General features: G+C 57.5%; 4 protein-coding genes and 1 long non-coding RNA gene across 48 annotated transcripts; 1 reads left to right on the top strand and 4 right to left on the bottom strand.

The window, feature by feature from the left end:
* Window positions 1-7,064: 7,064 nt before the first annotated feature.
* On the bottom strand, window positions 7,065-69,037 carry CACNA1G (calcium voltage-gated channel subunit alpha1 G). 39 transcript variants are annotated; one of them, XM_047708188.1, is made up of 38 exons: window positions 68,066-69,037; window positions 60,933-61,044; window positions 60,645-60,778; window positions 60,153-60,250; window positions 57,915-58,074; window positions 57,111-57,411; window positions 56,848-56,940; window positions 53,915-54,698; window positions 51,616-51,992; window positions 39,782-39,933; window positions 38,832-39,017; window positions 38,611-38,725; window positions 38,364-38,519; window positions 35,441-35,509; window positions 33,858-33,942; window positions 33,580-33,776; window positions 32,142-32,573; window positions 31,187-31,287; window positions 30,859-30,982; window positions 29,140-29,208; window positions 28,819-29,003; window positions 27,850-27,976; window positions 26,110-26,235; window positions 25,422-25,511; window positions 24,667-24,880; window positions 22,690-22,743; window positions 17,521-17,672; window positions 16,641-16,750; window positions 15,875-16,008; window positions 15,565-15,635; window positions 15,344-15,422; window positions 15,128-15,249; window positions 14,586-14,939; window positions 13,751-13,894; window positions 11,666-11,800; window positions 9,747-9,924; window positions 9,283-9,452; window positions 7,065-8,110 (listed from the first exon to the last, which is right to left on the bottom strand). In XM_047708188.1, the coding sequence occupies exons 1-38, from the start codon at window positions 68,305-68,307 to the stop codon at window positions 7,376-7,378; spliced, it is 7,167 nt and encodes a 2,388-aa protein (XP_047564144.1). In that variant the 5' UTR covers window positions 68,308-69,037; the 3' UTR covers window positions 7,065-7,375. The 39 variants fall into 39 exon arrangements, with proteins under 39 accessions (XP_047564144.1, XP_047564146.1, XP_047564148.1 ...); XM_047708190.1 differs by having other exon boundaries at window positions 24,688-24,880; XM_047708192.1 differs by having other exon boundaries at window positions 28,819-28,970.
* Window positions 69,038-73,723: 4,686 nt separating this feature from the next.
* Window positions 73,724-81,521, bottom strand: SPATA20 (spermatogenesis associated 20). Of its 2 annotated transcripts, XM_047709160.1 has the most exons (17): window positions 81,420-81,443; window positions 80,586-80,704; window positions 80,271-80,450; window positions 80,091-80,155; window positions 79,798-79,952; window positions 79,570-79,713; window positions 79,279-79,480; window positions 78,767-78,897; window positions 78,562-78,666; window positions 78,260-78,334; window positions 77,954-78,163; window positions 77,679-77,871; window positions 77,196-77,364; window positions 76,694-76,905; window positions 75,190-75,389; window positions 74,250-74,330; window positions 73,724-74,082 (listed from the first exon to the last, which is right to left on the bottom strand). In XM_047709160.1, the coding sequence occupies exons 2-17, from the start codon at window positions 80,660-80,662 to the stop codon at window positions 73,912-73,914; spliced, it is 2,370 nt and encodes a 789-aa protein (XP_047565116.1). In that variant the 5' UTR covers window positions 80,663-80,704; window positions 81,420-81,443; the 3' UTR covers window positions 73,724-73,911. The 2 variants fall into 2 exon arrangements, with proteins under 2 accessions (XP_047565116.1, XP_047565118.1); XM_047709162.1 differs by lacking the exon at window positions 80,586-80,704 and having other exon boundaries at window positions 81,430-81,521.
* A 2,705-nt stretch (window positions 81,522-84,226) lies between these two features.
* Window positions 84,227-95,530, bottom strand: EPN3 (epsin 3). 3 transcript variants are annotated; one of them, XM_047708627.1, is made up of 10 exons: window positions 95,238-95,530; window positions 91,490-92,166; window positions 90,532-90,650; window positions 89,743-89,823; window positions 88,845-88,973; window positions 87,820-87,907; window positions 87,076-87,345; window positions 86,781-86,897; window positions 86,413-86,649; window positions 84,227-86,195 (listed from the first exon to the last, which is right to left on the bottom strand). In XM_047708627.1, the coding sequence occupies exons 2-10, from the start codon at window positions 92,025-92,027 to the stop codon at window positions 85,858-85,860; spliced, it is 1,917 nt and encodes a 638-aa protein (XP_047564583.1). In that variant the 5' UTR covers window positions 92,028-92,166; window positions 95,238-95,530; the 3' UTR covers window positions 84,227-85,857. The 3 variants fall into 3 exon arrangements, with proteins under 3 accessions (XP_047564583.1, XP_047564584.1, XP_047564585.1); XM_047708628.1 differs by lacking the exon at window positions 95,238-95,530 and adding an exon at window positions 93,708-93,854; XM_047708629.1 differs by lacking the exon at window positions 89,743-89,823.
* A 1,258-nt stretch (window positions 95,531-96,788) lies between these two features.
* Window positions 96,789-116,612, bottom strand: MYCBPAP (MYCBP associated protein). Of its 3 annotated transcripts, none has more exons than XM_047707763.1 (19): window positions 116,521-116,612; window positions 110,574-110,701; window positions 109,357-109,516; window positions 109,116-109,219; window positions 108,154-108,337; window positions 107,783-107,898; window positions 106,890-107,040; window positions 105,896-106,011; window positions 105,699-105,814; window positions 105,160-105,268; window positions 103,539-103,728; window positions 102,712-102,899; window positions 101,605-101,751; window positions 100,695-101,120; window positions 100,190-100,311; window positions 99,475-99,590; window positions 98,939-99,075; window positions 98,604-98,774; window positions 96,789-96,956 (listed from the first exon to the last, which is right to left on the bottom strand). In XM_047707763.1, exons 1-19 carry the CDS (start codon window positions 116,561-116,563, stop codon window positions 96,855-96,857), a joined length of 2,826 nt encoding a protein of 941 aa, XP_047563719.1. In that variant the 5' UTR covers window positions 116,564-116,612; the 3' UTR covers window positions 96,789-96,854. The 3 variants fall into 3 exon arrangements, with proteins under 3 accessions (XP_047563719.1, XP_047563718.1, XP_047563720.1); XM_047707762.1 differs by lacking the exon at window positions 116,521-116,612 and adding an exon at window positions 116,289-116,514; XM_047707764.1 differs by lacking the exons at window positions 109,116-109,219; window positions 109,357-109,516; window positions 110,574-110,701; window positions 116,521-116,612 and adding an exon at window positions 108,653-108,757.
* Window positions 102,633-106,991, top strand: LOC125087440 (uncharacterized). Its single transcript, XR_007123439.1, has 3 exons — window positions 102,633-102,865; window positions 103,585-103,743; window positions 106,848-106,991. It is a non-coding gene; the product is annotated as an uncharacterized LOC125087440 (long non-coding RNA).
* Window positions 116,613-127,264: the final 10,652 nt, after the last annotated feature.

The following is a 127,264-nucleotide window of genomic DNA, read 5'->3' as shown; positions in this document are numbered from 1 at the left end:
GCTCTGTGCCTCTACTTTTGCTTCTGAACAACAGGAATAATCCTAGGTCCTAGGCTTACTACTCTGATGAGTGACCAGCATCAAGCATCTTGGCTGGCACACTTCGGAGGCACCCCCCAAGGGTAAATTTCCTCTGCTCCGGCCCCATGCGGCAAGGGATGGGCAGGCGAGGCCCCAGAAAGAGCCCCACATTAGCACACTGCTAAGGCTGAGTCTTCATATGCTCCATCTGTAAAACGGATTTGGGGTCAGTGGTCTGCCCCTGCTTGGGCTAGCTTGGCCAGGTTGTGTTCCCTCCATCCTTTTATCTCTCACTCCCCTAACAGGATCACAGAAGCCAATTCACTGCCCCATCTTGGGGCTGAGAAGGAATCCCCACCCCTGCCCTGACCCTACTCCCCTCACCCTCCACCCCTGCCCCATCTCTCTCCTGCCCTTCACCTCCCCAACCCTGTGGTCTTGGCTCTGTCTTCTGGGTCTGCCAGGTTCACCCCAGTGATCCCTTCCCTGGTACTTATTCTCAAGAGGTGTTTTCTTCCTCAGCTGCTTAGCAGCAGGCGTGGGTGGGCCAGTAAGATAACATAGACGCAGCCAGCTACCGCCTGTCCCTCTGGCAGGAAGTGACCAGAAGGAAGTCTATGTCACGAGTTATCGGAACAGAGATCTGAGCTGCGCTGGACGGAGCAGTGTGGACAAGTCTCCCCCTTCCCAGGCAGAGGAATGGGGGGGCCATCCACATCCCCTCCACGGGGCAAGCCCTCTCTGCCTTTTGTCTTCCTCCTCCCCTCTACTGACCCAGTCACCCTCCACCCCTGCCCCCATCTCTGAGCCCAAGACTTTCCAGAACTCTCACATCTTGTCACAGAGTGCCTTGAGTTATATTTAGTTGTGAAGAGTCTGTCTTCCTTGCCAGTCTGAGAGGTCCCCAAGGGCAGGGATTGACTGAGTCACCTCCAACCCCCTCCCTGCCTCGGGAGTAACTTTTGTATACCCTGTGACCTCAACAAGGCCCTTGAGTTCTCTGGGATGAGCTTTCTTCTTCTTTATTTTTTTTTAAATTTTATTTATTTATTTGACAGAAATCACAAGTAGGCAGAGAGGCAGGCAGAGAGAGAGGAGGAAGCAGACTCCCCGCTGAGCAGAGAGCCCGATGTGGGGCTCCATCCCAGGACCCTGGGATCATGACCCGAGCCGAAAGGCAGAGGCTTTAACCCACTGAGCCACCCAGGCGCCCCGAGGGATGAGCTTTCTTGAACAACTCGGACAAAATGCCATCTAAGGGCTTTTCCAGACCTGCTGACCCCAGCTTCTGTGGTGAGCAACTGGGGCTTCTGTCTAGCCCTTTCTCTAGCTCAGGTCCAGGACCCTTGGGACTGAAGCACTGGCCCTTTGGCACTGTCCCATCCTGCCATTGGAGAGCCCTTTCCGGGCTCATGGCATTGGGTGGGAGCCTCTGGGACCATGGGAGGGGATTTAGCAATCCTCCACCTCTCCCATTTCTCTTGAGGTAATCACTGGGGTTTTGCCGTTTCTGGACCCTCTTGGAATGTGATCCGTTTCCTACAGCCCTTGAATAAAAGCCATCAAGCTCCTAGGACATGATTGTCTTGGCTCCAGCAGAGCAAGAAAATGGAGGCCCTGAGACACCTTATCCTGGCAGAGGTGGGAGTCTTCCGAGTGCTGGGCTGTTTCCATGAGGCTGCTTTGGGCAGGATGCATTTCCAGTGTCCTGAGCTGTTGCATTCGTGACCCCACACCCCTGCCCACCTTTGAGGTTGCTCAGCACAGTCCCCTCCCTACACCTCACCTCCCTTTCTGCACCTGGCAAACTCTACCCGTCCTTGAAGATTTTGCTTAAGCCCCACAGCACCCCCAAAATCTTCCGTGAAACACCCTTGCCCCTATCCTGGGCTAGGGACCCTTTCCCGGCACTATCTCCCTCCCCCACATCGTACTCACTGGTTGCCTTGATCACCTCCCCCAGGAGACCGTGTACACCTTCAGAATAGGGACCAAGCACACCTGTTTATTGCTGTGTCCTAAGCACCCCAGGACAGTGACTGGCAAAGTCAAGCCTCAGGAAATGTTTGCTGACTGACTAAACAAATATCTCATGTCCTTACAAGAGGCTATAAGTAGTGAGGCTACTGTGGTCTCACCTACAGTTCCAGCAGTGGGCACTGTCCACTGCACTTTCACCTTTCCAGAACCAAGATGTTTCCAGCCGGAGACTCCTGAGAGCCGCCGGGCTGCAGCTGACAGGGGCTGCACACCACTAACCACCCCCCCCCCACAAGCTTTGTGGCCCCAACCCCATCCTTCCCTCCAACTGACTGCAGTTCCAGGAGGGGTGGACCGAGTGTGTGCTGCACCTCCCCCACTGATGAGCATCCCGGGGGAACCCAGCAGAGATTTCCTGGTGGGGAGATGGAAAGATAAGATAATTGCAAGGTACCTCTGGGAGTGGGAATGACAGTGGAGAGAAGAAGAAAGCAGAGTAAGGCGGGGACAGGGAGACCCAGGGACAGGAAATGCTGCAAATGGGGAGAGTCAGGTAGAGACTAGGGCCAGGAGGGGTGTGGAATAGCAAAGGCTATTCTGGTTTTCTCTTCACTCTCTGCCTGAGCCTTTGAAACCCCCTGTGGCTCCTGGACCGCCTGGAGCACCCCCAAAGCAGATCCAGCTCTGCAACTCCACCCTTGCCCTTCTCTCTTCCCAAGCGGTGTGGTGGAAGCTGTTTTGTCCAGATTTCAGCCTGGTGTGGGCCACACAGGGCCCACTCGTGGCCTCCGCACCCCACACTTGATCTTATCTGGCTGCTCTGCCTGATGCAGGAGTTTTCAAAGCAAGAAGATTTAATTAGCTCCGTGGGCCACAGTTCTGAAGTTCTTAGCAGATTTCCCTCCCGGCTATTTGCTGGAGCTGCTACCTCCTCGACCTGCCTTGCTGTGTCCTCAGAGTAGGGAGCCAGCCCACAACTAAACTGGCTCCTGGCAGCCACTGTCCTGATTAGTCCTGGGTCCCCTGGCCTTAGGCAGGGATCACTGGGGCACCATGGACGCAGCACTCCCATGGCTAGGATTCCCTGGGCGCAGATGAGTCCTTCACTGGGCCTGTGAGCGTGTTTCCTCTTTTGGAGGGCTATTCAGAGTATCCATCTGTGGAAGGTGTCCATCAATGAGGTGTCCTCTTCCTGGCTAGATCCCTCTGCACAAGGGGCATGTGAAGGGTGGGGGTGGGGCAGGCAGGTGAAGCTGCTCTGTGCTGCCACCTGGTGTCTGAAGTTCTCGCTGCACCACAGCGCCCAGCCTCCAGGTCCGCAGGCTCAGCAGGCCCAGGAAAGGGGAGGAGAGGAGGCCTTGCGGTACCAGGTTGTGCCTGGGTGGGTACTAGGGGTGACAATGGAGGGAAAGCTGTTTGGAAAGTGGGAGAGGCCTGGGTGGGGCACGGGGAGAGTACAGGAAGGACGGGGGGGGGGGGGGGGGGGGGGCGGGGGACAGTGCTCTGTGGTTCAAGGGCAGCATTAGGCCAGAGAAAGGTGATACCTGGGAAACTGGGTGATTTGCAGAGACGGGCTTGGCCAGCTCTTGAACATGCACCTGGAGCTGAGGAACACCTTCTCTTGTGATTAAACGTCTCTCTTCACACAAGGTGAAGGACTGTAGGTTCCTTTAAGCTTCTGAGTATGCCGATCGGGGAGCCCATTTCTATGAACACATAGCCAGCCGTTTCGTGACCAGGATTCCTTGCCCATGCCCCATTCCCTCCACAATAAGAGGCTGGGTTGTCTGAAGCCAGTGGGCTAAAGGTTGGCCAGACCTAGGATGAAATCCCAACTCTGCCATTGTGCCTGTGTGACTTGGGCAGGTCACTAAAACTCTCTGAACCTGGGGGAAAAAAATCCAAGCTTCAGTATCCTCCTCCTCTTTGGGGTGTTGTGAGGAGTTAAGTGAGACATCGCAGGGGAGCCTCAGCCTCGTTTTTATTTTTATCTATTTATTTTAAAGATTTTATTTATTAATTTGACAGAGATCACAAGTCAGCAGTGAGGCAGGCAGAGAGAGAGGGGGGGTGGGAAAGCATGATCCCTGCTGAGCAGAGATCCTGATGCCAGGCTCGATCCCAGGATCCTGAGACCCCAGGACCCTGAGACCATGACCTGAGCCGAAGGCAGAGGCTTAACCCACTGAGCCACCCAGGCGCCCCCTCATTTTCGTTTTTAGCACCCGCTCAGCTCTGTTCTCTTCCTAGTCCCCACCCCCCACCCCCAGGCAGACCTTTTCCAGGAGTGTTGGAATGGAGGAAGCAGAAGCAGACAAGCCGGAGGTGGGGCCTGGCTGCTGTTGACACAATTTCCTCTGAACCCCCAAGGAGAAGGCTGAGAGCAGAGAGCAGACGTGCTAGGGTAGATGTTCTTACCTCCCAAGACCCCCCACTCCCCTGAAGCTCCTGGCCACTTCCAACTCTGCTCCCCCAACCCCACCCCAGGCCTGAAACCAAGACCGGCTTTGCAACCACCAGCCCCTCCCCATCCCAGCCTCCTTCCGGCTACGGTTAATAAGAATCAACTCTGTTAAGATTTCCACTTTATTTTTTATTTTTTAAGATTCTAATTATTTTTTTTTTCTTTGTATTTTTTATTTTTTTAGGATTCAGTGGTGGGAGAGAGAGAGACTTTGTATGAGTGGAGAGGAGGGGCAGAGGGAGAGAGACTCTCAAGCAGATTCCCTGCTGAGCACAGAGCTGACCTGGTGCTTGATCCCCGGACCTGAGTGGAAACCAAGGGTGGGACACTTAACCAACTGAGCCACCCAGGTGCCCCTATTTCCACTTTTAATGAGACACAACAGTTTCCATCATTGATAAAGATTTTACGTTGTTTGGGGAGAGGCCACGGTTCTGTCCCCTAAAATATCTACTTTGACTCTGGGGGTTTCTTGGGGGGTACGTGTTGGGGGGGAGCCTAGGTTAGAGGAGAGGGGGTTATAGTCCTGCTCTCTGCCTTCATCATGACCTAGAATCTTCCAACTAAAAGAAATCCTCCAATTAGAAGAAAAAAGATCCCAGAGCCCCCTCCCCAACTCTCATACCCCCATTAGGGAATAGACAGCTACGAATTCTACAAAAATACAAAAGCTTAATCTGCAGACCCAGGTGGATAAAACTCTAGGAATTTTGTACAGCTTTGCTTTTTTTAAAGACAAAGCGGCTCCTACAAGCACCCACTTCTCTCTATCCAAGGAGGCCAGAGGAAAAAGAGTTCCACGCTGTTACACACCCCAAGCGGATAAAGCAGGTGTTTGCTTCAAGGAGAAGTATATTTCTGTCCAGAAGAGCAATTAGAAAAACTTTCACCAGCTTAGAAAACAGGATGGGACCAAGCCTCCAGGTCCATCTGCCCCGCAGCCTGGCACCGCACCCCCCCCCCATGCCCCATCCCAGGCTCATCCCAAGTTCAGAGAAGGGCTGGAGGTTGGGGGTCTGGTCACCAGCCCACTGGAGCCCCCTCTGAGGTTTCAAGAGTTCCCGGGTTTGAAGGTGCTGGGAATGAGGGGATAGGATGTTGAAGGGAGTGGGGTTGGGGTGGATGTTTAGGGTGGCTGGCAGGGGAGAGGCTGGCTGAACCTGTGGTTGGTGCCTGGGCACTGCCTCTGGGCACCAGAGTTTCAGAAAAGAGAGTATTGCCAAGGTAGCACCAGAAAGGAGGTTCTGGGCCATACCAATAGCCCCTCCTCCTCTCCCCCTCCTCCTCCTCACCCCCCTCCCGCCTTCCCCCTTCCGCCTTCACCCCCTCCCGCCTCCCCTGGCTCCCACTGGGCAGGCAGCAGCAGACCGTGTAAACACCTTGATGGAGCTCATTCATCACTCCCCAGGGGGCCAGCTCCGCAGTCCGCAGCCTGGCCGCCCGGCCAGACCGACTCCACTGGGAGGTCGCCTTTGGGACTCACGGCCCCTTCGGTCTCGGAAGGGAGCAGCACTTCTGTTTGTGCAGCTTAATCCCGTGGCCAGCTTGACGGAGCAGTGTCCACAGTGCGGGTCAGCAGGATCCCCAAGGCGGGAGGCCAAAGCCCAGCCGTCGCAGGTCACGGGGGCCGAGGGCCAGGGATGGAAAGCTCAGAAGCGCAGGCCCCTCCCCCACCAACCCGCAGATCCCGTCGGCGGCAGCTGAGGCCGCCTCCCCCAGTCTCCGTCGGCCCCATTAACCAAAACAGCTTCATTATGCCAATTTCCAGCTTTCAGTGTGCGGCTGATAGCTGTCAGCAGAAATAAGAGTTAATCTGGAATTACTCACATTCACAAGGCTGCCTGGCGTGGAGGAAGCGAGAAAGCTTCGGCAGAAGCAGTAGCCCCTGTTTGCAGAGCCTTCTGGCCAGCGCAGGGGCGGGGGGGTGGGGGTGGGGGCGTCCCTCCGCCCTCCCCCCCACACCCCAAGGCAGGGTGGTGGTGGTGAGGCTGCAAGGTGGCAGCCGTCCCGGGAGAGGGTCAGGTTGTCTCTCCCCCAGACAGACAGACAGACACGCACAAGCACACACTGATGCACACAGAGGCAGCTCCCACCCCCTCCCTGCACGCTGCCCCCTCCTCAGCTCCGCGGGCCTTTCTCCAGGGGCCCCCCTGGAAATGCCTAACTCTGTCCCTTGTGCTTTTACTTCGGACGGGGATTAACTTTTTATTTTGGAAAATTACTTTATTATAGATATAGATATAGATAGGTATGTATGTATGTATATATATAAAAAGGTTCCATTTCATTTGTAAAATCTTATTTTTCTCTTTTTTTTTTTTTCCTACAGAAAACGATGGCGAGGTTAAGGGAGAAAATAAGTTACATTACAGTTTCCAAAGTGGTTCTTGCTCTCTGCTGAAGATGGGCCACCGGCAGGGCTGAAATGTACTCTCGGTCCCAGGTCGTACTTTGCAAGAAGAGGGAAATAACTAGCCTGGTTATTTTAGGTTAAAATAGCCAAGAGACAGACGCCTTCGCCTCAAAAATATTCTGAGACACATACAAGTAGAAGGAAACAAGTCTCTTCAGTCACAAAATGTCGTACATCCCGCATATACTAGATTCAATTAATTTAATAAAATAGAATATACATAGAGATTCTGCACAAACGTATTGCTTTCTCCCAGTAGCTCCTGGTGTTGGGAACCGCAGCTGCACTGGGCCTCTCTCTTTCTGCCTGGCCCCAAGGTGGCCAGGGCTGCTGCTCCGAACGCTCTGGAAATTCTGCTTGTCGGTTCCCAACCCCACTGAGGCGGGGAGGAGCGCCCCCTTGGAGTCCCCACGGAACATTTTTTCAGGAACACAGCCCAGGAGGAGCTAGGATTTGGCACCCAGTGGAGAAAGGGGAGTGGGGGAGTGGGGCGGGACTCAGGGCGCCAGGTCTGCTGGGTCAGAGGCTAAACCGGAGAGACTCAGCACGTCTTTCTTTGGGGGTGGCGAGGCAGCCATGCTGTCAGGGGGGCCGGAGGCCGAGGGATCCTTGGAGTCGCTGGATGGAGCCCTCCGCCGGAGGCAGACGCCAGGGCTGGGTGGGGGCCGAGGGCCTTGATTCTCTGGGGGGTCTATGGAGATACTAGGTGGGCTGAGTTTTTTCTTGGGCCGGCTTCCAGGCCCCCCCAGAGGCTGGCCCCCGAGGCTAGAGGGGTCAGGGCCCAGGCTGGGTTGGGAGCCGCTGTCCAGGCAGCTGACCGCAATGGAGTGCCTCCTCTGCTCATCCAGCCAGGACGCAGGCCTGCGCCGGCAGCTCTGAGCCTCCACACTGTAACACTTCTTCAGGTCCCGTGGGGATGGGGGCTCCTCTGGGCTGCCCACAGTCAGGAGGTCTCCTGAAATCCAGCTCAGCTCCGTGTCCAGCTCTAAGCTGCTTCTGGTCTCTGGGGGGCCTTTGCTCCAGGTGGGTTCTGAGCCTGGGCATGGGGCCGGCAGGGGCATGTGCTTCGAGATCTTGCTCTGTCGGCGGGGGTGCTGCTGTATCCGGGAGCCCAAGTGGCCCCAGAAGGAGGAGGCCCGGACCAGAGGCAGGGAGGGCCCACTCCCCTCAGACAGCAGGTCGTCCCGGCTGCCCAGGCCCTGCACGTCCAGGGAGTCAGTCCTTATTGCTGCCTGTGGGAGGTGGGGGGAGAGCTCAGCCCACAGGCTTCTGCTCCCCCAGGACCTGTCCTCTGTCTGCGTTCCCCACCCCCCATCCCCGTCAAGCCTGATAACCCCATCATCCCCCTGCAGGCCCACCCCAAGCAGGAATGTCAGTATTTGGTCTTGGGAGAGGGGGGCTGTGTGCAGCCTGACTGCCCCCCACACCCCGTCCTTCCCCCCACCCCAGCAGGAATGGCTCCCTGAAGCGCCCAGCCCCTGGGGCACAAAAAAGCACTGCGCCAGCTCTACTCCCAGCTCTTTGCATAAGCTATTCTTTGGGCTTGAACACCCTTCTGGAATGACAAGCGCCCCTTGACTTTAAGGGCTCAGGTTCTCTGTGACACTGTGACTGACAACCTCTATCCACAGGTTAAAATGAACCCCTCCCTCCCCTTTGCTCCCTGCCACTCCCTGTGCATGCATATCCCAGCAGCTGGGCCCTATGGCCTCAAAGGTGTGATGGCATTTGAGTCTCTGGTTAGCCTGTGAGCTCCAGAGGGCAGGGGCTGCGTCCCCTGTGCCTGGCACACAGAAGCAGCTCTGGGAATCTTTGCAAAATGGACGAGGATCGGACCTGCATCCACGAGTGTGCGGCACTGAGCTGATTCTCACGTGGTCCCGATCACACATGAGGGCACAACAGGGCATGGGCTGTGGCCTTGTCACCGTGGGGGCAGACAAGCCTCCCCTGGCTGCCTGAGCCTCAGCTCTGTGCCCCTGGAAGGTGGGCCCTAGCCTTGACCAAAGGTGGAGGTCCCTAAAACATGCCTTGTGTCCCTTAGCTAAGACTAGAAGTACAGAGAATAATTGGGAGGCACCACTGGGCCGGGGAAAGGGAGGCCAGAGACATGGGTTCTCCAACCAAGTCGCCCTGTGTCCCTGAGCAACCCTGGCCTGGTCTCCAGGCCTCCTCAGTGAAAGAGGGGGAGGGGGATATAAACACCAAAAAGGTCCCAGACCACTTCTCCTTTGCCCGGTACTGTGTCTCCAGTACCTAGAACTGCCTAAGCCACATGGTCAGTGCCCAGTACACACGTTTGCTGGGAGAATGGACATGGCAGCCTGGGCATCACCAGGAGCCTAGGGTTCCCAGCAGAGAGGGCCAGCACTGGGCCCCAGCCCACCTCTCCACACCTGCTCACCTGACGCCTGAGGGGCCTCTGAGCCAAAGGGGAGCGGCCTGGTGGGGGCAGTTTGGGGATGGTGCCCCAGGTGGGAGCACTGTGGGGCTGGAGCAGGTGGGGTGTGTCTTTGGGAAGCTGCAGGATGTAGCTGGTGTCTGCTGGCTGGGAGTGGACGGACAAGACCGAGCCTGTGGGCAGAGTGGGGAGGAGGAGACAGAAGAGCTGGAAGGTCAGTGGTCTGGCTCTTTTTCCTCTCCTCCAGCTCCCCCCCCCCCCCCCCCCCCGCAACCCTGGGGCCTCTACCCTTCCCACAGACCTCTCGTCTTGGATTGAAAGTCACTCTCCTCGGGCTGGAGGTCCCTTGGAGGTTGGAGAGACCTCTCTCGCTGCCTTAGTGACCCCCCTCCCCCAGGTCAGGACTGGGCTGAGGCAAGGATGGGGTCTTCCTCTGTAGCCGAGCTGGCCTGCCTGAGCCCTGCTACCTGACTGAGCTTTGGGGAGCCCCCAGCTTCTGTGACCTAGGGACCCCTCAGCGGTTCTTCCATCCCGGCACATGTAGCTGTCATTGGGCAGAGAGTGCGTCCGGCTGACCCCAGACTTCCGCACGGTCAGCAGGTCTGGTCCCAGGGTGAGGGGCATCCCCTCGGGGTGGGGCTCCATCTGCAAAAGGAACAGGGGAGGGAGGTGGGAAAAAGAGGGGGCATCTGGTTTGGCTAACTGAGGCAGAGCTGGACAATGGAAACAAGAAGTCCCACCCCCACCCCCACCCCCACCCCCAGGCTCTGGTCCCATTCCCCTCCCCCGACAGAGCGGTAATGGGATGAGTTAGTCGATGGGGGAAAAGGGGGCAGACACAGGGATGAGCCCTCCAGCACAGCAAGGAAGCAGGTGGGAGGAGTCCCTGCCCCAGTAAAGCTATCCAACACTACATCACCTCCCGGAGCCTCCTGGTGGGGATGGTGACAGAATGAGAAGGTGTCCAAAAAAGGGAGAGCAGCCCCCAGGCCCAGCCCAGCAGGTCATTCAAGAAATGGTTCCCGGGGGCCCCATTAAGAGGCTCTGAAACAGGGAGGAGGAAAAGCTAAAAGCAGCCCCCTATCCCTGTGCTGGGGCTGTGGGGGTGGGGTGGGGAATGGGGAGGACCCAGCCAGTGAGCAGGGCCTGCCTACAGAGCAGAGGCTCTCTCACTACCCAGCGCCTTAAGACAGCCCCAGGACCCAGCACTGGGCATGAGCTGGGCTACTCTGGGCTCAGTGACAGGTGACCACTGGCACCCACCTGGCTCCCCCTGCCTTTTGATTTTCAGTGACTCTGGCAGGTGGCAAATGGGAGGTGGGGGGCAAGGTCTGAATGCCTGGAATGCCACAGACTCAGGGCCTCCCTTATGGGACAGATTGGGAGTGGGAGCGAGTTTTTTTAATTTGTTTCGAAGAAAAGCAGCAATCAGCCTTTGACCCCAGCTGGAGGGAGACAAGGTTTGCTCCCACAAGATCTCTCCAACTCCCTGTGACCCCTTTCTTCCTTGGGGATTCCTGTACCCTCCATACTAGTTCTCAGAGAGGCTGGAGGGTCTGTGTCCCCTACAGGCCCAGCCAGTTAAGCGGCCCCAGTAGGGGCTGTTGGAAGAGTCTAGAGCCTGTGGTCCCTGTCTCAGCCCCAGGCTCCACTTCTGCCAGCCACCCCAAGATTCCTAGAGACCCCCAGCCTGTGGTCAAGGCCTTAACCCCAGCTGAGCCTTGCTGTGAGGAAGCGGCCCCTGTCTCTTAAGTCCGCAGAGGAGGGGGAAGGCAGGGCGGAGAGGGCTGCTCGGAAGACCGGTACTGGGCAAGGGTAGAGAAGCTGTCCCAAACACAAAGACCCCCCCCCCACCCTCAGCACCAGGACATGGGGACACACAGGGACAGTGACAGAGGAGATAGGGACAGCTCCCCCCAGGCAGAAGGGCACAGTGGTAGCAGCAAAGAGAGAGCTTTTACCCGCTATGTGGTGGAGGAGGGGGGAATGGCTCATGTGGCGAGGAGGTGGGAAGGAGGGGTGTGGGGAGGGGAAGGGCTGGCTTGCACAGGCTCCAAAAACAGAGACTGACTCCGCATCCAGGCAGGCCCCTTGGTCAGCTGCCTGATGCCACCTCTGTTTTGGGCTGTGTTACTCCTGGATGTCTGGATTAACTCTATCACAGCTGCGCCCCTTGGCTCTTGAGGCCCCAATTTAATCTTGTCTTATTTCTTTGTCCACAGTGGGCCACTGGAAAGACCTAGAGAAGCCTGGGGCGCTGAGTGGCTGCTGGTGGGTGCCTCTGGGTGGGGCGTGGTGGTGGTGGTGGGGGGGGGAATCTGGAGCCCTGCAGCCAGCCCAGCCCCTGGGGAGGCTGGGGGAGCAGTAAGGGGCCAGGTGTAAGTACATTGCTCTCCAGGACACTAAGTAAGAGTGTGTGAGTATCATCAGGCAAAGAGTCATCCGTCAGAGCTAGAGAGCAGGACGGTTCAGACACAATCTCTGACGTCAGAGACAGAGCCTCCATCTCAGCTAGAGGGATCTAGACAGGGAGAGAGATGATCAGGCATAAGAAACCAGGACAGCGCGTGCCCGCACACATGCACGCGCACACACACGCTTGCACACACACAGAGCCCCCCTTTCCCCCTTTCCACGAAGCACGGCGGGGTCGGGGGGGGGGGAGGGAGGCCTCTCTTCTCTCTCCCCACCCCTCTCCCAAGTCAACTGACACCACCGCCCCCACCCCCTCCAAGCCCCTCCTCTGATCAGAGAGGCTGCGGCAGGCATGGAAGAGCCAGAGCGAACAGAACAGAACAGAACGCCACCACCGACAAAGCAGGAGGAGCAGAAACTTATTCTAAAGATACCCCAGGCACCTGAAAGGCCCCCTCCCACACTACTACCACCCAGGGAGGGAGCGGGGAGCAGGGAGGGCTTTCGACTCTCAGAAAGATGAGACCAGGAAAAAAAAAAAAATGAAGAAAGGCCAGCAAAGCGCCTCTCGGCACAGACAGAGCAGCGTGGGGGGCGCTGGGGACAAAGCCGCCAATCTGATGACTGTTTTCTGCCTATTCTCTCTGCTTCCAAAAGCCTGGCAGGACTTGGCCTGCCCCCAGATTCTGGCTTCTCCCCTCCTGGGCCCTCCTCCGCCTGCCAGCAGCTTGCCCGCCCTCTTTAGCTTGGGTTCTGGGAGACGCTTTCCTCCTGCCACCATTCTGAATTGAGTCCCCTGGGGGAGGGGCAGCCTAGCAAATGGCTGGCTCACCAGGGATCTGCGGGGGGGGGGGGGGGTGTGGATTTCAGTGCCTACAGCACCCCGGGGGAGGGGAAGGCCATCTGTGTGATTGCCTCATCATGTCCTCTTCTCTCCCTGCACCTGCCCCCCACCCCCACCAGCCTCCTTCAGGATGGGAGGCTTTGGGAAGGAATGTGCTCTCTCATGGATCATTCCAGGTCATTGCCAGGTTGAAGTCCCTACAGCCCTCTGAGACTGAATTCCAAGAGGCGATTCAAGAGGTCAGGAACCCTAGGGGCAGGGTGCCTTCCTATGTGAGGGTCACTATTCCTTTGGATCAGGCTACAGGTGTCCCAGGTTCTGGGAAGCTGCCTTCCCTTTCCTCCACCCCACAGGGCCTTTCCTCTCTCCCACTAACACCTGTTTCCTTGCCTCCACTCCAGGCCTCCTGGGTGCTTCCCTGCAGCACCAAGCCTGGAGAGATGGCAGGGGGCCCTGCCAAACAGAGGGGGGTCAAGGGCAGCCAGATAGGTCACAAGGCGGGGAGAGGTGGATAGGAGAACCCCAGAAAGCTGAAGAGCCGCGTTTAGATGGGACTGGGGGGAGAAAAACATGCAGAGCTATGGAAAGGGACTGGGCTTACGGGGGACACCCCGCCACAGCGAGGGCCCCAGAATCCACTCTCAGCTAGAACCTTCCATTCCCTCTCAAGACGAGGTCAGAAAGCACTGACTACTGAGAGCCCACATCATGTCTGGTGGGCTTCACGGCTAAAAAAGCCATCAAACAGAGGCTTCGGGAATGAGTGCTGGACAGAAGGAAGAAGCCAACTATGGCCTAAGATGTATCCTTCCATGGATCCCCTGCCCACCCGCACTATCCCCCAAAGCCCTTCTTCCCTGGATTTGGCACCACACTTCCTCCACCCACTAAGGTCCCACTGCCAACTTGTTTTCTCCCCCATCCTCTTCTTGTCCAGGCTCTTTCTGGCAATTGCCCTCTGTCAACCCCCCCCCCCCATTCATCCTTCTGCACTAGAAATGCAATCTCAGTGTCCCTACCTTCCAAGTATGTGTTCCAAGGGCTGATCTCAGCTTGTAGGAACCCCCGGCTGCCTCCTGCCAAGCCCGAAGCTCAACTTGAGGCCCTGAAGCTGTTCCTTCTCCAACTACCCAGCGGGCAGGAAACACCCCCACCTCCCCAGAAGCACGGCACCACATGGCACAGCCCGGCACAGCACGGGGGCACAGTAACCTGTGGGTCGGAGCCGCCCGGGCTGCGGACGGGAGGGAAGGCAGAGGGCTGGCCCCCGGGGCCTGCCAGCTCGTCCATCAGCTTCAGCTCCCCTTCCAGGGAGCCCTGGATCAGCAGGGATATGGTGTCAAACAGCTGTCTGTCCTGGGGTGGACCAGCCCAGGAGGAGAGCCGGAGAATCAGGGGAGCGGGGTTTAGAGGGGCAGCGAGGGCAAGTGTCGCGGTGGCAGGGGATTGACAAAGAGACACGGAGGGAGAAAGAGGAGGAGGTCATACGCATGCACATAAGCACACGCGTGTACACACACACCAGCAACAAAGAGACAGGAGAAGGAGGAGGGGACAGGACAGAGGAGAGAGAGGTGTGGGAGGGAGGAGAACGGGAGCAGGAGATGAGAAGAGCTCACAGGGAGAGAGGGAGAGGGAAAATGCAGGTAAGGAAAGGATTGAGAGATGGAACCAGGCGGGTTGAAGGGTGGGAAGGAAAGAGGTTTGGTAATCGGGCAAGGGTAAGAAAGAAACAGGAAGGAAACAGAAAACTTAGCCTTGAACCTGAGAGCCGAGAAGGGGAGGCCAACTGGGCTGAAGGTGCAGGGCGTGGACGAGCCCGCACACATGCCCGTGGCTCACTGGGGTGGCCCTGGGCTGCGAGGGCAGGCAGCCATCGCTGGGGACAGGCGGGGAACCGCTCACCCCTCAGCTTCTGGGCAGAAGGGGCAGAAGGATCCAGATGGGGCCCTGGGGTCTGCCACACTGCCCGCTCCCTGTACACCACCCGCTGAGGCACTGGCCCCCAGTCCCATGCCCCTCTCGGCAGGGGTGGCCATCTGCTCACCGTGGGGTGCTCCAAGGAGAAGCGCGAGGCCTCTCCAGTGTGGGCCACGGTGTGCGGGGCCCCAGGCTTGGGGCTGTCGGGGCTGTCGGGGCCTTCGACCCCCGGCCAGAGGAAGGGGCTACCCAGCGGCGAGTGGGGTTGCGGGCTAAGCGTCTTCATCTCCAGCTCCAGCTCGGCCTCCAGCTCAGCCTCCTCTTTGGCCTCCTTGTTGCTTTCCTCCAAGTGCTTCATCAGCACGGCGATCACCACGTTGACCAGCACGAACTGGGCCGTCAGCACGAAGGACACGAAGTAGATGGGGGAGATGACCGTATTATAGCAGGTGGACTCCTGGTCACAGTCCCGGAGGGTGTCCTGTGAGTGTCAAAAGCATTACACACTGTCCTGGGGAAAGGGAGTTCTGGAGGGTTCCTGCATGGAAGAATCCCACACGTTTATTCACAGCCACTCATCTTGCCAAGGAATCTGGGCTCAAGGAGTGGACCTGCCTCCCTGGAGCCAGGGCCAGCCCCGGGAGGGCTCCCACAGCCTGGGGTGCTCACCTTCATGATGCCGTTCCAGTTGTCCCCTGTAGAGACTCGGAAGAGGGTCAGGAAGGCCATGCCAAAGTTCCGGAAGGTGGCATGCCGGCCCAGGCCCTCGCAGGGGTGCGTCTCGTCACACTCTAGAGGAGGAGGGCAGGAGAGAGAGGTTGGAGTTAGTGCAGGAGCCCCTGGGCCTCCAGCCCTGGCTCCTCTGCCCTCCCCACCCCGACTCACCCAGGTCTCCAAAGAGCTCCACACCCAAAGCTGCAAAGATGAAAAACAACAACATGAAGAGAAGTCCCAGGTTCCCCACCTGGAAGAGAGGAAAAGAAATGGGAAAGGTGCCACTGGGTCTCCGAGACAGCTTCCCGGAGCTCCCCCACAGCTTGTCCCTTTGGAAAGCACCCCCTTCTCCCCGAGAGGACCCCCTCCCACCCACCCCCGCCTCCAGCTACCTGGGGCAGGGCCTGCATGACTGTGTCCAGCAGCGCCCGCATGCCTACAGCCATCTTCAACAGCTTCAGCACTGCGGAACAGGACAGCGTGGTGAACACCCCCCACCCGCCCAGCTCCACCCCTGCCCTGGGCCCGCCACCACCCCCAACCCTCCCCTTTGGCAGAGCCTGGGCCAGGGAGAGAGACCCATGGGAACACACATGCATGAAGTCCCTGGCCAGCCACAGAGCCGCTCCCCGCCCATCCCCCCCACCGCCATTTCCCCCTATGTAGGGGTGGGGTGGGGTGAGCAAGCAGCCAGGCACCAACCTCGGGCAATACGTAGCACCCTCATGATGCGGATGATGGTGGGATTGATGGGCAGTGAGGCATTGACCTCGATCTCCTCCAGCGTGATGCCCATGATGGACAGCAGCACGATGGCTAGGTCCAGCTGGTTCCACCTGGAAAGCCCAGCACACAGCTCCCTGAGTGGGGGAGGGGCGCAGCAGAAGAGGGGGCAGTTGTGGCAGCGCAAGTGACTACAGAATGGAGGGTGGAGGTCAGCCAGTCCCCCCTCTCCTCCCTGCAGAGAAGGCATGGCTTGACTCCAGTCACCAAGGCCCAGGTCTTCCAAGGCCTCTACTTTTCATTTGTATTCACTCAATTTTTTTTTTTTTTAACGTGGCACTTACATGCTGTTTCCCGGGTGCCGAGCACTGTTTTAAGGGCTTTACAAACAGGAACTCACAATCTTTACAATATTATTTCTCCTTTTATAGATAAGGAAACCAACACACAGAGAAGTTAAGGAACTTACCCAAGGTCATCAGCTTCTAAGTGGTGGAACCAGGATCTTAATCTGGTCCAGGCAGTCTGGATCCAGGCTCTGGGTTCTTAAGCCCCAATCTGGGCCACATCGATTTCCAGCTGCCTGCGTCCCCCAGGCCCTGGATGCCCCCCAACTCCCCCTTGCCATCAGCCCTCGTTGGGTCCTGGAGTGGAGGCTGAACCTCAGGGGTCCGGAAAGCTTTCCACGTATTTCCCTGGGAGACATATTCCCCCACTCCCTGCTCAACCCACCCCTCTCTGTTACCTGTCTTGGAAGAACCGACGGAAGCCAAAGGCCACAAGTTTAAAAACTGACTCCAAGACAAAGATGACGGTGAAGATATAGTTGCAGATCTTTAAGGCTTCGTCCAGGATCTGGCAGGGATGGAGGGGGGGCATCTATGCAGGGTTTCCTAAGGCCCGGGGGGGATGTCTGCCCCTCCCCCTTCATCACACTCCCAGATCTGGGAGACCGGTGAGTCTTAGAGGACCTTTCTTTTCTGTCCCTGCCATGATGGTCGACCATTGGCCACCACACCAGGATAGAAGAGGGTCCTCACGCATGATCCAGGCTTTGTGTTAAAGGGTCTCTCTCCTTGAGGGACGGGGAGGAGACCACATGAGAGTGTGCTGGAAGGCACAGAAGGCTAGAGCCTGGAAAAGGGCCTTGTGCATTACTAATTCAACATCCCCATTTTACAGATGGGGAGCCTGAGGGCTGGAGGACCACTGACGGGGGCCGATCTCAGGAGTGGCAAGATCGTTGGTGAGTTGGGAGCTGGACATTCACTAGAATCGAAACACTGAAAGCGCAGACACTGGTCTTCACTGGTCTGCTTTCTTTACCCTCAAAGGGAAAAGAAACCCCTGGCGGGCACTCAATAAATATTTGTTGGGTGAAGAAGTCAGCTCTTCCACTTCCTAGCCGTAGGACCTTGGTCCATTCGTGGAAGCTCTCTGAGCCTTGGTGTCCTTATCCATAAAGCCAAGACGATACCCGCTTCCAAGAGTCGAGGCAAGGTGTACAAAAGGAACTCCTGTCGGGGGCCCAGGACTTGCCTGAGGCACCCCAGTGGAGGGCTTGGCCTCCCCCTGCAGTCCCACGGCTGGACCCAGGGCCCGGAGGCCCGGTCACTCGCTCCTACCTGGGGCTGCTGGTAGTGCTCCATGGCCATGGTGACCACGTTCAGCCCAATGACACCCGTGATGAAGAGGTCCAGGTAATGGCTGGTGCACAAGTGGTGGACGAGGAGCCGGAAGCGAGAGTAGTCTGAGTAGTAGGGTTTGCACTGGGCCTCTGGGGGGCAGGGGGGAGAGCAGAGCAGCCATCGGGCCCCGCCCATGGCGTCCCCGCCACCCGAGTCCCTCACGGCCGCCAGCCTCTAACGCCACAGCTGCAACATTCCAGTGTCCTCCGCATCCTCGCCCTCCACACACTGCCTTTCTCGGGGGGGCGGGACTTGGGGGCTCCCTCGGCGTCTGCCCTCCAAGCATCTGTTCTATGGGCTACAGTGAGGTGCAGAAGGGCTCAGGACATGCAGAGCTCCCCGCCCACATTAGACACCAGGTGAGCCCCGCCCCCAAGGCAGCCTCCAAAATCCACCAGCCCCTCAGAAAGCCCCTGACTTGGTGTCCCGCAGTAAGGCCAGATCAATAAGATGGAAAACAGCCGGTCTTATCAGGCTCAGAGGCAGCTCCATCAACAGAGGGGCAAAGGCCCTTGCTCCTTCACCACGCCGCAGCCCCTCGGGGAGAGCAGAGTGGATTACACAGAGCTGGGATTTGGGGATAACACCGGAGATTGAAAATCGGACATCTTCTTGGCTGGCCGCATGGACCCACCCGGAGGGCCTCGCGCGGCGGGGGGCCCCTCATGGTGGGGGGGCGGGGTGCAGAGAGGCGGCCACAGGGCTCTGCGCTTCCCAGATTCATCTGGGGTGGGGGGCTCCACCTGAAGGACTCACCCAGTTTCTAATGAGGCTATGCCCCGCCTGCTCCTTGGGGTCAGGGCGGCGTCACACTACAGGCTGGGCTGGAAGCACTGTCTGAGATCTGTCAGAGGCGTATTTCCCTTGTAATTAGTGAACCACTTAGTTATAAGATCATGGTGCCAGAAGGTTGGCCGGCTAAGCAGGCAGAATGAATCTGGGGGCAGGAGATGGCAGGGGGCCCCTCCTCCAGGTGCTGAGCAAAGGCCAGGCCAAGTTGGGGAGGGATGTCAAGTGGAGGCGGTTGACAGATGGGTCAAAGAAAGAAGAGGTTCCCCACGGGGAGGCTTAGGGCAGCCTCAGGTCCCAGACAGCCCTTCCCCCTCTAAAACTCTAGGGCGGAAGCCAGCCAGCAAGGGCTGCCGCCTCTGAGGCCCGTGCCAGGAAGGGCTGGCTGGCTCAGGGGCAGCAGGAAGCTTGGGGTCCAGGCCAGCTCAGATATAAATGTCCTTCCCCATGCAGAGGACGATGGAACAAAGACGTAAACTGAGGCAGGGAGTGGCCTGGCGGGGAGCCCCCACCAAAGGCCGAAGGAAGAAGAGCGCCCAAGAGCTCCATGTGCCATCTCACCGGATGCCACTCTCCAGCATCGGCCTTGAGGTGTGGATAACCAAGAGGCAGAAAGTCCCGAATGTTCTGGTGCCCCATACAGTGCATGAGGCCATCAATTTTGTTTTCAGAGATGGGCCAGCCAGCTCTGGCTTCGTTAGCTCAGATGGCCCTCTGCTCCCCAGGGCGGGGGCAGGTCGAGAGGTGCAGGATGGGGGACAACATGAGGCCACGGGTCATCCACACTGCGATTGTGGAGGTGGACCAGGTGAGCCAGGCCTCTTCCTTCCTTCCTTCAGTACCCACGAGAACCAGAGGGCGATAGCCGCCCTGCGTTGCCTTAGCAGCTGGAACACTGTCTCAGCATTAATCTCCGTAAGTGCTGGGAGCACCCGATCCCATTATGCTAAAATATGAATGGAGAATTAACTAAAATGTTTGAATACAATTAGGTTAGAAAAAGTGGCTCCTTATTAGCCCCATTATTAGCTGAGATAATGCAGAGGAAGAGGTGGGGAGAGTCTCCCCTCTCCCCTGTTCCCCTAGTCTGACAGCATACGCAGCCCCAGGCCAGACAGAGCTGAGGCAAACGGGATTAGCCTGGGACCTTCCTCCAGACAGCCCAGAGGAAAGCGGGCAACAGGGCTGAGGTGGGACCTCTTGCTCAGTGACAGGTGCCGGGCCCTTGAGGTCTGCCCCTCCAGGCCCGGCCCCCACCCCAGACCAGCAGGTGCCGAGGCTGACCGAAATCCCACTTCAGAGCACAGGTCCAGAGAGTCCCAGGGCCAGTCTGATCAGCATGCCCTTGACCAGCCCCTCGGTTTTACAGAGGGAGAGAACAAGGCCCCGCACAGGGGAGCTGTCCATACACTGAGAGGTCATGACAGAGCCAGGACCCGAACTCCCAGCCCACATCTCCCGCCAGGTGCCTGGTGGGTTTAGACACAAGGCCTTGTGCCCTTGCCCCAGAGGTGCCCTTCAGAGAGTTCACCCAAAGGCTCTCACTGTTAAAGTTTGGATGATGCCACCCCCTGTGGCTCCCCAGCCCTGGGTTCTACAAGCAAGCACCTGAGCTCAGAGAAGTAGAGACCTCCCAGAGTAGCATTGCGCAGGTCTGGCCATAGCCCATCTTTCTGCCCCCCACCAGTATAAGCTGCCTTGGAGAACTGGCAGAGCTGGTCAGTAGCGGTGGAAGGGCACCCCCAGGACTGCCCAGCCCCCAGCCAGGGTCAGGAGCCAGGAGAGGATGGGGGCAGCATGGCTGTGAGTGAGGGCAGCAGGTGTGTGGGGGGGGGGGTTAGTAGAGCCCAAGGCACAGCCGGGGCAGAGGGTTTGCAAAGAAGAGTGACAGGCAGGAGGCAGAAGGCAGGGGTCACTCCCAGGGACGCAGGCCCTGCTGGCAGAGGCCACATCTTCAGCTGCCGTAGCCAGGCCTGATCCCAGTGAGTGGAAATAGGTGCCACAGGTGGCCAACAGGAGTGCCCCCGATTGGCTGGTGACCCTGGTCCCTCCCTTCTCGCCCAGAGGCTGGGCTGGACCCAGGTGTCCTATCAGGCCCATTCCCCTGATAATCAGTGAGTCTTTCCTTCTGCCTTTCCCCAGGGTCTGGCCGGCCCGCTCCTCTGGGAGCGGCAAAGAGTGGGAGTAGAGCTGGCTGGGAGGTGTGGTGCACGGGGTTGGGGGGGGGTTCTTTCTGGCTGCCCCAGATTAGGGTGTGTGACTTTGTACCCATCACACAGCTGGGTAGACCATGCGTCGTCATCGCCATCCCCTGGCAACAGGTTGGCAATGCAGATGATCTGTCCTCTCCTAGAGCAGCCCGTGGGAATTTCTAGGGCGGGGCTCAGGTATCTGTGTTTTAATCTGTTCTTCAGGTGATGCTTATGTGCCCAGCAGTTTGAAAAGCTCTACTGGAGACCACACAACAGCAGGTTTGGGAAAGAGGGCTTTGGGCTGGTCTGAGCCCCTGAGGGGGGTCTCTAGTCTTCATTACCGGCTGGAAAGGTAATAAGACACACCGTTGTCATCAGGGGACGGGCCTGTAAGTGCCAACGGGAGCATGGTGGAATGCGCCCAGAATGGGGGTGCAGCGTATGGGTAACACAGATGCGGGGCATTGATTGGGAGTCTTGGGAGGAGACCTTGGGGCCAAGAGAGTCTGAGTGCATTCATTCCCGGTGGAGAAGCCTCTGCGGGCCAGCCCTATGCCAGGGCGGTATTGGGGGAAATGTGTACTCATGGATGTTCAGTCTGCAGACCAGGTGACCCCATAAGAGCTGAAGCTACTTCCTCCTCTCCTCCCCTCCCCCCAACACATCAGGAATTGGCAGTACAGCCTGACACAGAGACGTGGGACCCAGGCAATCCAGACACAAACCTGCCAGAGCCTCCCGGACCCCCAGACGTGTACACAGTTGCTCAATGCCAAACACCAGAACCTGGCACCAAGCGGACAGGAGACATCAATCCTCAGGAATGGCCTCCCAAATTGAGGCTCGGGGAGGTCCCTGAGCCCCCATAGATCAGGTAGCCCAACATCTAGAGGGTAATATCTGCCAGAGTCTGGCTTCTGGGGGAGTGCAGAATAGTGGGGAAAGGCGCAGCCCAGTGGTCCCCAGCCTGAAGTCCCAAGTCCTCTGCAGCCCAAGAAGGCAGTTGTATGGGGGTCCTTACGTTCTTTTCAATATTTCTAAGAGCTTAAAAGAAATCAGACCCAGGCCTACATTAAGACCCCACAGACTGATCTAATGGCAGAAGGGTCTGCCTTTGCTATCGTTCCAGGCGAAACCTTCCGCAGCGCAGAGCTCTGGGTAGCAATTAGATGTGCCTTTGATTAGCAAAAGCAGTGAAAAAAGTCATTACGGACGTGCGCCTAACTTCAAAAGCAGGCTCTTAGAACGTGGGTTCTGCTGGAGGAGGTGATAAAGGGTGCCTTTGGGGATGAACAGATTGGGAACCACTGGGCGAAGACAGGGTAGAACGAGGCCCCTCAGCCCTGTCACAGGCTCCCTGAGCCTCTGACCACCTGCCTGGTGCCTGGGGGCCGTGTCGGGGCAGCGACGGGGCAGCAGCGGCCTAAGGAATGGGGAAGGACAAGCAGGACCAGAGCCTTCCCAGGGACACGGCTCTCAAAGACAAGGACCCAACTCACCCCTGACCAGATCTCTGGCTTTTTTGGGAGGTGGAGGGGGGACGCTGGAGGCTAACTCAGGCCGCGATTCCCAATCCTGCTGTTTGTAGCGATGACGTGGTCACCGCGATTACTTGACTATTAACGAATCTGTTCAATTATTCATTGTTACATTTTTAAAACAAATCCTTTCCCTCTCTGTTCCTCTCCTCCTGCTTGCTGGGATCAAAGTCTCCCCTTCAGACAAAAGGAGACGGGCGAGATTTGCAGCTCTAATAATCGAACAATCGAACGGTCTGACCCTGGGGGGAGTGGGAGCAGGAGTGGGAACGGGCAGCAGGGGGCAGGGCAGCTGGGCCCTTGGAAGCCCTGCGGGGAGAAGGAGGGTCCCCTCCCGGAGGTGTGGGAGGAAGAAGCGTGCAAGACCCTCACCTCCCAGTCCTGCGTAGCATAGGCCTAGAGGATGACTGACGCAGAGCCCGGTGCCCCAGGGACCCTCCGTCCCTCACCCCAAGAGAACGGAATCAATGAGCCAAGGACGGGGGAGCAAAGAGGACCTCGCGGCACGCATGAGGCAGGCCTGGGGGCAGGTAGGGCCTGACCGTCCCCGGGCCTCGCCCTGGAACCCACAACCCCAGACGCAGTACCTGGCGCCGCGCTGGAGTTGCTGCCGGAAGCAATTACATCGTCCAGCATTAGATCTAAAAGAACGAAACACGACATTGGTCACTGGCCGGACCAGGCGGCCTGGGCGGGGCCCCCTCTAATTAGCGCACTCCCCCTCGTCTCCAGCCCTCACTCGGCCTATGAACGGGGTGCCCCGAGCACTAGCATGGGTGGCTGGTCCTAAGCGTTTGTCCGGCCCCAGACTCTGGCCCCAGGGCCTTTGAGGGAGGTGAGCCACTGGGCCTGCTCCTCAGGGTCACAGGGGCGGGGGAAACAGAGGTATGGGGAGGGGCAGGGGCCGCCTCTCATCAGAACAGATGTCCACTCCTACCCGCGCCTCAGCCGGGGCAGCACCTGAGAGAGCTCCAGACCCCAGAAGGGGAGCCAGCTGGTCAGGCAGGGCCAGAAGCGCCTCCTGCCAAAAGCGTTCCATCTGGAGAGGCCCTGCTGCTGAGAAGGCAGACGGCAAGGAGGGGCGGGGCGGAGCAGGGGTGGGAACGTGGCTGCTGGGGGTGGTGCCCCTGCTCAGCTTCAGACCTCCGTGGGGATAGCCCAGGTGGGGCCCCTACCCCCAGAGTTGAGCAGGGGGCATGGGGCACTGACGTTGAGGATGTGGGGTGTTGAGGATATGGGACATGGAGAACTGCACCAACCACCCCTGCCCAGAGGCCAGTATCTCCTCGCCATTGCCATGGGTCCTCCCATCCAACAGGAAGCTCTGGCCTGGTCCCTCCATCACCCAGCCCGGCCCCCTTCCCACCCACTCCCCAAGCTCCAGGTGCTCTAGGTGCCCCCTACCGGTAGCAGGAAATAGGGCAAGGGGCAGAGCGGAGGGAGGGCCACAGCAGCCCCTAACCCCTTTGTTGGTACTCACATTTCAACAAACCAAAGGGAAAACTCAGAGCACTGCACACATCTTATTGGCGTGAGGAAGAAGGTTTGTGACAGGGTGGAGGGAAGGGAACCCCGCAGACCAAATAGAGACAGACACAGAAAGTCTTAGAGAAACCCACACAGAAAGATACTCGGTGAGACGTGGGTTGAGACTGAGACAGAGTCACAGAGATTACTGAGTACGAGACAGGGACCCTGAAGACAGGGAGACAGGTGCACACACCCCTGAGAAACAAAGGGGCCCCCGCGCCTGTTCCTTCTCTCGCATCCTTCCTGGAATCTGTGTCTTTTCCCTTAGTGTCGGCCCACCCCTGGTGTAAAAGCGTGAGCAGGGACGGGAAAGGGCCTCCTCCAACCAACACCGAGAGATGCTGGAGATCCCAGGTGAGGGGGCTGAGGGTTCTAAGGCCAGAGAGTCATGAGGTCAGAGTTCCTATAACCTCACACCTGCCCTGAGAGATTTCCATGCTCCCCAACCCCTGGCTTGGCAAAAATAAATAAATAAATAAATAAAAAATAAGGACAGCCAGGAAGCTAGGGGCTTTTGCTGGAGATAGGGAGAGAGGGTGGGTCTGGGGTTCTCTCACGCATCGTCCATTTGTAAGTTCTGCTGAGGTCTTGCTCAGCAACTACAGACCCTAGGCAGGCACGGGTTCAAGGTGCTTGCTCCCCAAACCTGGGGCAGGCAAGTCTGGCACCTCGGCCAGTCCCTGGGTGTCTGGACACCGGCAGGCCCCAAAGCAGCAGGATTCTCAATCCCATGAGGCTCCTCTGCGAGGCGAGCTGGGAGGGGTCGTGCATCACCTTCTGCCCGGCATCCTCCGAGAAGTGTGATGCTGAGACCCGGGGAGCCCCACGGGGTGGTGGTCGCTCCCTCTCCCCCATGGGGCTGGACTGGTCTGCTTCATGCGTGCTCTAAAGGCTGACATGCTCTTGAGGGGAAAGGAGGTGAGGAGGGGGGTGGGAGTGCCTTCTCCCGGCCCCCCCCTCCCCAGCCCCTGGTCCCCTGCAGTCACAAGGCCAAGGTCAAGCACGACTCAGAGAGATGTGGAAAGACTACCGACCAGCCATCTGCTTCTCCTTACTCCTTCTCTTTTTCTCCAGTCTCCGTAGACGCTTCTCCTCCCGCCGTCGAGCCTCCTCCTCCTCCTGGTGCTGCCTGCACTTGTGGAAGTTCTCTACCACCACGCCCACAAACATGTTCAGGACAAAGAAGGCCACGATGAGCAGGAACGAGATGAAGTACAGCAGCATCCAAGGGTTGTGGTTCATGACGGGCTGGTGGGGATCAGGAAGGACAGGTGGAGGCATCAGCCCGAGGAGGCGTCAGACCCGGCTGCCTCGGGTGCTTCCCCACAGCCTGGGCTCCTGAAGACGTGCTCTGCAGACTTGGTTAGCTACAGGGCCCCCGTGGGAGATCTACATGAGTGATGTGGCTTTGGTGTTAAGCAGGAGGGAGCGGCGGGGACTGTGGCAAAGGAGAGGTGAGGGTATTCTATCAAAAGGGGCAGCTGCTTCCTTGTACCAGTAACTCCTGCCCTGAAGGAATTCAAGCCCCATGTTCCCAGATCCTTAGACTAATCCTGAGCGGGCCTAATTCTGGATTTGCACGTGAATCCACTAGTGTTTAGATGTTTGCCGCTATTCAAAAAAATGTAAACATGTTGCAATCCAACAAAATATGCCAGGATTTGGCCTGCAGGCTACCTCCTTGATGGTATTCTGTCAATCAGCCTCCCTCTTTCTGTCCAGGGCTCGCACCCCATCATGCCTAGAGTGGCCTGAACGCAAAGGTGAATCCTGCCTACCGTGGCCCTACCTGCTGGTCCACACCCACGGCATCCAGCCCGTCGTACATGATGTCCACCCAGCCATCCTTCGAGGCCAGCACGAACAGGGACATCAGGGCCTTGGGGGAGGGGAGGAGGAGAAACCATCTGAAACCTAGGCTGTGTGGCCAAGCCACCCACCACCTGTCCCCAGAGCACCTCCTGGCAGCAGCTCAGGGGACCCGCGCCTTTCAGAGGTCAGGCTTGAGTCACACTGTGGGCCCCTCGAGAGCTCTCTGTCCCAGAGCTTTGTGGCTGGTGTGAAGCCAGAGGAGCCCTGGGAGATGATCAGGGCCTCTGACCTTGGCCAGGTAGAGGAAGGGACACCAGAGCCCTGGAAATCCAGGAAGCTAAACCAGGCCGGGTCTGGGAAGCAAACCAGCAAAAGTAAATGAGCAATTTCGTTTTCTACGTGGCTCTGTGTTTGCGAACGTGGACGAGAAGGGGTTGCCTCGACAGTATAAATGTGTCCTGCCCCAGGCTAAGCAGATGCATCCATCATCTCGTTGTGCCCTTCCCACTAGCCTCCATGGAAATGCCAGGATGACCCACGCATCCGCCAACGAGGCAGGGGCCCTGGCAAGTCAGCCATCCCGTGCATCGTGACGCGTGGACTCCGGTCGTCTCCAGACGCCTGCGACCGCCACCCCCACCCCCACCTCGGAGCATGGAGCTCACCTGGCCGAGGTTGTCAAAGTTGTACTTGTGCCGGACCCACCGGTAACTGGCCTCAGCACAGTCGGATTTGTTGGTGATGTTCCTGGTGTCCTCACCTTGGCATACGAAGAACTTCCCTTTGAAGAGCTACACACACACATACACACACACACACACACACCAGGAGACAGAGCTGAGTGAGCTGTGGCCACAGGAAACCCTGAACTGCCCAGCCCCTCCCCTCCCACACAAGCCCTGGGGCCTGGGAGCTCCTGCACACCCTGACTGAGGACCTGGTGTGCGGGCGAGTCAGGGGAACACCAACAGGAAGCCCCCTATGAGCACCCCTTCCTCTGGGCTCCTGGGACCCGAGACCCTAGAGGAGAGAAGGTCAGTGGGGCAGGTGCTGGGGAAGGACAGAGGGAGGAAGGAACTGTCACTGGTTTTCTGCGAAGGGTGAAGCCAGTGGCTCTCCGGGTGGGGTCCCTGGACCAGCAGCATTGGCATCATCTGGGAACATGCTAGAAATGCAAACTCTTGGGCCCACCCCACCCCTGCTCTGGGGGAGGGGCCAAATGACGTGGTTTAATGGTGTGGCAGGCTAGGGATTATCAACTCCACTTTACAGATGAGGAAAACGAGGCTCGGGGAAGTAAATTCACACTTAACTAAGGGCAAATAACCAGTAGGTGGCAGAAAGGGGCCTTGAATTCAGGTATTTCTGACTGGAAAGCTCCCCCTCCTTTCATAACACACCAGGCTATGACTGTGGGTGGGGAAGGGAAAAGGGGGCCGGGAGGACCAGGAGGCCTCGGCAACCGGCTGAGGATGGACCTAAGTCTACTGGAAAAGCCCAGGACTGGGCTCCCAATGGCTCCCTCTGCTCATTCAAGCCATTTGGACTTGAGGAAGGGGAAGAGGCACTGGCTATGCCAAGAGGCTCCACACAGGTTTGGCAAATGTACCCCAGCGTGGTCCCTGGGGCTGGAGAATTGTAGCAAACCAGGAACAGCCCTCTGCCCTGGGCAAAGAGGACACTCCAGGAAGCCAACAGACAGGAATGGGAGGGGCAGTAGCCACCCAGGAGCTCCCCTGCCGCCCAGACAGCGGGCCGGCTGCCCTGAAGCCGAGACAGCTTCAGCCAGGGGGTTCTGGAAGGCTGTGGTGGAGGGGCTCCCCGGCTCCCGGGGGGGCGCCTGCTGAGTCCTGCAGGCAGCTCCTGATCTTTTTTCCCTCCCAAACCAGTTTCCTCCTTGGGCCAGAGGCCCAGTTTCCCCAGCAGCCCCCACTTCCTGCCTCGTCTGGGGTCTGCACCCTCCTGCCCGCCAGCTTGCCGCTAACCTGGCCCAGCTGTCTGGGCCCTGGATCCCCAGCTCTGGCCTGCAGCCCGCTCAGCTCGAGCAGGGAGGGAGGGGAAGGGATCCCGGAGCAGACGGGGCCGGGGCCGCTGCTATCCTCCAGCGCGCGGTGGGGGGGGGGGGGGGGGGGGGCGGGCAGGAAGAACAGTCTGCAGCCGCCACGGGTCAGCAGCCTCTCTGAGGCCCTTGTCCCCTTTGGGAACGTCTTCTAGGCTCCAAGTTTTCTGCAAAACGCCCCAGGAGGTAAAGGGGACTGAGGCCTAGGGCCTCAAGGGAAGTGTCCCTGCCTATTCCTTTCTGGAATCAAGACAGCAGCTGCAGCTGGAGCCTCAGCATCCAAGGCCCAAGAGGAAAGCCACAAGTCGGGTTTTCACTGCCCCCCGGCCCCCAGGCCCCCACAAACCTGCACCCCCAGGATGCCAAAAATGATGAAGAAGGCACAACAGATGACCACGATGTTGCCGATGGGTTTCAGGGAGGACATCAGCGTTTCCACTACCAGCTTCAGACCCTGGGCCCGGCTGATGACCCTGGGGAGGGACAGAGGGGAAAAAGAGGGCTTCTCTCAGCTCAGAAGCTCCCTGGTCCCTTGCCCTGCTGCCCTCACCACCCATCTGGGCTCACTGGTTCCCATCCTGGACGCTGGCTTTTTGGGCTCCCTGTGCAGGGTACTCCCGCCCCAATCTCTCCAAATCTCACCCCTACATCCCCCACCACCCCCCTCCACTCCCAGATGTCAAAGTATGACCTGGTGGGCTGGGGTGGGAAATCAGCTTGAGAGAGGTGGGACCCAGGGATGCAGTGTGTTGTGGGGATAGGGAGGCTGACCTATAGGGGGCATAGAGGGTGCAGGCAAGGAGGGGGTGGTGGTGGGAGGTGGGTAGGCACTAGTCAGTAGGTATCGTCCTCATCCATGGAAAGTCCTGACATGGGAGTCGGGGGTGGGGTGGAGGGTGATTGTGGGACAGCAGATTCCCCACTAGCGGGGTTAGCTGGCGGGTGGTCCCTGAGAAGTGTGTGAGGGTAGGGAGAGGAGTCTGTCACCTCCCCAGGGAGGATGGTCACCCCCCACTCCTAACAGTGACACCCAAGGGAGAGCTTCAGCTAAAGGCTAGGGGGGCCCTGCCTTCGGCCTCTTATATTGGGGCCTGCCTGAGGCCGGGGCATGGCAGCCTCGAGCAGACTGTCCTGTGGGGATGGTGACGGCGGGGGCATGCTCAAGGAGGGAAACCCTTGGGGCCACGGTTCAAGCCAAGTGATGCCCGGGTTCCCTGTGGGGGTCGCGGTCAGGAAGCAGGGGCTCGTGGGGATCTTGCTCCACTGCGGGCTTGTTGGAGCCGTCCCTAAGGAGGGCGCTCGGCCGGGGACGCACCTGAGTGGGCGCAGGGTTCGCAGCAGCCGTAGGACCCTCAACATGCCCAGGATCTTGGTGCCGCTGTCGGAGACCATGGATACCAGGATGTCGATGATGGAGATGAGCACCAGCAGCCCGTCGAGAACGTTCCAGCTGCTACGCAGGTACGCCTGCTCCCCGAAGCACCAGCCCAGCGCTACCACCTGGGGACGCCCGCGGCATCACTGTTGCCGCCGCCTCCCTGAAGTCCCCAGCCCTGTCCTCCTATTGGGATCAATCTCTCCAACCCCCTTCACCCCAGAAACCAGAGAGCCCAAAGTAACACCGACCCCCTATTACCTTCACGGTCATCTCTGCCAGAAAGACTGCGGTAAAGATGTAATTGGAAAGGGTCAGGAAGATGCGTTCCTGTAAGAGACAGCAGGCACGTGTCACCCACTAGGACCCCCCTTCGTAAGCCAGGGCTGCCCTGCAGACAGAAGCCAGGAAACACCTCCAACATTTGACTCAGGAAAGTAAACCCCACCTTCCCCAACAAGGCAGGCGACCTCCTCTCCCCAGACCTCTCTGTCTCTCTCTCACACACACAGCCAGTGCCAGGCCCCCTGACTCACTTGCAGCTCTGTGGACAGTCTGAACAGTGCTGCCTCCTGCCCCCCAAATGGCCTGGAGAGAGAAACGTTCCCCCAACCAGTACTGTCATCTGAGTCCTGTATCTCGGAAACCCTCAGAACTGGAGCAGGGTTTACCTTGATCTCTGACCCCCCCCCCCCTACTCTCCTCCCTTCTCCCCGTACTTGCTTTCCTGCTGTGTGGCCCAGAAATGGAGCCACAGGGCCAGCAAGGAGCTTGACTACAGCCTGGGCCTCCGTTGGCACTGTATTTATGGAGGCATGGGTGGGGGCAGGGCAGGAAAGAAGGTGACCCGGTCCCCTGAAGTCTGCAGGCGGAGTCCATCCCTCGGTGGCCAGGAGAGGGGTGGAGAGGACTGGAGAGGCAGCAGGCAGAGTGTGAGTGTCAAAGAGAGAAAGGGGGAAGGGAAAGAGAGATGCGGGTGCGTGGCAGAGCGAGAGATAGAGGGGCCGAGGGGGAGATGGGGGAGGTGAGAGATGGTGACAGAGGCAGAGGGCCCTGCAGCAAGGCCTGGGGCAGGTGGCAGACACAGGGGCTGTGTGACCAGCCACCCTTGCTCCAACCCACAAAAGCTCCAGTGGTAGGGGTCCCTTCCCCCACCTATTTCCAGGCTGGCCCTCCATTCAAAAAGGTTCCTCCGTCCCCACCCTGACCCAGCTGGAGCCTACCCTCTGGAGACTAGAAGCCCAGGAACCCAGAAGTCTGAGGGGCCGTGTGGGGGTACAGTGAAGAGGGGTGGGGGGCCACTCTGGGCAAGTGGGGCAAGACGCCGTAAGGGGCAAACACTGTCTGGGGTAGGGGCCTATGATGCCTGGCTGGGGAAACACAGCACCCAGAACCAGCTGTGCCTGAAAACCTACTTGTTTGTGACCTGGCAGGACCAAGAGGAGCAAAGCGCATCCCCCTCTCCCCAACTCTCCATGGCCTGTGGGGTAGGCCAGGCAGGACATCTCCCCCCATCAGCACAGAGGTCAAAGGTGAAACCCAGACCCTCTGCAAGGGAGCAGGGGAAGCAAGACCACTCAGCCCCAGTGGGGTCTCTCTTGCTGTTTGCATCACTCCAACACTCGCTGACCCACACCTGGGTCCCCCCAGGTCTCTGGATCCTGAGCACGTGCTGTCTACAAATAGCCAGGAGGCAATGGGGCTCACTTTTCACCCAGGTAAGGAGATGGGCACACCCCCCCCACCAAGCTGGGCTGCTACAGAACAGAAGGGAAACAGAGGCAGAGGCAGGAGATGGACACAGGAGGCAGCCCAGGGTGCCAGGTGCCAGGGAGGACTACAGGAGACTCCTGGCTCCCTCCCTCCACGTCTGTCTGGGCCTCCTGGCCCACCCTGCTGGCTCTCTGAGCGCTAACCCAGGAGGGGACCAGCACCAAGCAGGCACTCCACAGCCCCCAGCTTTAGTCTTTGGTGACTCACAGCACTGTGGGGGTCGATCTTGGGACGCTCCATGGCAATGGTGATGCAGTTGAGGAAGATGATGACAAGGACCACATGGTCGAACATCTTGTGGGTGATGATTCGGTGACATAGGAGGCGGAACCTGCTGGAAGACAGGCAAATGCTAGGCAGGAGGTAAGCAAGATGGTGGTAAGAGGCCTCACCCCGCAGCCCTTCCCCCTCTTGGGACCTCCCAGCCCGGGGCCCCTCTCTCACTTGCCCCTAGGTCAGAGGACACTTCTGGCATCCCCGAGACGGGGTTAGGGGCTCACCCCCCAGGAGGAGAGGTCAGGGACCCCCTGCTCACCTTGACTGAGGAGGGAAGATGTATGCTGACCAGGAGTCTCGCTCACGGCAGCAGGCAGGCAGCCGGGCTCGGATCCAGACTCTTATCCGCTCCCCTCTGCTCTGTAGAAGGATCACGGGACTTGTGTGCACGGCCGGGCCCCCAAGCTTCCCAAGCCTGCCCTGCTTGTCAGCAGTACTGCGGCACTCACTGGCTGTCCAGCCTCTGCCATCCTTCTCTTCCTTTACTCTTAAGACCCCCATTTCCCTCTCAGCCCCCTCTCGTCCCCTGAGCATCGCTCACTTCGGTAATCTCACCCCTCTTCCCCCGCACCCCATCTCCCAGGCTCTCTGCTCTTATCCTCTCTGTTCCCAGCCCGGCCCCACCTGCCTGGCTTCCTTTTTTCCTTCCCCATGGGGCTTGGAAGCTGTATCAATTATCAAACATTGTCCCCATCACAGCTGTCTGTTCAAAGACACACCTGGGACCAGGAGACACTGGCCCCTTCTCCTCATGGGCTAACACTGAGGTCCTAGGTCCCTGTGTCCCATCCCTGGAGTCAGAGATGGTGGTGAGGGGCCCAAGGAGGGGTGAATGGGTAAGGGCGTGTGTGAAGTCAAGCCTGGTGATGAGGTCAAGATGGGAGAGGGGGATGGGGAGGGCATGGGTTTGGAGAGACGAGTGATGGGTATTTCTGAGTCACAGGGGGAGGGCCATGAAAGATTCATACGCATCTGCCCGAAACCATCCATATCCACCAGCCCCGCAGATGACGAGGATCTGGGGCTCGGCGGGGCGGGCGTCGGGAGGGAAGGGGCTGCTTGGTGCTCAGCTTCAGGGCTGGCCCCCCTTGAGATCCCTGGGCCGTGAGGGGGTATGACTGCAACTCCCTGAATGCCACAGAACAGGGACAGGCTTGTCTAGCTCCCCTCGCTCAGGTCAGGGTGAGAGGTCACTGCGCCCATGGGAGCCTCACCAGGTTGCCCTCGTCATCGCCATCATCCCTGTCCAGTGGGGGGTCGTCGGGCCGCAGGGCCCGGGCCAGGCGCCCCGAGGCCGACTTGCCATTGCAGTCCTGGTGCTCAGAGGCCGAGCTGCGGCCGCTGGCTGTGCGATGCAGCGCGGGCACCCGCAGCGTGTCCGGCAGGTCAAAGGAGTTCTTGGCCTCCCGCTCCAGGGACCCCCCATGGCGCCGGTCACTGCCCGCCGGGCTGGTCCTCTCCTCTTCAGAGCTCTCCTCTTCGTCCTGGCTCTCTCGGCCCTCTCCCGACAACAGGGACCTCCGCTCCCCACTCGGGCTCCTCCGCTTCAGGCTGGGGGCACGGCCCAAGCTGTTCCGGCTGGAGCGCCTGCTGGTCCAGCTGCTGGCTGCACTCCAGGGGCTGTGTGGAGAGCTGCGGGCACTCGGCTGGTCGGGGGGAGTCAAGAAGAAGGTGGTCGCCACCAAGACCTCCCAGCCCTGCACCCCCTCCCGTGCACGCTGTCTCCTGTGAGCCTCCCTGGCATCACACCAGGTATCAAAGTGTAAGGAGGAGCCCTGGGTTCATATTACTTACTCCAACTAGCTGTGTGACCTTTGGCAAGTTACTAAACCTCTCTGTGCCTCCGTTCTTCATCTGTACATGAGATATGACACTGAGACCTATTCCTCGTTTAGCTGACTGGCAGTATCAAAAGACGGCAGGAGCATGGGCCCTGACGTCCGCTCCTGGATGAAAGGGCTGGCTGTCATCTGCTCACAGGACGCAGGGCATCCCACAAATCAGTTTGGCCATCTGAGACTAAGATTGCATCTCTAAAATGGGGATAATGAAGATACCTCCCTCACTGGCTTGCAATGAGGATTCAATGCATTTAGAATGTTTATGAGCGGTGTCTTAGAACAGTTCCTGGTCCAGGGCGCCTGGCTGGCTCAGTCGTTAAGCATCTGCCTTTGGCTCAGGTCATGACCCCAGGATCTTGGGATCAAGCCCTGCATCGGTCTCCCTGCTTAGCAGGAAGCCTGCTTTTCCCTCTCCCACTCCCCCTGCTTGTATTTCCTCTCTCGCTGTCTTTCTCTGTCAAATAAATAAATTAAATCTTAAAAAAAGAACAGTGCCTGGTCCAGAGTCAGTGGGGTTTGCTATTCTTATGATGGGGTATTAAGAAGATAAGGACCAAAACAGAACTCAGAGGCTGAGTCTCACACAAGGTCACTGAGTTAAGGGACCGAAGAGTAGGATTAGAACATGGCTCTTCTGCCCCCGAGACCAGAGCTCTACACCTGTCTGGCTTTACCAGCCCTACTGACATCCCTGGGGGTTGTCCAGTCTGGGGTTCAGAGGCCACGCCCTCGGGCCCATCTGCTTCCCTCCTCTGTTCCCTCCTGACGTCTGTGCATCTCCCGATTCCCAGCATCCACAGGCACCCCGTACCGGTGACTTCATCTCGTGGGCTGCCCCGGGCTCAGCAGACCCGCTGCTGCTGGTGCGGCGGGAGGCGGGGTCCGGCACCTCTGCCAGGCCGGTGCTCGAACTCTTGGGGAGTGACATAGGCGTGGCAGCCGTGTGGATGATAAGAGGGGGCAGCAGGTTCCTCCGCAGCTCTGGGGGATCCCCCAGGGACACCACTGCTGGGGGAGAAGAGGGTGAGACCTGAGACAACCCGAGGCCGGCCCAGGGCCAGGGACGGCTCCCCCAGGAGAAATACTCACAGGCCAAGCGCTTCTTCCTGTCCCCATTGCCATCCAGGCTGGGTGAGAAGAAATCAGGCTCTGACTCGGACTTGGTGGCGTCTCCCTAAGGTGGGGGAGCAGTGGGCCGTTAGGGCCCCGGCCGGGCAGAACTTAGTGGGAGGGACTCAGGTCTCCCTATCTCCACACGCACACACCACATACAGGCTACGGGAACCAGCAACCACGGCACGAGACATGCACTGGCACAGGCCAGACCACGAAGGTATGGGGCCCAGAGCTCCCCAGGGCCCCCGACCCACATGCCTCCCACCAGCCACACCTCAGAGAAGGCCACGGCTCATCCCAGAGCCCGCGACACAACCAGCCTGGCTGGGACTGGCTCCAGGAAGGGCTGAGGGGAGAAGGGAGAGTGAGCCGGCAGGTGGGTGCAGAGGCCAGAGGGAGCTGGGGACCTAAGTGAAATGGTCACTAGAGCCTAAATTCCAATTTGAGCCTCTGCTTTCCTTCCATGGCTGCCCTACCCTGGGCCTCAGACCTGAGGACCCCAGAAGGCGATTGAAAGACCCCAGACAGAGCAGCTCAGCCCAAGGAGGCCACTGCAGGCCCTCTTCTTCGTCCCCTTGTCTTCCCCAAGACCCCGCCCCTTCCCCTGGCCCCATTTGTACCTTCGTCCCTGTCTCTGGGGCAGTTTTTCCTTCTTAGCAGGTCAGTAGGTTCCCTCGTAATTACGCACTTCTCCTTAAGAAGTTATTAAGAAATACTTGATTGCTACTTTTGATAAGGACATAAATATTGCGTAATTGGCATCTCAGGGGATCATTTTCATTAACTCGGTTTACATCCCTAACGAGGCCTTTAATTATCGAGCGGGATCTCCGGGGGGCTGCTCGGGATACACAGCACTGTGGGGTCCCGCGGGGATCCTGGCTCTAGCCCGCAGTTCCCGCGCCTGTGCAGGAAACAGCAGAGGAAAGGCTCGGCATGGGCGCCAGAACGTGTCCGGGAACACCTGCCAGGCCTTCCAGGCGGTCAGGGGGCCAGAGACTAGGAAGTGGATTTTAAATTCTGGTACCTTCCGGTAAGAAGCACCTCCACCCTCACATCCTCCAAAGACTTGTCCTGAGCTGAGGCAGCTTGTGGGGGTCTCCAATAGGGGCTCAGGTCAAGGGGGAGGAGAGAGAGATGGGGGAACACGGTCTGCGGCCACGGATCCCGAGTCCACAGAAGCCCAAGGACGTGGACTCCTTGGGGACCTCAGCGTAGGCACACACACGCGGTGTCCCCCACACGTGCACACAGATGATTCTAAGTCCCTTCCTTCTCCCGCCCCTCCACTGGTCCAGTAGGGAACGGGAACGGTGCCCTCTGCAGGTTGATGGGGGCAGAAGCAAAGAGACTCCTCCTCTCAATGTCCTCTCAGGGAGGGGTGCGGGGGGAAGGGACTTAAAATCGAAGCAAACCTCACGACACCAATGACCACCACAGCTACCACAGTTGCACAGCAGCTGAGCGTGAACACGACCACAGAGACGCGGAGGCAGAGTGGAGGGGGCACAGGGCATGGGGAAGGGGGGCATGCCGACTCGTGATCGCGTACCTACCCCCTGGGAGTCGACAGGCAGCTGAATACAGCTTAACTGTCCACTCGCATCTTCCCGTTTGCTGATTTCCTACAGGGAGACGGGGAGGCAGGGGACGGGCGCTGGTCACAGGCGCTCAGGCTTTCAGACATCAGCAGTGTCGAAAGAGGATGAAGAAAAGGGTGGTGCAAACCAGGCGGGGGGTGGGAGGGGGACGAGACACCAGGGGTAGGGGAGGAGGAAAAAGAGGACAGAACGGCCTTCCAGAATTCAACCACAGGCCCTCGGGCCAGAATGAATCTGAAGGGTGAGGGCAGAGGCCAGGAGGATGGGGAAAAGGGCAGGGAAGGAGACTGAGCCCCCCGATAATCGTAATAACGACAGCTACCGCTCACTGAGGGCGTGTCAGCCCTCCCGAAACTACCTTATTAATGCCACCAGCTAGCCTCTCGCAAAGTGGGAAGGGAGTATCACCAATGTCCCCTTAGGGGAAACACCTGAGGTTTGGAGAAGCTAAGACAACTGCCCCAAGGCACGCAGAGAGTAAGAGGTACATCCTGGCCTCGCACCTGAGTCTCCAGTTCACCTTTTACTGGCCCCCCACTGGCAGGGGGCTTGGGGAATGGGCAGACAGGCTGGGAAGAAGGAGGGGATGGAGGCAGAGGCTGGGAGGAGGCTGAAAGCTGGGAGCTGGAACGGGCTTCCCCACTCCCACACGCCTAGCCTGTGTCCCTCCAAATCAGACCGGGTCCAGCTGCTCCCACTGGGATGGGATGTGACAAGTAACACTGGGATGACAGCTATGATGTTGTTTAATATCAATTAATGGCCTCACACAGGGCCTGCCGCCTGTTCATTTAATTAAGTGTGTGGATGATGAATATACAGGCATTCAGGGCACTGCCCCCCACAAGTCGGGCATCATCAGCGGAGCCAGTCCAGCCCCCTGGGGCTACTCCCTCTTACCTATTAGCCAGGTGGCAAGGCCAACAGGGGGCTATCCTTGAGCCCTCCTGCTAGCGATGCCCCACAAAACGGGGGTGGCCACTTCCTCCACCGAGGTGGGTTGCCTCATTTGTAAAAAAGCCAACCATCACCATAGCAAAAAAGCAGCCTCTCCTGCCAGATTGTGGGGCTGCCTCAAAGTGACACGTTCAACCCCCTGAAACTCATACACGAGAGGGCAGGTGTTTCTGGAGGCATCCAGGTCACTGGCATTGAGTGACTGGGCCTTCCCTTCCCCATCCAGGTGCTGGCCTGCCGCATGCAGGACAGTGGGCAGGTGGGCCAGCCCCTCCTGTGGGTACCCCAGGGCCATGCCACTGCTTCCCCCAAACCCCATCCCCCAGAGAAGGGTGGATCTGGACCTCCTTTCTCCATCCCACTCCAGACCTGAAGCACCAAGCCCTGAGTGGGACCCTCCCCTACAGACATCTGTGCTTGGCTGGTTGAGGAAGCTGTGGCCTCAGGCCCGACCCTGCCCCCGTCAGGCTGGGGCAGCCACAGGCTCTCAGCAGGGCCAGAATGACCTGCCTACGTCCCCAGCAGCACTCACTGCTGCCTAGCAACCAGGCAGGCCCCTGGCTCCTCAGCACTCCATTGAACAAGGTGTTTGCTGAAAGGGGTGGTGGTGGGGAGGGGGCTGTCTGCTCCGGGCACCTCCAGGCCAGCAGAGAGGAGGGAAGTAGGTGTTTTCCATGTCCCTCTATGGAGTTCCTCAGGAATTTTCCTGAGGACACTAAACCATCAGGAACAATGTGTTGGAAGGGGCTGCAGGACCCCTGTCCCCTCTCGGCTCCTCTTGCCACAGGCTGAGGGCTATGGCTGAGAGCAGGTGGCATCCACAGAGATCCTGGTTCTTAGGGGAGCACGGTGGCACCCCTTAACTTTCCAGGTCCCAGGGAACCCCCAAGTGCATGCCTTGGGCCTCCCCACAAAGAGGTCCAGCCATCCCCACAAGCAGGCTGCGCCTCCCCCCAGCTGTCCTCACCGCCACCCTACGGGAGGAAATGCCATCCCGGATCACTACAGAACCCGCGCGGCTGGCAGCAGGAGAGGGCCGGCATGGGCCAGATGCACCCGCGTCCCCCCAGCCCAGCCGGCCTACGGGGAGCGGCCCGCTCTCGCCAGGCTGGGAAAGAGTCGGAAAATAGATTTTTGTTTTTCCACCGTGTGCCGAGTATTTATAGACCAGGCCGCAGCGGGAGTTTCCATCCGGGTCACCCGGAGAGAACTGGACCAAGAGCTTTTCTACGCCCAACCTGGAGCATTTCTAGGTTGGGTCAACCTGCCTGGGAAAAATGCCCGGAGGCTGGGCTGGGCCAGCCTGCAGCTCGGGGGAGAGGGGCAGAGCCGAGGGAGAGGAACGGCACGCCGCCCTTTGGGCAGAAGCTGAGCCCGGGCACAGCAAGGGCAGGATCAATGCAAATCAATATTAATTGATGACACCGCCTGTGACGAAGGTGACGGAGCCTGGGCTGGAAATAGGACGCTCATCTCTGCCATGCCTGCAGCTAATTGGGCTCATTTCTCACCCTGGGCAGCTTAGCCCTGCCCGGGCCCCTGGTGGCATCTTCATCAGCTCAGCTGGAGCTCAGATGACTCGCACGCACGCTTCCCCCCAGCCCTTGGCTCAGATGGATCCCCTCTGGATGTCCCCGAGAGCATCCATGCTTGGGATCCAGCCGCACCCTCGGGCAACTTCTCCAGCTCCCCGGGGAAGGGTCTAGCCAACTGTGATGCTGGAGCCCAGCTGAAGTCAGCAGCTGACCTGGGCCCGGGGGGGTCCCCCACAACCATCCTGTCTCCCTGGGGCTGAGGGGCTGCCCGAGACCTGGAGCCTTCCACCCTAGCCCTCCACCCCCACCCCAATGCCCAGCCCGATGGGCATTTTCTACGAGACCTCCCAGGCTCCCGCAGCTGACGGCTGCGGGCAGGGGGTTACCTCCGCCTGGAAGCCCTCCACCAGAATGGCGACGAGCAGATTGAAGAGCACATAGTTGCCGAAGGTCATGAGGGCAATGAAATAAAGGGCAGCCCAGGACGACGTGGAGGCCATGCCGTTGTAGAGCACCTTGTTCCAGTCCTCCTGGGTCAGGATCTGCAGGCAGGGGCTGGGGCTCAGTGCCCTTGCCCAGGGGCACCACCCCCGCCCCCCAACCCTGTCCAGCCCTGCCTGGTTATCCTGGCACCTGAAAGACGGTGACGATGGCCCAGAGCAGGGAGTCGAAATTCTTCCGGTCCGGCAGCGTGTCCCCGTCCCGCTCAGATGCAAACTTGCAGCCGAAGAGATGCATGCCCAGGATGCTGAAGACACAGGAGCCACGAGACGGGGGTCAGGGCAGCAGCGCCCCCTCCCCATCGCCCCTCAGTCCCTCCCTGCCGCCAGCATGGGCGCCGCACCTGCCCTCACCTGAAGATGAAGATGAAAAGCATGAGCAGCATGCAGAAGGTGGCCACGTTGTCCATGGTCTTCATGAGCACCACGAGCTGCCGCTGCAGTGCCGGCAGGAAGCGCACCAGCTTCAGCACCCGCATCAGGCGGAAGGTCCGCAGCACCGACAGGCCACCCCCCTGCTGGCCCACGATCTCCCACACGCTGCAAGGAGGTCAGGGAGCCTGAGCCCCTGCGTGCTCTCCCTTCCCCCTGCCCCTCCCTCAGAGAGGGCCTGGCAGCGTAGGAGGGCCGGGACAGGCCCACACAGCGTGAGCCCAGGGGGGCCCAGGTGGGCCCCCAGAGCCTCCAGACAGGAGCCCCTGAGAGGGACAGAGGGGACAGCTCCAGCCCTCTCCACCCTCAGGCCTGAGGTCACACACCCGGGGCGCTGAGAGCCCTTTCCCAAATTCCAGCCAAGGCCGTGGCGTCTGGTTACAGATTGTTTGCTTTGTTCTCTCCTAATGAAATCAAAAGCCAATTCCAGAAAGCAATAAGGCAGCTTTCTCAGGGTCTTAGAAACCCTAAAGCAAGTGGCGGGGGTCTGAGATGGTTTCCAAGCACCTTGCAAGCAGGGACAGCTGGCCCAGCCTCACACCTCCTTCAACTCCTCTGCAAAGCCAACTCCCCAGTCCTCACTCACCCCGGGCCTGCATGGGGTCAAGGGCAAGAAGTGGAGAGAGGAGAGTGGAGACCAGACAGGGGTCTGGTCCAAGGAGACACGAGGCCAAGTTCAGCCTGAGCAAGGTAGGGCCAAGAGAGGCTGAAGGGGATCACCCTCCACTGGGGGAGTGGCAGGGCCTGTAGGTTGGTAGAGAGGCAGGGGGACTGACTCTAGACCCCCAGAAGGCATGCAGAGGGACAGGTTACATGGCTTCTTGCCCCACGGGCATTCCTCTAGGTGAACGGCAGTGGAGGGGCGGTCCTACCTGATGACAACAATGACACCATCGAAGATGTTGTAGGGGTTCTTGATGTAGCCAAAGGGACCGTACACCAGCAGCTTCAGCAGCATCTCCAGGGCAAAGAGGCTGGTGAAGACGATGTTGCTGATTTCCAGAGCGTTGGTCAGCTCCTCGGGCTGCAGGGCAGGGCAGGGAATGAAGCAGCCGGCGCTCATCCCCGAGCCCCTCATTCCTGTCCTCCCTAGCACCGGGCCACTGGGAGAGGAGCCATAGGAGTAGCAGGCTGGGGCTGGGTGGGTGAGCGGGGGGGCCACGGTGGTGGGGGATACTCAGGCTCCAGGGGAGGACCCTCCCTCAAAGGGTCCATGATGAAATGCATTCACAGACGGCCGCCACACAAAATCCCAGGTCTGGGTCTCAGATCCAGGGACCACAGGGCTGAGCTGTAAGGCGTGCCCACCTCCCCTAGGACCCCCGAGACCCGTCTAGTCCCATGCTGCCATGCCAGCCTGGCAGGCCAGGACCAGCAGCACAGTGACGTCGGCCGATGTCAGAGGGTGATTGCCAAGGCCCCACACGCCTACACAAACACACAGCCACACGCAAAGTCACATGTGCTCTACGATTACTCTGTGGACTTGGCAGCCTTCTCCTGGACAACTGTTGGCTACGCTGCTTCCTTCCAGACACATGCATACACTGCACAGCCCCACATGGTCCACACACAAATACACGTGTGCTCACAAACACGTGAACACGCGGGCACACGCACACAGATGCACACATCATGTGTGTGCAAACATGCTGATGGGCAGAAGGGAGAGTCACAGGAGGGTTGTCATAGAAAACGAGGAACCGGGAGCTGCTACCTGAGACTTGGACATCTCGTTAATTCCCAGACTGTACCCTGTCCACTCGCTGTGTGACCCCCAGCAAGATTTTCCACCTCTCCGGCCAAATGTAAAACACTGGTGGTCATCCCTTCTATGCTTCTACCCACGGTCTGATCTTGGGACCAGAGACGCATCCTAGAGCGCTCATCAGAAACGACACATGTCTGCTATTCCAGCTCACCAGTTACCTCGCCCCCCTCCTTCTGTTAATATGAAGTGCCTACTGTATGCCTAGCAGTACCTCAGATATTAAAGGAACTGCAAAAACACGCCCACTGTGCTTCCTGCCTCCCGGAGCCCAGAGTCTCGCTGGAAACAGGTTGTGCACAAAATAGCCGAATAACTACAAGTGGCCTGAGATTCTTAGATGCCAAAATAAATTATCCAGACTGTGAATCCAGGAGCCTAGGGGAGAGACGGTAAGGGAGGAACACGCTGGGAAAGCCGTGGTCAGGAGGTAGCGCTTGAAAGGGACTCTAAAGGGTATGTGGGGTATCTCCAGGGAGAGGGGCGCAGGGCTGGTCTGAGGGCTGGAGATGAGAGAGGAGACCTGGTTGGCTCAGCGGAGCCCAATGTCTACCTTATGGGTTGTCTCGATCCCCCAAAAGCCGAAGTTTCAAATCAGCTTAAGAAGTTCGAATTAAAATAAATAAGCAGATGAAGCCCTTGGTCCATCGGCCATCTCTCCCTGCTGACCCAGCTGTCTCACCTGGCAGGCTGCCCAGCGAGGTCACCCAAGCATGGAGTCAGGCCAGGGAGCCACCAAATGTATCCTAATGGCCTGACTTTATGGGGCCAGCCTGGGTAGGGGAGACCTGGTAGGAAGGGCCTTCTGACTGACAGGTGAAGAGTGTTTGGGGGTCAGTAGCTACTCCGAAGGAGAGACGTTCTCAGCCTGTGCTTGGATTCTTTCCAGAGGCAGCCCTGGAGGGCAGAACCAGGGTCAGCAGGCAGGGCTGAGAGCCAGCTGTGGGGGCCAGTGTGGCAAGGAGCCCATGGGTCTGGCAGATCTCGAGCCAATCCTTGCTCCCCAGACTGCAAGTGGGGGCCGGAGAGGGCACTGTCCCCTGACCTAGTGTGTGGGGCACAGAGAGATAGGACTTTGGGTCCCCTGAGCATAGCACAGCGTGGGTGATGGGGAAGGGTCACTATCAGGGCAGCAGGAGCTCAGGGCTCAGACCCCTCCTGATGAAGCAGATCTCCACTCTGGGCTGCCAAGTGCCATCTGCCATGGGACCGTGGTCAGCGATCCTGCCTCCCCATCACTGTGCCACCTGCCCAGCTGTCCATCCTTGCATTAGATAAAGGTAATAAGCACAGACCACACAGGTGCGATGCTGTTGAGGGGGGCGGGTTCCGAGGCTCACCCTGTGTCTTGCCTCACGCCACCCACACGGTGGCCCCGGCACCCACGCTTTATAGATGACCAGAAAGGTCAAGAGCTGTTGAATGACTGGTTCAGAGTCACAGGACAGAAACAACCAGGGCGTGGGCCCCAATCCCAGCTCACTTTGGCCCTGATAATACTGGGCAGTCCAGATTCAAACCCACCCCTGCTGACAGCAAGGGGCGTGTGAATCCTGACCCACAGAGGGATGGAATTCATAAGGTACCCTCCGAAGTATATAAAATTACATTTCACGTGAACTTAGATGTATGAAGAAAGAACAAGTTGATCTGAAAACACAGCCGAGGTGCACGTACAATGGGTGAATTTTACAGCACACAAATACCTCGGAAAAGGCGGCCAAAAAGAAAAATTAATAAAATGTTTTTTAAAAAGTAGCTGAAAGCACAGTAGCTTTTGGTATCTCGAATTGACTCTATTAGTGACTCTTAAAAGCACACCCAGCACTGGGCATGTATAGGGGGTATTTCTGGCCTTTCCTGATATCATCCGAGGGGGTCACAATTGTCTGTGCCTGATGGCTCTTGGCCCACGGACACCTGCACACCGAGCAGGAACCTCGTCAGAAAGATTAGCACAGGGCTCCCCCAAGGCCTGCATCTTCGGTCCCAGTTAAGGGGGCAGCAGCAAAGGTTGGAGTCCCTGCCGCAACCCTCCAGGCAGCTTTGGGACTGGAACGGCAGGGGGAAAGGAGAACCAGGTGCTGTCCCTCAGCCTGCCCTCCATCTCCTGTGCACGCTCCCTGCGCACACCTCAGGGCCATGCCCATTTCCTCCCAGGGCTCCGGTATCCCCTCATAATCCATGGGAAAAGGCTCTCCTACCCGAGACAGGTCTGCCCAAGTTACTAAATTGGAGGCTCGGAATGTTCTGCAAAAGCAGGACCAGGACACAGAGACACAATCTTAGCAACACGGTTGCCCCAGGGACCAGAGCCATGATCACAACCACTGCAGCAGCAAAGGGGAGGGGAGGGAGCCAGCTTCTGCTAGTCCCCTCCCAGGGCTCTGCACTGGCCGATCCCTCCCTCCCAGGATTTCATTTCCTCCAGGCCTTGAAGACAGCCAGGTAAACTGAGGCTCTGAGAGGTATGGTGACCTGATGGAGCTGGCTTAGGAAGGTACAGAGCAAGGGATGCTGGCACGTTCCCCTGCATCTTCCCACAATACGCTCCCCTCCCCCCAGAACCTGTGCAACTGCACACAGGGCCATCAGCTGTGCGGCCCATCAGCCGCCCCCTCCCGAACTCTCCCCTGCTGCCAGCAAGTCCCTTCTCAGGTCTGGACCGTATCCTCCCTTCTGTTCATGGACATCAAGGACCCATGGGGGCTTTAGGAAGATGAGGACAGGCAGCCTCAGCTTCCTCCTACCCCCCACCCCAGGAGGACCCAAGCTCTTCTCTGGGAGGGTGCTAATTGTAAACCCCCCGTCTCCCAACACTCCCTCTCCCCTCAGCCTGTCACCTTAGAGCAGATGTAGCCCCCTGTAAACTGCTCCAGACTTCCCAGCATCAGGACTCCCCTGAAACCCATCACACCTCCAACAACCAACCCGTAATGGGCCCACTATGTGCAGCACACTGGCAATCACAGTGTGGGGTTAAACCAGAGTGTGGGTGGCCTGCCAACTCTGAGCCTCTCTACCTGTGTGACCTTGGGCAAGTCCCTTAACCTCTCTGATCCCCAGTTGCCTCTTCTGCTAAGCAGCACCTCATGGCCGGGCTGCTCTACAGGACACAGGAGTTAAAGACTGTGAAAACACCCAGCCCAGAGCCACTCTCAGCCAGCCCCATGGGCACTGACAGTGGAAGCAGGCCTCACACGTGGCAGGACGGGACACCTGCAAGGCTGCACCGAGCACCATGCTGGGGCAAACACCGGGAGAACCCCAGGAGCTCAAACCCAGCTGGGGCCAAGATCAGTGAGGAGGAGAACCCTGCGGAGGGCATCCCCGGCAGAGGGGAGCATGAGCAGAGGTACAGAGCAAGGAATGCTCAGAGACCAAGGATCCCGTGGTTCTCCCAGGTCAGAGGGAGGGAAGGGTCCATGGGGGACACGGCTGTAAGGCCAGCAGAGCCCAAGTAGGATGGCCTTGACTCTGCTCCACCACCAGGGTTGCACTTGTCTCTGCCCATGACACTGCAACTGGGGCTTCTAGGGCGAGGGAAGGGATGTGCAGAGCGGTGTGTTAAGAAGATTAATCTGGCTGCAGTGGTGGCAGCATGCTGATGGCTCAGAGACACGGAAAGATGGAGACCAATTAGGGGGGTACTGAAGCGGTCCAGGCAGGAGGCCTGGGAGCTGGCTCTGGTACTCAGGGAAGGCGAGTGGGGCGGACAAGCCGGGCGACCGCTGAGCAGAAGCCTGTACGGGTCACCCCAGCCCTGCCCAAGCACCCCCTGTACCCTCTTTTCCTCAGCTCCCACAGCTCCGCTGACCTGGAAATCTCTGTTCCCCAATGCTGACTCCCTGGCTCACTTGCCCTCGGCGTTTTTTTCCCCCTCGGCTTTTGACAGTCCTGCCTAATGTAGCCTCACACCCGGAAGGGGAGGTCCAGGCAGGGCCTCAATGAGGGGGCAGGGGTCACTGGGACCTTTTCCTTCTTCCTCCTCCTCCAGGGGAAATCAGGAAACCCCTGGGTGGTGGGTGCTTTCCAGGAAAGTCCATAGGCACCCCCATACAGATCACAGTCTTGCTCTCGGGACACTCCAGGAGCTCTCCAGCATGGAACTCTGTCTCTCTGGGCAGATCTCCTACCAGGCCCTCGTGTCCCCTGGGCCCCAGTGTCCCCTAACTAGGGGTGGCTTCGGCACGCCCCCCCACAATCTCCTGCCAGCTCTTCAAAGCTGCCCCAAGTAAACACACAAGCAGAGTAGGCCCAGGGCACCCCCAGTGCTCACTCAGCTTAGAGACGGCCAGCCCAAAGCCCCCGAGACCTCAGCCCCTGGAGCTGGGACCCTCACCCCTCCCCTCCCAGAGCCACGTCTGGGCGGAGCCCATGGTGAGCCACCACGAAGTGCGGTGAGGCTGCCCTCATGCCCCAGACCTCGGCGTGGGGGGGGGCGTCAATCCCCCCCCCCCACCTCCACCCCTGCGGCGGCTGAGGAAATGCTGAGCATTGCTGTCATGAACCTGTGCCGACTGGATGGGGCAAGGCCAGCTGGGGGTCTCACGGCAGCGAGCCACCTTCCCTCACAACCCTCTGCTGTGGGGGCTTGGCCTCTCCCCAGCTGGAGCTGCTCTGGACCCTCCTCCTCTCCCTGCCCCCCCAACCCTGTCCCTATCCCCTCTCCCCAGGTCCTACTGCAGGGGGCTCCCCGGCCCTCCCCGCAAACACCTCCGTGACCTGCAGCCTCCTCTCTCCTCCCCTCCTCCACCTGCACCTCCATCTCCCTCCACACACACCCCACTCCCCTGGGCCCCCGGCCCCTGGGCCTGTCCATCACTATCCCTCTTTCCCTCACTCCTCCAATCTCCTTTCCTGGCCTCAGAGCAGAGACCACCCCCAACTGGGAGTGCAGGCTCAGGTTCCCCCAGCCCCAGGGCCCAGCACCCCAGCTCTCTCCAGACTTTCTTCCAAGCCCCCCACCTACCAGTGCCCCTGATTTCCCCGACCCTGTGGGGGCGCCACCTCCTGCCCATCTAGGGTTCCTATCCCGCTGCCTTTCCCCCCTGAGTTCAGTCAGACCCACTGTCTCCTCTTGCCCCAAAGCTCCCTGACCCCCACCCCTCAGCTGTCACTGGGGTGCAGACGACACGAAACAATGTCCCTCTGAGCCCTTGGCTCCTTACCCGGAGAGCCAGCCTGCCTGATAGCATTCCCTGGATGGCCCGCGTCCAAACAAACCCTCTCACCCCCTCTTCCAAACCTGACCCTTCCCCGATGGCCAGCTCCATCACCCTCCAGAATGCTGTCTTGGAACCTGGGCCTTATCTAGGATTCGTGTGGGCCCTCATCCCTCCAACAGCAGGTGCTGGGCCCACAGACCCCACCAATGGAATTACTGCCCCCACTCCAGGTTCTTTCCACCAGCACCATACTTGGGGCCCTCACAGCCTCTGATCTGAAGGACAGAAATAGCCCCTGGGCCCCTCCCTCACCCCAGCCCGCACCCACTGGAATCTCAGGCTTCCTTCAACACGGCCAGACTCCCATCTCTCCTGTTCATACACCTCCAGTGGGGGTGGGGGAGGCAAGGACTGTCCTTCAGAGTGTCCCATGGCCCCCTGGGCCCTTCCAGGCCAGGCTGCCTGAATTCCCCTTCATCTTTCCACCGAGACGTCTCTGCCCCTTGCCCCAGCTGCCAGTCCTACCTATCTTTCAAGGGCCGCCCCCCCCGCCAAAAGCCACTTCCTTTGCAAAGCCCTTTCAAGCCCCCACCTGGGTGTGAGCCTCTCTTCTCTATCCCCAGAAGCCTCCCTTAAGACATTTGGCATAATCGTCCATGAAGCAGAACTTTTCAGCTAGAACCAAAATTTCTCCAGTGCGTCTGGCTCCGTCCCCCGCCCCCTGCCATTCTGTTATTCTATTCTAGCGTGCTGTGCTCAGGGGGTGGTGTTTGCTGGACTGGGGGAGCCTAGAGCCAGAGGGTGCCGAGGGAATGGAGCGCCCCCTTAACCAGCCAGCTCCGAAGCAGCTTGCATTTCGTCCCCTACATCTGGAGAGACTTTGGAAATCTGGGGTCAGGGCGGCTCTAGAAGAATCTTCCCCCAACATCCAGCTTGGCCGCAGCCTTGGTGCCTGAGCCAGGGCTCCTCTGTCTGGAGGCCAAGAACTCCTGGAAGGCCCAAGGTTTAGGCTTGGGGTGGGAGGTGTCCATAAACCCTTGTCCTCAATGGCCACATGTGAGATGTCCATGCCTCTGTGTGTTTTCTGGGGAGAGAGTCCCCAGTTTTCAGCAGGATCCCAAAACAGTCTGTGAGGGCCCTCAAAGGTAAGACTGGCCACATCTGGATTCTCCTCCAACCCCCACCCCACTCCACCCCCAGCTTCCCCTGCCTTGAACAGCTGACCTCACTCACTTAAAAATAGAAACCCTCCCTGGACATATATCTAGAATGACAGGATGGGTCCAGAGTCTGCGCTATGAGCAGAATCGTTACCTGCCCGGTCCTCTGCTGGCCTGGGCGGCAGTCCACTTGAGACCCTCCCTCTCTCTCAGCCCAGGAGACCGCTGGGACATGCGCCCCTCCTCCACCTCTCTCTGTTGTCCCTCTTCTAGAAGATGAACTTAGCCTCTGCTCTCAGCACCCCAGAGCCAGGAAGGGGGTGATTAGGAAGCCCCTGTGTCCCCAGGACCCTCTCCCCATACCCACAATGTTCCTCCTGCAGCAGCCTGGCCTCAGAGCAGACCCAGGCAAAGACACCCTCTCTTCTGAGCTCCAGCAACCTGCTAATTATGGCCCGGAATACCCCACAGATGCTTCGTCTCAAACATCCTGCAGCCCCGATCTACTCAAGGTCCAGGGCTTCCACCCTGAGCAGGAACCTGGTCTCCTCGTGGCTGCTTCCCTCCCCGTCTCCAGCTGGTGTGGAGTCCTGTAGACCCAGCCACCTGCCAGCTCTCCTGGCCCTCTTCCCTCTACTTCCAGGGATAGAGATGTCGGCGCTGTCTGGACCACTGCAGTAGCCTTCTCCTTGGGCTCCCTGCCTCCTGTCTCCCCTCCTTGGCTCCAGACGACTTTCAATAGAACACAATAGAACACAAACTTGCTTGTATCACTGACCTGCTTAGAACCTCTTTTGGGAACCTATCACCCTCAGGAAAAAAATCCACATTCCTTCCTGTGCCTCTTAGGACCTGGCCCTGAATTTTTTTTCAAATTGGTCTCCTTTTACTTGTCCATCCCAGCCCCCATCCAGCACCCCACTCATTCGGAGAGCCTTACAAATCTCTCAGTTTCGGTGTTCAGTGGGTGGCACCTCTGACCCTCCCCCACATTGTGCCCTCCACCCCACCCTTCACTGGCCACACCTCGCTCTTCCTTCAGACTCAACTCCCAGATCACATCCTGTGTGGGGATCTCCTGGAATCCCCCTCCCCCAGGCCAGATCCCGGACTATACCCACATCCCCTTTGAGCGTCTGTGGCATCAAGTAAATGTGACCGTTCACTTGTTGGTGACCTCTCTGAAAGGAAGGACGCAATGTCCTAGGCCTGGTATAGGCACACTTCTCCTCCCAAACCCATATTCAGTGACATCACGTTTCTATCTTGATGACAGCATTTACACCACAATAATTGGCAAGTGCGCTAAACGCCACAAATCAGGACATGTTCCCCCAACTCCGATGTGCAGGAAATGTGTGTGGGATGGATGGATGGATGGATGGAAGGATGGAAGGAAGGTGAGAGAGAGGGATGGTTAAATCACAGTAAGTTCCTTGCTCCATGTTCTGCTTCCTCACCGATGGGGGCATGTACATGCTTGCCCTCCATTGGATCACACCTCCATCCTCAAGTTTGCTCCCTCTTCAGTGTCCTGTCCTTGTCCTCCTCACTAGTCCTTCTGGGAGAAACAGTCCTGCCAGTTCTCACGAACCAATGGGTTAAGAGGTGGGGGAAGCAGGAGGGCAGGGACAGCATGGACCTTCCTGGGGTAGGGTGGGGTATGACAAGACGGGAGCTTCCTCTGCTAGTGGAGAGGGGCAGGAGGGGTGTCACCAACCTCAGCAGAGAAACTGAGGGGTAAGGTAGGTGACAGTGGGAGAGGACAGGCCTGGGGAGAGCAGCAGCAATGGGCAGGAGAGAGACCTGGGCTCCTTGCTGGGGAAGGACACAATACTAGGACGACAGACCTCTCCCGACCGATCCCAGGATTAATGGACAGCATCTCCTCCTCGTTCTGGGTTCTGCAGGGACATCACCTTGCCTGTCAGCATGTGCTGCTACTCTCCCTCAGGTCTTCGCCCCAACAACTCTCGTCCTACCCTGGCTCCCCCTCCCCTCTCTGACAGGCTCCATCCTAGCCCGAGCCCGAGCCCATGTCTCCAGCCCTGCCCAGCATGTCCTCATCTGCATCTGGGTCTCAGTCTTCAGCTCCCTCTCTGCTTCTCTCTGTCTCTGTCACCCCTGTGTCTCTATACCTCCATCTGTCTCCATCTCCTCCCCAAGTGTCCGTCTCCCCCTCCCTCTCTCTGTCCCTCCGGTCCCTGCCGCTCGGTCCCCGCTTCTTTATGGCTGCCTCTTTCAAGGTCTTCGCTTTGCCCTCTGGGACCTGGTCTCCTGGTTTCCATCTCCCTCCGCGTCTCCGTCTCTCCTTCTGGGTCTCTGTCTCTCGGCACCCGTGTCTGCCCACCCCCCGGCCTGCCCCCCTCAGCCTGCTCAGATCCCGAGGCGCAGATGGCGGGACGTTCACGCCGCAGTGCCTGCGAGCACAGGGCCACGGCTGCTTCTGGGACTTCTGAGCACCCCCGGCCCCTGAGCCTGCCAGGCAGCAGTCAGTCATCTGTCCCCAGCCTGCTGGGGACTCCCACTCAGCCCTGCGGGGCCTGCAGCCACCAGGGACTGGGGCAAACTGGCTCACTTGTCACGGAGTGGGGACTCCCTGCTGCTGAGGGCTTGGTGGGGGGTGTCCCCTGCCTTCCTCAGGAGCTTGGGCAAGGGGAAGCTGCAGGCACCACTGACCGATCCCTTCTACTTCCTCCCCGAGGGGGTGTCCCTCTTGACATCTGACTGAAAGGCTTCTTGCTGCCGCTTCGGTGGCCCTCAGTCTCTGTGACTCAGCGTCTTCCCAGTGCAGCCAAAGCCTCCACCAGCAGCCTCCGCCAGGACAGGTTGCAAGGTGCAGCATCCCCCCACCCCCAGGGGAGGGGCATCTGACCTCCGCTGGAACTGGGTGGAGGAAGAGGAGGCTGAGGTTCAGGGTAATGGGAGGTTAGGCCTGCCACTGGCTGTGTCCTGGTGGCAGAGCAGGCTGCCCCCACCAGCCTGGCAGAGTGGAGCACCTCTCCCCAGGAGGCTGGCTGGGCGGGCGCGTGTGCACACACACCCACGCCCCAGGCGCCCAGACACAACAAGCTCACCGCAGCGTAGTACTCCCCACCTGCCGGCACCGTGGCTGGTGTCCTCCCTCTCCCTGCGCCTCACCTCCAAGAAGAGGGAATAGGGCAGAGCCACCTGGTGGGGGGGAATGTTGAGGCGAGAGGAAGGGGTGCCAACATGGTGTGAGGGTGAGGGGGGAGGGGCTGGGTCTGGGGGGGTGCATCTGGCTGGACCGGGCAGCTGGGTGCCCACAACATGAAAGGTACGGGGGGGGGGAGGGGATTCTGATTGCCCTAAAAAATGAACATCTCACATCAGCTCCAGCCCTGGCTTGGACCTGTGCTCCCCAGCCTTACCCCACACCCTCCCCTGCCCTTCCCCCATGAGGCCCACCTAGCCGCTGTGGCCAGCCCCCGACCCCCAGCTCTTCCACATCCCTGCCACACCAAGGGCAGGGGAAGTGCCTCATCTCAGCTCTCTACCAGAGAAGGTCAAGTTCTGGCAGCCCAGTCCCCTTCCTGAGCTTCAGGGAGGCTGGAACACAGAAGCCTGAGGTGGCAGCACGGACTGATGGCACTCCCCACCCCCCAGCTTTTCCAAGGTTCAGCCAAGGGGTGACCTAGAAGACCAAACTGGGGCAAGGGGCTGCCTTGCGGAAGGAACTCTGTTGGAAGGCCCCATGGGGCCCGTGCAATCGGTGTGGGGAGGGCTGGGGGCAGTGGGGTCCCCAGGCCACCCTTCGTGTTCTTTCACAGCTCTGGGAGTGAGAACAGCCTCCTTCAACTCAGCCCAGATCCCACGGCTTGCAGCCATCGGCCCCACAAAACAAGCCTGCTCCCTCTTCCACATGACAGCCCTTCAAATATTTGAAGACAGCTCGCCTGGCCCCGCTGAGCCTCCTCTTCTCCTGACTAAACATCCAGTTCTTAGAACGATTCCTCAAACGCGACGGTTTCGAGTCTCTTTACCACACCGGGCCTTGTCATCCACCAACCGCCTCACTCACAGCAAGGTTCCCGGAACGGAGGCCGGGACCAGATGGCCTCCCTCCCTACGGGACAGGCCTCCGCTCCATCTGAGATGCAGCCACCAACCCTCTCCTCCTCGCCCCTACCCACCTCCAGTGAGTTACCCCCACAATGACCAAGTCAGGTGAAGGCTGGGGGGGCCCAGTGCTGGGCCGGGGGATCCCCAACACCTTCTGCCCTACCCCGTATCTTCTCCAAAGACCCAAATCTCTTCCAATGATTTGCCCCTATGGAGAGGCCCTACCCACATGGGTTGCTTGCCACTCACTCATCCTTCAAAGGCCACTTCCTCTGAGAAGCCTTCTCAGATAGAACACATGCAGCTTAGATCCTGCCCCTGCCTCAGGCAACATCCATACACACAGAGTGCGTGACATTCACTATTTGTCACCCTCCAAAGTCCCCACGCATTGCTGTACCTCCTTCCTGTCCTCCTCCCCGCCATCAGGCTAGCAGCATGCAGAAGAAACGGGGAAGAGGGGGTGGGAGGGGAGGAAGGCAGAGGGTCCCCCGCCCCAGGGACCATGCCCTTGCACACACCCCTACCTGTTCATGGTACTCGATGCCCATGCTCAGTGTGTTGACCAGGATAGCGATCATGATTCCCCGACCAAAATACTTGCTGTCCACGATTTTCCGGAAAGTGTCACAGATCAGCCTCCAGAAGGCCAGCACAGAGTTGGGCTCCACGTCCAGCCCCAGGCTCTGTCGTTGCCGGCTGTGGGGGTCCCGGACGTCGCTGTGCTGGGCGTCCTGAGTGAGCTCATACACCACCTCGCTGTCTGAGTCGGGCATCTCGTGGCCGGCCAGCTCCACCGGCCCCGCCCCTGCCCGGGCACAGTAGGGGCAGCTGTCTGGCCCACAGGCTCCACTGTCTGCCTTCAAGCAAGGGCTGGAGATCTTGCAAGAGCTTTGGCAGGCGCCTAGGACAGGAGGGCAGAGGTTAGAGGCTCCAGAGCTTCTTATTGGGGTGGCCCTTCCCTCCCAGTGTCTATAAAATGAGTTGGGAAGTGTGGGGTTCTTGAAATGACAGGGGAGCTGCTAGGCCCTGAGCAGGCCAGGGACAGTGATTGCCAACAGCATTCCACCGACAGTCCCTACTGGGAGTTCTGGGGTTTGGCAGGTGGACTTGATGTTCCCTGAGGTCCTGGGCAGCTCCCCTGTCTGTGGAGCCTTTAGCAAGGAGCCCAGACCAGCTCTCCTTCCCAGGAAAGCCAGCCCTGCACCCACACCATGCAGAGCTGCATTTCCCAAGGGATCCTTAAGATACACACACACACACACACACACACACACACAGATGTGTGCTCCTGTAACTCCACCCCCAGACACACACACACATGCAGTATGCACACACTCGCATGCACACAGTCGCATGCACACACACACTATGTCCTTACATGTACCATTTGTGAACCATGCATACCTGCACAGCTGAAAACACGCGTGCACACATGCATGCACATTATATAAGACACCTGAGCTACGCATGCGCATACCTGGGCACGCGCACGGACCACAGCAGCACCCTGGCATGTGCACACACAAACTTCATACACCAAATACACGTGTGCACATACATACATGAACGCTAAACACACCCGTGCACAAGCACACCTATGCACACCAGACCCCTTTGTGCACACATCCACACATCCACACACACCAGACAGCACACACTCATGCATGCAGTGACCTGTCCCAAGACATCGTTGTCCACTGAAATCCAGCTTGGATCATAGAACCAAAGCACTGGAGGAAAGCTCAGCAAACGCCCCAGGAAAGTAGGTCCGGCGAGGCACAGACGGCTCACCCAGGGCCCCACCCCAAGAAATATCCAACAACATGTACCCTCTCACTGCAGGCGGGAGGGATCGCCGTCAATGACCACGGCCCCAGGCCTGCCTTCTACAAAGGAGGGGACCGAAACACGCATGTGTGGGACTGGCTTCCATCTCCCGGCAGGGCGGCAGGAAAGCTGGCTCAGAAGGCCTGCCCGTGGCGTTCTGGGACGGCTCCTTCCTGTCCCCGCCCACGTTCCCGCATGACATCCCACACGTACCCCACTGCTCCCACGTGCCACATCCTTCCCGAAACCCTGGGCTTCAGCAACAGAGAGTCTGTTTTCGGGGGAGGGCTCGCCACCCCTGTCTGACCGGGTGGGGGAACACCCAGAGGTGGTGAGTGTCTCACTTCCCCTGTGACACCAGGTGTCCCTCTCGCCAGGCTAGCAGCCCCTGGAGGACTTGCTGCTCTAGGTCCCTGGTCTCCCCGTGGGGAGCCAACGAGACTGGTGTTTACAAGAGTCCCCTCAGCATGGAGCTCGAGGCAGTACACCGTCACACATCACCTCCCCTTGGGGCCTTGGAGGCATACAGCCCTGAGTTCATCCCTCACCAATGGCATAACCTTGGGCACGAGAGTCAAGCCACCTTTCTGGGCCTCCTTTTTCTCATCAGTACAACGGGGACAATGAGAAAGTTTATCATCTAAACTGTTGAGAGGCTCCAATGGGCTTCTGCCTGCAAAGCATGTGGCAGGCACAGACCAGTTGGCCAACATCTGTTGGGTCTTCTTGCAAACAGTGTAGAGGCTAGCCAGTGTTCATCCCACAATCATTCTTCTTCTCATGACAATGCAAGAATTCAGATTCCCATTTGAAGGGATGAGAAACTCAGGCCTCAAAGAAGCGACGGGACTGATTGAAGGTCCCAAGGCTTCGAGTGGCAGAATAGGAATCAGGGGCCGGACCTCCCAATGCCAGGTCCCCAGGCCTCTCTGGGACACCACCCAGCCCCTAGGCCAGGGCCCCAGCATGCCCCCACCCCTACCCTGGAGTCCTTACCTGTGCTCTGTGTCTCCAGCAGCTTATGCATGGAGCTGTAGGGCCCGGCTGGGATGTTGAGGCTGGTGAGTGTGGGTGGTCCAGAGGTGGGGGCCACCTCCACCAGTGCTCTCTCCTTCAGTGTCTCTGGGGGAGGGCTGGTGTGCACCGTGGGGTACACCTTCCCGCTGCCCACAGTCCTGCCTGACTCCTCAGATGGTGACCTGGGAGAGGGTGCCTGGCAGCGGACTGGCTCCAGGTGGCAGTCGGCATGGTAGAAGCTGTGCACAGACTCTGCACCCCCCGGAGGGCCCCCGGAGAGGGCGGGCGTTGAGGGCGGAGGCAACATGAGCCGGCGGGACCCACTGGCATCCCGGTCCTGAATCTCAGGGCTGGCCCGCGGGGCCCGCAGCGTCCCATTGCCCAGGTGGTAGTGATGATGGTGATGGTGGTGATGGTGCACCAGGTGGTGCACGGATGGACGGCGGTGAGAGCGAGAGCAGCTCCCGCCGGGCTGGGGCTCCTGGCTGCTGCGGGGCACTGGGCCACTCAGCAGCCCAGCCCGCACGCCCACTGCCCTGGAGACCTGGGCCAGCCTGCGCGCCGCTTTCCGGAGGATGTATACCAAGTACTTGAGCAGCTCCTCGTAGCAGCTGCCTGGCTCGGAGAAGCTGGCCAGGGTGCTGGCATTGGACAGAAACCGCACGCGCTGTTCCCGCATCAGCTGGCTTTCCCGCTGCTTGGTCTCTGAGAACTGCGTGGCGATCACCACCAGGCACAGGTTGATCATGAAGAAGGAGCCCACCTGTTGGGGTGGGGACAGGAAGAGGAGATGTCCTGAAGAAAAGGGCACTGTCAGGCCAGTCGCCACATCCCAAGCACTCGTACCCACCAGGCGCAGGGCTCTGTTACTGTCCCAGCATGATCTCATTCTCTTTATTCTCATGACAGTTTCGAGAGGAGGCACTTTTATAACCTCCGTCTGACAGGTGAGGAAACAGGCTCAGAGAGGTCAAGGCATTTGCCCAAAATCATTCAGCGAGCTCACAGCGAAGCTGAGACTTGAACCAAGCTCTATAGAATTCCAAGGTACGGTTATTCATCATAATGGTATCCCGCAAAGATTTCTCCCAAATTCCCTGCCCCCAACCACGGCCAGCTGTGGAGATTCTGAGCACCCCTCCCCAGTTCCCATTAGAAGCAGAGAAGGCTATAGAGATGAATGCAATCTTGGGGACATGGGGTTCTCACATTGGATTGAGCCTTTGAGGTCTTGACAGAAACACTATTCCCAAGACTCCTGCCTCGAATCCTACATCTAGCTGCACGCCTTTGGGTGGGACCCTCAACCATAGGGCCTCACTACCCTCCTGACCATTAGCCTTGCCTGTATCTTCTTTCCCTGTGCCTCTCCCCTCCCCCAGCCAGGTAATGGGCTGAGCCCTGATCCCTGAAGACTAGCTAAGCTGCCATCCCTGACTTGCCCACACTCCCTTGTCCCTGTCCCCATGCCTCAGTTTCTCCAGGACTCCGGGATAGCCATTGTTGGGACAATAATCCAGAGTGAAGGAAATGAATATTTATGGTGACAGAGCAGATTTTTTTTCTAGATTGTGTCCTAGTAATTATGATAATTAGCTTCACTAATATGATTCCAGAGAGCTGTTTGGAAGATTTTTCACGGGTGTGTGGGTGGAAACTAGGCCCCTTACCACCCTGTCTGCATCCTTCCCCTCCCCCAAACTCACAGAGAGAAGCATACTGAAAAGACCACGCTTCCTAGAGATGCTGACCTCGATGCCCCCCAGGTGATGGTGGGGGATGGGAATAGGAACCAAACCTGGCCCCTCGTCCACATGCAAGGGGCAAGAGGGCATGGCCTGGATGACTGGTTCTTTCCTAGGACCCACCCTCTGCCTCTCTCCCAGAGCTGTCTTAGTAGGTCTCCATCTCTCTCCAGAGTTTGCCCTAGGTCCTGAGTAGATCTTAATCTCTGTCTTAATCTCTCTTTCTCAGTATCTGTCCCTCGCTCTGGCTCTGTCCCTTGGAGAACTGTCACTCTGTCCTCTTGGTGACCTAGAGAAGGGCTGGGCTTGGAGCCTGTAGCCTGGGGTTGAATTCTTGGGCTTCTGAAGCTCAGAGTCCTCCTTTAGAAGATGCCCCCCCCAACTCCCACCCCCAGCTTGCCCCACCTCCCCTGCCCGGCCAGAACCATCCACTGTACACGTGGAACCCATGATGGGGTCAGACAAACGAGGAAACGTGGGTTTCCCCTCTGCAGAATGGAGATGATAATGGGATCGTGGTGAGGACTAAAGGCACCAGCACATAAAAAGTGTTGAGAGTAGGAGTGGTGCATAGTAAGTGCTCAAAAAATACTAACTACCAGTAGTAGCAGATCAGTTATGAACTGGGAATGGTAGGGATGACAAGCATCAAACATGGGGACCCTTGACTCTGTCTTCTGCCCTTGTGAAGCCTTAGAGCTTCTGAGCTGGAAACAACAAGAGGTCGTGTAGTGTTTCTCAACACTGAATGCCAGGGAGTCTGGATGGTATGATTCTGTTTGCAGGACAGTCATGTCAAGACGCTTACTGTCTCTCCCCAGCCCCCCAGCCAAATGCCAGTAGTGCTTCCCTATACCTCGTGAAAACAAGACCACGCTTTGCTATTTCCCAATACACTCTGGGTTGAGAATCACCCATTTTACTGATAAGGAAGCAGAGGCCTAGGGTGGGGCTGGGGGGGCTCATGGGGAAAGACTTGCCCAAGGTACTAAGTGATAGAACCAAGCCTTGACCTTGATTTACTCCTGACTCCTCATGACAGGTGCCCTCTTTACCTGAGTCTCTGAGGGACCAATCCTGAGACCAAGCTAGCGTTCCCCTCTCTGGACTCCTCCCACCTGTTTCCCCAGGACCCCTCTTCCCACAGGGGCCCAAGGAATCACTCACGATGATGAGGAGGATGAAGTAGATGAAATTGTAGAACGAATGAGCATCCATGACAAAGTACATGATGTCGACCCAGCCCTCCAGCGTGATGACCTGGGGAGGGCGCAGAGGGAGAGGCGGACTTGGTGGGGGTGGCTAAATCCTCCTGTGATCTCCTCAGAGGCCCCAGCCCCCTCCCAGCCCTGAGGACCGCCTGCTCCAAGACAGGACTGCGTCCTGGTGCTTGCGCTCCACGGAACGTCTCGGTGCCCAGGCAGTCCCACCTGGAAGATGGCAATCCAGGCGTAGCCGATGTTGTCGAAGTTGATGGCGCCCTTGAAGGGGTTGTGCTCCCCAGCAGAGCAGTTGGTGTAGTACTGGTTCCAGTTCACACAGGTGGTATTGCTGGAGCTGTTGTAGGCCTCATAGTCCAGGCCACAGGGGGGGCCGCCGCCGCCCTCCCCGCGCAGAGTGGGCACACTCCTGCATGAGCGCATGCCATTCTCCCGCGGCTGAGAGCAGATGAAGGGGTTCTCGTCCTCGTTCTCCGTCTGGTAATAGCGTTCCAGGTCCACACTCAGGGGGCTGCAGGGGGGACAGGGAGGATCTGAGAGCAGGGGTCTCCAGGGAGACACCCCAGGAAGGATGAGCTGCGTGGATGTAGTGAGACCTGCAGAGTGAGCTGGGCGGGGACGAGAGCTAGGCGTGCAGCAGCCGGGGGCAGGGATTTCTGGGTGTGGGTTGGAGGGCACTGGGAGTGTGCAGACTGAGGGTGAAATTCCAGAGTCGGGATTGGGGAAGGTTATGCCCTAGGGCGACAGTATTCTAACATGGCTGCCCACCAGGCTCACGGAGGAGCTTGTAAGGATCGCCATGGCCGCGCTGAACCCCAGGCCAATGAAATCGGGGACCCACGCCTCAGGAATTTTTTTCTAATTCCCCAGATGACTTCAATGTGTAGCCAAGTTTGAGAACCAGATGTGTCACCGATGTGCAGTCAGCGATGTCAACGGCAGTGGGGACTGGGGTGGGTCCCAGCCCTGCAACCATAGGTCCCCACCCCCCTCCCCATCCCGGGCGACACTCACAGGCTGAAATTCTCCGGCAGGAAGCATCGGTTACGAAGCAGCCCTGCCCATAGCTGGACGCCAACGATGCCGAAGATGAAGAAGACGAAGAAGCAGAGCAGAAGGACATTGCCCAGCATGGGCAATGTGTCCAGCAGCAGCGTGACAAGGATGCGCATGCCTGTGGGGGCAGAAGCCACGCTGGGGGTGCCAGGCTGGCCAGCCTAGGCCAGCTGCCACGGGCCTGGCAGCACACCCAGAGGGGGCCCATAGGGGTTTCCTGGGCAGAGACACCCAGTTCAAGCTGGAGGGGAGACCAATGGACACCTCTAACTCCACAGGCAGGTCTGGCAGCCCCAAGCCCCTGCCCACCGTCCCTCTTGCCCCATCCGTATGAATCAGCACATAAGACCACCAAGGATGAGCCAGAATGCTCGAGGGTTCCAAAGCTCCTCTCTCCTGCACCACACCCCTGCTAACTCCCCACACCATCTCAGCTCACAGTGGAGGATCGAGGAGGCTCAGAGAACTGATAGGACTTGTCCAATATCACAGAGCTGCCCGGCGTTCTACTTCTAGATCCCACCTCCCAATGTACACACATACACACACACACGCCTCTCACCTGACACAGTCACCTGAACTTCCTAAGTCATCAGTTATCACTACTGCAGTCTTTGGGGAAACTGAGGCAGAGAACTCCAGGAGGAAGGTCCGAAAGGAAGCAACCTCACTTCGAAAGCCAGACCCTCAGCAAGGGTCCAGACCCCCTGAGCTTCGCTATGGTTCTGAGCCCCCTGCTGGGTCCATTCTCTGTTGATACAGAGCCCCACATCAGAGGTGAGGAGACACAAGGCCATCTTCTCCAGTGACCATCAATTAGCAGGCCACCAGAGCCCCTCCCCCTCCAGACTTGTTGGAGATACTGCCCTGGCTCCTCATTCCAGGTCCAGGATTCCACACCATTCCATACCCCACCTGCTCTGAACCACCCCCAGGCCACCAAACCCTTGTTATGCACACAGATCTCTAATGGCTGGTTTTGACCCCCCAAATGCCACTCATGGCCCCCCTGCCCCTCCAGAGGAAGAAGCTTCTAGGCAACAGCTGATTAACCCTCCTGGTGCCCTGCAGCCGTCCTGCCTGGCCTTTCAAGCCCGGCCTTCTCACTCAGTCCCTCACCCCCTCCTCCAGCCTCAAACTCCTTCAGCTCCTCTGGGCTCCAGCTGAGATCAATTCCTCAGGGTTTGCATTAAGGGAATTACACTGGTGGTTAGACAGAGGCCTATAAATCTGCCAGCCATCACCTGGGGTGGGAGAGGCGGTGAGAGCGGGTGTGCCCCTTGTCTGGGGCTCCTGTTAACACTAACGTCCCGAAGCCCGGAGGACACGGAGCAGCACTGCCCACCCAAAGGCAGCCGCATCTCATATACACGCACACACATGCACACACAAACACACAAACACACACACACAGCACAGGGGGCTGCCGCTACATCGGGCACAGAGCCCCAGAAACATGCTCCTATCCCCCACTCCCGACTCCTGGGACCGAGGTGGAGACCATTTGCAGCCTGTGTAGGTTGGGGACTTGCAAAGGGGGCCTGAGCAAGGGTGGGGGGGGCCAGGATGTAGGGGGAGCTAGAGCTGCCAAAGCTTGGCTGGCTCAGGAAACCAATGCGGTTTAATTTAGATAATGGTCCCGCAGTCAGTTGCGGCAGTGGGTTGGAAGGGGGTGGGAAGGAGGAATGGGACACAGGCGGAGGGTGAGACATGGAGTGGCCTTGTCTGGAGAGAAGTCATGCTCAGTGTGGCTAGTATGGTCTCACTCGTGGGACCCCGAGTGCGTGAAAGGCTGTTCTAGCTAGAAAACACCATTACACGCTATACCCACCCCTCCTGGCCTACCCACCTCTCCTCCCCCTTCCCACTCACCCCTGTTCCCCTGGAGGGAGCTGTCCTCTAGCTGAAGGGAAGGAGTCATTTGAGACATGTCTGAGATTCTGACCCCTAAATCAGGCTAAAATAAGGGGGACGGTCTTTTCAGGTAACTCTCCCAGGGCCACAGGCCAGTGTGGGGGCTCCGTTGGCTCCAGTAGCCCCAGCTCCCCACTGAGCCCTTGTCTGATGAGATCTGCCTTGGACTGCCAGGCCCTGATGAGGCCGGTGAGTGGTCAGGAGGAAGGGGTGGGATCTGGGGTTTCCAGATTTCCTCTGGGGGCTCTCCATCCAGGGGCTGAGGGCCAAGGGGTCACTCACTGGGCACCCGGTTAATGGCCCTGAGCGGTCGCAGCACGCGGACTGTCCTGACAGCTGAGAAGCTGACATTCTGCAGGTCCAGCGAATACTCCAGCATCCTGCAGGGAGGGGCCCAAAGGGAGGCCCTTTGAGTCTGAGGCCGCCGTGGGGGTCAAAAGAGGTCGGTGAGGAATCTTGCTGCGGTGCGGCAGCAAACCTCTGACTCCTCCCTCTCCTCCACCAAGGGACCCCGAAGAGCCAGCTCTCTGTCTGGGGGCAAGGCCACCCCCAAGCCAAGGACATATCCCCATGGAAGAATAAACAGAGGAGGACGTGGAAGCAAGGGCTCGAGCTTTACAGGCAAGACCGCCTCAGACCCTGAGGGGACAGCCAGGAGAAAGCACGGCTGGAAGTGGGCGGGGCAGGGGGGGGGCAGTGCTGGGGCCTAGGACCCTGGTCCTGGGGCAGGGACTGATCGGCCGTTGCTCTTCCACCTCCAGCCCAGGTCCTCACCCTGCAATGACGATGAAGAAGTCAAGCCGGTTCCAAGTGTCTCCCAGGTAGCACTTTTTCCCGAAGATACCCAAGGCCACCATCTTCACCACCATCTCCACGGCGAAGAAGGCAAAGATGAAGTCGTCAAAGGCCTGGTGTGGGAATGAGAGGCTTTTGAAACTGGGGGGTGGGGGGGAACAACCCCCCCACTCCCTCCCCCCACCAGCGGGGGCAGGGCCCCTCCCAGAGACATTTCAGCAGTTACTCAACTCAGGATGCCCCCTCCCCCAATGCCCCCCAACTCACCTGCAGGATCCGGCAGCGCTGGGAGTCACAGGCGATGTCCTCACATGGCCGGAACATGCCCAGGGTCACACAGTTGAGAAGGATGACCAACATGCTGATACGCTCAAACCAGGTATCCGGGGGGTCGGTCAAGGAAACAGCTGGCAGAGGCTGCAGCCGCACCTGCGCCCCCCACCCCAGCCCACCCCAGCACCTCCTGCTTCTCACCTTCCCCCCAACCCCCCCACTACCCCCCGCCGCCCTCAGCCATCTGAAACAGGGCCCACGTGTCTGACCGAGCCCAGGCCGGAGCCCAAGCCCAGGCCCAGGCCCATCTTGGCCATCACCTCTCCGCACCCAGCTTCCTCGGCTATAAAGTAGGAAAAGCCACAAATACCCTGACTATTTGCACAAGCCATTTGGGGGATAAAATCAATCGTGCCTGTGGAAATGCCAGACACCAAGAGTGTGCTGCTGAATCTGAATCCTCTTCTGTCCTACCTCCCGGGGAAGATGTGAGAAGCAAATGAGAGAATGCAGTGAATGTGTGACACAAACCTAAAGTCGGATTATGCCTGCCTTACAGTTTACCAAGCGCTTTCGCGCCACGCCACATCTGATGCTCACAACAGCCCCGAGAGGTATCCGGGGTGGATCACTTTCTTCCCCGGAACCCAAGTGCACGGAGGCCCGGGAGAGCCCAAGTCCTACGCTGAAGGTCACGGGAGAAGCCGCAATGGGACCAAGGCGTCCGAGCTTCCAATCTGGGACAGCGGCTGCCACAGTGGCTCCGGTGGCCAGGGGAGGGGCTGGCGGGAGCGTGCAGGCACCGGTCAGACGGGCAGGGGTGCGCAAGAGGGTCCATTGCAAGAGGGTCCCCAGCCGTAACTGTTCTCCACCACAGCACCAGAGCCTGTCACCCCCTCTCCAAGTGCCCACCCTGCCCCTGGCCTCCTGGAGCCCTCAGGTAGCCTCCAAACACACTCCTGCATTGACACAATGAGGACCCACCGCATAACAGGCCCTGGGCTGGATGGGAGTCCCCACCCCGTGCAGAGCAGACAGTACTCTGCACACACGGACTGCGAGTCTTTCCACGGGGTGGATTTTAGTAAGGGCCTGACTTCCAGCCCATCAATGGGAGAACGTCCGAAGTGGGTTCTGGACCTTAGAAGGGTCTGGACGTGGGACCCACAGAGAAGTGATCCAGCATCCTCTTTTTCTAAAGGAAATATGGGGTGGGGAGAACAAAGAAGATAGAAGGGAGCGGAGAGTGGAGACGGGGCAAAGGAGGGGCTTCAGGGAGGGGGGTGGAGGGTGTTGTGGCAGCCCACCGCACGACCCACCAAGCCACCCTGGGGCACAGAGGACCTAGGGCAGGGGAATCTTCCTGTCATAACCTCACTTCTGGAGTGCAAAGGCTCTGTCCCGGGACGCCAGGAATTTCCTCCCAGCTGGTCCCGGCCACACCACTCCGTGGCAGCTCAGGACACCCTCGATCCCCTCCTAGGCCTCTCTGCCACTTAGGCCCTTTGCCCTCACATCCCTTCCCACCGACAGGCACCCAAACAGGCAAGGCACTGGAGTTTTCCAAGCCTCCACCTCCTCCTCACCAGAATAAGAGTAAAAAAAAAAAAAAAAATAGTTCTAGGTTTTGGGGGTAAGTAGATGGAAGGAGGAAATCAAGAGAGTGTTCTGTTTCCTTGGAGCTGTTTTCTAGAGTGGAACCTGAGCCGAATGGACGTCTCCCCAGAAGGGGGGTCAGCCAGGGGTCACCCTGGAAAAAGGAGGATGGGGAGGGAGCTGTCTTGGGGTGATTCTCTGGAAAGGGAAGGACACAATTACCCTCAAGAACTGGTCTGCATTCCCCAAGCTAGCCCCCTCTTCTCTGCAGGGAAAGGACCCACATGAGCAGTTATCTCTACAAGGGGGGCTGTGGGCAGTTCTCTTGGGAAGAGGGGCTCCTGGAACACCTATTTGGACCCCTTGAACGGCAGGGATGCCGCCATGCCCCATGCCGTCTGTGCACTAGTCTCATCCCCCTTGCTGAAGCAGGGACACTCAGATACACGCTCGTATCCCCTATGAAGGGGACAGTAGCTCCTGGCATGTGGCAGACGATATGTGGAGGAAACAAACGAACAAACAAATGAATGAATGAATTGATCAATCGTTCAGTCTCCCTGCTTAGAAGCCACTGGATCTCCTGTCATGTTTTCCTGTCTTGTCTGCCTCAACAGGGATACACTGATAACAATGGGGGAGGGGGCGGAAGGGACATCACAAAGGGGCTGGGACTCCTTCTGTTCCCACCTTCTACATGCTCACCCTGGGGCCTCTTATAGCTAGATTCTGCCTCCAAATAACCCCATCTCCAGCTCTGGACCATGGAAACCCCTTGTCAGGCGTCCCCTTGGGAATTTAGTACATCTCAGGTTCATCCTGTTTGCTCTCTACCTTTCCCCATCCCTATAGGTAACCGTTAATGGACAGGGAAGATACCAAGGCACAGGGACCTGGGGGACAATCTGAACAGAAATAATTAATGAGGATGGGGGTCTTTCACCCTTCTCAGGGTAAGGCTCGTTTCCTTGGGAACATGGCCTTATATCACCGTGTGATGTTCCCTTGTTGCCATAACAACAGGAGGATGTGTCACCAGGTGGTGTGGATTTGTTGCTATGGCAATTAAAGGGACCCCCTCACACATGAACTCCCCTTCACCAGACTGCTGTCTTGTCCTCACACAGGGAAGAGAAAGTAGGAGACCCACAGGTTATCAGGTTGGGGGGAAACCATGTGACAAATCCCCATGGCAACCAAGGGAACGGGAGACACTGGTTGCCATAGTGACTATGAGAGACCTGTGCAGTCACATGTCTACTGTTGCTATGGCAACTGTCCGGGCTGGAGTGGATCCCAAAGGGGGAGGTGGGTAGGAGAGGGGAGGCTCTTTCTTCTCCCCACAGCCCACCATCAAAAGCAGAGAAAAAGGAAATGGCAGGGTGAGGAAATCCACTTCCATCCCTCCTCCTCTTCTCCCTCCAGGAGAACTAGAGCATGTTATCTGTACAACTCAGTCCTCTCTGTGGGGCTTTATCTAGAGCCCTTGCCTAGCCTGGCAGCTGTAAGGGAGAGGGAGGTGGGGACAGGAGGGAGGAGGACTGGGGCACCTTCAGGGGCACCGGGGCTCGGGCGTGACTAAGAAGAGAAGCAGGCCCTCTGGCTGCCCCACTCCCCAAACTGGAGCCTGGAAATCTGAGACAGAGGAGCACTGAGGAGGAAATGGGCCTAGACCCAGGAATCCTGGCCTCCTAGTATGAGTTGGGAAGGTGGGATCCTTGTCTCACCCACCCCACAGAGCCACAGAGCGGCTGCCATCTATGGGGGGGATTCTGCATTCCTGGGGGGTGGTGTGGACTATAGGGGCTCAGCAGTGTGGCCAGCACTGGGGAGGCGGAAAGGGGGTTCCCCCAGCCAAGCCCCCACTCCCACAGCCTGTTTCCCAGTGGTCTCCTCCGCTCCAGCCTGTGGGCGTGTGGGGAGAGAGGTTTCCAGCTGAACTGAAAACTGAAGCCCGAAGAAAGGCAACTGGCCCCACCCAGAGACAGAGATGTGAGACCCAGAGACACAAGAGAGCCGGCCTGTTGGAATCTTTGGAAGGGGAAATAGGCCAGAAATCTGATTCAAACGTCTGTGACTCTGTGTGTGTGTGTGTGAGCGTACACACACACACACACACACACACACACACACACGTGTGAGCAGCTGTGTCTGTCGCCACCCTGGCTGAGGCAGGCAGGGTGGGGTGAGGGCTGCAGCGGGAGCGAGGAGGGGTGGGGGGGGTTGAGTGGTAGGGGTAATCCCAGGAATGGCTCCAGCTGGCACTGTGGGTGATGGGGAGTCCCCCAACAGTTCCGTGGAGTCGAGTGGGTGTGTAACCCAGCAGGAAGGTGGGCCTGGGGCAGGAGTGCTACGGGGTGCTCTGCTCCCCCAGTCCCGTTCAGTTCCCTAGCCCTCTTCCTCAGCACCCCCTCTGGAGAGTCTTGGGTTTTAAAATGAGAGGAGGGAATTGGTGAGGGCACAGGAAGAACACCCCCTCCCATTTCCTCTGAGGACCAAAATGGAGATTTCTCCCTAGGTAAGAGAAACAGGCAAACTTGGGGCACTGGGACAGTGGCAAGGAAAACTCCAGAAATTCCTGGTGCCCCCTCCCCTGCAGACGCACACACAGTGATGCAGTCATACACTCACCCTCACTTCTGGAAGCCATTAGGGCTCCTGCCTTTCGGGCCTCCCCCTTCTCCTCCCCCTACTCCTGGCAGGCTCCCTTCTCTCCCCCTCTGGCCCCCCTCTCACTCCCCCTCTCGGCATCCCAAATGCCAGTCTGTGATTTCCAAATGAGAAAAAGCTGTGCTGGGCTCTGAGCTTGGGGAAACTCCTACACAAACTTCCAGATGTGACACAACAACCAGAGAGGGATGCTCAGGATCTCCTTTCCGGGAGGGGCGATGCACTCCCTCCCACTTCAAGAAACACATATTGGAAAGTCCAACTCGCTCCCCTATAACCGGGGAGGAGGGGGACCCTACTGATGGGAGTGCCCCTGGTCTTCACAGTACCAGCACAGGCACTTCTGAGCCTCTCTTCCTTTTGCTGCCCTCCCTTCCCCCCCCCACCCACACACACTCACACCCATGCAAACTACTTCCTACCTGGGTCTAGATCTCCTCTCTAGGAAACCTGGTGTGTTAGCGGCTACAGGAGGAGGGGCTGAGAAAAATGGCAAAAAAAGTCTGACTAGCTTCAGTTAGTGAGGGAGGTGTCCCTATGTCCCTCAGACTCAGAGGTGCAAGGAACCTCGTGGAACCAAGGGAAGCTTCACTAGTACCAAAAAGAGAGAATGGGAAAGACTGAAGTCCAAGAGATAGCTCAGAGCCCCTCCGGTGATGACAACACAGGTTCGCCTTGACACTCAGGTGTGATAGGATTTGTGGGACCCAGCACAGGCACCCCCTTGGCCAAAAAAATTGTTCTCAACCCATCCTCAGCCAACCCAGGCTTAGTGACTTGTCTAGGCCTAGTGACGCCGCCGGCCCACATCCCAGACACCCACTACCCCAGACGTGAGCCTGCTCCTCCACCCCCAAGAAGAGCACTGGGGTCCCACCTCTCTTTCCTCGTTCCAGCCTTCTCCACTTGCTCCCTCTCAGAGCCCCTCAAGGAAGGAATCTGCCCCCAGACCATTCACTAGCCCCTAGAGCTAGGGCAGGTGGGAAGATGCTGGCCGAGAGATATGGTTGTTTTAGAGGGGGAGGGAAAGGAGAGATCTCTCTACATTCCCTGGACTCCTGAGGAAGAGGAGAGGGGGATGGGCTTTTTACCATTCATGGAGAGGGTACGTGGTTAAGGTTAGAGAGGAGAGATAACCAGAACCCGTCTTCTCAGAGACATTTGTTCCCCATGTCCATCTCTACATGGAGAAAGGGGCCTGGGGGGTAGGGGTGCAGATGTGGGGGAGGAATCAGACCCCTCTGAGACCCCCTACCTCTCTCTCTGCAGCTCAGAGAGAAAAGAAGAAGGGGTAAGGGATGGAGATAGGGTGTAACGAGGGGAGCTTCCTAAAAACCTGCGGGGTGTAGAGTGTGGGGGTTGGGGGGGGACACAAGCTCACATCCCTGCTTTGCGCACTAGAGGCAGCAGAGCTGCAGAGAGTGAGGGCGGCACCGAGCTCCCCCCACCTTCCCCAAAGCAGAGTCCTGGTTGGGCTCTTAGGCTTTGTAAAGCCTAAGGGAAACCTGAGTTCTCCCACCCGGGGCCAAAAGAGCCTCTGAGCTGGGAGGAAGGAGTCAGGAGAAGCTGTCAAGACCGGGGATGGCAGCGCACCCCCCCCTTTCCTTCCGGCAGTGACAGGACCCACCCCGGAGCCTGGGAAACCTGCATCAGTCAAGCTGGAGCTTTGTGCTAGGGGCTGGGGGAGAAGCCAGGGGGCTCAGGGGGCTGGGGTCTCCCCTATCACTCCAGATCAGGCGGAGGATAGGCGACAGTGCCAAATCTACCTCCCCAGAATGTGGGGCTTGCATTCCACAAACCCAGGCAAGGAGTAGAGCCGGGGGTGCTGGACCCGAGTCTTCCTTAGCCAACCAGCTTCCAGCCTCACTGTTCCCCCAATACTTTCTCCAAGGCTGCGGTCTCACATACCTGCCCCACCATCAGGCGGGAGCACTCTATTTGTGACAGGGTAACTTGGACCCACTTAATCCCATCCCCCGCTGGTCAAAGCTCTCGACACAGTCTTTCCCTCCACAAGAAAAAAAAATCTAGCACAAAACTCCCTAACCCCAACACAAAGCACCCCGCGCTGAATGAAGAATTGGGGAGAAGGGAGGAACTCCGGGCAGTGGGCTCCAGCGGAAAGGGTCTCAACTCCAGCCCTGGGGGCAGACAGCTTCCCCTTCACCACCACATCTTGTTCTCATTCTGCGCCCCTGACATCAGCCGCCGCCGGAATCTCCTTGTTGTGCCTCCAACCCGCGGGTGGGGGTGGGGGAGTTAGGACTTGGTCCCCGCCCCCCAACATTTCCCTCTGGGTCAGTAGAAACCCCCGGCCTCGAAGACCAGGTTGGGGGCGGGGAGCAGACCCTAGAATCCACCTCAAACTTTGGAGCGGGGGCCGGAGGGAAACCCAGAAGATCGCAGTCCCCCCTCCCCCGTCCCCGCAGCTTCCTCCCCACCCCACCCCCCAAACTCGGAAACCCAACCCAGCTCGCTAACGGGCGGCGGGCGGAGTAGAGCTCCCAGGCTCCCGAAGCTTCCCACATCTGGAGGATGACGACCCTCCCCTGCCCACATCTGGAGAGCGTCCAGCTACAAACCAGCGGGGCACGTCTCCTCTCTTTTCCTGGCCTGGATCCCAGCCCCCCAAGGAGGACTGAGGTGTGTGTACCGAGGTGGGGCTCGTCTGGGGTATCAGCCAAACCTGCTCCCGTCTCCGCACCCACTCTGAAGCCCCCTCCCTCCCTTAGCAACCCCCCCCCCGCTTCTGCCCACCTTCCAGCTCACTTCTCCGACTCACCTGGCTTTCGGTCCCCTCCGGCGGCGCGGCCCGCCCCCCTGCGGACCCCTTAGCCTGGCCGTCGTGCCCTGGAGGATATGGATTACAGACCGTGCGGAGACACCAGCTCCGCGGGCGGCTGTCCTGGCTCAAGTAGAAGAAAACCACCGGGGCCAGCGCCGGGTACGGCAGCCCCTCCGCCTCGGAGTCCGCGCTGCCCGGGTCCTTTTCCGCCGACCCCGGCCCCGGCCGGCCCCCGGCCCCCGACAGGTCGTTGAGCCGCATGAAGCTCCGGGGCTGTCCTGACTCCTCGGTGCCCGCTCCATCCTCCTCCTCGTCCATCCTCTGGCCAGCCGGGGCCCCAGGCGGTCTTGAGAGGGGCGAGCGGCGCCCCTCAGAGGAGGTGTCCTCACGCCACCGGGGGGCCCCGGCGGGGGCTCATCTGGGGGGCTCTAGGGCGCAGGCTGAGCCCCCGGGAGGGCCAGTTCAGCCCAGCTCCCCCTGCCCGCAGGGGCATGCTGCCCGCGGGGCGCCGGGTCGCAGGGAAGCCCCGCCCGGCGCGAGTCCCGCTTCCCCAGGGCTCCTGGGGACCCCCGGGCCAGCCGGCCGGCTCCCCCTCACTTTGTTCCGGCTTCTTCGCTTCGCGCCCAGGCTCCGGTCGCCCGATTCGGCGCTACCTTCCGAGAAGCGGCCGGGAGAGGGGGGGAGAGAAGAGGGTCGGAGAGCGGGGGATAAGAGGGGACGCCCCCTCTTCCCGCGGCGCAGCTGGAGCAAGATCTAAGGGGTCAGCATCGTCCCGGCTCCGCGCCAGCGGCGGCGGGGGGAGGGGAGGAGGGATCTCTTTGGGGTGGGTTTGGAGGGGGTTGGGGGGCGGCTCCTTCCTCCGCCCCGCGGCGGGCTCACGGTCCGGGAGGGGCGGGGAGACGGTGGGGGGCCGTCCCGGGCGGGGGTGGAGGCGGAGATGCCGCCGCCGCAGCCGCCGCGGTGGCTGCCGCTGCCGTAGCTGTCGCCGGCGCCACTGCCTCCTCCTCCGGCCGAGACGCGGAGCGAGCAAGCGAAAGCGGCGGCGAGGAACCCGGCTCACACCACAGCTGGATCCCTCACTCCAACTTCAAGCCTCGGCCCCGCCTCTCCCCAGCCAGCCTCGCAGCCAATCGCTGCGCGCCGTCGGCCCCGAGCCGCGCGCCCATTGGCGGGCCGCCGTGGCAGTGAGGGCGGGGCGCCGGGGGAGAGAACCACAGCTGGAATCCGGTTCCCACCCCGAAGCCCAGGACCGCCCCTCTCCCCTCCCCTTGCCCCTGGGTCCGCTCCCGAAGGCCAGAGCCAATTAGACGGCTACCCAGACCGAACCCACTTTCCTATTGGTCGTTGGGGTCTCTGGGACTCCCCTGGAGGGAGCCCCGGGGAATCAGAGTAATCCGCGCCGGGTCCTGGGATAGCGCTGCGGACCCCGGGGTATCCTTTGTCCACGACCCCTGAATTGGACCACAGCCGGAGGGTGGGGCTCAGCCCTGGGAGGGCCTGGAGAAGAAGAGAGGCTGGCGGCCGGGCTGTGGGGTGTGACCAGGACCCCAGAGCGAAATCCTGGCTCTCCACCTGATTAAATCGCCCACCCTGGAGTCGAACCTGGGAGCAGGACCGAAGAAGGGGAGGAGCGGAGCAGGACGTCCCAGGGGTAGGGCTTCGGTTTGGGGGGGCAGTCTTGTGGAAATGGGAGGAGCCAAGGGAATTCAGGGGCGAGCAAGGTCTGGGCGTGGTTTCCAGCAACCTCTTGGCCTTGTAAACCCCTCTCCCAGGTCCACTAATGCGACTTTGACCCTGACCTGCTGACCCTGACCCGCTGACCCTGACTTCACGTCGGCACTCCTGAGCTTCATCCCCTCTGCCGTTAGAGATCCTTTGAAGGCTCTGGCTCTCTCGCTGGGGCTTCGCGCTTGAACACGTGGCCTCAGACAGGTCATGCCGGTCTCAGGGCCCGGGCCCCCCAGAGCAGCCGAGGAGCAGAGAGAGGCTCCCGCGAAGGGACCTGCAGGGGCCTCGAGTGTGTGGGAGGGGGTGGAAGCAGGGAGCTGGGCTTTCTGAGTCTCGACCTGCAGAGTCTCACTAACCGCCCCCCACCCCCACAACTCCGTGCCTCAATTTTCCCTCTGGATTTCCAGCATGGCTGGGAGGCCGTGCGCACACCTCCCCTCTACCCGGCGCGGGTCCTCGAGGATCTGTGGCTCTCCGCGCGCCCTCACTCACGTGCACAGCCTGGGCCTCACCCCTCCCCATCTCCCCGCGTCCCCGGGCTCAGTCAGCTCCAGCCCTCTCTCCCCGCCGCCCACAAGGCTGCAGGTGCCCGGGAGCAAAGCGCCGCGGGAGTGCTGGGCGCTGGAGTGAGGTGGGGCGCGGAGGGCATCTAACATTAGGCGTCGGGGAGCACTTCCCACCTCTGAGAAGGTAGACACGGTGACGAAACCAAGCAGGTCAGTCTGTTCTCTGTCCCGAGACTTCGGGGCGCTGACGCCATTGCGGAGAGGCAGAGGCAGGGACCGGGTGACCTCCCTCCCCCGCCGTCCACCCCGCCCCCACCGACTCCCAAGTCGGTGCGCCCCCCCCCCCAGCAGCCCCCGAGCGCCACCGGCCGCCTAGGGTGGGTGTCTCAGCTCCCTCGAGGGCGGGTTGCAGGGAGTGCAGTGGGTAGGGCCAAGCCGCTGCAGCCTCCCGGGTTGCCCTTTCGCCGAATCCCGGCGCTGAGTTGTGCAAATGAGGCCGAGCTCATTTGCATTTCATGCTAATGAGCAGATCCCTTAAGTGCCTTTCCCTCCTGGCGGGAGTCTCTGCTCTCATTCCGCGTGTGCCCTGCCAGGCTCGAACTCTCAGCGGTCTTCTGGGAGAGGGGCCTATTTCTGGTTCATTCCACGCGTCTGACACCTTGGTCCCTCCCGCAGGTCCGCAGTCTGCCTAGTCCGTCTGCCCCTCCCCGACAGGGTCAAGAAGCCCCAGGGCAGACACCGGGAGGTAGTGACTTTAATCATCCCATCTTTGCGGAGGGGACGAGGAGCGGAGAGAGACACGCCCAGCCGGGTGGTCAGGTTTTCTGGTGGTCGGCAGGCCCCACACCTCTATCCAATACCTGGGCCACCTGTCTCTGGGCTGACCTTTGTTCTAGAACATACTCAGAGAGAAGCCAGGGTGTGGGGCCAACACACATTTAGGACTTGGGATGACCTGCCACCTAAGGCATCCTGGCCCCTGGGGGAGGGGGCACCCAGGGGGACTCCGACATCCAGTCAGAGATGCTCTCTTCCCCTGAGGGGAGGAGGGAGGCAGGACCTGCAGAGAAGCAAAAGGAGGGATGAAGCCATCTTGAGTTCCTACCCTCCAAATCTCATCTCTGCCATGGCCTCCTCAGAGCAGCCTTTTTCAGCAAGTGCTGTGGTGCCTACTATGTGCCAAGGTGCTGAGGGCACAGTCCTGAGCCAGACAAGAATCTGGAACCTCATGGCACTTGCTCATGTGTGTAGTCATGAAATGATGGTCTGTCCCTCTGGGCTCTCTGCTCCCTCAGACCAAGGGTCCATTTTGCTCTCCAGAGCCTAGTCCAGTCCAGCTTGGCACGGACTCAATACTTAATAAACCTTTGTTAGACGAGTGAGTAACCTCGGTCAGGGGGGAGGATGAGGGACAGGAAGTTCCTTGGGCCCCCGTTTCCTCACAGAGTAGTCAGGCCTCCGTGTTCTCTATGATGATGTCTGGTTTTGAGGGACAGCCTTCGCATAGGGCCTGCTCTGCCAGCCCCCCTCCAGCCCCTTCCAGCCCTCTCCCCCTTACACCTCCCGCACAGCCTGGCTGGCTCCCTCAGGAACTGAGACACTCTTCCCATCTGTGAGACGCTCTGCTCGACGAGGATACATTATCTCATGGCGTCACCTGCAGCCTTGGGAGTGGGGTGGTGGTTGTCCCATTTTTTAGATAAGACTGAGGCTCAGATAGATGAAATTAGTGAAGTGACTTCTCCAACCGGGAGGTCCCGTCTCCCCTGGCGGTGGCCCCCATCTCCTCCAGGACAGCCCTGTGTAGAGCAGGGAGCCTACACAAGAGGGACCGACCAAGGGAAGAGAGGCAGCAGACCTAACAGCCCGTGTCTGAGCAAGACTGCTGTTCAGCCTTGTCCTTGTCAGAAAATGCTAGCTCTCCCGGAAGCCTGACCTGTTAAGGCCCTGACGCCTTCCTTTGAACTTGTTACAGAATCCCTTTGTCGAGCGCATGCCTGGTACCAGGGAAAGGGAAAGAGGACACAGAGCAGAGGGAAGACTGGCTAGAGAGGAGAGGACACACCAAATGCAGCCCCTTTCACAGCCGTGCCTGTGCCTCCTGGGGGAAGAGGGAGGCTCAGCAGTGTTTACAATCTCCTGAGGACCTCGGGAAGAACCAGGTGTGCTGTGGTCTCAGACTAGCCTCTGACCCTCTCTGGGCCTTGAGGATCTATCTAGAGGAGGTCAGAGGCACCTGCCTTGTCACCTTACTCGTGAGGGTCAGTGAAATGGAGACAGAGGGTTTTGCAAACTGCCTAGACTTTCCAGAGCCAGGGCTGGTGCTGCCAAAAAGGCCACCTGTGCTTCACCAGTTCCCCGCTCCCCTCTCACCGCCCCCCAGACCCAGCTCCACTTGCCGGAGCCTCAGACTTCCTGCCCGAGGCTGAGCAGGCTCCAGCCAGAAAAGGGCCACCTGACCTTGTTGGCCAGAGTTCTAATCCCCTCCAGATGGGCCGGTGGCTTGCATCTAGGGCCCAGCTGCCCAGTCAGAGCTGAGCCTAGTCCCACTGACTGTGTGTGGCTGTGTGTGACTGTGTGCAGACCCTGCAGTGACAATTTGGTCTCCGACTCCTCCCCACTGCTGTCATCCCCACAAGCAGCAGCCCCATTCCCCATTCGAGTCTTATCTCTAGCAGCTTCTTCTGGCTGTCTGTTCTACTGAGCCTGGGCACCCCTGCTGCCCCAGAGTCAAGCAGACCCCTGAAGGGTGTGGGGAGGGAGACAGCTCCTTCCCCTTTCCCTGCCTGTCACCCCCATCCCGCTACACCCACCCGGTCTGAAGCACGCTTCCCGCTGCCTTCCCCCAGGTGGAAGCTAGGTGGGGTTTCTGGGGTCTGCAAAGAAGATACCAAGGGGAGGACTTGTGAGCATCTGAAGGCACAGGAGGTGGTCTGAGGAAAGCACCGGCCTCCCCTGCAGCAGGAAGGACTCAGATTTGGAGAAGCACTTCCAACCCAGTAGATGTTCCAAATGACAGAGAACCCTCCTTGGACTGGTTTGTGTGAAAGGAGGGGCACAGACATCTAACCTCCCACAGGGAGGCCTTGCTTGGCTCCATCCTGGGATAAGGCTGGGAGCTGAATGGACAACCCCAAAGTAAACATCCCTGGCCCCGAGAACAGCAGCTCCTGTGATGTACCAGAGCATATGCCAATGTCACCATTCCCTGAAAAATGAACGCTCATTTAAAGCATCCCCCTGCCCCTTTCCCCAGCTTAAAACAGGAATCAGTGGGAAAGGCAGGGCAGGCCCCTTTCCAAATCCCGTAGAGGGCCAGGATTGGCCTAGCCTCTCCAGGGTGAGTCCATACGCGAATCCCCCACCCAGTGGTCATTACGGGCGCCCCTGCCCTGAGTTTCATTAAAGTTACAATGACCACGAACTGGGGAAGCATCATTGGAGAAGGTGGAGGGGTCAGCCGGTGGCCCCCTCTCACAAGCAAGGCGGAGGCCCCGAGATTCCCGCGGGACGCTGTTCGGTTTATTCCAGAGTGGGTGCCCATGTGGGGAGCTGTGAGGGTGGCCAAGGGCCCCAGGTGACAGGGTGCCCAGGGACGGCCGCAGCGTGCGCAGGGCCCTACCAGGCCAGAGTCTCCTGCCAGTGGGGCAGCTCAGCCTCCCACCCTCGCCTGAGGTGGCTGAGACAGTCACTGGTGTAACAGTTTCCGTAACTCGCAGGGCTCCGTGATGGGCATTGAGCAGGCTTGGTCCTCACACACGTAGGCCGTAGCCCGGTCTTCCAGCCGCCGCAGGGTACTAAGGAAGGGCAGCTGGCGGGACAGGAAGCTGGAGGGGTCCCCGTTGGCCAGGATAAGCACCTGTGGGAACAGCAGTGGAGATGGTCCCCGGGGGGCTCTGGGACATGGGCGGGGCCATGTGGCTTTCGGCTCCCAGGCCTCCAGAGAAGGGAATGGTGGAGAGGTACAGAGGGGTGGGGGCTCGGGCAGGGGAGTTGGAGGCCAGGGCTGGGCTCACAGATTCTAACCTTGTTAGGGATGTAGACAGAGTGGACACAGTGCAACAGAGCCTTGGTGTCCTTGGCCTGGGGGTCTCCACAGATCACGATCTGGTCAGAACAGAAGGGTAACTCCAGGATCAGGTGTAGGGAGCTGGCCCAGACCCCAGGACTTCCCCCACTCTCCCGCCACGCTGCACTGTAGCCCCAGGAAGGAGCACAGACCAGCTGCCAGGAGGCTGGCTGCCTGGAGGTACACACACATACCCAGGAACACACAAAGTGACGGGGTCCTACACAGCGGCAGAGATATGAGCACAGGGAGATGCAGCCGGGGGCACAGACCCCAGCGCACCACACACACACATGTGCGCAGAGGTATGCGGGCACACACATGCAAATATAAGCAGGCAAGCCTGAACACGGGTCATGCGCGTGCAGACAGGCAAATGCAGACCGGTAAGCACTCACCAGCGCACACTCAGCAGGCCTGCACACACACAGTCACATGCCCCCAGGGCCACACGCACCTAGATGTGCACACGCAGCAGTAAGGCAAATAGAGACCTGCACACAGATAAGCAGAGACCTGCACACACGCTGGCAGAGCCAACTACACAGACACATGGAGACCTACAGAGAAACACTTCGCCAGCCAGAGCGACCTATACCTAGCCCCTGCACCCCCCTCCCCGCGCCAAGAGCCCCAGTAACAGGCCGTGCCAGAGCCCCGGGCTCCTCAGATGTGTGTGCACTCAGGTACCTCCGCTGCGTAGAACGGTCCTATGGATGTCCCCATGGAGACACCTGCACACACACTCCCAGACGGCCACACACTCCCAGACCTGAGCTCTGGGGGACAGCTCCAGGAGCCCCACCCTACGTCCCCGTCCCCCACTGCAGCTCCAGAGCCCCCTCCCACCCAGGGTCCCAGCACAAGTGCCCTCACCCCCCCCACACACACACATACCTGCTTGAGGGTCTGCTGATGCGCCGAGAGGGCGCGGACCATCTCAGGCAATGCCACGGGGACACGGCGCATGCGCTCAGAGAAGGCGGTCAACAGGCACACACACTTGTCCATCCAGTCTTTGTGTCCCGTAAAGCCATGCAGCCGAAGCAGGTTGTGGGCCGACACGGAGTTGGCACTGGGCTCCGCGCCGTCCTGGTCTGCAAGGGGGGCAGCAGGGTGGGGGCAGTGAGGGAGGGTCGCTAGGTCCCGGGACCCTGCCCCTGGGACTGTGGCCATGGTGGTGGGGGATGGGGAAGGCCACCAGCAACGCTTGCTGAGCTTTCGCTCTCTCAGCCATTTGCTCCAGGGTGAACTTTTGGCCCCCCCAGCTCCCCCATCTCACTGTGGACCCCTCAATCCAGCTGCTCGAGCCGGAGAGACATCGTCCTCGCCCCTCCCCACCCCCCACTTCTAATCCACCCAGAGTCCACTGGGTCTGCGGCCAGAAGGGACCTAAATCCCACTGCTTTCTCCCCATCTCATACTTCCAGCTTGTCCATGGCCAGCCCTCGTCGGGACTGAATGCCACTAACGGCCTCCTAACTGGTCACCCAGGTCCCCCTGCTCCCTTCTGAAGGTCCCTTGTGCACAGCCAGAATGATATTCCTAGACCTTACTGGACCAGATCACAACCTACTTAAAACCCTTCAGAGATTTCCACTCCTTGCCTATAAGACCCTGCAGGGATCCAGCTTTGCCCCCATGGATGCCTCCGCTCTGCTGGCCTTGGCCCCATCCTCCGTCCTCCATCCTCCAGGCTTCTCCTAACTCTTGGCTCAACGATGCCTGTCCCAGGTTTGATCGGACTTTCCCCTAGCTGAGTTGGGCCTCACTGTTGTTCTCTCCCCAGTTCCTTTCACTCTTTTGGCTACCATTTACAAAGCACCTGCTATGTGCCAAGCCGACATTAGACTTTGGGGCTGTGGAAGGAAAAGGAAAATTCTTGCTCCTGAGATGCTTACATTGGAGCTGGAAGAAAGAGACCATGAACAGACCAGGCGCGTCCGGTGATGGGGAATCGTACTAAAGCAGAAGGGGCCCGGGCGCCTACTTCCCGATGGCACTCATGTTGTAACTACGCATCCGTCCCCGCACTCTTGTGTTAGTCCTTACTATCATCTGTTACCGCATTTCCCCTGCTATGCTGTATTTTGTGAGGGTGAGCCTTGCGTGCTATGTGAATCCAAGTCCTTCAGTTACTGCTACCCAGTGTGTTCTACCGAATGGCTAAATCCATCTCTATATCCGCCCTGTAAGATAGTACCAACGTGAGCTCTGTCTCACATATTAAGAAACTTGAGGGTCTGGAATATAATGAGAACAGCTGCAAGTCAGCTGGTCAGTAAGTGGTGGCGATGTGAACCCACACTGGCTCTTTACCACTACATTTCACTTACGCCTCCTTCCCCAGGGAAAACCAAGCCCTAATGGGGTTCACGCCAGCTCCACCCCCACCACTGACCGTCCTTCAGACGCAGGGGCAGACCGGCCCCCAGCTCGGCCTCACTGCAGAAGTAGCCGCCACCTCGGGGGTCCCAGAAAAGCCTGTCTTGCGTGTCCTGCAGCCGCAAAGCCCACTCAAGCCAGGAGCTCTCCTGCGAGGCCTCGTACAGGTCCAGTAGGCCCCGCACTACGAAGGCGTAGTCCTCTAGGAAACCCCAGCAGGGCGGGTTGCTGGGGGGACAGGCATTAGGGAAGGGGCTGGAGTCAGGCCCTGGGAGAGAGCATCTTTCCCAGAGGAGGCCGTTTGCCAGGACCCTCATAATCTCCCTCCGCAGTGGGTGCCTTTAGCCCATTTCCTGGGTGAGTAACTGGAAAGTTAAGGAAAGTCCAGGAAAGTTAAGAGCTCACAGCGAGCGGACGGCAGAGCTGGGATTGGAGCCTACCAAGGGGTAGGGAGAGGGGCAGAGATAGGCCTGGGATGCCCAGGGAGACAAGCCTTCCCAGGCTGCCCCGCCCCTGACCTGTGCTCCACGGTTCCCCCGGAGCCCGCATAGCATGTCCGCATTAGGCGGCCGCTGGCCACGTCAAACATATGCCTCTTCAGGAACTTGGCACCATTGATGGCATAGGTGATCAGCCTCTCCAGGCCCAGGACAGCCCCAGTCACAGCGTAGCCAGACACCATCAGTCCTGGAGTGAGGAGACACTGCTGGTCGTGAGAAGCTAGCCGGGCACTTCCAGGTATGTCTGCCCCAACCCCCACCCCCAAAGACCTAACACCTTTCTGGAGCAATGGGGTGAATGGGTAAGAGCTCTTGCTCCCTGCGCATGACCTGGGGTGGGTCACTTAAGCTGTTCAAGCCTCAGTTGGCTCATCTGTAAATTGGGGGTGATAAACCGGTTAAAGGGAGAATTGGTATCTAGCAGGTTCCTGACATTTACAAGGGGCTTCTCGAAGCATAAATCTGTAAGTGGGAATAGGGTGTCAGGCCCGGCCACCCCACCGTTCCAGGCTGCCAGCATCTTGCTGTCCAGGTGTGGCTTCGGCCGATGTTTCCGGGCCTGGAAGAGCTTCTCCAGCCCCGTGTTGAGCAAGGTCCGGACGGCATCCACGTCCAGGCCAAAGCGGGCAGCGGTCAGTTCCAGCGAATACCGGACAGTCAGCACGTTCTGGCCCTGCAGCTCCCCCTTGGGGTCCTGAGGAAAACAGCCCCTGTGAGAGGGAGCCCCCTCCCCTGCCGTACCTTGGGGCCCCTCCCCTCTCCCCAAGCATCCTCACCTGACTCGGGCTGATATTGCCGGCCTCTGTGAGCCCGTAGTGCTTCATGAGCAGCTGGCCCGAGGTCAGAGGCTCGGTAGCCCCTAGCACAGGCTCAGGAAGGAGCTGCTGAACCTCTTTGACCGTCCACACATAGAAAGCACCCTCTTTGGGCCGCATGCCCCGCTCTGGGGGTGAGTCTGCGTCCTCTGCGCTGTAGAAACCTCCAGACTGGGGGAGAGGAGAGTTGGCCAGCCCCAGTGTTGAGGGCAGCAGAGGCCCCAAGCCCTCCCGCAGCCAGGCCCACCTGCCTCAGTGGACACTCACCCGATGACTCAGGCTTCGAGTCACGTACTGCAGGATGCCTTTGGCGACATCGGAGTAGAACTCGTCACCGGAGATCTGAGGCGGGAGAAAGGAGACTGTAAACAGAGGTCTCTGGGGTGGCCTGGGTACAGAGAGGGCAGTCAGCGTTCTCCCAGGAGGGTGGGGAGGGAGATTGGGCATATGGGAGGGAGTTAGGGCTGAAGTTAAGCAGGGGGCCACAAGTCCCCAAGAAAGCCCTGGAGAGGCAGCCAGAGGTAGGTGGACAGCCTAAGTCTCTGCCCTGGGCTGGGTTCAGGGGTCACCTGGAAGGCCTGCGTATAGGCCACCGCGAGCTGTGCCTGGTCATACAGCATCTTCTCAAAGTGGGGGATGTGCCACTGGCGGTCCGTGGAGTAGCGGTGGAAACCCTGTGCCAGGCAAGACGTGGGTTGGAGGCCGACCCCAGCCTCTGCCCCCCACCCCTCTGCCTCCAGCTGCCCCCTTGAGGGAATGCCCAGTCCCTCTCACCTGTCCCACATGGTCTCGGATGCCCCCATTAGCCATCATTTTCAGGGTGTGCAAGGCCATTTGTTGGGCCCGAGAGCCATCCTGGGTTAGTCGATGGCTGAGCCAGTATGAGAACAGGAAGTTCAGGATCACTGTGGGTACCAAGAGTGCTTGGGTGAGAGCATGGGGGACGCTGGGGGGCAGAGGAATGATCTGGGTGATCTGGAAGCCTTTGGCCAGTCTGGGCTTAGGGATTCACTCAACAAGCTGTCTCCCCAGGACACTGTGGGGGTTTGAAGGTCAATGGCCAACATGGAGGACGGAACTTCGTTACCCAGGTCAGTATCACGGGGTTGCCGCTCAGACCAGAAGTTAGGTTTCACTATAGAGCTCCTGGCAGGTGGGGGTGTAGGAGCTCACTGGTCAGTCAGGAAAGCAGGCGGTTAATGACACAGCCAGGGGTCAGAAGAGATGGGCCGGATGGGCATCAGAGGGCTGGGATGGGGGTGGGGCAGGCATGGGGAGGCACGGACCCGGCGTGGGGAACTTGGGGGCCTCCGCAAAGCCACCATACTCCTCATCATAGCCCTCATCCAGCTGCTGGAAGCAGCGGCTGTTCATGGTGGCGGCAGAGGGGGGCACCTGCCGGTCACCCATGCTGATCTCCGAGCGGGCCAGCAGGGCTGTGGTGACACGCTGACTGTTCTCCAGCAGAGTGTTCTTGTTCTGTTTCCACTGTGGAAGGCAGGGGTGGGCCTGGAGGTCAGCATACACACCCACCCACAGTCCCCACCGCACCCCCAGTTCCCCGGGAGCACACCCACCTGCTCCCGTATCCTCAGCAACACTGTGCGGAAGCCAACGCGGGTCAAGCCATCCTCAGGGGGAAAATAGGTGCCCCCCACAAAGGGCTGGAGGTTGGGAGTCAACCACACATTCATGGGCCAGCCCCCGCCACTGCTGGTGGCCTGTCAGAGAGAGCGACCGTGAAGGGAGCACGGCTTTCCTGTGCACGGAAAGCCCCCGGCCCGGTAAATGGGAAGAGAGCTTACTTGCACGAAGGTCATATACACCTTGTCCACATCCGGCCGCTCCTCCCGGTCAACCTTGACACTGACAAAGTCCTCACTGAGCAGGCGGCCAATCTCCTCATTCTGGAAGGATTCCTCCTCCATCATGTGGCACCAGTGGCAAGTGGAGTACCCCACTGGAATGGGACCATGGTGGGCAGGGAGGGGTACCAGTGTCTGGTTGGAGGTTTCCTGGGAGGTCCCAGGCCCAGACGACCCTTCCCCTATCCACTACTGCTCCTTTCCTGCCATCCCAGGGAAGGTGGCTACCTTACCTGAAAGGAAGATTGGCTTGTTTTCTTTCCTGGCTTTGTCGAAGGCTTCCTGTCCCCAGGGGTACCTAGACCCGGCAGGGTTGGGCATCACTCACTAGCCCCAAGATAGGAGGGTGTAGGGGGCGCTGAGAGCTCAGCTGCCTCCCCCCCAGGGGACAGGGCATCAGGAGTGGTTCTCACCAGTCCACAGGGTTGTAAGCATGTTGCAGGAGGTACGGTGACTTCTCATTGATCAGGCGGTTGGGAACCTTCTGGAGTGTGGATGGGGAGCAGCTGGTCCGGCTTCCCTTCCCTCCAACAGGCATGGGCACTGTACTGCTGACCGTCACACTTCGGTCCTTGTCCCGGGAGGAGCTACCCCTGACATGGGCAGGTGGGTCAAGTGAGGGGTTTCTACCGATACCCCCCACCCTAGGGCCTACCCCAGAGGCCCATACCACCCCACCCTGCCTTCTGTCCCCTCTCCCGGAACCTCCGGCTCCCAGGCCAACCCACCTTTCTGAACCACGGGGGAGACCGTGGCCTTTGTGCTCCCCCTTGTGTTTTTGGGGGGGTGAAGAAAGGTGGCTCATTGGGGGCTCTCTGCCAGGTTAGTCTCCCCCAACCTCTCGGACCTGGCGGTGGGAAGGATGATGACTGTGAGGTCAGGGTGAGTCACAATGGGTAGAATGGTCCTTCAGTCTCCATTCTCCGCCCCCCACCCCTCACAACCCCCCCAACAGAGCCCCTCCCCATGATGGCCGCTCTGAGGGTATTTCTCTGGCAGGCCTGGGTTGGTGATCTGGGCAGGACGTTGCCTGGGGTTGGTGGCTAGACAGGGCAAGAAGTGGATCTGGGACTGGACCGGGTGAGGGGCAACAGGAGGAAAAATCAACACTGGGGGCCTTCTCACTCAACATCCACCCCCTGGGCACTTCTATGAGACCAGACCCCCAGGTGGTCCAGGGAATCAGAAACTGGCTCAGACCTCTGGGGGCTCAGCCTGGGAGCCTGGTGCCACAGGGCAGACCTAAATGACAGGCCCTGCAGCCATAAGGACTGTGACAGATCAGCCCAGGGTGACACGACTGAGGATCCTTGGCCCAGCACTGGGGTTCAAGAAAGGCTTCCTGAAGGTGGTGTCATGAGAGTCCCCGGAGAGCTAGCCCTGCAGCAGGAAGGGACTGGGAGAGGGGAGAAGGAGGGCCTTATTGCCTGGGCCCCGTCGCGGGAACAGACTGGCATGGGGAGGAGGTAGGAGGGGTGGCTGGGCAGGCACTGAGAACCAGTGCAGTGAGGACCCATCCTGGGGCCCCCTGGGCGCAGGACCCGCCACAGCAGCCCACTCACCCGCTGGTACCTGCGGCTCAAGGCGAGGCCCCACCCGGCGCGGGGCAGCAGAAAGCCGCGGCCCAGCCAGGCCCGTGGGCCCGGCATAGCTGCTAGCGGCCGGGGCGGGACGCTGCGGACCAGGAGGGAGGCCCGAAGGCTGCTAGGGGCGGGCCGCGGCACCCACCAGGCCGCGGGCGGGTCTTCGCGAGACTCCGGCCGCCCCGTGGCTGGTCTCCGCGCGCCGCCCGGTGGCTGAGCGTGGGGTGGCAGCCCGGGCAACCCGGGCTCGGGAGGACGCTGGTCTGTGCACAAAACTGGGCGGACTCCGCTAGACCAAAACCAGCTGCTACCTGCCGCCCCCCCCGCCCCGCCCCGGAGGATCACCCTCATGGAAGGAACATGGAGGGTTGTGAGGATGTCAGAGCCGTGGGATGCCAGAGCCTCAGGTCGTTTTGTCCAACCCTTGCCATTTACAAATGAGAAATGCGTGAGCAGAAGGCATGGCTTATCCAAACCCATCTGGCCAGTGAGCTTGGGCTCTGTGGCTCTATCCCAAGGCCTGTGCAAATCCCACCCACTCCAAGAAGGCTTCCCTGAATAATAAGGATGAGCCAACGTCGTGTCCTATCATGTACTTAACACACTTGTCTCATTTGCTACATTCAGCCAATATTTATTGAGTGCCTACTGCCTGCCAGGCACTCTGCTTAGGTACAGTGGTGGGTGGAGAGAGACCAGGCTCCTGCCCCTGTGTTGCTCAGTCTGTTGAAGGAGACAGAAGTGAATCTGACAGCCACACACATGAATGCACAACCACCCACTGTGAGAAGTGCCATGACTAAGTTTAACAAGGAGCCTGGTCGGTGGGAGAGGCGAGGCAGGAGAGGCTTCCCTGAGGAAATCACACTTGTGTAGCAGCTGTGGAAGAACAAGAGGCTGGGGTCTGGAGAGGGTTGTGCTGGGGGAGTCCTGGGGAAGCAGGAAGAATGGATGTGCAAAGGCCCTGTGGCATAGCAGTGAGTCAGGGCTGAGGAACTGGGGAAGGCAGGCATGGCTGCAGAGCAGAGAGCAAAGCAAAGAGAGATGGGAGAGATGATATGAGTTCGGAGGAGGCCAAGCACCAGGTCCTGGAGGGATTCAAGAACTGTGAGTTAGGCATTTTGGTTGTTGATGAGAGAAGAAAGATAGTGAAGGACCCTGATCAGAGGAGTGACCCTACACATTGGAAAGGTCCCTCTGGCTTCCTGGTGGAGAACGGACTGAAAAGAGGCACGAGTGGAAACAAGATTGATTAGGAGGCCCTGGCAGGACCCAGCAGAGGGGGTGGAGGTCTGCACGTGGAGGCAGAGATCATGAGAAGAGTCTTGAGGCCTGTAGAGGAGGAGACATCCTCGGGATTGGCAATGAGAGGCAGGTGCCAAGACTGGTTTGCAGAGCAGGGCTTACCCCAAGGGGTGAGGCCATTTGCTGAGGAGGGGGCACAGAAAGGCTCAGGTGGGGTTCATAAGGTCAGTTTTGGGGAGGTTGGTTGGAGGTGCCCTTGAGATACACGTGTGGAGAGAACGTGGTGAGGAGAGGTTGGTCGGAGGAATTGGGGGGTTCAGTGTGCAGACAGGCAGGCATGGAAGGGCCCATCCAAGGAGCAGCACAAGGAGAGAAGCAGGTACAGGTCTGGGCTCAGGGAACTCAGGGGTGCACCCATGGAACACAGAACCACCAGAGGGTCCAGGGAACACCAGGAGAGGGTGGAGTCCCAAAGGCAACAGGACAGAATTGCAAGGAGGAAGGGTCCTCATGGTTGGATTCTGGGATAGCCAGGTGGGATGGGACAGAAAAAGGCCTACTGGCTTCAGCAATGTGGGCCACTGGGTGGGCCCGACAAGACTGTTCTAGTGAGGTGGAGCTGGCCGCAGAAGCTGACTGGAGTGGGTCAGGAGGAGGAGAAAGGAAGGTGACATAGAGAGGTAGCATGGGCACTTGATATGACGGGAAAGACGGAAAGACTTTCAAGATGGATGAGGCTAATTACAGCAAATATCAAGGGGAAGGATTTGGTTGAGAGAAGGCAATAGACAAGAAGGAGAGCAGAGATCTCTGAGAAGGTTATTGGGGGGGGGGTGGAGAAAGGTGGGCAGGAAGAGGGTCTGGTGGGTGTTCCCTGGAAGGAATGAGATTAAGATCAGAGAACAGGAAGCCTGTGAAAGAATTGAGAGTGATGCCAAAGCCAAAAGAGTGACCATGGGTAAGGGTAGCTGAGAGGTCAAGGTCATCCTCCTAAATAATGGAGTCACGCAGGGTTAAGCAAGATCTGGGTGAGATGGTGAGCCAAGACTGAAGCATGGTGAGAATGAGGTGGAGCCCAGCCCTGGGTGGAGGGCAGGCGGGACTGCCCAGTGCCTCCAGCCTCCAGGAAGGAAGGCTCTGACAGGAAGCAAATGGTCCAGAAGTAGCTATAGCTACAGGGAGCAAGGCTACAAATCTCTTCTTTGTGGGGGTCAGGCAGCACCCCTTGGGAGTCCTCAGGAAAGTCTACAAGGGAGAGCCAGGGTAGAAGAGGAGAGCCCAGATAGGGGAGGGGCAACGGGATAAAGTCAGCGACCAAGAAGGATAGAGACCTCCCGGGTGTGTGTGCCAGAAGCCGGATGGGGCCCTGCCTGACGAGACCAGGAATGAGGGGTATGACGGGCTCATTACTCATGGGTAGTCTCTGAAGAAGGTGGGCCCTGGGCCGATGGACATTGGCCTGGGAGGAGCCACACAGCAACCTCATAAGGAAAGAACTCTTGTTCCCGTTTGACAAGTAAGGAAATGGAGGCACAGCGTCATAGAGAGGTTAAGTAATTTACTCAAGGTCAGGGAGCATAACCACTTATTAGAAGTGATTATTATTGTTAAGTGCAAATCTTGGAGCAGAGTTTTGAACTCTGTCGGTCTGACTCCTCTAAGCAGGTGCTCTTGTCCATCCTGCCTGTAACAGTTACAGCCTCCCTCCCAACAAAGCAAAAAACAAAAAAAAAAAAGTAGCTCCTTTCTCCAGTCCCCCTTCCACTTAAGAAAGTGAGCAGCATTATAGCATTATAGCCCCCCCCCCCCCACTTCGGTGATCTGGACTATGGAAGGCTGTTTTACCTCAGTGACCCAAAAAGGGGGTGGCGGCTGGTAGCAGGGCCAGACCCTGAGCACTGAGGACAAATCAGTGTCAGGAGGTTCAGTGGTGGGAAAGCATTGAGGAGAAAGGGAATGTGGGTGACCATGGTGGCCTCTGGACGAGGTACCAGGCCCTGCCCCTTCTTCCCTTGGTTTCTCAGACCTTACATAAGCCCCTGGGAGGGGTCATGCTCTTTGGCAGGGCTGGGATTGAATTTCTTGCCCTAGTGTAGGAAGGTGGGAGAGGGTAGAGCCAGATTTAAGGTGACTCAGTAAAACAAAGGAACACCAGGGCTCCAGTACTGGGGCTGTCTCCCCACTGAGTTCTAAGCTCCTGGAGGCCGCTTTGCAATTCTTGGATCCCTCCCAGGTGAGCCCGGCACTTTGTTCACAACAGGTCAATATTTGCAAATGAAACCTGGGGCCCAGCCTGGGAGCTCAGGGCTGTGGAGCCAGACAGTCTGAATCCCAGCCCCAAGTCCTTGCTAGCTTTGTGACTTTGAGCATGCCGCTTAACCTCTCTGAGCCTGTTTCCTCCTGTATAAAATGAGAGCAAGACCAAGGGCTATGCACTTGGTTTAATGCTCTGCTGCCCCCGTTCTGAAATTCTTAGTTTGGAACTAGGGCCCCACCTCTTCATTTTTGCACCGGGCCCCACAAATGTTGTAGCCAGTCTTGAGTGGGAATAGCATTATCTACCTCAGACGCCTGTTGTAAGGATTAAATTAAATAATCTGTCTAAAGTGCTTAGCACAGAACGAGTGCGTAAAGAATGGGAACACCTGCGTATTGTTCCCTGCCATGAGATCATCCCCAGTGCTGATCTGTTTTAAATGAATGAAACGAGAGCATGAGTGAGAGCCTGGGGAGCATCTGGAAGCAAAGGTGCCAGGCTGTGAGGGTTGTACGGAAAGTGGGAGCATTTTTGCGCCCCACACTGCGGAGCACTCGTTTCTACGGCAGCTGGAGATTCGCGTTGTGGTCCTGACGCAGCCGCCACGCCTCGCAAAAAGTCCACCGGGTGGGATTTGAGAAAGCGGGCTCCAGTCTTCACCATGCGGGCGTGCTCTCAGCCCCGGGAAGTCTTTAGTCTCGGGCCCCCGGAGCGGCGGAGGGGCGGCGGAGGCCAGGACGGGCGGCGGAGGCCAGGACGGGCGCCTGCGCTGGACGCGGGGCGGAGTCTCAGCCGTTCCGGGCTTCCTGGGGCGGGTCCTGGGGCGAGAACTCCGCCCCACCCCGCCCCGCCCCGCACAGGGTAGGGGGGCTCGCGCGCCTGCGCCGAGGAGGCGGGGGCGGGGCGGGGCTGCGCTCAGAGGAAGGGGTTGGTGCCGGCCTGCGGGGGCGGCTGGAGCGGCCCGGCGGAACCCGACGTAGGCAGCAGTGGCTGCGGCAGGCTCGCGGGCGGCGGCGGCGTGAAGGCGCCCGCCTGCGGGAAGACGCTCAACGAGGCGGGAAGGGTCACGCCGGCCGGCACGCTGCTGAGCGGGAGGGGCAGGGAGGCGCTGTAGGTCATGGAGCCCAAGGGCCCCCCGACCGGCCCGCTGGCCGCCAAGCCCAGCGCCGGCGACCCGGTGCGCATCTGGTTCAGGGTCGGCCTCCCCTGCTCGCCCGCACCGAAGGGGTTGGTTGGGGATGGAGCGCTGAGACCTGCGGAATGAGAGTGGGTGGGGAGCTTGGGGCTCACGAGGGGACACAGCCCTAAATGCGGGTGTGGGTGGGGTGGCGGGGAGGCAAGATCTGGAATCTCAGAAACAGGGAAGAAGAGTAAGATTTTTAGGGCAGGGGCCGGGCTTTGAGAAGAGTGATGGAGAGAGTAGGGGGGTCCCCAGTGTTGAGACCCTGGCGGGGACAAGGGGTATCCTACCTGTCAGGAAGGGGTTTCGGGTCTTTGCGGCCTGGGGCTGGGGCGCCTTGACTAATGAATCAAGGTTGACCAAAGAGGAGGCTGAAGGGCCCAGGAAGGACTCTGGAGTCCGGCATGCTCGGGCCTCTTGGCTGGGCTGGGTTAGCGTCTCCCCCAGTACAGCCAGGTCAAAGGCATCTGGCTCCTTGGTGCCATTTTGCTTGGAACTGGGGATGGGGTCTCCAAACAGGTCCAGCTCTGGAACAGAGATGATAGAACTCATTGGTAGGGAGAGGGAATGGTCACTCTGTGGGGAGGAGAGGACAGCGGTCACTTGTGAGTGGCCCCCTCATTCCCCAGAGCTGTATCATCCCCTGCCTCCTGCTTACCCACGGGACTGCTGGGCTTCCCAGAGGGCAGGGCCTGGGCACACTCTGGCCCCTCCTGGGTCTCTGTGGATACTGGAGGTTTGGCAAATGGGTCAAAGGGTGAGGTACCACCTAGAGCTGGCCAAGGAGGAAGAGGGAGAGGAGGTGGGTTGACAAAAAGGGCAGGCACTGGTCTGACCCCTTTCAGGCAAGCAGCCCTCTTAACACGGACAGGCTGTGCTGTCCCTTGGCACTGGAGGGAGGGGACCCAGAAGTCCTCCAGCCCCTCACCCACACCTTCTGGCCCTCTGCTTACCAGGTGCACTGGAGATCTCCACTGAGGTCCCCCAAGGGTCAGCCCCAGTGTTGGGGAGCTTGTGTTGGGGGGAGTTCTGTGCCCAGAGGTCTGTGGAAGGGGGTCTGGCGGGCAACACTGGGGTCCGGCCCCAGGGCTCAGAGGAGGAGAGCATAGGGGGCAAGTCCCAGGGCTGGCTTCTGGACAGGTTGCTTCCTGAGGCAACAGGAGACCAGGGGTCTGCAGAAGGCCCCCAGGAGGAGCCACTGGGCTCTGTGTTCGGCCTGAGACCTAAAATAGAAACAGCACAGACATGACCTCAGGCCCACCTTTATACCCAGTCCAGGGCCCTTCCCAGTTACCCAGACCGAGTTGGGAGGCTAAGGGTCTCATCTCACAAATGAGATGCTGACTCAGGACTGACCCAGCAAGCTGGAGCCCCTGTTGACCAAGTTATGCCAGGAGCCTGGACTCCCAGGGATGGGCAGTTCAGACCACCTTCCCAGTCAGGGATGGGCTGGGGCCGGAAAGCCAGGGTGACCAGTGGAAATGAGAGAACATCTCTGAGTTTTCCATGAGGTGGGCTCTTCAGACGTGCTCTCGCATTCCTCACTACAACCCCACGTCCCAGAGGAACCTGAGGCTCAGGGGGTGAGTGACTTGCCAATGGTCCTCAGCTATGGGGAGGAGGTGCCAGCAAATGGCTGGAAAGGAAGGGGCTTTCTGGGGCCAGCCTGGGAACATCTTGCAGCCCTGCATGCCCACCTGGGATGTCCCATGGGTCAGCGGAGCAGTGGGTGGAGGGCGGGGCCGGGGTGGGTGCGAAGATGTCTGCCAAGTCCAGGATGGAGGACTGTGGAGTGGGAGAGGCAGCCGTGGCTCAGAAGTGGGTGAGACCAGAGGAAGGGCGGTCCCTGGCCTGTCTCCCTCGGTCTAGCTCATTCTTTCCCTTATTCATTTCACAAACATCTGATGATCCCTCATCTCTGTACAGTGCTTTGCAGTTTATAAAATGTTTCCTCATCCATTTAGTGCCTAATTTTCATAACAACCCTGTGCAGTAGGTCGTGCGGGTAGTGGTGTGCCCATTTTACAGATGTGCCAGCTGAGGCCCAGAGAGTGGAGATGCTTTGCATGAAGTTGCACAGCTAGGGAGAGGGAGAGCTGGGATAAACCCAGGCCTGCCTGAACCCTTCCTCAGTTGTCCTGATCCCCAGCCCATCGGTGATAAAGACAGGTTTTATGACTAGTCTGCCTTCCTAGGTCAGAAACTAGCCACCATGAACATGGACAGAAAGGGGACAGACACACCCTAGGGTTAGCATCCACTGCTTTGGAGGGTAGCTTTGTTCCCAAGAGCTACCCACTCCCCTGTTCTTGGACAGTATGTGTATAAGCCCAAGATACTGTCAGTACCATGTGCCTGCGCCCCCGCCCCTGCCCCAGGTGCATCCACAGCATCACGTAATCCTAGAACACCAGAGGTGGAGCTGTCCAACAAAAGGGGGAAACTGAGGCTATAACAGTGATGTGACCCAAGTCAGAGTGGCAGCAAATCCAGAATCCAGGGGCCTCAGATCAGGATTCTTTGTATCCCACTTTGCTGTCTGCTCAGTCATCAGCCCGCGAGGTCTGGGACTGGGGACTACTGCACCCCTCCACTCCCAGTTTCATTCAATAAATGCCTAAACAGCCCTTACCATATATGAAGTGTGGTTCTAAACTCTACAAATACCAACTCAGTTCCTGTTGCAGGCTCAGTCAGCCCAGGCACAGCAGCCTCCCCCTACCTGGCTGGTTTTCAGCTTCTCCTCCTCCTTTCTCTCTTCTTTCTCTGGCTCTTTGTCTTGCCAGTGGCGGACCGTGGCCCCAGCACCGTTGGCCACAGGGGAGTCATCTCCCCGCCAGGACCTCACCTCCTGCAGAAGGCAAGAGGAATGAGGACAGCATGAGCAGCCCAGGCTGGACTTGAGGGGACTGGAGCTGGCGTTGAGAAGAGTGCAGTGAGAGAGAGGTTAGGCATAGCAGGACCACTGGGTGAAGCGGGAGAAGCCTGGTTAGTGCCTGTGTAGCACCTGCACCAGCCCCTGCACCAGCCTCTGCACTTGCACCTGCTCCTATACAAGCCCCTGCACCTACACCAGCCTCTGCACTTGCACCTGCTCCTATACAAGCCCCTGCACCTACACCAGCCTCTGCACTTGCACCTGCTCCTATACAAGCCCCTGCACCTACACCAGCCCCTGCACTTGCACCTGCTCCTATACAAGCCCCTGTACCTACACCAGCCCCTGCACTTGCACCTGCTCCTATACAAGCCCCTGCACCTACACCAGCCCCTGCACTTGCACCTGCTCCTATACAAGCCCCTGCACCTACACCAGCCCCTGCACTTGCACCTGCTCCTATACAAGCCCCTGCACCTACACCAGCCCCTGCACTTGCACCTGCTCCTATACAAGCCCCTGCACCTACACCAGCCCCTGCACTTGCACCTGCTCCTATACAAGCCCCTGCACCTACACCAGCCCCTGCACTTGCACCTGCTCCTATACAAGCCCCTGCACCTACACCAGCCCCTGCACTTGCACCTGCTCCTATACAAGCCCCTGCACCTACACCAGCCCCTGCACTTGCACCTGCTCCTACACCAACACCTGCACCAGCACAGGAGGCTTGGCCCGCTACCTTCTCATGCTCCTGCCGGCTCAGACGCAGAGCCAACTGCAGCTGTAGATCCTCATCCCTGTGGGATGCTGGGGGGACCGGCTGTGAGGGAGGAAGAGAGGGGTGAACAGGGCCCAGTGCTCCCACTCCCAGGTGGGAGGGCAACATAGCCCGGCAGGGAGAAGGGGATGGAGAGAGAAGTGCCCACCCGGGGTGGGGGTGAGAGGCCCATTCCCAGGCAGCAGGGTGGGTGTGGCCTTCTCCCTGCCTGGATCTGCAACCAGTTTCAAAATCCAGAAGACTGATCCTTTTCTTCTGGGTTCTCTGAGTGCCCCCCCAAAAGCCCTGCCGTGGGAGGTCCAGCTGCCTGCCCAGTCTACCTGAATCCACAGAGGTGATGGCAGAGATGATATTGGGGGGGTGTCCCTGTCCCCCCAAAAGGACAGCTGGTGCCAGGGGTTGTGGGGTCAGTTTATCTCTGTGCCCACTCACTGCTTCCCTTCCATGGGGCCACAGCAGGCCCAGGAGACACACAAGTACCCTCAACCCACTAGGCACTCATGGCCCTTTCTAGGCCCCGCCAGAAGGGACGGGAGGCAGGGAGGCAGTCCCTGCCACAACAGTCGCAGGGACAAGGACAGGCCTGTGCTGTCCTTGGGAGTCAGGCCGGGGTCTTGGGACCCAGAGTGAAGGAGCCTGGGAGTCAAGGGTGCGGGCCTTTGGGGTACCCTTCCTTGCTCCCCCTCATCCACCCCCCATGCCAACCCCAGCCCGGCTGTGGGGCCTCCCAGGCTACCCCAGGGGCCTCACCTTCTCAGCCTCCTCCCGGCTCATGGCCAAGGCCAGCTGCAGCTGCAGCTCCTCTTCTCCCGACGTCTGGGGCCGGGCCTGCTCCAAGTCCGAGGTATAGCGGGGGGATGAGGAGGAGGCTGCAATGACCACACCGGCGGCTTCTGTGACCAAAGAGGTGCCCGTGCCCTCCCCTCCCCCTCCCCACCAGGAAGCTAAGGCTCAGAGAGAGAAACCAACAACTGGCCATTGAAGGCTCCAGGGGGCCAGGCGGCGTGCCTGGCGCTTTGTGTAAGGTTTGCCAATCTGTCCCATCAGAGACTCCCGTCCCTACTTTACAGATGTGCCAATAGCTCAGGGTGGCCTGGCTGGGGTCCTGAGGTAAGGCTCAAAGCCAGGTCCCCTCCTCCAGCTCCTGCACTCTTCCAGTAGGGGGAGGGGGTCCCATCCTGCCTGGGGTCCAGTGAGGGGGGAGGGTTCAAGGTTCCAGTCAGTCAAGGCCACGCCGTCAAGAGTCCAGAACGGCTCTGCAGGCACCCCTGTTTTCAAGGACAGTGCCCTTGAGCAGGGGGTCACGAGGAATGCCCTGATGGAGCACCCAGTGCCATGTGTCTGGGGACAAGGCCAAGGGCATTCCTGGGCTTGGTCTCGCTTGATTCTCACATCCGACAACTGGAGAAGATAAGATTTTCCCTAATTCAGATGAGGAAGCAGAGATTCAGAGAGGCAGCCCTCTAGATCAGTCAGCGGGAAGAGGCGCAGAATATGGCATGTACCAGACCACAGAGCCTGGGCTGCGGCCACCACTTCCCCGGGGCAGCTCCCGGACCAGCAGTTAAGATCCCGCTGTACGGTAACTTGCAGGCCACCCGCTGTGCCAGGCACCTGCCTTCCCTGGCTCCATCCCCCCATCTCCCTGAATGCGACAGTCCTTGGAACCTGGGCCGCCCCCCCAGCCCCAGTCCTGGGGCTCACTCACAGTTGTAGGAGGACGGGGAACCGCGAGAGCGCCCAAGGCCCAGCTGCCCGCTGCCAATGCCCGTGCCCTCCAGCGCCATGCGCTCCTTGGTCTTGAGGGCATGGGTCCGCTCCTGCCGGAGGCGCTCCTCGTCCTTGAGCAAGGCCATCACCTGCTTGACCTTCTCACGCACATTGACGCCCTGGTCCTTGCCATCCCGGTCGATGTACTGGAAGTCCTTGAGCGTCTGGATGGTGTAGAGGTTCTCGCGGCACTGGTGGGCCACCCGCTCAGAGCCCGTCTTGAGCAGGTAGTCCAGCAGTGTCAGCGCCTTGTACACGTGCCGCCAGTTCTTGCCGCTGTCGTTGAGCCGCCGCCACAGCATGCCCATGACCTCTGCGAAGGCCACTGTGTTGAAGGTCAGGTCGGCGATCTCGGACATGAGCGAGCTGGGCGGGCCCCATGGGTCATTGCTGGTGGCCTCGCGCACCTTGATCTCTGCCTCCGAGTAGTTGTGCACGATGTTCTTGACCTGGCGCCGCAGTGCGGAGGTTGTCATGGCTGGGGACTTGGAGATGGGCGGCCCCCGCCCCAGCCGGAGGTGGAGGGCCGAGGGCCACCGTCTTGAGGTCACAGTCTCCAGAGATGGGCCGCCGTGCTCTCAGCAGGGCGGCTGCATCCTTGGGTTCCACATGGGTCTGAGCAAGAGAGAGACAGAACTCAGGGGTGATGGACCCTCCCTGACAGCCACTCGGCCATGGACCGAAGGCCTGGCCAGGGGTCCCCGCGGCCAGGAGCCCCCCTCTGGCTGGCATTTATTTTTATATTTCTTATTTTACATATTATTCAGCAGGCGCTTCTGGTTCCGTGTGCTCATTGCTGGTCACAGTCACACCACAAAGATGAGATTATTACCTCGGTTCACAGATGGGGAAGTGAGGTTCACAGAGCTACCCCGGGCGACACACGTTTCTCCCCCATCCAGCCCTTGCCCTTTGCAAGAGACATGAAAGTCACCCCCAGGAATGCCTGCCTGCCCTGCTCCTGAGGGGCTGTGGCTCCCATGTCTGCCAGGAGCTAGCTTAGGACCTATCCTTTCTAGCTCCTTTGCCCCCACTCTCGCCATTTCTCACAGCATAAGTCTGTGCACCTTAATTCATTCAACACCTAGTTCCTGGGGCCTTCTCTGATCCTGACACTGAGCCAGACCCAGAGCACAAGTCCTGGCCCCCACACATCAAGCTGCAGGGGCACAGACTTGTGCCATGCCCAGGAGTACCCAAGCTAGGAAAATCAGGGGGGACTTCCCAGTGGAGGTGACAGTTGGAGGTCTGAAGGGAAGGGGAAGCGGCAGGGTGAGGAAGGATAGCTCCCAGGGGATACTTGAGCTGGGCCAGAAGCCCGAGAGGAGTCCGGGGCAGGAAGTGGGCCCTGGCCTCTCAAAGAGACCTAGTCACTGCCACCCCTGTAGTACACAGGAGAGCACTGAGGTCAGGGAGGGGACATGGACTGCCTACAGTGGTATATAAGCTGGGCAGAGCTGGGACCAACACCTAGGTCTCTAGAGACAAATGTGATACTTATTGACAGGGTTACTGGTTTTGTAATTAATTCATCTGATTGCTTTATTGTCTTAATTCCATCTCAGCCAGGATGTAAGCTCCCTGAAGGCAAGGCTTGGTCTAAGCGCCCCAAACCTGAGGTCCTGGGTGCACGGCAGACCCCTGATTCCCCAGCCGAGCGGGAAACAGGGTCAGCCTGCTACCCTCCCACCCCCAACTTCAGGACCAGGCCATCTGGGGAAACCAAACTCAGGCTCAAGACAGAAAAAGGCTTTCCCAGGGCCCTACCAGAAACCCAAACCAGAATCCCCCTACCACAGCTGTTTCTCTCATATGGGTATACACACACACACACACACACACACACATACACACCTACACACAGGCTGGACCCACAGAGTGTCCACACCACCTGTGACCCCCCCCACCAGTACCACCACCCATGGAGACTGCACCTCTCCAGTCTACCGTGGGAGTCAGAAGCTGCCTGTCCTGCCCCCCTCCCACAAACTGGACTTCCCCTCCACCCAGCCTGGCTAGTCCTGGGCTCAGGTCAAACCAGCCAGCAGGCCTAGGCCGGCTTCTTCAGGGCCCAGGTGCCTGGGAGAGCTTGGGCCCGGAGGAGGGGATCCCATGGGACACCAGGCGGATGGAATGCTGGCTAAAAGCCTGCCTACCTTCTGTCTGCTGTCTGTCCGTCCAGCCTGGCAGGCCTTCTGTGGGGATGCCAAGGCCAACGCTTGTTTAAGTCCTGCCCTCCCCCTCACTAGTGACTCAGACCCATCTTTCCCTCCCCAACTGGTGGGCTGGAGGGTGGCAAGAGCAAGAAGAAATAATTGTGCCCCACAGCCCGCCCTGAGTGCATGCCCCTCCCAGGGCTGGCCACAGAAACCAGCTGAACCAGTCCGACATCCTGAATCCACCAGCAGCCCTACCAGAGCCTAGCTTCCCCGGCCCTCCAGCCGAGCCTTGGGTACTGGGAGGGGCCCTCAGCATGGACCCTGCAGCCCTGCCTGGACTCTCCTTCTAGAAGGGGGGATGGTGGAGCCTTCTCGGCACACCTTTGCTGGAGCTGGGGGAAGGGAGGGATCAGAAGTCCCAGAAAGGTGCCTGGGCTTCCCTCCCCTAGAGTTAAAAGGGACAAGGTGGGGAGGAAAAGGGGGGCAGGGTGAGGCCCAGGGAGCATGGAAAGGAGGGGGGAGGAAGGGAAGGAATGGGGGAGGGAGTAGCTGGGAGCCCTGCCAGCAGTGTTACAAGCCCAGGGTTTTATCGAACACAATATGCCCAGAAATAAAAGGGAGTGAAACAGAAACCCAGCAGCCAGTGGCAGCAGCGGCAGGCCCGGGCAGGCGGGTATGGAATTACTGCAGTGACCTTGAGCCAGACCCTGTCAGGTGGAGGGAAGGACACTGAGAAGGCAGAGCCTGAGAGGCTCATTCAGACGTGGGGTGGGGGTGGCCTCCCCTCCCCAGAGGCAGGAGGGTAGGGGGCAGAGTGGGGAGGGTTATACTGGGGGGTGGGGACAGGCCACCGGGCACAAGTCTCTGCTCTCTGCTTTATAGAGGGTGCCAAGGAGAACTTTACAGGGGAGAGGAGGTTCTTTTCTAGGAGTGGGGAAAGTGTCAGGGCGGGAAGTAGAGGGCATCCCCGGAGCGGGGATGCAGGGAGAAGGAAAGAGCTTAGATATGTTGAGTCACGTGCAAGAGTTTGGCCAAAGTGTGAGTGTGCCCCACCAGCCCAGAGCGCGCCTCCCATCCTCCACTAAGGCAGCCCCAGCCCCTGCCCAGCATCGGGTCAAAGGGAGCCATGGGCGGGGGTCGAGGGGATGGGAGTGAGTAACTCTTGCCAGTGGATGGACAGGTGTGTGAGCTAGAGCTCTGAGCTTAAGTCAGCCCTGAAGTGGCTGTGTCCTGGGACCCTGGAATGGGGTGGGGGCTGCCCCGGGGCTGAGGAGGAGGGGCGGGCAGAGGGGATGGGAGTACACCGGGGAATGCCACCAAAGATGCTGGCCCCAGGGTAGGGAGCCAGGCCTTGAGTCCTGCTTCCTGGGGGCTGCAGGGAGGGGGAGGGAGGGGCAGCAGGCAGGAAGCATCCAGGATCTTCTGTGGCTCTGTCCTCCTCACCCCTCTCCCTGGGATCTGGGAGGGAGACTAAGCCCCAAGCCTTCCATGAGAGGCACCGCGGCTGCCAGGGAGGGGCCGTCTTACCTCTGGTGCAGGCTCCCTTGGCCCCAGCCCCGGGACCGTGAGCAGCCTCTGCAGTGACCTTCCGACCCGCTCGGCAGGGAGACAGCACAGCCTCGGCAGCGTCCCCAGAGCCATCCACCATGGACCCGCGTCCTGGAGATGCCCACTCTCTCCCAGGAGGCGCAGACCCCTTGGAAGGGTGGCGGCAGGGTCCCCAGAAAGGGCTGCGGCTCTGCCTCTTGCCTGCTGGTGTTTTAGCTGCCCGGCCGGCAGGCAGCACTCCGGGGAAAGTTGCTCAGCTGGCCGGGCAGGTCTGCCTCAGCAGTAACAGGACACAGGAGGAAGCGCTGGGCTTGTTAACCCCTTCCTGCTGGCTGGGCAGGCGGCACCTTCGGGGGTGGGAGGCCTGCCAGCTGGCTGTCCCTGGGAGGCACAGATCCAGAGTCAGGGCTGGTGGCCCACTCCCACCCTGCAGCAAGTTAACCCTTCCCCTGCCTCAAAAGGAAATTGGGTGGGGGGCGCGGGGCTCCAACACCCGCCCCACTCCTACCCATCTCCCCTGGGCCAGGAAGACCATTGCGGGGAGGGCTGGCCCTTTGGTGCATTTGTTTTTTGTGGGCTCCCCCTGGCCCCCTCAGCCACCCTGAAGGGCGCATCCAGGCTCCAGGCATAGCCCCTCTCTGCCTCTGAGAAATGAGTGACCTGCTCTCTCCAAAGCTCCTCCCACTTTCAACTAGAGGATGCTGAAGCCTGTGAGGTTTTTATCAGAAGCGCCAAATGCAAAACTGAGCTGGTGGGAGGCTGCGGCCACCTCTCCATCTCCCGCCTACACCTCTGCCCCACCAGCACTTAAGGCCCTGAGGCCCGAATAGCCAAGTTGCTCTCTGAACTCTGGGAGCCTGGAGCCCACTCAGCTGAAAGCCATCTGGGAACTAAGTCTGAGCTGAAAGCCGCCTTTCCTTTCCAGGAACCACCTCTTGTCCCCTTCCCATTTCTCTGAACAAGAGGGTAAGCATAATGTCCAGAGGCTGTTTTTCAGGCAAAAAGTGGTTCCAGGGGGGCCAACTGGCCTCATCCAGGGGATGAGACAGGCTACCGAGGACATGGGGATCTGGCCTCTAGGGTCCTACAGTGTGGTGAGCATGGTCCCCAGAGACTGGGACCTGGCCCTTGACCTAGTGGAAGTGGGAGGATCTCAGGGAGCCAGGCCCCATGGGATCCAGTTCTCCTGGTCTCACTTGGTCATACTGGGTGATGACACTTGGGGAAGACCTGGTTCCAGGAAGCGTGACTCCAAAAGTGTGAGCCAAGTAAGGTCAGAGGCAAGGATTTCGAGGGCTGATGCTCTCTGTCCTGTCACCTGATTCATTCCTTATCCTGGTGCCAGCCTGCTCTTCCACTCATTATCCCACACATCACCTTCCAAGTGTGTCTCTCCTTCCTCCTGTTGGATGGCTCCGGGAACGAGGAGGAAGGGAATCTGAGGCAGGTGGGACACAAGGGACCCTGGCCGTGAGCTGCCCTCATCAAGATCTAACGTCCAAGACGTGAAGGCCTAAAGGAAGTGGTGGGAACGTGAAGGTTCTTTATTGATTTGTTTGTGAACCAGTTTCCCAGAAGGCCCCTGGGGCACATGAGTCAGGTGCAAAGACGCAAAGTCTCCTCAACATCCTTTATGGGTCTGAGCTCGTCAGCCAGGACCATCAGATCAGTCACTAGGGTGTCCAACAGCCCGTAGACCTGGAAGAACGGAGTGAAATCACAGGCAGAGGTTCGCTTTGTGGAAGGCACCCCACAAGCCAGCACCCAGCACACGATGCGGGCAGAGGGGTCTACACAGGACGTCCAGCCGCAAAAGGGGTAAAACCACACCTGCAGAGTTTCTACAGAACTTTTGTTTTGGCAGGTAGTTTTATTTTTCAAACCATCTGAGGAAGTAATCCTGCACCAGGCCCTTGGGACATATGGGGGCACAAGAGCCTGGAGTGGTGAAAGGGGTAATTCCAGGGAGCAGTACCCATTTACCCCCCTCTCCCCCCCGGTGGTGGGCCATCTCTACCTCGGCCACCCAGAGGCCAGCTTTCCTTCTGGTAAGATCACAGACCCTCAGACTGAAATGTCTCCAGGGTGGTGCCCTCCTGTGGGGCTGGAGCACATGAGCCTGGGCAGGCGGATTCTTCATTGCAGACAGCCCTTGGACTCCTATCTACACCCCATCAACCTTCAGACATCACGTGATGTCACCAGCAGCAAATGGGACTTCTGCTCAGATGTGATCCAGAGCGTTACCCCAGTGTACGTGACACGGTCCCAACTATCTAGTTGTCCACACCGGAGGCAGGCAAAGTGCCGCCGTCAGACACGGTGACAATCAAGTGTGGCTTTGTGGACCTGTCCTCTGAAACAGTAACAAAGAATGGAACACATACTCGGGTGAACCTCTAAGACTCGTGCCTTAAGAATAAACCAGTATCGGGACGCCTGGGTGGCTCAGCGGGTTAAGCCTCTGCCTTCGGCTCAGGTCCTAATCCCAGGGTTCTGGAATCGAGCCCTGCATCAGGCTCTCTGCTCAGTGTGGAGCCTGCTTGCCCCTCTCTCTTTCTGCCTGCCTCTCTGCGTACTTGTAATCTCTGTCAAATAAATAAATAAAATCTTAAAAAAAAAAAAGAATAAAAAGAATAAACCAGCATGCATGTTCTCCAGCACGTCACAACCCTTACACTTGCTGGAAAGTCACTCTATGTGCTGCTCCCTGCAGGGACTTCTCTGCCAAGACGCACCTCACACAGACAGGAAGTGGGAGCTGCAGAAAGGAAGGGGCTTCTGGTCCATCCCTCTGGTCTTCTAAGTCAGATTGTGTCACTCCTCCAGTCAAACCTCTGTGGACTCTTCATCTCACTCAGAAAACCCCCAAGTCCACACGGTGGCCTACAGAGCCCCACCTGCCCTGTGACTTGTTCCCTTTCGGTGGCTCTGCCCTCTGTCCTCCTGGCCCACTCCCTCCCCTGGGTTAGCTGCCCCCTCTGCCCAGGGCGCTCTTCCTCAATGGCCACAGGGCCACCCCGCACTTCCCTTCGAGTCTGCTCGATGTCACCTTCTCAGTGAAGCTCCCCCACCCCCACCCAGGCCTTCCCTACCCGCTGGCCTGGGTTATCCCTCGCTCTTCCAGAATGCTTGCCACCCAACACACGGGGCATGTCGCTTATGCACGAGGCCTGTCTTGCACACCGGGATGCCCTTCACGAGGGCAGCTCTGCTTCCGCCTTCCAGCAGGACACACTAGGGTTGACTGTTCATGGAATAAGTGGGATGGATGAGGGAGGGGAGAAAGGTCCGCAGAGTGGGTGTGAGCAAGGGGAGGTCTGGGTGCAGGGCTCAGGCCCTCACCTCCGTGTGCAGCCTCTTGGTGTACTTCTCCATGACCAGGGGATCTATGGGTTCCTGGGAAGGGGTCGTGCTGTCAGGGACAGCGTCTTCCAAGGAAAGCCTGTCCCGACTTGAGGATTTCATCGGTTTCTTATCATCCTTCGCCTTGTGCTTCTTGCTGTTTGCACGGTCCTGCTTGGAGAGACAGAGACACACACGGCCTTCAGGAGTCCCCAGGGGAGGCCCAGGCCTTTCTCAAGAGCCAAGGCGTCATGCTAGACTGAGTGCCCTGCCTGCCACAGCTCCTCTGATGCCACCCCAGCCCCACTGGGGGCCCACCCTATGTCCCAGCATGCCTCTTTCCCTGGCAACTTGGCTGCTTTTCTGTCCTCTTTGATTCCCAGCTGCTTCTTTTCCTGGGCTGTGCCTTTACGGTCCTCCTTCCCAAATTTCGTGGTAGTCATTTTCCCTTCTGTGCCAGGAGACTTTCGATCTAAGGGAGGGTGAGTGGAAGACAGTGTGACCTGGCCTCATGGACCCCACAGGCAGGGTTGGAAAAGCCAAGGATCCTCAGCCCTTGTGCCCCCAGGAAGGAGCAGAGCCCCCAGTCCAGGCGCATGAGCTGCGCGGTGGGGGTGGGAGGCCTGGTTCCAGTCCCAGCTCCCCCACTGCTCCATCTATGGCATGGGCAAGTCATTCAACCTCTCTGGGACTCCACCTGTAAAACCAGGGGACTGGACAAAGGTGGTCACTCAGGTCACTTCTAGGTCCCAAATCCTGGCAGTAGACAGGAGGGTTTAATGGGACCAACTCCAAGGATCAACCTGACGGAGATCCCATGAGATGGGTGTGCAAGGGGGCGAGGCTACGCAGTGCATGGCTGCAGTCTGACCTTGCTCTTCCAGGATGTCCAAATAGATGGTCTCCTTCTCAGGCAGGCCCAGCAGAGCCCTCAGCCACAGGGAATGGCTCACCAGGCCATCGATCACATCCCGCCACAGCTGCAAACTAGAGAGCAAGGCATACTGGACCAAGCCATCACCCCTCATTTGCCTTTGAACGTGTGGAGGCGTGGGTCCTTCCCTTCTAAGATAGGGGTGCTGGGGGCTACCATGGAGGGGGCTGGCAGCCTCACCAGCACCTGTGCCAGCGCTCATGTAGGGATCCAGCTTCCCTCAAGCAGCAGTCAGGGAAGAGTGGCCCAGGAGACAGTTAGCTTAAGACCCTGGCTACGCTTGGGCCCAGCCCAACGGGCCCCACCGAAGGCACCCACCCATAGCCAAGCAAGTTCCACAGGAGAAGCGAGGCTTTTTGTGCCCTTGCTGTGCCCCTCTCCTCGCTGCCCTCTGGTTCCTCCTTGGCCCATTCCTCTGCTCACTGAGAGGGAACTGGGCAAGAGGACGGGAGAAAGACTGGGCACTTGCTCTGCTCTAACTGCTCCGGAGGGGGCAGGCGGCTGGGGGTGCTGCTGTGGCAGGTGGCAGAGCGGGGAGCGTCTGCAGCACCTTTCTGCACCTGGGCTCAAGGGGCGTGCCCAGAACCACAGGCTAGATGGGGCTAGAGGCCACAGTGGGGAGGCAGGGCCGGCTGGGTGGGGGTACACTTACCACACCTGGTGCAGGAAGTCAGACTGCAGAGGCCTCTGCTCCTGGCACAGCTCCAGGGCTGCTTTATTGAGCCTGATGAGGCCATCTTCCTTCTGGCTCTCCTCCGGGAGTGCCATCATTGCCTGGCAGGGTCATAAGTACCATGGGCAACTGTCCTGCATGGGACACCGGGGTCCCTGCGTCCTCTAGTGACAGGGCTGGTGCTGTGAGGACAGATGGCCAGGAGCAGGTGCAGCCGTGGAGAGGGGACACCCCCGGAACCATGTACCCATGAACCCTCTTCTCCAAGGTGTGTTTGGGTCAGAGAGGGAGCCCCCCTCACTGCACCGGGGTGGCTTAGGCACCCAAGACCAAAAGAGATGACCCAAGAGACTGCTTCCCCTGGGCCCTCAGAAGGGTCTCTTTGCCCATGGGGGCCTGGGAGCCTGCTGGGGTCCTCCCTCCGTGCCCTGGCACCCAGCCCAGGACCGCAACCCCACCCACCCCTGCAGAGTCAGGCAAGCACCTTTCTGAAATCCTCCAGGCAGAGGTTCCACTCAGGCGGGGGAAAGCCATCTGGCTCCCAGGGGCTCTTTGTGTTCCTCAGGTCTGGGCTCTCCCCCACCAGGATCTCCTCCATAATGCTCTTCCGTTGAGCAGCCCTGGCCCTGGCTCCAGGCTTCTGGGAGCCCAAAGCATCCCAGGAGTCCCTCCGGGCCTCATTCTCCTGCCGGGATGGCTGGGATTCGGAGACTGGGCCCTTCAAGTGTGCTGAAGGCTCCCTGTTCTGGGGGGGCTTCTCCAAGGCGGCTGGCAGGGGCACAGCCGGCTGGGCCCTGGGGCTGAGGTGCTCCTCCTCGCTGGGCCGGGCCTCCTCGGCCTTGGGGGGCACGACCAAGTACTGGCGCCACAGGCTGTGCAGGCTTTGCACCACTTGGTGCTGGTAATGCAGCTGCAGCAAAGGCAAGTAAAGCCACGTAACGGGGAGATGGTGGGGAGAGGTCCCCAGAGTCCCGGGGAGCCTCCCCTGTTTCCCCTCCCCGACTCCCACCCCCAGAGCACGGATGGAGGCTACAGGGAAGAAGCCCGCAGAAGCCTCTGTGGCCAGAGCAGCTCCTCACTTCCCTTTTGGCCTGAGTATCTCTGACTTCCAGCTTTTTTTGTATTTGCATTTCCAAGCAAGATGGGGTTTGAATGAAGGAGTCTGTGAAGCTCATTCTGGCCAAGCATCCACTTACCTGCTAAGTAATCTTGGGCAAATGACTTAATACCGCCCTGGGCCTCAGTTTCCTCACTGTAAAGCGAGGATCTAAATAGTACCTCCCCCCGCCCCCGGCTGCTGGGAGGAGAAAGTGAGTTACTCATGGCAGAAGCTCAGAACAGGCCCAGGGTTGCGGGGGTCGGGGGGTGTCAGGGCGCAGGGGTCAGCACTGTACCCGAGGATTCCTATGGTGGAACAAGTCCTCCTCCGTGAGATAGGCGTCGACAGGGGACTGTGCGCGTTCCGGGGTCAGGATCCCACTCAGCAGCTCCTGCAGCACACTTTCCACGATGGTGACTGCTTCGTGGGCCGCCAGCTTGTGCTGGGGACAGGAAGGGGAGACAAGATGGCAGCTCAGCCTTTTGAAACCCGTGTTGTCCCCTTGAGGGGAGCCAGAGCCCTTAGGACTTTGTGCCTTCCTAGCGGTTGAGCTCCTGCCACCATCTGTCTGTCTGTCTGTCTCTCTCTCACACACACACTCCTGTTCCCAGACTCAAAATCCCTGGGTATCTCCAGATATCTGACAGGATGTAGGGGGGAAGCAGTCCAGGAGATGTCGCTCCCTCATGGGGCCAGAGGTCACCGAGTCAGCATTTTCCCCAGGTTAGGAAGAAGGGCAAGGGGCAGGGGCCACACAGTTTGGGCCCTGTTGTGAGCGTGGCTTGACCACCCTGTTGGGTGCCACAGGAACAGTAGAGGGGCTGCTCCTGAGAGAGGTGGGGCCTACCGTCAGCAAATAAAGCAGACGCGGCACTTGTCCATATCACCTGTGCTCCCAGTGGGCTGAGCCCCAGCTACCGGAGTTGGCTCATATCCAGCGGCCACAGTAGGAACCACGCTGCTTTCTACAGAGCGCCTGGAAGCACTGTCCCAGCTGGCCAGCTCTGGAGCGGACCTGGGGCCCAGCGCCCACCCCTGAGCCCACGCTCTCTCTCTGGGGTCAGCCCCACCAGTTAGGGGGTTCTCTCTAGTTTTAAAGGTTTGCCAGTTAAATCTGACCCCAGGGGATAGATAGCGTCAGACAACGTGAACAAAGACAAAAGGTATTTCTAGCAGTTCTGGGGGCCTCCAGGCAGGATGAGGCAGAAAGCTGTTCCTACTCTCCATGCCACCCACCTTTTACATCACAAAGCCCTGGGGAGTGTGTGTTGAGCAAAACCAGCTGCTTGTCTGTGAAACATTCACCTCTGGGGCTGGGAGAAAGGGGATTCCCAAAGGCAGCACCAAGAAGTCCAGGGGAACCTCTCTGGTGTCCACGGGGCCAAGGTCCTGGGTCTCTTACCTTTAGTAACTTCCTTTCTTCCCTAAAAATGTCCTGAGTCAGGGAGACTGCATAGAGATTGACCTGCAGGGTAGCCCCTCCTAGTAGTGTGGGGTGGGTTCCAAACTCCCAATATTCCCTGAAGATCCCAGCATGCAAAGACTTGAAGAAGAAGGTAAAGGTTTTCGTTTCTCCAGGAAGAATCACACCTGAGAGGGACGGAGACAGAGGTTTTCACCACAGAGGAGCTAGCTGGGCCCCAAGCCTGCATGTATACAGTTAACTGAGCCCCAAGCCTATGCATATACAGTCAACTGAGCCCCAAGCCTATGCATAAACGGTTAACTGAGCCCCAAGCCTATGCATATACAGTTAAGAGCCCTAAGCCTATGCATATACAGTTAACTGAGTCCTAAGCCTATGCATATACAGTTAACTGAGCCCTATGCCTATGCATATACAGTTAACTGAGCCCCAGGCAGGGTGACAGACCATCCTGGTTTGCCCAGAAATGAGGGTTCTCCTGGGATGTGGGACTTTGGACTTTCTGTGTGAAAACTGGAAGTCCCAGGCAAACAGGGATGGTGGGGGAGATGGCCCTAGCCTCAGGGCGAGCAATTAGGTAACTGAACCCCTAGAAAATTTTTGCTCTCTGGTGACTCACTGCTCTGTGTTCTCAAGAGTTCGACCATCCCCCCTACAGACATGAACAGCTGGGAGAGGACATAATTCACAGAAGAAATGGGAGGGAATAGGCAGGGGAGAGCGGCTCAACTTTGCAGGAGCATTAGCCCGACCATGGCTTCTTAGACGGAGAACAGGAGGCAGGGAGTGAGGCAGCCAGGTACCTTCTCGATTGTTAAAGTAAAACCGCTGCATCCTGTTTCTCTTCAGGCCTTGGAAAGAGTCCGGCTGGGACCGCCGCCGCCAGTCATACCAAATGGCCACTGTGCCATTATTGACCACGGTCAGCTCCGAAGATGTCTTCTCTCCTTCTAGAGTTTCGAAGGTCAAGCGGACGGCAATTCCAACATGCTTCTAGGGAAGAAGGAGGTAAGAGAAATGCCTCTCAGGGAGGCTCTGGCCTCCGGTGACCAATTCATCCTGGTTTGAAAGCAATTTTTTGGGTTTGGCACTGAAAGTCCCGTGTCCCAGTCCTCCAGGGCCTGGGCGCTCTGAGTGCTAGCATTGTCCTCCAGTAGCGGTTGTCTCTGAGGCTGCCATCCACAGCAAGAAGGGGAGAGAAAACAGATTGTGTATCTGATGAGCAGTTCTGCTCCTTAGATCTGACGGGTTTTTTTGTTTTGTTTTTTTTAAGTGAGAAAGCGAGAGAGAGCTGGGCATGCCTGCAAGCAGGGTGGGGGTGGGGTGGGCTGGGGGGGTGGGGGGAGGGCAGAGAAAGAAGGAGAGAGAGAATCTTTTTTTAGTTTTTAGTTTTTTTGTTTTTTTTAAGACTTTATTTAGGGGCACCTGGGTGGCTCAGTTGGTAAGCATCTGCCTTGGGCTCAGGTCATGATCCCAGGGTTCTGGGATCGAGCCCATGTCAGGCTCCCTGCTCAGCGGGAAGCCTGCTTCTCCCTCTCCCTCTCCTCCTGCTTGTGTTCCCTCTCTTGCTGTCTCTCTCTCTCAAATAAATAAAATCTTAAAAAAAAAAAAAGACTATCTATTTGAGAGAGAAAGAGACAGAGGGCATGAGCAGTGGGGAGGAACAGAGGAAGAGGAAGAAGCAGACTCCCCGCTGAGCCGTGAGCCCAACGGGGGACTCAATCCCAGAACCCTGGGATCATGACCTGAGCCCAAGGCAGATGCTTAATTGACTGAGCCACCCAGGCACCCAGGAGAGACAGAATCTTAAGTAGGTTTCACGGCCAGCATGGAAGCCGATATGGGGCTCAATCTCATGACCCTGAGGTCATGACCTGAGCTGAAAACAAGAGTTGGATACTTAACCAAATGAGCCACTCAGGCGCCCCTGAAGAATATTTTAAAACCTTCTTGAAGCCATACCTGTTTGGTTTAAAAAAAAAAGATTTTATTTATTCATTTGAGAGAGAGAGAGCACAAGACAGGCAGAGGGAGAGGCAGAGGGAGAAGCAGACTCCCCACTGAGCTAGGAGCCTTTTGTGGGGCTCCATCCCAGGACCTGGAGATCATGACCTGAGCCGAAGGCAAACACTTAACCATCGGAGACACCCAGGTGCCCCAAAGCCATACCTGTTTGAGGTTTGCTTATTTACATGCTTGGGGCTGGGTACAAACTGGGTGGCTTGTGACAGTCTCTTTTCAGCCTCGTGATTTTATTCTGGTGCAAGTTAGCACTCCTGTTACCGTTTTCAGACATGCAAAATGTATGACCAGATAAATGCAAAGAGGTGACTGTCCAGGCTGCTTGTGACTGCCACAGTCACCCTGGGACTGCACGCGAGGGAGGCCCTTCCAGCAGGTGGGCGAGGGTGGAATCCGTTTTACCTCGTCCTGTGGGTTACTGCCTCTGATCCAGCAAGCTGGCTTCCCACAGAACAGCAGAGAAGGGCCAAGAATAGGCATCGGGACCACATCAGGGTAACTGGCCAAATCTCTGTAAGAAAGACCAAGGACTTACTTCCCCTGAGGCTACCCCAGTCTTGCCCCGTGGCGCCCAGGGAAATGGCCTGGACAGGTGCTGGGTTCTGCCCTCTGATGGAGTACCCTCAGCTCCAGTCGGGCCTCATCCCGCTCTATCCCTACAGGCAGGTGCTGCTGGGACACACAGAGACTCTTCGCACACGGCCATGCAGCACGCACGGCATTTACCAGCAAAGGAATGGCAGGGAAATCCCCGTTAGGGGCTGGTTGCTGGAGGGAGCAGATGGTCACAGAAAAAGCTGGCACAGGTGTTGGGAGGGGCCCAGAGAGAGGCGGGGATAGAGGCCCTGGATTTCAGAGTTGGGGAGTCTGCCCTTTATACTGCGGGTGCCGGGGGAAGCCACTCTCCCTGACCCCTCTCCCTGGGGCCCGGGCCGACTCACAAGGGCACCGTGTCTTCTGAGGAGCTTTCCTGCTTCCTGTCAAATACTGTGAAGTCTTCCACCTTCACAGTGGTGAACGGATGCCCTTGGCCCACCACCTCCAGGCCATCAATATCCTCAGAGAGACCGAGAAAGGGAAGATTAGCTGACCGAAGACAGGCGCATCACAAGGGGCTTGGGACTGCCCAGAGGCGTACCTGCTGGCTGAAATCCAGCTCTGCCATGAGCTTCTGCAGCTCTGTGCGTCGGTAGATCAGAAACAGACTCCGATCCCAGGTGTAGCGATACCCAGCCTCCTTCCAGGCTGGCAATCCTAGAGTGGCGGGGCCAGGGGCCCTCAGCACAGTCGGCTGCGGGGGTCTCTTCCCCACCCACTAATCAGGGGTGCCACAAGCACACACCCCAGCACCGCTTCTGGGAAAGGGGAAAGTATGGCTTCCCTGTGAGGCTTGACTCCGGTCCTCCCGCCCCATCCCTACTGCCTCAGCAGCCCTGTGCAGGACTCCTGCACGACCAGGTCAGAACCCTGTAAACCTTTGGATTATAATCACAACAGCAGCCACATCTGAGTGTTTAACAGCCAGCCAAAACCTCCTACTGCACACCCTGTCCCACTGAACACTCCCACAGTACTTTACAGGTGGGGAAACTGAGGACAAGAGGGCTTAAGAAACCCACTGGAGTTCGCAGACCCAACACAGCTGGGGCCCGAACCCAGCAGAGAAATAGCATGCAAACCACAAAAGCAAGACACTGATGTCATGGAAAATTCCCGAGATGCCACATTGGAAAAGGCGAAAAGAAACAGGTGAAATTCACTTCATTAATACAGTTTAACCCAAGATCAAGAATAGTATCATTTCAACATGTAATCAATATAAAAGTGATTAATAAAATATATCTTTTAGTACTGATCTTCGAAACCCAGTGTTCTTACAGCACACCTGAGTCCATGCCAGCCATGTTCCAGGGGCTCGATGACCACGAGCCATGGTGGCCACGTGGACAGAGCAGCCCCACAGCTCCTAATCCCACTTTCCCCTGTCCCCCTTTCATCACTGTCTTACTGCAGGGGGGCTGGACCTCCGGGGGTTATGGGCCTCCATCCCAAGCCATTCTCATCTGGAGCCATGCCATTCCCCCTCCTAGGCCAGCCACAAGCTGCCGTCGCGTCTCCAGCCCGCTCCTCACCCATCTCTGCCTGGATGCACTGGGGCTTCCTGACGTGAGTGATGGGTTCCAGGAGGCCACGCTGAGCTTTTGTCTTTGTCATCACCAGACCCGTCAATTCATCTCCCAAGTATTCCAGGCGACTCCAGAACCCACTGGTCTCCTCACAGGTCTGGCAAGGAAGGACAGGGGAGTCACAGCACCTGGGCACTTTGGAGAGAGGCTGGTGGAGGCAGTGGGGGGGGGATGCCCAGCGGGACAAGAGTGCCACAGACCTCAGATGCTCTCCCTAGGGGGGATTCCCTGCTGCTGAGAGCAGGATAGAAGCACCCACTGTGCTCTTCTGTAGCCCGAGATGGATGGCACAGGTCCACAGAGGCACTGTACTGACAAACCATGGCAGAGGACGGTGCCCCAGGTCCCCTGAAAGCTGAAGCCTTGGCTTTTAGGAGAACACTGAGACTATTCTAATATCCCAATACCATGATATCTTTTCCCTCAAACTGACTACCTCAGACCACCACAGGCTGAGCAACCTCGCTAGTCAGACCCCTGAAAGCCTGGTAACAGTAAAGGCCTTAAGGGCTTCAAAATGCCTTGCAATGAGCATATTTTCTTGTTCCTTTTTTTTTTTAAGATTTTATTTATTTATTTGGCAGAGAGAGACATAGTGAGAGAGGGAACATAAGCAGGGGGAGTGGGAGAGGGAGAAGCAGGCTTCCTGCCGTGCAGGGAACCCGATGCCGGGCTCAATCCCAGGACCCTGAGATCATGACCTGAGCTGAAGGCAGACGCTTAACGACTGAGCCACCCAGGCACCCCAATTTTCTTGTTCCTAACTGTGCAACCTGAGGCAGCCATCCTTGGATCCAGAACCCCCTTCCTCACAGAGCACCTGGGAACTCTGTCCTTACCTTCCCATCATGCTGTGTTGGAAGTGTTCGGTCAATGAGCTCCCGTTCCTCCTGGATCCGTCTGTAGGTCTCCCCAGTGTGCATCAGCAGCTCGCTCACTGGCTTCTTCAGGTGTTCTGGAAAGGTGAGAGCCAAGAATGCAGCCCCTCCCTCAGGTCAGAACAGGAGCCTAGCCCTGTGCCTGGTCAGCCCCAGGCTGGACTGATTTCTGGACCCACTAAGAGCAAGAAGCACTTGGGGGTGGAGGGGGTGGAGGGCACAACGTGACCAGGCTGCATCCAGGCTTCGGCCGGGTGGAGTCACGGGAAAACACAGCAGCGGAGCCTGGGTGGTGGCCGAGGCCCAGAGGGAACCCTGTCCACTGTGCTCACCGCTGAGGGCTTCCTGCTGCTTCTTCCGCAAGGCGATGTGGCGCTGCCAGTTTCTGAGAAAGTTGTGCTGAGGAGGTGGGGCCCAGGGATGTGCCTTCTTTTCTCTGGGGGCTTTCTCCTTTGGCTCTTCTTTCGCTGACATGAGGGTCACCAGAGCCGGCGGGGTGGGGATCAGCTCAGCCAGCTGAAAAGTACAGGGAGAGCATGCAAAGGGTAAGAAGCAGGCGTTGGCGGGGGTGGGGGGGTGGGGGGGTGGGGGGGGGTGGGGGGGTGGGGGGTGGTTGCGGGGGTGGGGTGGGTGGGGAAGTGGCGAGAGCAGAGACTTCTCCAGGCCTCACCCCCTGCCATCCTCCCCCTCTGCTCAGAGTCCCTCCTCTTCTGGACCCTGACATAGCAACTCTCAGTCTCTCTGTCCCGTCACAAATGATGCTAACCGACACCTTCACGGGCAGGGTGACCGAGCCATTTTTATATGACCCCAGGCCTCTTAGCACCTGACCTGGCAGAGGTGTTTTGCCTGGAGCCAAGGAAGCAAAGCTTTGCTGAAAGCCAGCAAAGCTCAAGTCAGACAGACAGACAGACTGACGCACAGTCACAGGAGCTGCGAGAAGCTGCTCTCTTCCACCAGTGTGCACCAAAGAGGCGAGCAGGCCAGGCTTTGGTGAAGGGCTAATGAAGCCAGTGGTGCACAGAGGAACAGGAGCCCCGAGCCCCGATGCCTCTCTGGGTTCTAACTGGAGCCCTGCACGCTCTGGCTTTGGGGTTCCTTGAGGCACCTCTGTATCCTTACAGTGAAATGCTGACTTCAGCTGAAGCCAGTCTAAAGGGGCTTCACTCTTTCGGGGGGAGGGTCATGAGCTTTTCAGATTCCAGGGCCCAAGTTGTGCTTGGTTCCACCAGGTGAGTACCACCGGAATGGCTCCAGTGACTGCTCCCCTCCCCACAGCTCTGCGCAAACCAACCTGGGTGTTCCCTTGAGCAATGGCAATTCTCTTAAAGTCCTGGAGACTCCCCAGGATGTGGTGAGGCAGGATCTGGTCACAGCCATGGAAGCTGTCGCCTGGGCCTGGGGAGATGGCAGGGAGGGACTAGCTCATGTCCATGTTTCAAGGCAGTTACTTTCTGCTGGTGACCCATTTTCCTCCCAAGGCTGGGCCCATGAACTCAGAGGCCAAGGCTGACAGGGTCAAGCCGGGGCCGTACCAGAGTAGTCCAGGGGCTTCATGGCTGCATCTGGGGTAGCAGGATGTGCAACTAAGTGGCAGATCTTCCTTTTCGGATCCTTGGGCTTGAGTTTCCGAATGATAAATTTCTGGGTAACAGCAGGTCGATCTTGTGTCTCAATGAAGTGAGGAATGTGTTGCTTAAAATAAATAAATAAATAAATAAATAATAAAACGAAATAGGAGAATTCCACTTGAGATCAGGAGGAAGAAAAACACCACCCATCTCCTCGGTCCTAATTTTTGGTGGAATTCCTGAAGGCTGACAAATCTGTTGTTCCAGCTCTGTCCATATGCTCTGTCGAGGAAATGTCTATGCCACAGACTAAAGTCTCAGTGATGTCCGGGAGGGAAAAAGTAACATTTAAACCCTCCAGACAGTGCAGGTGAGAAGTAGCCGACTCTTCCAGGTAAAGCATGGGGTGCGGGTTCAGCAGCTGTATCCACACCTGCAATGTACTCCTCAGACTCATTTTCCCTTCTATGAAATGGGGATGATGGGCACTTGCCTCTGTGGGAAGCAAGACACCTGAACATGTCATTTCCCTATGGTTCTCTAGGACTCTCAGCAATGTTAAAATAAACCACATAGCAAATTCCTTCAGATGGGAGTGCCTGGGTAGCTCATTCGTTAAGCATCTGCCTTCAGCTCAGGCCATGATCTGGAGTCCTGGGATCGAGCCCAGCATCGGACTCCCTGCTCTGCAGGAAGCCTGCTTCTCCCTCTCCCAGTCCCCCTGCCTGTGTTCCCTCTCTCTGTGTGTTTTTCTCTGTCAAATAAATAAATAAAATCTTTTTTTTTTTCAATTCTTTTTTTTAAAATATTTTATTTATTTATTTGACAGGCAGAGATCACAAGCAGGCAGAGAGGCAGGCAGAGAGAAAGGAGGAAGCAGGCTCCCTGCTGAGCAGAGAGCCCAATGCGGGACTCAATCCCAGAACCCTGGGATCATGACCCGAGCCGAAGGCAGAGGCTTTAACCCACTGAGCCACCCAGGCACCCCTAAATAAAATCTTTTTTAAAAATTCCTTTAGATGCAAAAGTGCGAAGAATCCATGTTCGATTTTTCCATGGAATTAGACACTCCCTCTGGGTGGGGAGATGGTGGAGAGACAGTGGGCACGGTTGATGTTCCTGACCATGCAGACTGACCCAGAAATCCTCCTGCAATAAAGGATCCTGGACTTCATCCTTACCTTCTTTAGATCTTCCTTCTTAATGGCTAAGGCAAGAATGTCATCCCCTTGTAGGACATTGCTAACAGGCTCAGGTTCTTCCTGAACGGGGGGTGTGGGCTGTTCAGCTACCTTTGCCCTCTTCTTTTCTAAAGAGAAGCAGAAAGGTACCACTGCTGAAATATAAATATATGTGCAGTGTATATTCTAATAGAGATATATAATATATATTCTAATATATAAAAGCTAATATCTATCTACATTAGAGTTCATGGTAGAAGGCAGAGCTCAACTAGACAGACAGCAGAGGCTACCAAGGTGGCCTGGAGTTCTCTCTCAAATGTCCCCCTACCTGTCCCCCTTGGCCTGCTACAGTGACTGGAACTTTTGGAGCTGGAGTTGCGATCAGAAGATAGTCCGTTCCAGGCTGCGCCATTTATAAGCTATCCAACCTTGGGTGTATCACCTAGCCTCTCCTGGTCTCTGTTTTCCTTTTTGTAAAAAGAGAAAGCCCGACTAAATCAATGTTTTCCAAATATTTGTCAAATGTCTGCCTGAGGGTCTTCTGAAGAGTTTTACTAAGAGAGCTTCCTAGCTACTTCCTGGGGCCAGGGCCAAGGGAACTGTATTTTGTAAAAACTTCCTTGGTGGTTCTGAAGCATAGGAGTTTGGGACAACGGGACTACATGCTTTCTCAGCTCTCCGCGTTAGCGGCATTGACGCATTGTTCTAGGTGAAGACGTCAGATTTCTTAGGACACTGGCTAAAATGCAGATGCTCTGGGCAAAGCAGAACCTTCACCCCTGAGCATTTATTTCACATTCTTTCATTTAATAAATACTGTTTAAGCATCTCGCTAGGCATTGTGCTAGGTTCTGGGGATATAAAGCAGAGTGTCAGGCCTCCAAGAGCACAAGCCCAAACAAGACTATCAAACAGGTTCCCTGAACTAGGGTCACTATGGGGGTGTCCGGGGAGGTACCCCAGCCCCATGTGTGGGGAGGTCAGGGGGGCTTCCTGAGGAGGTGATGTTTACACTATGAGCTGAAGATGATGGAGCTTAGACACGAGAAAGGCTCTGGGGAATAGGCATTCCAAAGGGAAGAGCACGGAGAGGCCTAGAGGCGACAGAAGAGAGTGGGCATCTGGAACTCCAAGCACATTTTTTAAATAGCTGGAGAGCAGCGAGGTGGGGGGTAGGAAGCTGTGCCTGGGAGGGAAGTAGGTGCCACATGGCTCAGAGCTTAGTGAGCTGTGTAAAGGACTTTGGTCTTTACCCCAAGGGTCATAATATGGCAAGGAATGGATAAGGGGCGCAAGATGGAATGGGGGGAGTGTTTAGGAGTCTATGGGGGGAATGAAGGGCTTGACAAAAGCGGCTCATGGGACTGGAGGAAAGTGGAGAGATCTGAGCCTCTTTCTTGCACAGGCCAGCAGGAGCGCAGCACTGAGAACTCGTGGACAGAGCAAGTCGCTCCCCAGCCAGGACGCCCTTCCTGCCTTCCTTCCACAGACGTGGGTTTACAGTTTCAAATGCATTTTGTTTCTCTGGCTGCTGCCCCCTGGTTTAGAATGTTCTTAGGTAAGGCCTGACACAGAATACGCAAAAGAAAGCCCAAGTCCAGCCTTCAGGGACTTTAAACCAAAACTTGGTTTTGTCCACTGTTACTCAAGAGTGCTCTAATGTTCAAGGGGCCATTATCACTCAAACATCAAAGCGGGGGTTTTGATGACCCAAATCAAATGTTTTGTAGGAAGTGGCCACATGGTGGCCAAAACACCCAAGCCAGAATCATCCCAACAGTGTAACTCTAAATGAGGCCCATCGGTCAGAGTCCTCTCCTCGGCGACGGGGTCAGCAGACACCCAGGAGTATCTGTCAGTGAAACCGCAGGACTCGGTGTGCGTACACATACACACACACACACACAGGCAAACAGGGCAGATGGGCTTAACCCCACATTCTGGTCCCATCTGCTGCCCCATGGGGAGGTGCACACTTAGGCTTGAATTTCTACTTCCTCTCTCCCTTCTCCCCAAAGTCACCCGTGTTGGTGGTTGTCCAAGAGACAACGGGGAGCAGTTGCAGGCCGGTTTTAATATACATTTTGGAACCTGGGGGCACCTGGCTGGCTCAGTTGGAGGAACGCATGATCCTCAATCTCGGGGTCATGAGTTCGAGCCCCACACTGGGCGTAGGGGTGAAGTAAATAAATAGACTTCACATAAATAACTATTTTGGAATTATTTATGTTTTCCAGGACATTTGCTTCCTCCGTCTGTCACCTCGTCTGGATCTACAGCTTCCCAAGGGATTACACATCTCCAGATGTGTGCTTTTCACTGGTGGGTGTCTAATCACCATGTGTAAATTTTAAACCTTCAACATTGCTAAAGGTTTCCAAAATCGTGAAACTCTGCTCTGAGGTTTTTCTGAGGTTATCTTGGATGCAGTTCAAAGCTCTGGTATAACATACAGTCAGGGAGCAGTGTGTTCTAGTTAAGGAAGTCTTTGGAAAAATGATATATACATTTTAAATTTCAATTCACCCTACAGAATATTTACCAAGCAATTTCTCTGTGCTATGAACTGCAGGGAAGGTGGTATAAAAGGTGAAGATAGGGCTCTTCCCTTGAGGAGCTGAAAATAGCAGCAGACACTAACACACACCAGCATCACATAAGGCCCTGAGTTAGTGGCAAAGACCAGGTGTTTGGTTACACATCAAAGGAGGAACAAATGGATTCGGATCCTACAGGTTAGGGCTGTAAAGAAAGGTCCAGAAGAGCACGTGCAGGGGTCAGAGGCTGAGTTAGGCCCTGAAGGACCAGAAACCTTGGGACAGGCAGAGCAGCAAACAGAGCTGTTCCAGGTGAGGTCACAGAGCAAAGGGGGAGGCAGGGCTGAGCATGGCATATGTGGGGGCATGGCGACACAGAAGGCTTGTTGGGGGAGGTGGGGGTGCCATTAGGGATGACAGAAAAATCAGGGCATGTCAGCTTGGTAAAGTAAGGCTGAAGCATTTGTCTTCTCACTGGCAGGAAGGAGGTTTGGTCCAGGAGACTGCGTTGGTAAAAGCAGCGTTTCAGAGTGATTCATCCAATGAGGGTAAGTCAGGTGGACTGGGGGCTGGGCGGGGGATGGCAGTAGTATGGAGAGGCAAGCGGGGGAGAGCAGGGAGGAAGGACGATTGTGTGGGGGTCATTTCAGGACCTGGGGGAGGGTACTCGGCAGGGTCAGGATGTGTCTCACTACTAAACCTATGGAAGCTCAGCTATTTTCCTGTTCTTTGGTCTGGAAAGCCAAGCTGAGTGAGCCCCACAGCTGGCATTTCTCCCTTGATCCTGGCAGCCATGAGAGGGTCAAAGACCAGCCCCCTTGCACGGGGCAGTTGGGCGACATTTTGGCCGGAGGGAGGCCAGGCAGCTGGAAGCAAGGTGCTCAGGCTGGGTAGGAGTGGAGGAAAGCAGGGAAGCCTTGGAGAAGAAACCTGGCCTTGAGTTTTCTGTTTCTTGTGTTATCTAGATGTTATCCTTTTTCCGTGTTGATCAAGGTCTTTGAGAACTTCCCCCAGATTGCACTGGGGGAACCAAGGGAGACGCTGTCCCTACCAGGGCTGAGCTTTACTTGATCAGGGAGGGGCATCTGGGACGGCTGGGAATCTTCCCAGTTTCGTAACAAAAGCAAACTTGGAAGGCAAAAGGGCTTGCATCCCTAAACAGATTTATAGTCACGATATTTGCTTGCCCTTTTGCTTATAATTCAGAGACTCTGGAGAAATACAGCATAAGATTATATTTGTGGATTAGCTGTATTATATCGGGGGTGGGGGGGAATAAAAGTATTGTCCTACTACATTACCGACGTCCCTTGAGATATTTAGGAGGAAAAAAAGGTATCTTGCATGCTAAACTAAACTGGTTTTTTTCCCCTCCTCACCCTGGTGCATGCTCTCAACTCAAATGGCTATTTAACAAATTACATTTCCCCTTCTTAAAAATAACTATGTAGTGATAAATCGTTCCTTGATTTGTGTACAGCAGAAAGTTCAAATCTGATAAGATCCAGAAACTAGGTGTGCAGGAGGCAGTAGCTAGGAAAGAACTTGACTGCCCTTGGGAAAAGGTCCCAGCTCTTCGTTCTCTGTCCACTATTAAGAATTAGATCATGAGGGGTGCCTGGGTGGCTCAGCCAGTTACGTGTCTGCCTTTGGCTCAGGTCATGATCTTGGGGTTTTGGGATCAAGCCCCATGTCGTCAGAGGGCTCCTTGCTTAGTGGGGGGTCGGCTTCTCTCCCTCTGCCCCTCCCCTACCCGCTCCTGTTGTCTCTCTCTAAATCTTAAGAAAGTTATATCAAGAAACAGCATCTCAACTCAGCCTAAATTGGACTTTTATACTATAAAGAGGGATTAAAGCCAGCCATAATGACTAAGCAGGCCTCCCAGGGGTCCCTGCTGATGGCAGACCTCCTCCTCTCCTCCCACTGAGCTTTTCACCACTGCTCTGAGGCTTTGGGCCTCCCCAGCGCCTGCAAGAGCATGTCCAGACTCTGACTTAGCAAGTGAAGCCCTTGCTTGGTCTGGCCCCCGCCTACCTGTGCAGCCCTGTTGGCTCCCTCCCTCTCCTCCACATCCACCACCTATGCCCTGGCCACCAGTGTCCTAGTTCCATGCTTTAGCTCACACGGCTCCCGGCTCCCTAGACCTGGAGAAGCAAACTGCCTTTTGCGGGGGAGGGGAGGAAGGAGGCCAGCCACAGATGCCACCTTCTTCAGAAAACCTTCCCCTCAGATTCTAGCATCTAAGGCCTGGGTCAGGTACTCTGAGCCCCCATAATCACTTAGGGATCCCAATATTGCAGCATTCATATTTGTCTGGTTCCTCCTCCCACAGTTTACTAGACTCTGCGTTTCTTGTGGGCCGGGGTCACACAGTGGATACTGACACCATTGCTGCCCAGCACAGTGACCACACACAGCAGACCCTCAGTAAATGGAAACAGGGGGTGGGCTGAATGGGAACATGTCCATGGGGGTCAGTGTGCAGTTAGACACCCTGGGACCCTGCCCCTGCAACCAGAGGGTAGCTGAGGCGGCCAGGAAGTAGTCATGTCTGCAATGGGCTCCAGGTTAAACAACTGGGATAGGTGTCATCCATCCCGAAAGGATGGATATACATGGTGGGAAACAGAACTGGCCGAGTTAGTCATTTCTTCTGGGTTTTTCCAGCAGGTCTCTTAGGTGAACATCCTCAAGAATCCGCCCAAGGTGTTGGTTTCACCACCTCGACATGTTTCTTGCATTCTTTCCTGAACTTCTTTTCCCAAGGACTCCAGTTCCTGGCCCTTCTGAAACTCTTTCCTGACTCTTCTGCACCCCACCCAGTGGAGGGCTCCTGCCTTCTGAGTCCCACCCTAAGATATGGTTAGACGTAGAGGTCTCCTATGCCTTCCTGCCCCAAGCCATCTCCCCAGCAGTTGATCCCTGAGGCCTCTGTCATTGTTCCTATGTCCCCATTCCCAAGGCCCAGGGTACTGGACCCCCACCCTTCGTGGGTCGCTGCCTTGTACATCATCCCTGAGGTATGGGGTACGCCTTATTCCGTACCCCATTCCCCCGTGATCTTTACCTCCATCCTGCTGTTACCCCCGTCCTCCAGGCCCCGTGTCTTGAATCCCGTCCAAGAACCCCAGCCCCTGTCGGGTTCTCCTGAGCTCCCAAGGCTGCCAGCGCCAACCTTTAATGGCTTCTGCGGCCTCCAAGAATCTGTTTGCAGGTATTCTTAGGCGGGACTCCTTCTTTAGAGACTTCATGGTGTCGACCGCGCTCTGAGCGCGGCCCTGCGCCGCGGGGACCTGGGATAACGAGGCTGTGCGGCACCCCAGCAACCCCGCGCGCGCGCGCCCTCCCGCCAGCGGCCGCCGACGCGTCCATAGCAACCAGCGTCCCGCGCGGGGGCGCGCACCCACCGATCAACTTGGGCGGAGACTGCTTGGCAGCCATCTTTTTCATCCGGCCACGCCCACGCGCCCGCCGTGGTTCACTCCTCCCGCGCGCGAATCCGGAGCACAGCGGGGCGTGACGTCACAGGGGCGCCGGAGAGCGCCGTGACGTCAGCGGCCAGCGAGAGCGGGGCGAGGCACCAAGTACTGGGGGAGGTGGGTGGGACGGCAGGGTAGGGGCGCCCCGGGCTCCGGATTTCCCTCTGCGTCTCCAGGCGGCTGCTGCCGGGTTGTTCCTTTCATGCCAGGCTGAAACCCCCTGCGTGGCTTCTCGTGGGTTTCAGGGACTCGGTGGTCCCTGCCTATCCTTTCCGGGCGCCTGTGTCCTACACCCGCCCGCGCTCGCTACAGGCCCTCCATCACCTCCCAAATAATTGAGGCTTTTACCACGACTTGGGCCCTTCTCACACTGCTGGTTTCAGTCCTTGGAGATAAAGCCCTTAACTCCCTAATTTTTTTTTTAAGATTTTATTTATTTATTTGACAGAGATCACAAGTAGGCAGAGAAGCAGGTAGAGAGAGAGGAAGGGAAGCAGGCTCCCCGCTGAGCAGAGAGCCAGGATGCAGGGGCTCCATCCCAGGACTCTGGGATCATGACCTGAGCTGAAGACAGAGGCTTTAACCCACTGAGCCACCCAGGCGCCCCTGACTCCCTAATTTAAAGTAGCCCCTCTGTGGTCTCAACTTTATAATTGCACCCCGTGTATTTTTTCCCTAGAACCCTAACATGTTCTCGAGTTATCCTGTTTGTTAAGGGGGTTGGCTGTTGTTGTTTGAGTTCCTTGTGAGAATGTAAGCTCCATAAGATCATGGCAGGCCTGTCACTTGTCCCCACCCCGTTTAGCACCTACATTTAGCACGTAGCAGTCACTCAGTGTGGAGTAATAAAGGGGCTTTAGAGCCAGACTGCCTACTTGCTAGCTTTGTGTTCTTGGACCAGCTCCTTCATGTCCCTGACCCACACTTTTCTCACTTATAAGTGAAGGTCATAAGGCCTCTCCCACAGGCCACTGTAAGGTTTAACTGAGAGTGTGCATTTAAACTACTCACTACAGGGCCCTCTGTAAGGTGTAGAATCTTCCCAGTTAGTTCTCAAAATCATGCTAGGGCTGGGGGGATACACTCTGTACCCATTTTACAGATGAAAAAACTGAGGTCTACAGAAGAGGAGGATATAAAGTCATCTGACTAGCAAGAAGTACAATTTAAACCTGGTTCTCCCAATTCCAAGGCCAGGACTCCTGTGCCCTGTCTTCTGGGCCATATCTGAGCTTGGCTGTAGTTTGCCCTAGACAGGGGAGGAACTAGGGAAGATGCCTGTGGGGGTGGTTATTCTCCAGGCTCCCTGCCTGTCCCAGGGGGCACAGCCTCCTCATGCCCCCTCTACATGGTCACTCCTTATGATTGAAACATCCTTCCTGGGCAGCCAAACACCAGCTTCCTTCCACTCTCTCCAACCCCCCCTCAGAGAGTCCCCAGTTCAGTCCACTCCATGAACATTTATGGAGCACTTATGATAATACCAAGCTGATCACTGTGTCTTCTGGGCTCACGAGGAAGCAGGCACTGAGATGGGGTTAGGAGGGCAAAGTGTTTATTGCCTGGAGGAGCGGGGGTGTGATAGGGCCTAGGAAAGATGAAGGGGGAGGAAGTGGGACTGGGCTGGGAGAGCCTCAGACTGTGTTGCATATCGCACAGAGTGGTAGACCTCTGGGGCAAAGAACGTTCATTAGAGGCTGTCTACTAACTCCACTCCTTGCAGGTGAACAGGGAGTTCTTTCTTGAAGAAAGTAACCTGGAGCTTTGTGACATATGGAGGAAAATAAGAAACATTCTCTCTTGCCCTCTGGGTGCTCAGAGTCCACTCTAGAGCTAAAGACAAACACTCATGAAACTCAAGCCAAGGGCCCAGCTTCTGGAAAGCCTTTTAGCTTCGGGAGATTGCATAGCTTGTGAGTAGCAGGTTGGGAGCAAGACAGAGGTCTGAGGGCCATTCAGGGAGGGTTCTGCAGAGACTAACGGACAATGGAAGAAGAGGGTGGGAGAGGTGCTTGGTTAGGCAGGTACACAGCCTGGCTGGGCTCTGCTGCCATCCCCTGAGTGACCTTGGACAGGTCCCATCCACTTTCTGGGCTTCTGTCTCACCATCTGCTTCATGAAGGTGTCAGACCAGATCAGAGCTGCTTAACCTTTGGAAAAATCTAAGCAAAGCTAGGAAGTTTCTCCCCTGATATGTGCATTTAGATTTTTAAAAAAATTATTATGGTAAAATACATGTAGCATTCACCATTTTACTAAATGCAATTCAGAGGTGTTTAGTGCACTCACAAGGCTGTACAACCATCGTGACTATCTAGTTCTGGAACTTTTTCATCATTGTACAAACCAAGCAGTCACTCCCCATTCCCATCTCACCTGGGCTGCAGGCAACCACTGATCTTCTTTCTTTATTGATTTGCCTATATTCTGGATGTTTCCTGTAAGTGAAATCACATACTGTCGGGCCTCTTGTGTACGCCTGCTTTCACTCAGCTCGTGTCCAGCCTCATGCATGTCATGGAACCTGTTGGTGCTCTAGTCCTTTCTACGGCCGTATAATATCCCCCAGTGGGGTTCTACCACATTCTCTTTATCCACCATTTGGTTTTGTGCATGATTTTGCCTTCAATTCCAGGGACTCCCTTGAGTTCAGTCCTGTGTCTCTGGGGGAAGCTAAGGTCAGTCTGCCTACGATACAGAGCTGGGTCATCTCAAAGTGGATTTCCAACTTTAACATATGTGCTCAGGGGGTAGTGATTAATCACAACCTGGGAACAGCAGAATGTGTATCAGGGAAGCCTTCCTGGGGGAGGTTTCATTGGAGGTGGGCTACTGAAGGTAAGAAGGCAATAGGTCAGGTGGCAGGCCCTCCTTGTGTCCCCACAGCAGGAGCTGAGGCCCCAATAGGAGAAAGCTCTGGGGGTGGAGGGCAGGGCAGGGACCAGCATCATTTAGCTGGAGCAGTGTCCCTACCCCCCCCACCCCCTGCCTCCCTCCTCCAGCAACCTTCTGGAGCCCAGGGAAGAAGCAGTGGCTGGGTCGACAGAGGCAACAACCTCAATTACTGCCTTATGTCTCAGTTTATTTCCACCCAGCCAGGTGCCGGGCATGTCGTCAGCCACTCTTTGCAGAGGCTTAATAGCCTCCCGAAATAGACACTGTGTTTCCTTCACAGGATGCACCATCCCCTCCCAGGGACAGCCATCCTCCCAAGGCCCAAGGCTGGAGCAGCCTGTTCTTCAGCCTCTCCCATCTTGCTGCCTGCCCTCACCTCAGGCTGTCTCCCCCAGGTCAAGCCGCTGCTTCCACCTTGCCTCCACGGACACACCTGGCTCACTCTCCACATCTGGCTCACTCCCCTCACATCTGGCCACGGCCCTCTGAAACAACAAATCACACTCCTGGCCTCCTCACCAGAACGTGGCTCAGCCAGCACTCGGCGGCCATCTTAGATTCTTCTGGGCCCTGAAGTCAGGCCCCAGCAGGACTCTATCCCCAGAAGGGACTGACTTCAGTCTCAGGGATGGTGTGAAGACTCCGGACACCACCCCCAGGCTCGAACTGCCCTTCCTCTCCCTGGAGAAGGACTCAAGGGGAGACTTTTAGGCTACACAGAGTAGGAGTGAGGAGCAAGGGGAGCTCTGGAGTAAACCGCAGATTAGCATCTCAACATTGTCCTTCCTTTTTTTTTTTTTTTTTTTAAGATTTTATTTATTTATTTGACAGAGAGAAATCACAAGTAGGCAGAGAGGCAGGCAGAGAGAGAGGAGGAAGCAGGCTCCCTGCTGAGCAGAAAGCCCGATGTGGGGCTCGACCCAGGACCTGGGATCATGACCCGAGCCGAAGGCAGCGGCTTAACCCACTGAGCCACCCAGGCGCCCCAACATTGTCCTTCCTAAACCACCTCTCTCCTCTCTGGAGTGGGGACAGCACTGGCCCCTGAGTCGCTGTCACCCTCTGTCGTCTCATCCTGTTTCACTATCCTCAGAATCCTTACCCCATCCTACTATTGGCCTGCACCCACCGAAGCATGAGGGCCTGGGGAGTGGGCCGCTTGCCAGTCAGACTCGCGGCTGGATCCCAGTTCCTGGAATAGTGTCTGGCACTTGGAAGCCATCAACAATGGGTGGGGGTGGGGGGAAGCCTGGAGACGCCCCAGTGGGTTCCTGGTAGCTGCCTTCCAGTATCTGTGGGGCAGGGAGGGAACCTGGCCCCCTGGGCAGCAGCACGCAAAGGCAAAGCCATAAACCACAGTGACATGCCCAGGAGGTTTGCTGTAAGACTTTTCTAAGAACCAGAGCTTGCCTCTGGTGTGGAAATCGCTGGGACCATCTGTCTGGCCGCTATCAAGGACATCCCCGAGGTGAGTGGACATCAAGGTCTGGGGCTCTGTGCTGAGGTTGGAGGTTCTCTGCCAGTTCCTTCCCTCTCTCGCGCCCTCCCTCCTTGTTCTGGTCAAGAGAAGGCTGATTGCTGAGGGGAGGATGAGGGCTGAGGGAGCGGGCTCCCCTTGAGGGCTTCCTCCACTAGATTGTGGGAGGCGGCTACCTGAGGAATTGCCTCAGGCCACCAGTGAGAACGTTGTTCCAGTGGCACATGGCCTGGACCCAGGAGAGAAGATGCTGATGAAAGGTTCTAGGCCTGACTCTCTCTCTGGCTGTGTGACTCAGGCACTGGGTCTCCCCTCCTCGGCTTCCCTTACAGAATGGGCTCCATGCTGCCTGCCTTCCTCTACTTCCCAGGATCAGTGCAAGGCAAAAAACAAAAGTAAGCTGTGTGTCAGTCCTCTGAAAACTGCAGAGGAAAGGGATTGGGGTCAAGGCCCAGAGCACTCCATTCCACTAATTTCTCTCTTAGACTGTGCGGTAGGCAGAGGGAGAGCTCCCCAAAGATTTCCACATCCTCATCGCCAGAAGCTGTGAGTTGGTTACCTCAACACAGCAAAAAGGGGCTTCACAGATGTGATCGCAGAGTGGGGAGAGAAGGGGAGTTTCCCCTGAATTATCCCACAGACCCAATGTAATCACTGGGTCCTTGTAAGAGAGAGGCAGGGGGGTCAGAGTCAGAGAAGGAGATGATGATAGGAGGTAGAGTCAGAGCGATGTGGCCATGAGCCAAAAAATGCCACAGGCTTTAGTCGCTAGAAAAATCAAGATGCCACTTTTTCCTAGAGCCCCAGGGGGAACAGCTCTGTGGACACCTGGATTTTAGCCATTTCTGACTTGTGACCTATGGCACTGTAAGATACAAAGTTTGTGTTGTTTTGGGCCTCCAAGTTTGTGGTGGTGTGTTACGGCAGCTGTAGAAGATTCGTATAGATGGGGCCATATAGATGCTGCCTCAAATTTGATTCTCTAACACTTTTTCTACATTCCTCCTCGGTCAATGAAAACTTGTGTCATTCCCAAGTTAGTTCATGACTCCCATGTTATCAGTAAGTGAATCACGGCTTATTGTGCTTGAGTTCCATTTTAGCAGAGCATCCAAATTCCACACAACCAAGTTCAAATCCCAGCTCAATAATTTTCTGGCTGGGGGACTTTGAGCTAGGTCACTCAACTTCTCGGAGCCTGTCTGTTCTGTGGCAAAAATAGGGAGTTGTAAGAATTAAATAGGATTCCATTTGAAAACCCTTCCCCAGGTAATAAGGGTCATGTTCAAGGTTGCTAGAGAAATTACAGAAAGCCCTGTTAAGTTAGAATTTCAGATAAGACAGGGGCACCTGGGTGGCTCAGTGGGTTAAAGCCTCTGCCTTAAGCTCAGGTCATAATCCCAGGGTCCTGGGATCGAGCCCCGCATCAGACTCTCTGCTCAGCGGGGAGACTGCTTCCTCCTCTCTCTCTGCCTACTTCTGATTTCTATCAAATAAATAAATAAAAAATCTAAAAAAAAAAAAAAAGAATTTCAGATAAGACAAATATATATAGGGCACTTGGGTGGCTCAGTCTGTTAAGCATCTGCCTTTGGCTGAGGTCATGATCCTGGGGTCCTGGGATTGAGTCCTGCATCAGGCTCTCTGCTCAGCAGGGAGTCTGCTTCTCCTTCTGCCCCTCACGCCACTCGTGCCCCTCCCCTCTCTCAAGTAAATAAATAAAATCTTAAAAAACACAGATATATACATATGTTTTTTAGTATAAGTATGTGTCATGCAATATTTGGAACATACAGTAAAAATGTATTGTCTTATCTGAATTTCAAATGTAACTGAGTGTCCGTATTTTTATTTGCTAAATCTGGCAACCTTAGTCTTGTCCCAGGTCACACAGCTCATAAGCAATAGAGTGAAAGGTCTGGCCTTGAGCAGATGGGCCCAGTCACACAGCAGCCTTGGACTCACGACTCAATGGAGGCTTCAAAAACAAAGGCAGCCTAAGCCTTGGAAGCCCAAGGCCCACATCTTTAAAATATCTACAGCGGTCATGAAAATCAAATTTTATTTAATTTTTTTTTTTTAAGTAATCTCCATACCCAAGAGTGGGGTTTGAACTCATGACCCTGAGACCAAGAGTCACATGCTGTACTGCCTGAGCCAGCCAGCACACCACGAAAATCAGATTTTAAAACACCACACAAATAAATGTTTATATCTATTATATGTATGCATAACATGTGTATAAAGTATATAAAATTGAAACAGTACAAAAATAAATGCAAGAAACTGTATGTTAAGAAATGCTTTTTTTTTTAAGATTTATTTATTCGGGGTGCCTGGGGGCTCAGTGGGTTAAGCCTCTGCCTTCAGCTCAGGTCATGAACTCAGGGTCCTCGGATCAAGCCCCGCATCAGGCACTCTGCTCAGCGGGGAGCCTGCTTCCCCCTCTCTCTCGCTGCCTGCCTCTCTGCCTACTTGTGATCTCTGTCTGTCAAACAAATAAATAAAATCTTAAAAAAAAAAAAAGTAGATGAGTGTTTGCCAGGGATGGAGGGTGGGGGGTGGGGGGTTGAAGAGTGTCTGCTAATGGATATGGGTTTCTTTCCAGGGTGACAGAAATGTTCTGGAACTAGATAGCGGTGATGGTTGCATAACCTTATGAATATAGTAAAACCCACTGAATTGTACACTTTAAATGGTGAATTTTAATTTTTTTTTTTTGGATTTTATTTTTCCCTGGGGCACCTGGGTAGCTCAGTCAGTTAAGTATCTAACTCTTGATTTCAGCTCGGGTCATGATCTCAGGGTTGTGAGATTAAGCCGAGTCTGGCCCCATGCTCAGTGGGGAGTCTGCTTGAGATTCTCTCTCCCTCTGCCTCTCCACCCCTGCTCTTCTTCCTCTTTCTCAAATAAATAAATAAATCTAAAAAAATAAAAAAGATTTTGGGGGCATCTGGGTGGCTCACTCTGTTAAGCATCTGCCTTTGGCTCAGGACATGATCCTGGGATCCTGGGATGGAACCCTGCATCGGGCTCCCTGCTCAGCAGGGAGTCTGCTTCTCCCTTTCCTTCTGCTCCTCCCCACTTGTGCTCGCTCCCTTGCTCACGTGCTCTCTCTTTCTCAAGTAAATAAATCTTTTTTTAAAAAAGAAAGATTTTACTTTTCTTTGAGTCATCTCTATGCCCAATGTGGGGCCGGATCTCACAACCCTGAGATTAAGAGTCACACGCTCCACTGACTGAGCCGGCCAGGCGCCCCTTAATGGTGAATTCTATGTTATTTGAAGTGTCATGTGAATTTTGTCTCAATTTAAAACAAGAAGTACAGTTGAAGTTCTTAGAAGGCTACCAAGGCCACGGTGAGCCCTCAGGGAGGTTAGTTGCCATTTAGCTTAAACTCTGTGGGATTTGGGGCACCTGGGTGGCTCAGTGGGTTGAGCCGCTACCTTCGGCTCAGGTCATGGTCTCGGAGTCCTGGGATCGAGCCCCGCATTGGGCTCTCTGCTCAGCAGGGAGCCTGCTTCCTCCTCTCTCTCTGCCTGCCTCTCTGCCTGCTTGTGATCTCTCTGTCAAATAAATAAATAAAATCTTAAAAAAAAAAAAAAAAACAAAACTCTGTGGGATTTGTAGAGTGGTCCAGATTGAGTTGATAGAAAAAAAATTCCTAAAAGGCATGTGACCTTTAGAGGTTGAATTCACATACTTAATATATGTTAAACATTTCTTGGGGCATCTGGGTGGCTCAGTCAGTTAAGCATCTGACTCTTGATTTTGACTCAAGTCTTGATCTCAGGGTCCTGGGATTGAGCCTGGTGTCAGGCTCCCCACTCAGCAGGAAGTCTGCTCAGCGCCCCCCTCCCCATCCCTCCTGCTTTGCCCTTCCCCCTGCTCATGGGCTCTCGCTCTCTCTCTTAAATGAATAAATAAATCTTTTTAAAAATATATTTATTTATTTGACAGAGATCACAAGTAGGCAGAGAGACAGGCAGAGAGAGGGGGGAAGCAGGCTCCCCGCCAAGCAGAGAGCCCAATGCGGGGCTCAATCCCAGGACCCTGAGATCAGGACCTGAGCTGAAGGCAGAGGCTTTAACCCACTGAGCCACCCAGGCACCCCCTCATCTACTTTCTATCTCTATGGACGTAACTATTCTGGACATTTCATGTATATGAAGTCATATAGTATGTGGCCTTGTTTGTCTGGTTTCCTTCACTTAGCGTTTTATCCAGGTACATCCATGTACATCCAGGTACATCCAAGCTGGGGGGTGTGTGAGTAGGATTGTTGAATTGTCCCCGGAACCTGCAGACCTTGTTCAAGATTAGGGTTGCCTGCTGGACAGTTTGCATCACTCATTTGTATTGCTCATGAATTGCTGGTGGTGGGGGACCCAGAGGAGGGGTATTTGCCTCTTCAGTGATCATAAGCAACCTCCAGGAGCCCAGACCTTGCTTGTCCCCCACTGGTCCTCAGAAAGGCATTTGGCCTCTCCCTGGGGGCTTGATCACAATAAGAAAGGTCATCAAAGAAAGGGAAGCCTGTGTAAGTTGGTCAGGTTCAAGGGCAGACCTCTTCTACTGGAAGAAAAAGAAACATTATTCATTTGCTTTTGCTTATGTTACTTTGGTTCTCTGTCACATACACGTGAACCTAAACTTCATAGACACACGTGCTGAAACTCTGTGGAGTATAGAGGAGGACCTGCACAAGTTACTTTCAATGCTGTGGGAATGCTTGTACAGTTAGTGCTTTTTACAATAAGAATGTATTCATGTGTTATTTGTATACACATGGGTTTCGGAGCCCTGGAGAATACAAACTCGGTGCCAGTCCCGCCACTTCCCACCTAGGGGACCTGGGGTAGTCAGTTACCTCTCCGAGCCTGTTCTCGCATCTATAAAATGGGCATGATAATAATAGAACTTATCTCACTGGGTTGGTGTGGGGCTTAAATGAGCTAATGCAGATAGAATTCTTGGCATAGCTCTTGGCTCACAGCTATGACTACACTATATAACGCCACCACATAGGCCCTGTTGGTGGCAGAACCAATGAGAAAAACCCAGGACATGCTGTTGAGTAAAAAAACAGCTTGCAAAATTGGCACATGAATATGGTCCCTTTGGTGAGAAACTATTTTTATTTCTGCATCTCTATGTATATGAATGCATCGAGAGACGCCTGGAGGGATGGTTGTCCAAATGTTAGTAGTGGGAACTTCTGGGGAGTAGAATTTTTGCTTTCTTCTCCATGGTTGAAAAAGAGCATTATGATTTTTTGAGCTGGAAAATAGAAAAAGAAACATCTTCTGGAAAACTCTAACAGTTCACACCAAGAATCATTTGCGCCTTCCCGCACTTTGACCCAAACTCTCTCCTTCTTGGGAACTGACCGGAGGGAAGAACTGAAATGAAGAAAGAAGCTAAATCCATAAAAGCACGTTGCCAGAGCATGATTTATAGTGGAGAAAAACGGGTAACTGCTTAAGTGACTTCCATCAGGGTAATAATTATGAAATGATTCACACACTGGAACATCGCGCAACAGTTACAATGAGACAGGACGGCCGTGTAACAACATCGAACGAAGCTTCTGACCCAGGGAGAGGCCAAAGGGGCAGATGCAAAATGAGATCTGTGCTGGAGCCCAACTGGGCAAAAAGCTTGCATTCATTTGCCTTGCAAGGGAACACAGGCCAGTAAAAACCACTGAATGTGTTAGGGCCACTGATGGCTGGGGATTTTTTATTCCTTCTTTTTCATTTAGAATTCTGTTTCCATAATGTTGTTTGTGTAATAATTTTTTTTTAAGCGGCTTTAAAAATCCCCTTAGAGGAAAGAAGGGGAAGACAGGGAGAGGAAGATGGGAGGGAGGGGCTGTGCATAAGAGAAATCGGATGGAATCTAGAATACAGGGCAACAGTTCCTGCTCAGCCTTCCACCTGGGTGGTCCCAGAGGTTGTGCCCACTTGGCTCCCTGACTTGAGAGGGATCAGATGGACGGAAGAGTTGCCGAAGTTAGGAAGGCAAGCCATTAGCTGACTGGATTGAGGACTCTTTGGCTTGGGACCATCTGGAAAAGTCAATCATGCTTGCTACTGACAAAATTACAGAGAAATGAGCACTAGTGAGCCAGCCAGAGGGGAAATCCAGGAAAACCTCCTGGTGGGTATTTTGGCACTGCAGAGCTCAAGGATGTGCATATCCTCAGAGTCAGTAATCCCACTTCTTAGGACTCATCCTAAACCTAAGGAAATGGTCAAGCCAGTGCGTACAAATATTTACCTAAGACGTCCATCACAG

Source organism: Lutra lutra, chromosome 16, assembly GCF_902655055.1.
Source record: "Lutra lutra chromosome 16, mLutLut1.2, whole genome shotgun sequence".
NCBI lineage: Eukaryota > Metazoa > Chordata > Mammalia > Carnivora > Mustelidae > Lutra > Lutra lutra.
Note: the sequence above shows the minus strand (reverse complement) of the source record. Positions and strands in the feature narration are given on the sequence as shown.

Excerpts from the sequence above, each read along its gene's own strand:
- CACNA1G (XM_047708188.1), bottom strand. The coding sequence starts at position 68,307 with ATGGACGAGGAGGAGGATGGAGCGGGCACCGAGGAGTCAGGACAGCCC. Across the intron at positions 22,744-24,666 it reads TAAGGAGAAGCAGATGGCTG|ATCTAATGCTGGACGATGTA; the intron begins GTCGGTAGTCTT and ends TCGTTCTTTTAG. Across the intron at positions 11,801-13,750 it reads CGGGCGGCTCCGACCCACAG|ATCCCTCTAGCTGAGATGGA; the intron begins GTTACTGTGCCC and ends CTCCCTGTCTAG.
- SPATA20 (XM_047709162.1), bottom strand. The coding sequence starts at position 81,506 with ATGCCGGGCCCACGGGCCTGGCTGGGCCGCGGCTTTCTGCTGCCCCGC. Across the intron at positions 80,156-80,270 it reads GCTTACAACCCTGTGGACTG|GTACCCCTGGGGACAGGAAG; the intron begins GTGAGAACCACT and ends TGCCGGGTCTAG. Across the intron at positions 77,365-77,678 it reads GATGCTGGCAGCCTGGAACG|GACTGATGGTGTCTGGCTAC; the intron begins GTGGGGTGGCCG and ends TCCTCACTCCAG.
- EPN3 (XM_047708627.1), bottom strand. The coding sequence starts at position 92,027 with ATGACAACCTCCGCACTGCGGCGCCAGGTCAAGAACATCGTGCACAAC. Across the intron at positions 90,651-91,489 it reads TTCCCCGTCCTCCTACAACT|CCTCCTCCTCATCCCCCCGC; the intron begins GTGAGTGAGCCC and ends TGGTCATTGCAG. Across the intron at positions 86,196-86,412 it reads CCGAAACCCCTTCCTGACAG|GTCTCAGCGCTCCATCCCCA; the intron begins GTAGGATACCCC and ends CTCATTCCGCAG.
- MYCBPAP (XM_047707762.1), bottom strand. The coding sequence starts at position 116,364 with ATGAAGTCTCTAAAGAAGGAGTCCCGCCTAAGAATACCTGCAAACAGA. Across the intron at positions 101,752-102,711 it reads AAGAAAGGAAGTTACTAAAG|CACAAGCTGGCGGCCCACGA; the intron begins GTAAGAGACCCA and ends TCCTGTCCCCAG. Across the intron at positions 100,312-100,694 it reads GCCTGGAGGATTTCAGAAAG|GCAATGATGGCACTCCCGGA; the intron begins GTGCTTGCCTGA and ends TGACCCTGCCAG.